The 144,179-nt window shown below is 46.6% G+C and overlaps 1 protein-coding gene across 1 annotated transcript; it reads left to right on the top strand.

Moving 5' to 3' along the window:
- Nucleotides 1-831: 831 nt before the first annotated feature.
- Nucleotides 832-62,085, top strand: LOC144806221 (uncharacterized). The gene is made up of 6 exons (XM_078672625.1): nt 832-968; nt 14,097-14,778; nt 14,851-15,435; nt 15,547-16,057; nt 59,151-59,545; nt 61,945-62,085. Exons 2-6 carry the CDS (start codon nt 14,128-14,130, stop codon nt 62,083-62,085), a joined length of 2,283 nt encoding a protein of 760 aa, XP_078528751.1. The 5' UTR covers nt 832-968; nt 14,097-14,127.
- The last annotated feature ends 82,094 nt before the right edge of the window (nt 62,086-144,179 follow it).

The following is a 144,179-nucleotide window of genomic DNA, read 5'->3' on the forward strand; positions in this document are numbered from 1 at the left end:
TATGTTGTAGTTTGTATCATCCATCTCTCCACCAGTGGAACCCTGTAAGGATGATGTAACATGGATTACATTTTTGCTATCTTGTAGATTGTATCATCCATCTCTCTACCAGCGGAAGTCTGTGAGGATGATGTAACATGGATTACAGTTTAGCTATGTTGTAGTCTGTATCGTCCATTTCTCCACCAGTGGAACCCTGTAAGGATGATTTCACATGGATTATATTTTAGCTATGTTGTAGGTTGTATCATCCATCTCTCCACCAACTGAACCCTGTAAGGATGATGTCACATGGATTATATTTTAGCTATGTTGTAGTTTGTATTGTCCATCTCTCCACCAGCGGAACCCTGTAAGGATGATGTCACATGGATTATATTTTAGCTATGTTGTAGTTTGTATCGTCCATCTCTCCACCAGCAGAACCCTGTAAGTATGATGTCACATGGATTATATTTTAGCTATGTTGTAGTTTGTATCGTCCATCTTTCCACCAGCTGAACCCTGTAAGGATGATGAACATGGATTATATCTTAGCTATGTTGTAGTTTGTATCGTCCATCTCTCCACCAGTGGAAGCCTGTGAGGATGATGTCACATGGATTATATTTTAGCTATGTTGTAGTTTGTATCGTCCATCTTTCCACCAGCTGAACCCTGTAAGGATGATGAACATGGATTATACCTTAGCTATGTTGTAGATTGTATCATCCATCTCTCCACCAGTGGAACCCTGTAAGGATGATGTAACATGGAATGTTGTTGTATGAAAACCGCAGTTGTTGAAGGGCTGAGCGCCTTGCTGGCTGCTCCTGGTGGGGCTGTATTACTGATGAACTCTTGTTCTACAATAAATACTCTTGAAACATCTCAACGAGCTTGGAGTGATTACTACACTCACAGGCCAGGGAGAAGCAGCGCGTGCTGACCCGGAAGTGAAACTGTTCAGTTTCTTACAGCAGAGGAAGGTGAGGAGAGGAGGGCCCAAGGAAGGGGGGAACAGAGGAGGGGGGCAGAGGGGGGAGGGGCAGAGGTGGAGGGAGGAGGGGGCAGAGGAGGGAGGAGGGGCAGAGGGAGGAGGAGGGGGCAGAGGGTGGAGGGGCAGAGGGGGAGGAGAGAGAGGAGGGGGCGAGGAGGGGGCGAGGAAGGGGAGTAGGGATAGAGGGGGAGGGGGAAATGAGATGGGGCAGAGGGGGATTGGCAGAGGTGCAGGGAGAAGGGGAGTAGAGGGGGGAGGAGGGGCGCCAATAGGGGAAGAAGGGGGCAGGGGGGGGAGGGGCAGAGGTGGAGGGAGGAGGAGGGTAGAGGGCGAAGGAGGGGAAGAGGGAGGAGGCGGGGCAGAGGGGGGAGGGGCAGAGGAGGAGAGAGAGGAGGGGGCAAGGAGGGGGGAGGAGGGAGGAGGGGGCCAGAGGGGGAGCGGGAACAGAGATGGGGGAGGAGGTGGCAGAGAGGGGGTAGAGGGGGGAGGGGCAGATGTGGAGGGAGGAGGGGGGAGAGGGAGGAGGAGGGGGCAGATGGGGGAGGGGCAGAGGAAGGTGAGGAGAGGAGGACCCGAGGTAGGGGGAACAGAGGAGGGGGGCAGATGAGGGGGGGAAAGGGGGAGAAGGGGGGTAGATGAGGGGAGGAAGAAGGAAGAGGAGGGGGAGGATTGGGAGGAGGGGCAAAGGAGGGGGAGGAAGGAGGAGGGGCCCAGGGCAGAGGTGGGAGGAGAGCCCAGAGCAGAGGAGGGAGGAGGTGCTGGAGCAGAGGAGGAAGGAGTGGGGGGGAGGTGAGGGACAGGGAGGCGGAGGAGACTGTGTTGATGTGGTTTCTTTCGGTGAGTTGGTCCAGGAGGATGTAGAGTTTCCGGGCATGGTCTGTAGGAGTGGGGGAGGGTCCTAGTTCAGCAAACCACCAAGAGTCGGTGTTCCCGAAGATCAGTTCTTCTGTTTTTTCTGTGTTGAGTTTGAGGCAGTCGTTTTGCATTCAGTTGGAGACGTTTGTTCAAACTAGCTTATGAAACTATAACTTACAGTTCATTGAGATATTAAGGGTTCGTAGAACCCCAGGCAACACATATTTGGGGCTCCCTATTTGGAATACATTTGAATTTATTACCACTTTTAGGCTCAATTGAAGTCCCTATGATGCCAAAAAAGATTGAATCATGTTAAACCTTCAGAACGCGGGGCCGGCAAAAGCATCTAAAAGCCCAAGCTGACTAGACTAGAGTCCACCAGCCAAGTACTATCAAAAGAAGCTTGCACAAATATTGATAAAGATATTTATTTTTGAGTTTGGGTCTAGATCTTTTACTTGCAAAAACATTTTAAGTGGATATCCAGCCAGCTTGTTATTCCCATTGCAGGGAAACCTGCTACGTTTAGTGGACTAGTGCATAATATTACAATAAAAAGACATATGCATATAGCACAGGAAATTGTAGCTTTAGTTGCAGAAAATGTGTTACCATGAATATAGCCTCTTTCACCATTGGCATTCCTGCTACAGCAACGAAAAATCAAAGCTCTGCTTTGAGGATTTTCACAGTCCCATCTAATAACTTTCCTTTTATTTATCTTCCCCTGCCTTGTCCATCATCACTTCTATATATGTGTAAACCTCTCCAGCTCGGCAGTTACCTGTGACCCTGCTGAGTAAGATAATGGGACCGGCCAGGATACAGGAGATGCACTGAGACTGCAAGAGAACAGTAGAGCGAGAGACATGAAGTAGAGGTGGAAGCGAGAGACGGAAATTATGTAGAAAGATATGGGAGGTGGCGAGAGGAAAAGAATATAGAAAAATGTGAGGTAGCCGGATGGAATGATGAAGAGTGGTAGAAAGAGGAAGATGTGAAAGAGAGGTAGAGAAATAGGTAGAGTTTAGGGAGAAGGTAATGTAGAGAGACAGAAGAGGACAGTTTTCCAAGGGGGGGGGGGTGAAGAGAGAGGCAATGTAGATAAAAGGTGAATTAGAGAGAGGTACAAGCAGCAAGAAGTGGACGATGCACGATAGAGTGTGCAAAATGAGAAGGGATAGAGCACAACTTTTCAGGTTACAAGAGTAAAGAGGGGTGAAGTGTAGAAAGAGGAATCCGCTGTAGAGTGAAACAAGGAATTTGAAAACTTATATGAACTGGAGAAAGATAGGTGATGTCAAAATGGAGATATCGAGTTGTGGGAAAATTAAAGAGGAAGAGACAGTTAGGTAGAGCGATCCGGACAGATAAAGTTTGAGAGAGATAGTTGAGATGGAGGGGGTGAGGTGAAATGGAGAAGGAGGTCCAGAGAATGATGTGTGTTTGAGTGAAAGAGCAAGTGATGGAGAGAGAAAGAGAGAACAGTTAATGGTTGAGGTAGAGCAATTGAGGTAGCCAGCAAGTAGTAAGATATTTCGAGATGTGAAGGAAATGGAACAGAGGTAGAGGGTGAGAAAGGGAGTTGGAGAGATTAGGTAGTAAATTAATAATTAGTTAAATCTAAAATATATTCAGTGAGTGAGGGGTTGGTGAGGCAGAGAGAGGTGAGGCAGAGAGATCTGAGCTAGAGAGCAGAGGAGAATGGTGAGGCATGGAAAGCGATGAGAGAGAAGGCGAGGGGGGTAATGTAGTAGAACATGGAGAGAGGATGGAAGTGAGGTAAAGCTGGAGATGAGTTTGAGTGAGAAGTGAAATGGAAGGAGGAGAGAAACAGGGATGTAATAGAGAAACAAAATAAGTGAGGTACAGAGATAGGGATGTGGTAGATGGAGTTGAGTAAGAGAGCGAGGATTAAGAGTGATATAGATGTAGGTACAGAGACTAAAGAGAGAGAGAGGCAAGGGCATGAGAAAGAGGTATACAAAGGGTGAAAAGAGTGACATATATTGGATGAGAGGTGAGGTAGATGAAGCTGAGCTAAAGATTTCAGAGATAAAAGCAAGGGTGGAGGTACACAGAGAAGTATAGATATGTTAAGCAGGACGGTGAGGTGAAGTACGGAGAGAGTGATAAGACACACTCATTTCACTGCAATTGTCACTAGCTGCTGGAGAATGTGAGGGTTAAGACTAGGCAGACCAAGCATGCACAAGAACATGTGAGGGTTAAATCTGGGCAGACCACGAATGCACAGGAGAATGTGAGGGTTGAGGCTGGGCATACCAAGCATGCACAAGAGAATGTGAGGGTTTGGGCTGGGCACACCAAGCATGCACTAGAGAATGTGAGGTTTGAGGTTGTGCAGACCAAGTATGCACTGGAGAATGTGAGGATTAAGGCTGGGCATACCAAACATGCACAAGAGAATGGGAGGGTTAAGTCTGGGCAGACCAAGCATGCACAAGAGAATGTGAGGGTTAGGGCTGGGCACACCAAGCATGCACTAGAGAATGTTAGGGTTGAGGCTGCATAGACCACGCATGCACAGGAGAATATGAGGGTTGAAGCTGGGCAGACCAAGCATGCACAAGAGAATGTGAGGGTTAGGGCTGGGCACACCAAGCATGCACTAGAGAATGTGAGGGTTGAGGCTGCTTAGACCACGCATGCACAGGAGAATATGAGGGTTGAAGCTGGGCAGACCAAGCATGCACAAGAGAATGTGAGGGTTAGGGCTGGGCACACCAAGCATGCACTAGAGAATGTGAGGGTTGAGGCTGCATAGACCACTCATGCAGAGGAGAATATGAGGGTTGAAGCTGGGCAGACCAAGCATGCACAAGAGAATGTGAGGGTTAGGGCTGGGCACACCAAGCATGCACTAGAGAATGTGAGGGTTGAGGCTGGACAGACCAAGCATGCACAAGAGAATGTGAGGGTTGAGGCTGGGCAGACCAAGCATGCACAAGAGAATGGGAGGGTTGAGGCTGGGCAGACCACACATGCACAGGAGAATGTGAGGGTTGAGGCTGGGCAGACCAAGCATGCACAAGAGAGTGTGAGGGTTGAGGCTGGGCAGACCAAGCATGCACAAGAGAATGTGAGGGTTGAGACTGGGAAGACCAAGCATGTACTAGAGAATATGAGGGTTAAGGCTGAGCAGACCAAGCATGCACACTACTGAGCAGATTTATTATTTTTTAGTGCAACACAGTGCACCAATTAGTTGGAGCAGGATGATGTGTGAGGGGGAGAAACAGCGCTGAGCCAGATTTATGAAATACTGCACGCTGCTGCTCACTGTCCCAGCACAAGTACACAGTCTACCTAGTGCCACGCCAAACCTTTACACCGTAGGACACAGGCGTATGTGCTGTCCAGCATAGGATTCATACTGGGAACACACCATTCCAGTACAAAATCCTATACATAAAGTAATCCTTACACAATCCGCAGGTTGTGTTTGTGCTGTGAAGTGCAGCGCACATGCAATGTGTGGAGTGTTTGAAGAAGTGACAAAGTTTCTTTGTGTTATCACCCGCTTCGGTGGCTTTTTTAACATAAAATTCACAGATCCTCAGTACTCTCACAATGCTATATTGAAGCACTGTACATTTTTCCATATTTACGCGCGTTGCTAATATATGAAGTATTGCATGTCCATGGTGGTGATAGAAAGGAGGAGTTTATTTCCTTACAGAATGCTCCATCCACAGATCTGCTTCCTCCTCAGATACTGACACCTTCCAACTCCCTCAACAGCAATCCACATTGCCTCAGAGACTCTGGGATGTCACAGCTCTGTTGAAAAGGCTGCAAGAACTTTGTGAGCCGTGATTATTTGGGCAGTTGCATGTCATTGTGCAGGACTGTGCCCGCCTTCTGCCCGCCCTGTGTGTAGATCTCTGGCAGTAGGTGATGGCTGTGAATGGCTTAAATGAGCCTAATGTTCCGTGACTAAATGTATGGAAGTGATTTGTGTGTGTGTATGTGTTTGTTTGTGTGACTGGCCGTCTTGGCTGGATAAATAATATATGAGTCTGAAAGCGACTGATCAGTCTGATAAAAACATTTGCGCCTGGGGTACAATCTGTGTATGAATCGTGTTTCATGAAATGTGTGTGCACGGCAGAGCTGCATGTCTGTGTAATTGTATGTCTTTGTGCAGCATTGCGTGGAACTGAAGATTTTTGATTTGTTTGAGAGATATCTGGTGTGTTACATTAATTCATTTATAAATGAGGTGTGAGGCTGTGCAAGAAGATTTGGAGTTTGTGTCACATCTGTGACTATACAGTTGAATGTAGTTTTTAAAGAGCAATTTTTTTTGTGTGCGTGTGTGTTGCAAACATTTTGTGTGTGTGTTGCAAGCATTTTGCCAAAGACAAGCCTGTCTGCTCCCAGGCATTCCTAGCCACATCCGCTTGGACCAGGAGTCGGGTAGTATACTCAAAATGTTGCATATTCAGCATGAGATCTATTCTCTTTCAGGTACAGAGATTTTAGTATCCCCTATGCTTGTCTCAACTTTAGAAGTAAATGGCATGTATGCCAGCCACATATATAGAGTAATCTGGTATCCAACAGCCCTCACTGCGGACAAACAAACAATAAGACTCTTCTACATCCTCAGATTGAGGACTCGTTAAAAGCGGCTTAACTAAACCCACCCACCCTAGGCAAAGATAAGGTGGAAATACTAAAATTATTAGAATCTCCTATGCCGGATATCCTGTTCTTAACTGAAACCTGGTTGTCAAGGAATCTACTCCAGATCTCCAGAAGCCATACCCGAAGATAACCCAAAGAGAACGAGCTCAGAGAAAGAGGTGAGATAGCAGTAATTATTCACCAGTGGATCCGCGTATCTCTGAAACAAATGACTCAAACTGAAGGAGTAGATCTGCTCCCTTTCTCAATTTTGGAATTGATGACTTCAACTCGGTCCCTAAAGATAATGAATTTGCTGAGTGAATAATGTTAAGTTTACACCAACACATTACATTCTCAGCTCACATAAAACAAAATCCCTTAGATCTGTTCTGGGCGTATAATTTGAATCAATCCAATATAATCATCTCTCCTTGCATATGGTCCAATCAGTATTTGGTCAGCGTATTCCGGTAGATTTTTCTAACTTGATCCACAAGTAGAAAATGTAAAATCATAAAAGCAGTCAATTAAAAACATCTCATCTCACTTCTAAAAATACAATGGTAAACATAAATATGTACAAGTTCATAAAACAGTTCATTTACTGTAGCTATTTCTAGTTAGTCAACATGAATAACACATCCCATATATTTTCTGTCAGACACCTAGCATTTAAAATGTTCCTTGCTGTCAGTATGCTTTTTAGGAAACCCACCATCGTTCCAATGTGATAATAGTTATTCAACATCTGTAAATACAAAAGAGCAGGACGGCATTGTCTCCATCCCCCCTGTTTTAATAGAGGTATAATCCATCTACGTCGTTCATTTAGGTAACATTTACAGAATAGGATTACATGGATAGTTGTATATGAAGAGATATTATCGCAGGGGCACAGGCATTATTCCCTTGACCAATTGTTCATGTCTGGGTGACTAATCAAACGATGGAAGGTCCCAAATCTAAAACATGTTAACACGTTCCTATGGTATCCCCCTATACAGCACAAAAAAAACGGTTGGATGTTATATGTTGTTGGACTTGGCCCTTCTGGCAGGTTCACCCCATAACTTTTTGCTTATTATATGTGACTTGGTGCTAGTGATTTTTGGCTTCTGCGCACTTTCACTGTGTCCCAGTGGAAAGTGCGTGCGCACTCTGAGTGCGTGTGGTGACATTGGCCTGCCCTCCCATAGGAATGCATGGAGAATGTATGTGTCCCTGGGGTAATTCCTGATGCGTGGGGTGTGCAGGCTCGAGTTTGGTATGTGCGGACTCGTTTGATTAAATGCTGCGCAATGATGTGTGCGGCATGATTGTGTCTAGTGTGGAAGTGCCACTTCTAGAAGTTGGCATGTTTGTGTAATTTGTGTCTGGCTTGTGATTGGCTGGAGCTGGTTGGTGAGCCTGGCTCCATGAGTCATGATGGGTCTGCCACGGTGGTGAGTGTTGAGATTAGCATGAGTGATGTGAGGGAGGAGTACACCTGGGACCTGAATAGGGCTGGGCTTTCCCCACACAATGCTGGCTCCGCCCCCTGTGGTGCGTCTAATGACCCTAGCCTGCCTAGTAAATGGAAAGGGTGGCTGAGGAAAACAAAGTGCTCCAAAACCAGCTGTGACTGGTTTTCCCCCCACCCTGCACACAAAGACAAAGGGAAAAGGTGTATAAAAGAGGGGCTGTGACCCCATGAAAATGTTCTCTTCTTGAATCCTTTCCAGAGAGGGACTGCTGCTGCTGGGTGCCAGGAGGACTGCCACTGGGGATTGCCTCCCTGCCTAGGAGGACCCTGTGAGCTGGCACTTGGGCCCAGCCTTGCCCCCCACCTCCTGAAGGACTTGTTGCTGGACTCTGGGGCATCCTAGCGCTGGGGAGCGCTGTGCCCCTACCTCCTTATTGTTGTAGCACCTGGGGGCGCTCTGCAGGCAGCTCTGCGTGATCCCCTGCCTGCCTAAAAACCTTACTGGACTTTGCCCTAGCGCCTGGAAGCACTGTACTTTTACTTCCTACCAACGCTTGGTTCTGCCTACCCAGGAACGCTGCTGTTAGCTCCTGTAGCCCGGAGCGGCAAAGCCCTACCTCGAGGGATTCCCCGGTGTGGGGATCCCACTTTGTGCCCCCAAGCGAGTGCCCACCTCGCATTTGTGCCGCTCGTGGCATAATTTAGCTAGCGGGTGGCCAGCCCACTTTATATTTAAATTAAGGAGGGAGCCTACCCCTCGTGTGGCCCAGTTTATTATTTAACTCGAGGGAGCCTACCCCTCGGTTGATCGGTGCCCCAGCCTGCAGTGCCTGGAAGGGCCGCTGCGTTACCCCCGGCGACCCCGAAGTACTGCCTCCAAAAACCGGAAGTCGACGGGAGCCCACCCCGCGCTCCGGTGTGGAGAGGAGGAAGTCAGCCGGCGAAGGAGAGAGGAGTCAGGGCTTCCGCATCGGCGGCTGAGCCCTGCGCGTGTCCACCCACCGAGAACAGCCGGCCGCAGGACGAGAAAAGCCCAGGAAAGACCGGTGAGTGGGGCCCAGTATTGGTAGTTGCAGAGGGGGGCGTCGGGACACATTGCCGTTGCCCGCCCCCCCCCAAGTGTGCTCTCTCTGTGGGAGGGCACTTGTGATTCAGAGCCTGTCGAGGCACTTCTGACGTTGGGGGCATTGTTCTAAAAGGCCCCGTGGGGGCCCAAGCATATTCCTGGAGCGGCCCCGGAAGACAGCGGGCCGCTCCCCCCCCTTAAACCCAGCAGCTTCGGGGGCATTCATTACTCAGAGCCCGGGAGAGGCTCTTGGGCATTTTTAGATTCAGAGTCCCCCGAGCGGGACTCCAACGTGTGGGACAGTTCTTCCAAGCCCTGAGAGGCTCCCGGGGGACATTATTGTTGAAAGCCCACGAGGCTTCCGGGCACATTCTTGATTTAGCCCACGAGGGCTTCAGGGGGCATTGAGGCATTTCTTAAGAGCCCACTAGAGGCTCAGGTCATTTTTGTTTATCTCGAGTCCCCCGAGAGGGACCCCCCTGAAGGCACCATTTTGTTTCTAGAGCCCCTGAAGCTCCTAAGGCCCCAGTGGTTGTTCAAACCCACAAGCCTGCCCTGACATTTGGGACACAGGGCGTCCTAGCCCCAGAGAGGTCAGTTGACCTGGGAACAGTCACAGGTTGTGGTATATGTAATTTCCGTGCAATTGTTCTTTGCTGCACCTCTGAATGTGTTTTTATGTGTCATGCGCTTTTCCCTACACCGCTGAATGTATGTTTATAAATCATGTGTTTTCTTCCCTACACCTCTGAATGTTGTGATGCATCATGTGTAATGTGTTCATGCCTAAACCCCTAAACGTATAGCGATACTTAGGTGGTTGTTCTTCCTAGTACAGGTGTTGCTAGTGAGGTCCTGGTTCCCTGCGTAATATTCTCCTAAGGTGGTTAGGGTTGCGTGGGTGGTACTTACCTGTTACCGGTAGTTACTGGTTGTGTGCCCTATTTTCTATTTTTGTACAACAGTGATTATTATTCTATGTGCCAAGTGATATTTCTACAAGTATTCTAAATCTACAAGTGCATATTCCTGACAGTGGTCCATGTGGCCCTGTCCTGTACATACATCCCCTGTAAATTCTGCCCGTGCCTGTTGGCACATTGTAAAGTGTGTGTTTTTATCTAATGTGTTTGCTACAATACAAAGGCTATTATTATACATAACCTTGTCTGGAGTTTCCTTTGTGATGGGCCTTGGGTGTTGTTGCTGGGTGCGCGCGCAAATGCTTAACTTACATAGCCTCCGAGTTTAGCCTTACTGCTCGTGTCACGTTACTAAGGGGGTGAGCAGGGATTATCTTGGCGTGTAACCCCCTTGCCCTGACTTAGAGTGGTGGTCTCTGACTTGTTTTGGCGCGAGCCCTAGTCAGCCAGAGATCCCATTTCTAACATACGTTATAGTAATTATTTGGTGCTGAACCACCATACGTTTATTCATTTCCAGAGCTAACCTGTTCTCTTCCAGGAAAGTCATACAAGCTTTTTTGAATTCCTTCCGATGTATGGAATTCATTGCTTCAGGTAGGCAAAAGTATTCTGGATGCTCAATATCCTGCATAAAGTTTTTAACGTATTTTAGCCAAGTAATCTTGCTGGCATGGTCTAATTTTAATGCGTCAGTTAGGATTTCCTTATTTAGGCCTGTGCTGGTAGAGGTCTAAATTCTATGCCAGAGCAGCACAGGTTGTACCTTGATTAAGTCTGAGATGTATGATACACCTAACTCGTGTGGCAGCTAAAAACTGGGGTGCTGGTGGGAACTGTCAATATAAATCTGAAAGCGTTTTCGACATGTTGGATTGGTGCACAATCGTGAAATCTCCATATTCCTGTCCCAAAGGTTGCTATGCTCACGCATTTATCCTGGTAGATTTTCAGGAGAATTTCGGACGGCCTTTTGCCCAGTTTTTCATAAAATTAATTCAGGCCGCAGTAGACTTCATAAACAAAAGGCTCCTATTCTTGATCACTTGAGCCCAAGACCCAGTACGGTTAAATAGGACACCCAGATATGTAAAATAGTTAATAGGTTCTACCCTGCTCCCTGAAGTTTGAAAGCTTCTACACTTTTGTTTCCCTCTCCCACAAGTCATTATAAAGCTTTTCTTTGCATTCATTTTCAAACCCAGGATGTCCATAACACTAGTATAAAAAGTAAGACCCCCATGTAAACCAATTTGTGTACGTGCCATAAGTAACGCATCATCCGTGTAGAGAAGGGAGACTATCGGATGCTTATTTACATATGGCGGCTCCCTAGCATTTGACACCAACTCCTGTTCCAATGCGTTGGTATAAAGAGTGAACAGGAGTGGTGCCAAAACGCATCCTTGCCTCACTCCCCTCTCCACTTTGAACAGTGCGGTACACTCTCCCTTAAGTCCATAACGAACTTTAGCTGTGGCACCAGAGTGTAAATGTCTTAGAAACTCGTTTAGTGTTGGGTCGACCTTGAGATCACTAAGAATGCTCCACAGTGTACTGTGTATAATGCCGTCAAATGCGGCTGTAAGGTCGACGAATGCCAAATAAAATGTCCCTGATTTAGCCTGAGTGTACTTTCCACTTAAAATACTAAGATTAAGAGCCTGCTCGTTGATTCTGAAACCAGATACAAAACCACAGTGTACATCACTTAAAATATTGTTTTCTCCTGCCCGTGTTTGCAACCGATCTAAAACAATCCTTCCTGCTACATTCATAAGTGACTCTAATAAGGATATCGGGTGGTAGCAGGCGCAATTTTCCCGATTCCCCTTCTTAAAAAGTGGGACAATGATCGATTCGCACCATGTGTCTATAAATGCTTTTGCACAGCATGCTCATAAAACCTGTGTTAATATTGGGGACCACAGCTGCGGAATTGACCTAAATACATTAATTGGTACCCCATCCAGGCCTGGGGCCTTGCCACTCTTGCTTGCATTTGTGGCCATGGTTACATTTTCAAGCATGATATAAAAGTCAATAGGCAGAAAACCCTGGTGGTCCCCAGCCCCCTGCCCTCCCCCCTACTCCCCCTGAGCACTAGCATGCAGTCTGTTTCCCTCTCTGTGGCATTCAGTAGGGAGTAAACATTTAAAAAGAAGAACACCCAAGTTTTTTCACCAATTGCCACCTCAATAGAAGGCGCATGGGGCTCGTTAGTAAAAAAAGGTGCGTTCACGCCCTGCCAAAATAGGGAGCTGTCTTTACTTGTTGAAGCTTCTTTAAGATTCTCCCAAGCCTTCTCTTTCATTTCATTTATCCTAGTTTTTCTAGCTTCATTGTACAGCTTCCTACATTTCCTATTTATCTCCTTATCTCTTACTTACTTATGTAAGGCTATATTTTCTGAAGTCAAGTCTGAAAGAACTCAACCACCTTATCCTTGTTTGAAGAAATAAACAAGCTTCATGTATTTGTGATCAAGGTCAAATCCGGGTCACCAATGACCTTGCCCTCCAGCAGTCATGGAATCTCTGACCTCCCAATCAATCAATCAATCAGCATTTATAAGGCACACCCCTAATGGTATCTGGACGCTGAGGCTGCTGTGTCTCCGTCGAAAAGCGAGGTCTTGAGCAATCCCCTGCAGAGCGTTTTCATCAATTCAGCAGCTCAAGCTGTCGTTCCAAGTGTTTTTCAAAATTCTGTAGAGCTCACGATACTAAAAAACCAGGGAGAAGTCCCGGATTTAACCAAGAATTATCAGGTAATACCTCTGCTCCCTTAACCTGCAAAAACTATTGGTCAGAGAACTGTCTTCAAGAGGTTCCAGGCTTTATAAATACACCAGCTCTCAGATAATTCTTATCAATGGAATGTCAGCCTCACCAGTCCAGTCTCAAAATATGATGCAATTTGATGATTACTTGATGAGGTTGAATCAGCTAAAACTGAATATTGACCAAACTGAGATTGTAATTCAAAAGAATAAGACCAACGTTTGGAAACAACTTTACTCACCAACAAAAATGAGATTGACACTGGAGCCTAAACCCACAGCTAAAAGCTACTGAGTGATAATCGAAAGTATTCTTAGCAAGAAACAGCTGCTGGAGCAGTAGGATCTACATGCAGATTTATGCTGAAACTGCTTAAGAAACTAACCCCACTCCTCCCACTTTAGACAAGAAAAGCAATTGCGGCGGCAGCAGTCCTATCTAGATCGCATTATGCCAACCGAGTATATGTAAGATTACCCAATAACACCATTCATAGACTACAAGTAATTCACAGCGACGCAGCTTGTTTACTACATCATCTACCGAGGTGGACACACGTCACACCTATATTGAAATAACAAATCCAGTCTAAGACCCTCTGCCTCAGCCCTAAAGGGTTGAGAGGTCTAGCCCCTCACTTCATTGCAAGATACACCCGCAAAAAACTTACGATCTCACTTGAATTTACTTGCTATTCCGAAATTACAGAAGATCAGATCAGGTGGACGCAGCTTTGTGGTACAAGCTCCTTCCATACGGAGCTCTTTCCCAGCTAAATCCATTTGAATCTAACTTCAAGTGTTTTCCCAGAAATCTAACAGCCCACAAGCCTGCTCATACCACATTCTTCCCTGGTCTGATTTGTTGTCTTCTCTTTTGCATATTTCTGATTCCGTTCCAAGAAACCCCAGGTTGAACATGCTCTCTTTATATGTAGAGACATAAAAAGCATCTTGTAAATCCTGTAGAGGTTTGGTATGTTGGTGCGTGCTTCCGTCACTGAACTGAATATTGCAAAAGAGAGGTGTACAGTGCAAGTGAGAATGAAAGAGCAGTCTTGTCTGCTAGGGTATTATAAACCTTTCATTGCTGCAAGGCTGTTACAGTATAAATTATTTTCATAAATGTGTGAAATTTGAGCAGACCAAGGAACACACATAGTGTTGGAAATACATTTCAAATCAGTGCGTTTCATAATATATGAACTATGTTATGGATATTGTTATATTTTAATGATTTAATTTTTTTCTGGTTTTAGAAATTCGCAATTTCCTCTGATCACACTGGGGTTGGTGAGACGGGCAGGAGTATTTTGGCCTAGTGGTCCTGTGATAACGTGTTATCTTTTCTCTTTTCCTCTCCTCTGTAGACACTTGAGACTTGAATATCAGAGTACCAGAATGGAGAGAAGACGGGCTCCAGGAAAGAAAGTGACAGCGCAGTGTTCATGTGAATCTCTCCTTGACATCTCAACTTCAGGATCCCGAAATGATGCTCAGAGGGACCAGGACCTGGAACCGCTTTCGGAGAACCTGCCCCACATTATCCTTCTATCCATGCTGGAGGAGTTGGAAGCCAAACTGGATAACTTGATGAATGCTGTGGAGGACGTACCTTCTAGAGTCGCTGGGCTGATTAAGAAAATCTGGATAGAAAAGGATCAATGTTACCTAGATAATGATATGGTGTCTTTGGAGATGGTCTCTTCAGCGAGCATTAGAGATTGTACTGTTAGCCGGTCTCCTGTGACACCTCAACTGGACAGGCCAGGGGATCCGAGCTTGTGTCTTCAGACAGTGTTTTCTGATAGGCATGCACCAAAGCAGGACTGTAAGCTCTCTTCTCCGACTGATGTTCAAGTGCGTCCATATGAGCCAAACCTTTGTCTACAGCCAGTGTTTCCCGATCGTTGTGACCCACGGGAGGACAAGTGCTTGCAACCTGGGTTTCCAGATGTACACGAGTCGAAGCGAGACCAGTGCATGCAGCCTGGGTTTCCAGATGTACATGAATCACAGCAGGACCAGTGCATGCAGCCTGGGTTTCCAGATGTACATGAATCACAGCAGGACCAGTGCATGCGGACTAGGTTTCCAGATGTACACCAGTTGGAGCAGGAACAGTCCATGCAATCTGGGTTTCCAGATGGAAATGGACTACAGCTGGATTGTACTCTATCCAGATGCTCTCAGATGGATCCTCCAGGCAGATCACTGGAGGCAAACCCGTGTCTTCACTCAGAATTTGTGCTTGGCCAGGCACCAGAGCAAGACCAGAGCATACAGTCAGCGTTCCCAGAAGAGAGAGAACCAGATGGGCACCTGAAGCAAGAACCATCCCCGTTGTCTGCTAATAGCTGGGACCAGCAACAGAACCTCTACTCACACCCAGTATTTCCTGAAGGACATGAACCACAGCAAAACCACCATATACAACTCACGCTGCCAGATGGGAAAGAACATGATGATCCCTTAGAGGAAGAATTTATGTGTTTTGTTTTCCAAGTTTCCCAGGAGAACCGCAGCCTACAACCCGTGTCACCTGATGGGATGTCATCAGACGAACACATAGAGTCTGGGCTATTGTCCTTGGATGAGTTGGGGTCACAACAAACCCAGCGCCTACAGCAACACCTATGCTTGAAGCAGGAACGTCCTTATGCGCAGGATCCAAATGTGAACTACGAGCTGGAATCTATGCATCCTGAAGCACTGGAACGAGAGCAGGAAGACAAGCTAGAACAGACCTGTGCAGATGCACCGGGTTCAGATCAGAACAACACGGTGGAACCACTGCACACTGCTGCACTGGATCGAGAGAGAGAATCGGTGCTTCCTGAAGCACAAAAAACAGATCAGAACAACACGGTGGAACAACTGCACACTGCTGCAGTGTTTCGAGAGAGAGAATCGGTTCTTCCTGACGCACAAAAAACAGATCAGAACAACACGGTGGAACCACTGCACACTGCTGCACTGGATCGAGAGAGAGAATCGGTGTTTCCTGAAGCACAAAAAACAGATCAAAACAACACGGTGGAACCACTGCACACTGAGGAGCAGGATTCAAATCAGAACTGCAAGCTAGAACCAGCTTGTACTGATGCACAGGGTTCAGATCCGAGCTACATACTCGAACCACTCCATCCTGAATCACAGCATCAACATCAGAACTGCAAGGCAGAACTGCTCTGTCCTGAAGAACAGGGTCAGCCTGTGCCTCCATCATACCTAGAACTGGACACAATTACTGCAGATGAAGACGCCCCCTCAGACTCAATGGAGACAGGACCAACACAGTCACATTTATTGCCATCCAAAGCCACCCCAGGTATGTGTTTCACTATAAATGGACACGCGGAAGGCATACTAACACATGTAACCTCTTTAGAATGCATATGGGCAGATTTTAGTAAGTCTCCGAGGGAATTAATATGGTTTGGGTGGGTGGAACCCCCTGAGAGATACTGACCCCCAGAGTACACAGGGTGCATATGTGTCCCTGCACACTTCTCTGGTTCCACCCAGGACTGCATCCTTCCTGTGCAGAAACAGGCCTGGTGATGGGACTCTGCATGAGACAAATAGGCCAGTAGCTCTCGTCCTTCCTTGTTCGTCCCCATTCCAGGCTGAGGAACTGGAAACGGCGCTATTCATGGGAGGAATTATTGGCTGGAATCAAACTTATTAGTCTGATGCAAGTGATGTGGTGTTCATTGAAAATAGCAGACATGCGCAGTCTAGAGAGGAAACTGTTTCCTGTTGCACAGTTACAGTGGGTAAAACTCACTCATCTCCAGTTCCTGATATAAAAATCCTAGCCTGTATTCAGCCTCAACAGTTCTCTAGGAGTGCACACCTTCTCCTGATAGACAGTTACACAAAGTGATTTGTTATGTGTCACTGGTGAGTTCACCCTCCCAACCTCTAGCTCAGTCTCAAGTGTGTTATGAATTGTTTTATGCGCAGACAAAAGTAGCGATCTCCCTACAGCAACATCCTGCCTTTAGCAAACTCTTTTTTTTTTTTTAACGAACTTTATTCGTGAATGTACAATCATCACAGATGAGTGTAATCATTATGGCAAATTTGCAGTACAACACGTTTTTTATTTTTCTCCCCAACTCCACACACATATCGTAGCATCCCCGTCTAGTACATAACTTCCCAGTTGTGCATACAGTAGGGAGTGACTCTGTTTACTGCAGGGTTTATGTATGCCCACCCACACGCTCCCCAACTATCCCTCCCCTTCCCTGCCAACTATGGTGCTCCATTTCTCCTAGCCGGTCTAGTTTTGACTCCCCTGCTTTATCCACTCCCCTCCAGAAATATTGAGCCGCGATTCTACCAACCCCCCTGGTGCAATCCAAGGGTCCGTTTTAATCCACCCACTTCCCTCATGGCCTCAATGCATTCAGGTGTCCCGGGACGGCGGCTGGTCCTTGTCCGCCATTTCCAATAGCATGACCTCCCAGTCCATCGCTAGCGGGGCTTTCCTCCTACCACCTTCTTCCTCCTTCCTGAGGGCTGCCCCTTCTATTCTGCCCCACTTCATAACATCCGCTCGCCATGTTTCTATCCTAGGCGCCCTCGTGGACTTCCTCTGCATAGTGATTTTCCTAATTGCTAAGAGGAGGCAGCAAACTCTTTAAGTATGTAAAATGTCATCGCATCATGAGTTAGGGTTTACACACCCGTAGTGCGAGTTATGGATTGTGGTTCTAACTAGAACTTGCATATTGCAGTGGTTTGATCCGTTTTAAGTTTTAACTATAAATGCTCTTTACCCTTGATTTTTAAGCGATTTTTTTTTTTTAAGATCCATTAAGGTGTAACAAAACCAACTATAATTTCACTTTAACCTTATTCAGTGAAAATATATTAGGGATAAAGTACCTCCGGCCACACATTATAAGGATATTGCATGTCAGCGAGGCGTTCCATAACTATATAGAGGAGCGAGGCCGAAGGCAGAGTTAATTTATAAGGTTATGTGACTCCGAGGTGACTTGCAGTAATCTTATAATGTGCGCCAGGTGGTACTTTAGCTCATATAATGCATGTTCACACCATCACCTTTACCACAAACCACTTAAAACCTTGTGCGCAGCTCTTTCATATGAAAGAGCAATTACGTTTGCAAACATGAAGAATAAAAATAAAGGCTCTAGTGCAAAATTAAACACATTAATGTAAATTGTAAAAAAAATGTAAATTGATACTTGTATAGCGCGCTACTCACCCACAAGGTTCTCAAGGCGCTTGTACGAATAGCGCTGTGGAACCCATCCTGGCTTTCCCTGTGAGGTGTCCACTCCTGGGCACCCCCAAGGTGGAGGCCAGGCATCCTTAGAGTTGTGGGGGCCGTTGTGGAGATTAAGCAAGCTATTGCCCAGAGTTGCAGAGTGGGACTCCATGATTGGAATAGGCCCGAGGCGAGAATTATCAGGTCCGTGGAATTTCTTAGCCCAAGACCCGCCGAGGCGGGGAATTGAGCCCTGGTCCCGGGCTAGACCTCTGCATCAGGGTCTGCCGCTCTTACCATTGAGCCACACTTCTCCACCCATTGAGCCACACTTCTCCACACATCAAAAACCTGTGGGATATTTTTTGCACACAGATATTAGAAACAGTTCAATACAAGTCATAAAAAAAGCTGCAGTACCTCGGAACATGTAGAAACATGCAGAAAGATTCCATGATTCCACCTTTCCTCTATCTAAGGAGTTGAATAAATAATCGTGTTCTCTCTGTTTGTCACAGTAAGCTAGCAAAATAGAGCAAAAGAAAGAAAATCAACGTTCCATTTGTTGCTTTAAACCGCTGCTTCAATTATGTTTTGTTAGACCTAGCATCATTGGTGTGGGTCTCCCTTCCTCTTTTCGCTTCCTATCTTTTATGTTGGCTGGATTTAGATGCTCTGGACACCGTGCTACTGCTAATCATTTGTGCCACAGCACAAATGCTCCCTGTGTAAAGATGACTGTATGAATTAGGATAACCATAATGCCCAGCTCTGTGTAGCATGTTCTAATAGCGAGTTACCCTCCATTTCACTGTTACCATCATGAAGCTATCCGTTCTCATAAGCCAGAATGAGCAGGTTGACGATAACCTTCTATAATCCTATCTAACCCCCAGAACCTGATAGGAACATCAAGTTTGATATGTTTATGCTCAGGACATTGAGATACACCTTGTAGTAAGAACCATTTATATATCCCATGTTCGAAAACGGCTCTTTTGGAAATGATGGTGTTTTCTTGCCTGAGCTTTCCTGTAGGCTTTGCTAGTATATATATTGGCCGTCTGGTTTTGGAGCAGCGGGACCAGCTGGGTCAGACCTGGCTGGAGAGAGAGATCAGTATTCAGAGCATGGGGAGGGGTGACTCTTTGATCTGAGCAAGGCCGTGCCTGGCAAGGTGAATGATGGCTCCACCCCCCCACACACTGGGCGTCTGATAGGAGACCCCGGCATTCTGAAAGGGCAAGATGCCGCCTCATAAACTAAGTTCTCCCCGACCCCACCGAACTGGTTCTGACTGGATTGAGTGATTTGTGGCTTTAGAGAACAAAGACTTTTTAGGTATAAAACACGGCCCTGGAACCTCGTCCAGGTGTGTTCCTTCTGGATGTCAAGACGAAACTCTGTCCGAGTGAACAGAGGAAAGGGCTTTTGAAACTTTCACCAAGCTTTCTGAAGAAACTACTCGAGGGCCTGAATCGAGAGCGCCTCCTGCCGAAGTCTCAGGGATATTAGACTTCACCCCGTCAGCCGTCGGAATTCCTGTGTGAGGAATTCTGCTTGCAATCCGGATTCTCTAGTTCTACTATGAGGAACGCGGACTGGGAACCTTTGCTAAATCTGTGTGGGACGCTGCAGCTAAGCGAGAGCTGTCACCGCTGAGAGCCTGCCTGAATATGCACCTTCAGAACCTTCGCTGAATCTGTGTGGGCCGCTGCAGTTAACAAAGAGCTGTAGCCACTGAGTGACCAGCATTGTGCCAGCCTTGTCGAGACCATCCTTCATCCTGTGGGCGGCCGTAGCTAAGAGAGAGCTGCTGCCGCTGAGTGCCCTCACCTTTGCCAACTTTGTATCACCGTGATTCGTCCTGTGGGCCACCGCAGCTAAGAGAGAGCTGCTGCCACTGAGTGCCCGCACCTTTGCCAACTTTGTATCACTTTGATTCGTCCTGTGGGCCGCCGCAGCTAAGAGAGAGCTGCTGTCGCTGAGTGTCTGCACCTTTGCCAACTTTGTATCATCGTGATTCCTCCTGTGGGCCTCCGCAGCTAAGAGAGAGCTGCTGCAGTGGAGTGCCCGCACCTTTGCCAATTTTATATCACCGTAATTAGTCATGTGTGCCGCCGTAGCTAAGAGAGAGCTGCTGCCGCTGAGTGCCCGCACCGTTGCCAACTTTGCATCATCGTGATTCGTCCTGTGGGCCGGCGCAGCTAAGACAGAGCTGCTGCCGCTGAGTGCCCTCACCTTTGCCAACTTTGCATCATCATGATTTGTCCTTAGGGCCGCTGCAGCTAAGAGAGAGCTGCTGCCACTGAGTGCCCGCACTTTTGCCAACTTTGCATCATTGCGATCTGTCCTGTGGGCCGCCGCATTTGAGAGAGAGCTGCTGCCACTGAGAGCCCGCACCTTTGCCAACGTTGCCTCATTGTGATTTGTCCTGTGGGCCGTTGCAGCTAAGGGAGAGCTGCTGCCGCTGTCTGCCCGCATCTTGCTCACCATTGTCGAGGATTCTCGCTATTGTCTTGTGGGCCGCTGCAGCTAAGAGAGAGCTGCTGCCGCTGTGAGCCCACCACGGAGCTGTAAGACGAGAGTAATCGCCACCACCAGCCCGGGCCTTCGCAGCCGCATGAGAGACCGCCTGTCCCAGAGTGCCCGTATCCTTGTGGGTGCACGCTGCGGACCCCTGCAGCCAAAACTTGTGGTCCCTGGGAGTCCGCCTGTCACCATCTCTGCTTCTTCGAGAAGCTGTGTGCTGTGTCCCCTTTCAACAGCAGGTATCTGGTGCCCCATGGGTCACGTAGACCCCGGCCTTGAACTCAGTCAGTGTCACGTCTGGTGAATACATTATTGCCTTTTTGAATCCCTACAGGTTTCCGTGCATTGTAGCTTGTAGCTGCATTTGTTGTGGATACTAGCATCCTGGAATCTTGTGATTAGGTGCGGTGGGAGATGTTGTCAAAGGTGGCCAAGAGGTCCAGTAGGATGAGGGTGGCGGTTTCGCCCCAGTTGAGGAGGGAGCGAATGTCGTCGATGGTCAGATGAGTGTAATCATTATGGCAAATTTGCAGTACAACACGTTTTTCATTTTTCTCCCCAACTCCACACACATATCGTAGCATCCCCGTCTAGTACATAACTTCCCAGTTGTGCATACAGTAGGGAGTGACTCTGTTTACTGCAGGGTTTATGTATGCCCACCCACACGCTCCCCAACTATCCCTCCCCTTCCCTGCCAACTATGGTGCTCCATTTCTCCTAGCCGGTCTAGTTTTGACTCCCCTGCTTTATCCACTCCCCTCCAGAAATATTGAGCCGCGATTCTACCAACCCCCCTGGTGCAATCCAAGGGTCCGTTTTAATCCACCCACTTCCCTCATGGCCTCAATGCATTCAGGTGTCCCGGGACGGCGGCTGGTCCTTGTCCGCCATTTCCAATAGCATGACCTCCCAGTCCATCGCTAGCGGGGCTTTCCTCCTACCACCTTCTTCCTCCTTCCTGAGGGCTGCCCCTTCTATTCTGCCCCACTTCATAACATCCGCTCGCCATGTTTCTATCCTAGGCGCCCTCGTGGACTTCCTCTGCATAGTGATTTTCCTAATTGCTAAGAGGAGGCAGCAAACTCTTTAAGTATGTAAAATGTCATCGCATCATGAGTTAGGGTTTACACACCCGTAGTGCGAGTTATGGATTGTGGTTCTAACTAGAACTTGCATATTGCAGTGGTTTGATCCGTTTTAAGTTTTAACTATAAATGCTCTTTACCCTTGATTTTTAAGCGATTTTTTTTTTTTAAGATCCATTAAGGTGTAACAAAACCAACTATAATTTCACTTTAACCTTATTCAGTGAAAATATATTAGGGATAAAGTACCTCCGGCCACACATTATAAGGATATTGCATGTCAGCGAGGCGTTCCATAACTATATAGAGGAGCGAGGCCGAAGGCAGAGTTAATTTATAAGGTTATGTGACTCCGAGGTGACTTGCAGTAATCTTATAATGTGCGCCAGGTGGTACTTTAGCTCATATAATGCATGTTCACACCATCACCTTTACCACAAACCACTTAAAACCTTGTGCGCAGCTCTTTCATATGAAAGAGCAATTACGTTTGCAAACATGAAGAATAAAAATAAAGGCTCTAGTGCAAAATTAAACACATTAATGTAAATTGTAAAAAAAATGTAAATTGATACTTGTATAGCGCGCTACTCACCCACAAGGTTCTCAAGGCGCTTGTACGAATAGCGCTGTGGAACCCATCCTGGCTTTCCCTGTGAGGTGTCCACTCCTGGGCACCCCCAAGGTGGAGGCCAGGCATCCTTAGAGTTGTGGGGGCCGTTGTGGAGATTAAGCAAGCTATTGCCCAGAGTTGCAGAGTGGGACTCCATGATTGGAATAGGCCCGAGGCGAGAATTATCAGGTCCGTGGAATTTCTTAGCCCAAGACCCGCCGAGGCGGGGAATTGAGCCCTGGTCCCGGGCTAGACCTCTGCATCAGGGTCTGCCGCTCTTACCATTGAGCCACACTTCTCCACCCATTGAGCCACACTTCTCCACACATCAAAAACCTGTGGGATATTTTTTGCACACAGATATTAGAAACAGTTCAATACAAGTCATAAAAAAAGCTGCAGTACCTCGGAACATGTAGAAACATGCAGAAAGATTCCATGATTCCACCTTTCCTCTATCTAAGGAGTTGAATAAATAATCGTGTTCTCTCTGTTTGTCACAGTAAGCTAGCAAAATAGAGCAAAAGAAAGAAAATCAACGTTCCATTTGTTGCTTTAAACCGCTGCTTCAATTATGTTTTGTTAGACCTAGCATCATTGGTGTGGGTCTCCCTTCCTCTTTTCGCTTCCTATCTTTTATGTTGGCTGGATTTAGATGCTCTGGACACCGTGCTACTGCTAATCATTTGTGCCACAGCACAAATGCTCCCTGTGTAAAGATGACTGTATGAATTAGGATAACCATAATGCCCAGCTCTGTGTAGCATGTTCTAATAGCGAGTTACCCTCCATTTCACTGTTACCATCATGAAGCTATCCGTTCTCATAAGCCAGAATGAGCAGGTTGACGATAACCTTCTATAATCCTATCTAACCCCCAGAACCTGATAGGAACATCAAGTTTGATATGTTTATGCTCAGGACATTGAGATACACCTTGTAGTAAGAACCATTTATATATCCCATGTTCGAAAACGGCTCTTTTGGAAATGATGGTGTTTTCTTGCCTGAGCTTTCCTGTAGGCTTTGCTAGTATATATATTGGCCGTCTGGTTTTGGAGCAGCGGGACCAGCTGGGTCAGACCTGGCTGGAGAGAGAGATCAGTATTCAGAGCATGGGGAGGGGTGACTCTTTGATCTGAGCAAGGCCGTGCCTGGCAAGGTGAATGATGGCTCCACCCCCCCACACACTGGGCGTCTGATAGGAGACCCCGGCATTCTGAAAGGGCAAGATGCCGCCTCATAAACTAAGTTCTCCCCGACCCCACCGAACTGGTTCTGACTGGATTGAGTGATTTGTGGCTTTAGAGAACAAAGACTTTTTAGGTATAAAACACGGCCCTGGAACCTCGTCCAGGTGTGTTCCTTCTGGATGTCAAGACGAAACTCTGTCCGAGTGAACAGAGGAAAGGGCTTTTGAAACTTTCACCAAGCTTTCTGAAGAAACTACTCGAGGGCCTGAATCGAGAGCGCCTCCTGCCGAAGTCTCAGGGATATTAGACTTCACCCCGTCAGCCGTCGGAATTCCTGTGTGAGGAATTCTGCTTGCAATCCGGATTCTCTAGTTCTACTATGAGGAACGCGGACTGGGAACCTTTGCTAAATCTGTGTGGGACGCTGCAGCTAAGCGAGAGCTGTCACCGCTGAGAGCCTGCCTGAATATGCACCTTCAGAACCTTCGCTGAATCTGTGTGGGCCGCTGCAGTTAACAAAGAGCTGTAGCCACTGAGTGACCAGCATTGTGCCAGCCTTGTCGAGACCATCCTTCATCCTGTGGGCGGCCGTAGCTAAGAGAGAGCTGCTGCCGCTGAGTGCCCTCACCTTTGCCAACTTTGTATCACCGTGATTCGTCCTGTGGGCCACCGCAGCTAAGAGAGAGCTGCTGCCACTGAGTGCCCGCACCTTTGCCAACTTTGTATCACTTTGATTCGTCCTGTGGGCCGCCGCAGCTAAGAGAGAGCTGCTGTCGCTGAGTGTCTGCACCTTTGCCAACTTTGTATCATCGTGATTCCTCCTGTGGGCCTCCGCAGCTAAGAGAGAGCTGCTGCAGTGGAGTGCCCGCACCTTTGCCAATTTTATATCACCGTAATTAGTCATGTGTGCCGCCGTAGCTAAGAGAGAGCTGCTGCCGCTGAGTGCCCGCACCGTTGCCAACTTTGCATCATCGTGATTCGTCCTGTGGGCCGGCGCAGCTAAGACAGAGCTGCTGCCGCTGAGTGCCCTCACCTTTGCCAACTTTGCATCATCATGATTTGTCCTTAGGGCCGCTGCAGCTAAGAGAGAGCTGCTGCCACTGAGTGCCCGCACTTTTGCCAACTTTGCATCATTGCGATCTGTCCTGTGGGCCGCCGCATTTGAGAGAGAGCTGCTGCCACTGAGAGCCCGCACCTTTGCCAACGTTGCCTCATTGTGATTTGTCCTGTGGGCCGTTGCAGCTAAGGGAGAGCTGCTGCCGCTGTCTGCCCGCATCTTGCTCACCATTGTCGAGGATTCTCGCTATTGTCTTGTGGGCCGCTGCAGCTAAGAGAGAGCTGCTGCCGCTGTGAGCCCACCACGGAGCTGTAAGACGAGAGTAATCGCCACCACCAGCCCGGGCCTTCGCAGCCGCATGAGAGACCGCCTGTCCCAGAGTGCCCGTATCCTTGTGGGTGCACGCTGCGGACCCCTGCAGCCAAAACTTGTGGTCCCTGGGAGTCCGCCTGTCACCATCTCTGCTTCTTCGAGAAGCTGTGTGCTGTGTCCCCTTTCAACAGCAGGTATCTGGTGCCCCATGGGTCACGTAGACCCCGGCCTTGAACTCAGTCAGTGTCACGTCTGGTGAATACATTATTGCCTTTTTGAATCCCTACAGGTTTCCGTGCATTGTAGCTTGTAGCTGCATTTGTTGTGGATACTAGCATCCTGGAATCTTGTGATTAGGTGCGGTGGGAGATGTTGTCAAAGGTGGCCAAGAGGTCCAGTAGGATGAGGGTGGCGGTTTCGCCCCAGTTGAGGAGGGAGCGAATGTCGTCGATGGCGGCGAGGAGTCTGAGCTCGGTGCTATAATTACTTTGGAAGCCAGATTGGGAGTTGTTCTGGACATGGTTCGCTTCGATGAACTTGGAGAGTTGGATGTTGAGGGCCTTTTCGATGACCTTGTCAAGGGAGAGGTACTTGAGGTCTGTCGGGTCTGCAAATGGCTTCTTCAGCAGGGGGGTTGATCTTGGCGTGTTTTGAGGCAGCAGGGAATGTGGCAGTTTTGATGGCGCAGTTGATGGTGCTGCGGCTGCTCAATGGAAGATGTGAAACAGGCAAGGATCCAGTGGGGCTCTGGAATGGATGCTTGAGTGTGTCATCTGTGGTGAGTGGAGTCCAGTTGAGTAAGATATGTTGGGGTAAGGCCTTGTTGTGTGGGGTGGTGGCAGGCATTGTAGCAGGGTCTTGGGTGTCAAAGCTGTCGTAGTTCTGCCTGATCTTGTGGTGAAGAATGTGCTGAGTTTGTTGCACAGGTCTTAGGGAGGGTGAAACGTCTGTGGTCTCGCTGTTGGGCCTGAAGAACTCCTGGACGATGGCAAAGACTTCTGTGCTGTTGTGTGCATAGGCGTTGATTCTGTCTTTGATGGCCGTTTTCTTTGTGTTTTTAAGGAGAAGGTGGTGTGCGTTGACAGCGGTTTGCTTGGGTTTCTGGGATTTTGTTGTGCCTCTATCTCTTCTCGAGTTGTCTGCTGGTACGTTTGGACTTGTGGAGGGCTGAAGTGAACTAGGTGGCTTTCTTGAAGTTTTGCCTGCCTGGTGTCTTTTTGAGGGGTGCTGGTGTGTCTGCTCAGTTGGAGATCCATTGATGACGGTTGTGTGCTGCTGTGTTGGCATCTTCTGGTAGTGCGGTCATGCTGAGAAAGATGACAAGAAGTCCTTCGGTGGCCTTGCTTCAGCTACAACAGATGTGGCGGAGGGGGGTGAGGGTGGTGGTGAACGGTGGGAACTGCTAAGTTCACACAGTGCAGGTTGGACCAGAGGAGTTCGGTGGTGTGGCTGTAGATGATGTTCCCGATGACAGAGAAGACGAGGTCTAACGTTTGTCTGGCTGCGTGGGTCTATGTAGTGATTAGCTGCTTAAGTCCAATGTTGGCGAGGTTCTCCAGTAGGGAGTCAGTGTTTTGGTCACTGGGGTTGTCCAAGTGGAAGTGGAGGTCTCCGAGTGGGATGTAATCGGTGGATGCTAGAGCCTGGGGTGCGATGAGGTCTACGGTGGCTTCATTGTAGGTCGGGTGGGGGCTGGGGGTCTTGTAGATTAGGGTGGTGTTGGGGTTGTTCTGGATCTGGAAGGGGAGGTGTTCCATGGTAGTCGTTGAGTCATTCAAGTAAGTGGTCAGTTGGTGGGTGTTCTTGCGGATGATGGCTTTGCCTTCTCCTGGTCGGTCGACGCTGTTTTTGCGGGTGATTTTGTAGCCGCAGGGGATCGCAGTGGCATCACTGATTTTTAAGTTCAACTTTTTGTGCCTTCAGTGGGCATTATCAATCTAGTATGATTGTGAGGTATACCCCCCTTACCCTAAGTAGTGCACTGAGAAATGTAGATACATTCTATATTTTTAATCTTGCAAGGAAATGATGCCTTTTTTTCTTTTTTTTAAAAAAATCTTTATTTTGGTATTTTCATAGATATACAACAACAGTACAAGGGTCTAATAGTACGTGTTCCATGCAAGGTAAGAAGAAAGCATATAAATTTAAGACAGATCATTGAGCAATAAGACAAGCATCATACAGTGGTAATGACATAGAAAAGCAAATGTATCAGGTGCCAACCATAGACTCATACCAGGACATCACCGATAACCTGTAGAAGGAGCATATCATAATAACAGTGGAAACATAGCAGTCGAATTAAGGCACTACGGCAATCCAAAGGTAAAGCGAAAGCAATTATATCTCAAAGCAGTACATTCGCAAGGTGTCAAACTTGAAAAATGATATATTGTGAATACGTTTACATAACCAGACCCCCAACATCAGTGCTGCCCACATCATTACATATAGAGTCACCATCATTTGCTCCTTGAGAGATAAGATATACAGTCAGCGGCCCCCAAATGTCCTTCTGTCTGCATGAGGGCGGCTGCGAATCAGCGTAGATTGCATTCTGTGCCTGACAATATATGACATCATCCAACCAATCTTTAAATTTTGGGGCTCTACCCCTCCCCCAGCGACATGCCACCTTTCTCTTTGCTAGCAAAGTGACAACGTCGAGACATTTCCAATAAGTTTTAGGGACAGACATTGTGCAACCCAACAAAAGCAGTAAGGGGTCAACATTCAAGGGAGCTCCTACCATAATCTCCAAGGCCTCATGTACATGCTGCCAGAATTCCCAGACACCAGGGCATTCCCACGCCAAATAAAAAACCAGCATGTTCCGCATGACACCGTTCACACTTATCATTGTCAGATAGATGGAATTTGAATTTTTTTAGTGGTGTATAGTACAATCGTTGCAAAAATCTATAAAGTATTATTTTGAGCCTACAACTAGCAGATATTCTGGCGGTAATATTACAACAATAAAGCCACTGCTCGTCCGTAATTTTAATATGCAGATCCTCCTCCCAATGGAGCCGGGCGGACCTATCTACTCCTGGTCGGTGCTCCCTGATCTGACTATAAAGGCCTGAAACTAGATGTGTACCATCCTTAGACCCCAATATGTAGTGCAGCGGTGCTAGGTTAGCAGGTTCCTGCAGGAAGTCCGGTAAAATCCCCTTCACCCCCTGTCGCAATCGTATGTAATAAAAGGTATCAAGAGGAGTAGGTCTGTATTCCTTGAAAAAGCTATCCATTGTGGTGGAGTGTCCCTCGGTAAATAGGCCACCCCACGTGCTCATGTGTAGGCGTTTGCACAACATTTGGAAACCCGTCTCCTGGAGGAGTGCCAGTCGCGGATGATAAGTAAGGGGCATTTTCGCTGAGTATAGCAGAGGGGAACAGAGGATTTTAGCAATACGCTTCCAAGCATCTATAGTGCACGTTACCGTCGTGTACGGTGTCTCAATGGCCACAACAGAGGCCTATAATAGGCCATTCAAGGGGATCGGGTTAGCTATCCAGTCTTCTGCCGCCAATTGTGGCATGAAAGGCACGGGTTTCATCCAGAAGTAGGCATAATGCGCCTGGGCACTAATATAATAGGCCTCAAAATCAGGCAGGTCGAAACCTCCTTTAGCATAGGATTGCGTCAATACCGACCACCGCAGTCGGGGCTGCTTGTCCCCCCAAAACAACCTGATCAACTCTGTGCGAAGAGTTCTGAAAAAAAGGCACCAGTGTAATAAGGAATATTTAAAAAAAGTATAAAAACCGAGGTAGCACCACCATTTTTATGAGGGAAGCTCTCCCCACCATAGACAGAGGAAGGGAAATCCATCTGTCGATCTCAGCTGTTAATTTTGTAATAGCCACTCCGTAATTAAGACGAAGTGTCTCTTCGTGATCTCTGGACATTTGTATGCCCAGGTACCTGAGGTCTGAGTGGCACCATTGTAATGGGTAGTCTAAGGGAAATTCCGCCACAGCGTCAGTTAATGGGAAAAACTGGGATTTATTCCAATTAATCTGAAATCCAGACATTCTGCCAAAAATAACAAATTCACGAAGCCAGGGGTTAAGATTAGTAAGAGGATCAGTGACAAACAGTGTTAGGTCGTCCGCGTATAACGACACAGCTATCTGGCGCTGTAAGCACCGAAAGGCTCCGCTGGGGTGAAGCTGTCGGATGCGACATGCAAGTGGCTCAATGGCAATGGCAAACAAAAGGGGGCAAAGGGGGCATCCCTGTCTGGTACCACGGGTAATAGCAATCGAAGGGGATAAGTGGCCATTAATTAATACCTTAGCAGTCGGTAAGTTGTAAAGTAACAGCACCCAAGAAATAAATATCGTGGGGAATCCCATTCGGCGCAACACCTCGAAGAGGTAATTCCACTCAACGGAATCGAACGCCTTAGAGGCGTCAAGGAAAATCGCCGCTACGGGAAAATCCGGGGCCACTGTCCGAATCATCGAAAACAAGGTTCGCAAATTGTGTGTAGTGGAGCGTCCGGGGACAAAGCCAGACTGGTCCGGCAATATAATTTTGGTCATCAACAGGGATAATCGAGTGGCTAGAACCTTAGCAAGGATTTTTGCATCGCAATTAATAAGGGAGAGCGGGCGATATGCATCACAGGAGGTGGGATCTTTACCGGGCTTTAGAAGGGAGGTAATCATCACCTCACGCATTGATCTCAGTAGTACCTCCACTTCCGGTGCGTCCTCGAAGACTTCTCGAAGGACGGGGGCCATTATGTCTATATACGTTTTATAGAACTCTGCTGGAAGGCCATCAGCACCGTCTCTCAATCCGTCCTACTTAACCGTCTCCGGGCTAAAGGCATCCAAGGCAAAGCCTTGAACTGGCTGTCCTCGTTCCTATCCAATTGGACACAGGCGGTGTTTACCCCCCCACCCCCACACTTCCGAAAGTCGGCCGATAAAATGGGGAGTCCCACAGGGCTCCTCACTGAGCCCCCTTTTGTTTAATGTTTATTTTTCCCCCCTGGCAGAGCTCATTGCTCAGTCAGGAATTAAGGCAACCTCTTACGCTGATGACATTCAGCTTTTATTTTCTTATGACACTATTACCCACACCACTTTTGACCCACTAAAAGATTGCCTCCGCAACATCGCCCGCTGGATGGACAACAATTTCCTTCGGTTAAAAGCGGGGAAAACCGAGGTCCTCTTTTTCCACCAATCCTCTCCATTGGACTCAAACCTCCGGTGGCCTCATGACTTGATCATGCCCCCCTCCCCCAAGAAATCAGTAAAAAACCTGGGGGTTAGATGGGATTCCAGCCTCTCCTTCCAAAACCAAGTCCAGACGGTGACTGCCGCATGTCTCTCCAAAAGCAGGATGATTAAAAAATGTATTGATTTTCTTCCTAGTAATACCAGGAAAAGCATTGTCCAGGCATTAATAACATCTCATTTGGACTATGCCAACAGTCTGTACTTTGCCCTTGCTTCGGGCCTCTGCTACCGGTTACAGATAGTCCAGAATGCTGCAGTCCGGTTGGTCTGTGGCATCTCCCTTCGGGTACATATCTCTCCTTATCGACGAAGCACTCACCTTGGCACATCGCACAATTTAAGGGAAAGGGCTCCGCATATCTTTCTTTCTGTCTCCGCCCCTACAGCAATGCAAGACACCTTCGATCCAGCTCAAAAAACTTGCTGTGTACCCCCAGATTTAAGAAAGAACGCTCTGGGGGGAAAACCTTCCAGGCTTGTGCCTCCTATCAATGGAACAAACTGCCTCACTCCATTAGGCAGATTCAGGAGGAGCTGCCTTTCCGTAAGGCCTTGAAAACATTCCTCTTCTGCTAATTTACCTATGAGTGAGACCCAGCATATACACAGAAAGCGCCGGGACACCCCGTTGGGGTAGCTGCGGGCTATATAAAACACACTAAATAAATTCTTAAGGGACATTATAGCGTCCCTGATTTCGTCTGACTCAAATTGGGCACCAAGGATGGACCTATGTCCGTCGCTAAGCCAGCATAAGGCAAGCTCAGCAAGGAAGGCATCATACTGTACGTCTTGAGCATTATTGGTGGTATACAACGTAGTGTAGTGGGAGTGAAATGCCTTCAGTATACTCTCAGTATCCCTAACCACCTGCCCTGCCGCTGTGGTGAGTTCTAACACTGTGTTGTTAAAGCGCGGGGTGCGTATCAGTGCTGCAAGAGTTTTCCCAGGTCGTTCCCCCTCACAATAATTCCTAGCCATCCAGTGTTTACCCCGAAACTTGGATTCCCTCTATGCTTCTTCCTCATATTGTGTTAGTTTAGCACTTAAGGCGGCATGTATCTGTGACCCTGTCCCCCCTGCCATCCGTCGCTCAAGGTCTTTCAGTTCACGATCAAGGGTACGTATCGTCCTTTGTATGTCCCGGAGGTCACCAAAGCTCTTGGAGATACAATATCCTCGTATCTTCACTTTGAAAGCCTCCCAAATGATCTCAACACTATCAACAGTGTCCTTGTTGCGAGGGAAGAAATCAGCAATTTCCTCCCCAAGTTCTGTCCTAAAGACTTCGTCCAGCAAGGCCATAGGGCGTAATCTCCACTGTGGCCTGGGGCTATCCCACCCTGGTACCTGCAAATGAATCAGGACTGGACTGTGGTCAGAATACGTCCTGGGTAAGTGAGCTGCTCTGTCCAACCCATTTACGAGGCCCCTCGACAGCAGGATGTAATCCATCCGTGCCCATGTGTTTGTGGCAGAGGTGAAATGAGTGCCTTCCTTCCCATGGGGGTACATATGTCTCCATCCGTCTATCAAGTCACCTTATTATTATTATTATTATTATTATTAAATGAAATATATAGATAGCGCAACTAAACCCGTAGGCATCAAGGCGCTTCCCCATCTAAGATCCCCATCAGAGCCTCCCTTGACTTAGGTTTGTTGAGTGCGAACCCATCAGCTCTATCCTGTGTAGGTCGTATCGCCACATTAATATCCTCTCCCCATATAATTTGTAGGGAACCGATTTCCAGTATCTTAGTAGTTAATGTAACTACAGCATCTTTAAAGCCATATACCCATGCAGTCCCACGTTTCGCGTATCTAGCAGCAATGCATAGGGTATGCACAGGAAAGGCTATCATCCCGCCGCGTTTTTCAGTAGTCCTAACAAGCAAAAGATAGCAGTAGGAATCAACAGTTGCACAACCCTAATATATATACGATAGTCAATGCAAAACCTTATTTGCCATAGTTGCCCACCTCTTAGGTCCACTGCTAGAGAACCCTAGTTATACAGACAACATAAAGAACAGAGAGGCAACAATATAGAAAACAGAGTATGAATCAAGTTATTTTCAAATGGCCTTCTGTCAGGACCCGAATCCTTGGTTACATTCTTTTCTGTCCAACTACGGTGCATTCTGGATTACAACCTATTAAGAACACTTGGTCTGATAGGGTACTGTCGTGGAGACTTAAGATGGCTGCCGTCGACGCCAGAGCAGAGGGCAGTAGACGTTCCAGTCTTTCTGACCGTTACTGCTGAAAATTTGATGTGGAGCGCGAGAGCCCAGGGAACTGCGCACTTCACTGAAGAACCTGGCCAGAAGTGGTTTGTTTTCCCGGTGCGACACAAATTAGCTGAAGTAATTTTAGAAATCATAAGCGGAGCATCCGCTTGTCTTGTAATCTTGCTGCGGAGGTATTTAACTCGGAATCTCGGCGCACGAAGTCAAGCACGAGTTCCCTGTTAAACTTTACCGTCATTCAAAAGACTTTATCGTCTGAGCTGGGAGTCGGCGTAGAGGAGCAATAGAACCCACAGTGAGGAGGTCGAAGAGTAGGAGTCTAAAAGGAGTGTCTGAGGAGAAACGCAAAGTGCTGGAACACAGACATTGAGAAGACAAAAGCTAAGGGAACATTCGCAGTTACTGAATAAAAGTTTCATGATTACTTACCTGTCCTGAAGGGAACATCTAGAGTGCTGTAGTCCTGTAACAGAGAACAGAGAGGCCAGAGGCCTTCTAGGAAGTACAGTAGAAAGGTTCTCAGTCATGTAAGGAAATAAATAAATACGAAGTACATGTGTAATACTCACCAAGAAAGCGACTAAGAGGGAATGGTTCATCTACCTGCAAAAGACAAGTAAAGGTCTGAATTAGTCCCTCTAAAGAACAGATTTGAAAGTACAGAAAATAACAGAAACCCATTTAGAAGCAGTCACCCTGATTGGTGAAGTAAGTGCACTTTCAAGCCTATAGATAAACCAGCCTTCAACTCACTAGAAAAGAAATTAATATTTCTGTTATCTCTTTTATATAGTAACAATTAATTAGAGGTGAAGAGAATCATAACCAAAAGCCAGAAGAGGAGCTCAGGTCCAGCAGCGCATGGGTGGGTGAGAGGAGACAAAAGAAAATAGTAGAATAGACCAAGATAGTTAACAGAAGGGCAGACTGTAATGTTGTGTTGTTGTTTTAGGTTTCCATAAACAAGTTCACCCAAGAGTAGCGGACTGAAGGAAGCAGCGCTGGACAAGTCTCTTCTCTGTTTATTTTTTGTTTTATCCGATTCCCCCGTCCCTTCAGGTAATGATGGGAGGTTCTGAATAAAGACCTACCAGCATTGCTGAGAGGGATTTGGGTTCAAGGATCTCTGTTCCTGTGCAAGAGTCAGCAAGCTTAATCAGGTATTTGTGTTCTGACATCTTCATATATATTCAAAAAGGAGTGCGGTCCTTCAAGTTTTTCTTCAAATATTTTTATTGCAGTCTTCAAACACAATCTTGACAGAGATGGCAGCCAACGCGTTTCGCCCAAATTGGGCTACCTCAGGGCAGAGAAAAGGGGATTTGAGCGTCTGCAGCACTTCAGTGCAATGCTACCCAGGTGGCAAACCTAATTCTCAGGTGCTGAATTAAATCTGTCTATAAGTAGTGAGGTCCACAACTTTCTGTTATATAGAGGAATGCCAGTATGCATTGAACAGGAACACGGTCCTGACGTAGGAGTTTACTTTCAAATTAATTCTCCTCCAGTACGTATAGTAATCAGGTCTCAATAAGTAATATATTAATTTCTGGATGGACACTATGATAGGTGTCCCTGAATGTAACGAGTTATGTTGCGGAGCGCCGTGAAAACATCCAGCATCCAGGTCTGTTTCCTCGTCAGGGTCGGTCCTGCTCAGAACCTGCGCGAAAAAGCATTACATCCAGGGACACCTATCATAGCGTCCATCCAGAAATTAATATATTACTTATTGAGTCCCGTACCCTGAAGCTGTCGGCAAGGAAATAGGACCGACTTGAAAGATAGCGCCGAGGAAGGCGTCCCTGTCCCGCGAGGTCCTCCGCTTATCGCCTGCCACCAGAATGGATCCGCTCCACCCAAGAGGTCTCCCCGTCTCGCATGCGGCCCACTCACCACGTGGAGTCCCCGGCTCTTGCGTAGCAGGCGGCGTCCCGCAGCGCTACAGGGCAGCTCAACTGTATGTACGCGGCGGCCACACGGCAACAGATTAGGGTAATCTCCGCAATGTAGGCGGCCAGATGTCAGTTCATTAGTGTCACAGGGATGTCAGCCATCGATGCCGAGCATGTTGGAGCATCAGCGGGATCAATCAGGTGAGGATAAATGCAGGATCAGGAACCGGACTGCGGGAGCCTCAGACAACCGCGGCCATTCCGCTTGTGCGCCACGTAGCGCCCCTACTCCCCAATGTATCTCCTGCCAAAATGATGGCTTTTTTTAACATGTGTTCCAGAGAGTGTCAGTAGTGGGAAAGTTTGCAGATTCGACATCAGTATTCATCATATGTGCCCATGTAATTCTGAATCTTTATTCAGGGCCTTGACTTCCTCGGTACCCAGCTCTTTATTATATCTTAAATTGATTCTTTTTAATTTCTTCTTTTGATTACCTCCTCTGATATAAGGCCAAAGAAACCGAGCGCGTCTACAATGCTATCATGGCATTTTACTAAATCTCCAGACACTGGTGAATTTAAGTCCGCGTGTTTGATGCCTCTCATGTGCTCCATCACTTGCCAATGGGGAACATCTAGTTGTTGTTGTTTTCTGTGTGTACATTCTTTCAGGTATATAGACACAGAAATCTGTGCTGCAGGTTATGAATTGATTGCTTTTCCTTCCTGTTATGCAGAATAACCTCCTTTATTTTGATACCAGATTTACAAGCCATACATTTCCCTCATTTTCAGAAACCTTTTAGATCAGATGGCCCCTTTCTCTCATTGGACTATCTACATAGCTATGAGCATGTTTGTCCTTTAAGGATAGGGCTTTACGATATGTGATGGAGGGATGTGAGGTAATATTGTGTCCAATCACCTGATCAGCTTTTAATATTTTCCAATGCTTAGAATTTGTCTTGCTGTGGTGTACCTCGTATTGTATGTAGTGATGAACCTTACGGTAATATCAGGTCCCTCCTTTGGTGTCTCTGATTTAAAAGTAGTTTATTCATGTTCTGGGTTCTCGCTTGGCTGCTGGCTGCTTACTTTTTTCTTCCTTCTCATACACTTCTTGGTTATCACAGTTTCTACGGGTCCGTAGCATTTCACCATAGGGAATACTTTCTATCAGTTTCTGTGGATGCACGCTATTCACAACTCCCTGCTTTTTCCTTTCTATGTAGGCTTTTGACCATATGTGCTTCTCTAGCTCAGTATGGATAGCCAGATCATTTATAGATTTATTTCTTATCTAATGAGGGAATTTTAGGTTGAGATCAGTTTTTGTCTGTCTCTGGAGTAATCTTTTAGACTTTTCCCTACTTCCGTGATGAAAAGCAGCGAGACTCTCAAGACTTTCGATGCCACTTGGTGCAAACCACCTCTAATTCACCTTAAGATTAGCGATCAAAATAACGAGGCAGGCGCTGGGGGTTGATAGGCGAAGAACAAGTTTATTGCTCTAGAGGAGAGTACATCGCATCCGACACCTGGGCTATCGTCAGGAGGTGCTCTAACTGCATCTCTGAGGCCTGGCCTTTTATATGTTTCTTTCGCCCGTTTATTACATGATCAAACAATCCTGACATCCGTTTATTACATAGTGAAACATCCTTGGAATCCCCGCCTTAAGATAGTTCCCACACAAGTCCAGCAGCAAATGTTCCCCCTCCCAGACCTTACAGATGATCGATATCTCGCAGCTGGACATTCCAACAGGACCTAAAACACGTGGGATAGGTCAGATCAAAGGGTCGGGTCATTGATTAAATTCCGGCCTCTTTGTTGGGGAAGCAAGTTCTGTTGTTACATGGGCAATAAACTAAGTCCACGGGGGTTGTTTAGCGCCTGGGACTGGATTGAGTGGCCAGGTGCAGTGGAGGAGGTTATCAGAGGGGCCTGATCGTGCGCAGAGGATGAAATGACAAGTGGGTTTGGTGCGGGAAGTGGCTCTACGGTATTGTCATGCTGACATGGTTTTACGACCCCGGTATGTGTGCTCGGGTTCAGTCAGAGCGCGGGGGGATGAGGGCGGCCGGGGTGTTGCGCAGGTGACCAGCAATGTGGGAAATGGCTGCAGAGACTAAAATGGTTGCCGCTTACATGCTCGTGGGGGCTTTCGTTATACAAGATGGAGCCGGCAATGTTCATCTTTATCGTCTTACATTTAACATCCGTCCCACAGCAGGGAAAGGCCATCTGTATCCCCGATCCAAATCAGCGTATGGTTTGTCATATTTTCATTTTGTGATATCCAGACCACCTGTTATGTGCCCGGTCTAGGCCCATGTAGCGAAGTAGCTCATTTCAAATATTGTCCTATTTTTTACAGTAACATTTCAGCTGTGACCTTTTGCACATATTTACATGCATGACAATGTTGGAGTAGTTTCTCTAAGACTACTTTGTTTACACATCTACCTTCTCCCAACATTACCACGATGCCTCTAACACCATGTACAAGGCCTCTTGACGCACTAAGTACAAATGTCATCTCTATCTTCATCCACAGGGTGAGAGGGCTATCTACATATCCATAGCATTGTCTAACCTATACGTACATCACAAAGATGCTTTCTATTATAAATAATGAGCATCCCAATAGATTAGTAGAGGAGGCGCTACAGCTGACACAGAGGGTCCGTGCGGGCTGAGACTTCACTATGCAGCGGGCTGGCATCTCCGTGAGGGGAAGTTCAGTTTGTAACCAATTTGTGGCCTGCATTCTCTCCTGTCATGTCTCTAAGTGGGAATTCTTGGCTTCACACCCACACACACTCTAGGTACACGCAGAGTAGGAGTCCGCCTGATTACTGCCTTGCTTATATGCCTGCATATAAACACTGTTTTAGCATCGTGATAAAACTATATCTACTATTTACGTGCTTTAATCGCTTTCAGCTGCTTCGGTCTCCTGATTATTTCAGCTTATATATTCTATACAAGAATAACGTTGGTTCAATAAATATATTGAAAACGTTCCACTGTGTATTCTCTGTATATTTCTCTGAGAGCAAGTAAGCTTGAGTCACTGAGCAAAAGGTTCTGTTCTGTTTCCAAGATCCCTGAGTGGTCAGAGTTGTCACGTTCAGAGGTTGCCAGAAACCATTCGCTTCCTGGTAAGGTTAGGAAGTCTTATGGTGGCACTGTGAGCTTAATTATTCTCTAGGCCAACTCATCCTGCGGAGGTGCCCGGAGCCAGTCTAGGCAACTCATCCAAAGTTTATATTGTCCAACAAACGTGCAGGTCCTACGGATTAGTGGGAACTACACAACACACTTGTTCCTTCCACCAGACCACAAAAACATTTGCTTAGCTTGAAAAGCAGGTGCCCATTGCTGTCCCTGAGATTTGTCAGTAATATCTATCGTTAAATATGGAAATATTGTTATTTAGGCAAAAGTCATGGTCCTAGGCATCCATGTATAGTCATATGGAGATATTGGTCTATTGCAAAAAGCATGTTCATAGGCTCTTAGACCTTGCATGTGTTTTATACATAATTATCAAGATCACATCCTAGGTAATTGTCAAATATGATTGTCTTCTGTGTATATCTTTTGTAGAAAATAATTCTCACTATCTATACAATATGATGGGAGGCTCCCAACAAGAATCAGCAATACATGGTTTTAGTTTATTGCTGTGCTTTCCAGTGAGCTATTGTTGGAGGGCACTATACGCCCCCCTTGTTCTTGCATACATTTGTTAGAAGGTAAAAACACAGTAGAGGGTAGTGTTTTACACAAATGGAAATTTTGCCACTCCCATTTCACAACAATCCGTATTTAATACTTATTGAAAAGCCTTTTGTTCATAATTGCAAACAATCATTTAAACCACATTCTTGACCCTTATCGGATGACATTGGTACTTATGTTGTCATTTCGGAATGTGTTAATGGCCTCCCTTTGTCTATTACTCAAGTTAGATCTGATTCTTCCCTTCTTGCCTGGACTGGTGAACAATTTATTTGAACAAGTCTTTGGCGACCAAGTCACTAAAGACATCCAGATTATCATGAGGCAAGGAGGAGTTATATTTAGCTTGCTTTTTGAAGCGAGTTAGGCTTCCCTGATCTGTCTGTGCCCCCTTTCCTAGTAACGCTTCCCGCTATTTCGTTGCACATATATTTCCATTATCCAGACCAGCCAATGCCATGAAGTATCAGTGTCTCTTGAACACAAGTCATGTTTTCTGTATTGGGCTCCCCTATTCTCATGTTCATTGGCTTGGGTCTGATTTTATGTTGATATCTTAGAAACGGAAATATGTCAATTCTACATGAACTGTAATTTAAGTCCCTAGTGGGGCAGAAATATAAGCCAAAGGTTCTGGATATTTAGTTCATCCATTGTCAGTTAATGTTGTGATGAGTTAATAATGGAGAATTAATTATTTTCTCTTCCTATGGGGTGAGTTATCTTTTTCATGTGCTCTTTCCTGTCTTTCTCTTCCTCTGTTTGTGTGGATATTCCATTGTTCGTCCTTGTCTCAGTAAACCCTACTCAGCGAAAAAAAGTGGGAAGTAGGTTTTTTTCCTAGGTAGTTGCTAGCAGAGTCGTCTGAGTCACCTTCTGAGCTTGATTCCTCTGTCAGAAGTTCATGTCGTCTTTGTGTCAGTCTCATTTTTACTGCTCTCCTTACTTATTCGTATCATCTTACAAAGTTTAAGACTCTTGTAGGACAGTAGTCTTGCTTTTCCCTTTAAAAATTCCTCTTTTGTAGCTATTACCTCTTTCTTATCACTTGTTCATCATTCTCATTGTCCTTAAGTTCAGCTCTTATTTTCAAGTGCAACAAATGTGAGGTTGGAGAACTCCATCAGACTGCAGACTTATAAGCATGGGCGGATTTTGCGAATTGGCAATCCGTGAAATGGCGTATTTACGGATTCGCAATCCGCAAAATCCACGAACTCTCGCGAATTTTGCGGATTCCTTTTTTTTGTGTGTTCGCAAGTGTTTCTTCCATTTCGCAAGAGTTTTTTACCAGTTCGCAAACGCGAACTTACTTGTCGGGTAGCAACAGTCGCGAACATGTTGTTTCTACGGCTGGTTCATCACAGCACCCTCTGTTTCACCACTGCCACCCTCTGTTTCACCACTGCCACCCTCTGGCTCACCCATGCCACCCTCTGGCTCACCCATGCCACCCTCTAGTTCACCACTGTAGATTATGAGGGGAAAAGCACACCTGCCCTGCCTCAACTGACATAAATGAATTAGGGGCTGATTAATGTGTCACGGAATTTGAACTTCCTGGCTGGCACCTGCTTCCTTATCTGTAATTGCTTTCTCTGAGCCTGCTGTGAGGGTCAGAGCAGGGTCATAGAATAGTTGCAAGTAGGCAACTGAACTCTGAAGGGGCCCCTCAGGAAGCACTACAGGGAATGGTTATTAATGATAAGATTGAACTTTTGCACCTGCTGAGTGCTTTCAGTTTTGCAAAAATCCAAATATCCAGCAGCATCCACAAAAAGTAATCCTTCCAGGCACTACAGGGAATGGTTACTAATGATAAGATTGAACTTTTGCACCTGCTGAGTGCTTTCAGTTTTGCAAAAATCCAAATTTCCAGCAGCATCCACAAAAAGTAATCCTTCCAGGCACTACAGGGAATGGTTACTAATGATAAGATTGAACTTTTGCACCTGCTGAGTGCTTTCAGTTTAGCAAAAATCCAAATATCCAGCAGCATCCACAAACAGTAATCCTTCCAGGTCAAGATCCAAAATCAAAGTGACCAGCACATGAAGAAAGCACTGAGAGGAGCCTGCTGGACAGGAACAGGAAGTTGGAGACTGTGGGGCACTTCCTTCCTCCCACCCCCCCACCCCCAAAATGGACTCCTTGCAACAAAAAAAAGTGCAGGCAAATGTCAACCTGAGGAGTTATTCTGATAAAAATCATAATTTTCAAGGTTTATGCTGCCTGCTGGTGGATTTCTTGTGCGAAATTGCAAATTTTGCAATCTCGCAATTGCGAGATTGTCGCTGCCCGCCGCATCTACATGTTCGCAAGTGTTTACTCCCCTGAAATTGTATAGTATTCTAGTTGGCAAGTGTGACCAAGCAAAAAATCCGCTTCGCACGGATTTACGAATTTTCGGCAAGTTTGCAAGAGTTCACGGATTGCGAATTTGCCGAAAATCCGCAAAATCCGCGAGTGGGACGGATTTTACGCCCATGCTTACAGACTTAGAACTGTAACAAAGAGGGGCGTGGTCTGGACGCCGGCTAAGATGGCGGCGTGACCCGGAGGCTCCGTCACCATCCTCCGCACCTCACCGTTCTCTGGCATATTCTCCGCACCTACAGCGGACATGATCCTGGGCTCTTACACCGGAACATGAGGAGAGCTTAACGCCCTCATTGTTTCCCGGTTTTGGCGCATTTCGGGGGCGTTTGCCACGGTGTCCCGTCTTCAGCGACCTGCGGCCGCCATTTTAAATGCCGGCCGCGATATCGAGCGGCGGCCGCCTGGAGGCTCCTGAAAGCTCCTGTTCTACTCCTTCGCCCTCTGGTGGGCTCTACACACCCAACAACATGCTGGTGAGCACCCAGGAGTGACTTTTCTCTTTTTCCCTGCCTACTACCCCTTCTGCGGTTCGTCATTGAAGTTATGGCGCCATTTTGAGGCTCTTGTGATTCTCCTCACGTCCTGCTGTTCCCCGGACTTTCTTTCAGTATGATCTGTGGGTGTTTCCACGGCGGCCCCCCCCTCAAGTACTCTTTCTTCATGCGCTTTTGAGATTACCTGACTTTCCCAGGATAGCTCTATCTCCCAGCAGCGCTTCAGCAGTGTATGACGCACCCCCTTTTGCGTACCTATTTGCTCCTCCACCTCTGTGTTCCTGCATGGGAGTGGGAATTTCCTCCTCATGACCTCCCAGTGTTTTTCTACTCTTGAATCCTTCTGGAACATCACTTCTTCCCGCATGCTTGTCGCAAGTTCTATTTTCCTTTGCAACTCAATTGTCGTCGCTCTGTTGGCTTGAGGTGGTGTTTCCTCTTCTCTCTACATTTACTGCGCATCTTACTACACCATAAGAGGTCCTCTTCCTCTATTGAATTTTTGACTCTTCTTGCTTGCTCCCCTATCATACATGGGGAAATTGCGCAATTTAAAGATCGCCACGATTTCAAAGCTGCCTCTTAGTTCTGATTCTGACACTCCTGCACAAGATATGGAAGAACGTAGGCCGTCTAAATCTGATTCTCATCAAGGGGCCATCCCTAAGAATCATTCTGGAGGAAAACTGCCTACTCCCTCCATTTCAGCTTCATCCAAACGCCTGAAGAAAGACCCACCATCCCCTGGGAGTGCCTCCTCTGCTTCTGCTATGGAGCTCATCTTGGAGGAGTTACGTGCTTTCAAACCCTTCATGGAAGCCACCAAAAGCAACATGCAGGCCATGCAGGAGAAATGGTCATCTCTGGACTCCCGAGTTTCCTCTTTGGAGTCATCTTCAGACTCTTTGCAATCCGCCTGTTCGCGCATCCCTTCAATGGAATCAGAGATCCTACAACTTAAACGTCTAACGGAGGATTTGGAAAATAGGAACCGCAGAAACAACCTGCGCTTATACGGACTTCCGGAACTCACAGAGGGATCCAACCCCACTCTCTTCTTCCAGTCCTTCCTGGCCAAGATCCTGGATGCTCCGGCCTTGTCTTCCATTAACATCCAACGCGCTCATCGCCTCGGTCCTAGGACCAATTCTAAGCCAAGGGGCGTCATCATGTTGTTCCTGCAGTTCACTGACCTCTTGCATGTCCTTTCAGCCGCCAAACTCAAAAAACAAAATATGTGGGAAGGCCATCGTCTCTACCTTTCTCAGGATGTCTCCAGGGCCACTGCTGATCGGAGAAAGAGATTTTTGGACATGAGACCTCAACTCCGAGCTCTTGGCGCCAGATATGGTCTTTTGCATCCATGTCTTTTCAAGGTTACCTACAAGGACAAGACGACCACATATGAGGATCCTGCAGCTCTACGCGCCTTTCTTCAACGCCACATGCCAGATGTTATGGACACTTCCAAACCTGGTTGATTGGATTTTTGCTCGCTTTGATCCTTTCATGATGAAACTTTGATGTTCTCTTAATTGGCGTTGTTGCTGTATTGCGTTTCCCCTTCCTCATGGTTCCTGTTCTCATAGTTGTCGCTCCCTTTGATAGTCGTGTTGCATTCTTTCCGGATGTATGTTTCCCTGATTGCTTTCCCTACCTGATGTTTCTTTTAATGGATGTTATTTCTCCTTTGGTCTTGTTATAATTCCCGTTCCATATTTAATTTCTTAATCCTTTTCAAATTCCCACACCTCTTCTAATATTTTTTCTCTCATTTTTCAGGTGTGTCTTCTTCCTCTTCATCCTGCTGTATCCTATAGTCCATGTCTATTGCCCCGTTTTTTGACTTGTATCTTGGAGGTTTGGTGTCGTCCCTGGCTGTCATTGTCGCCGTCTCCCGCTTCCGCCACCCCCATTCCTGTTCTGGTGTTTTCGTTTTCGTAAGTATGTTTTTCAGTCGTCCGTTTTGGACGTGTACTGTCTTCCTGATCGTTCTTATCTCTGTTCTCTCTCCTCACTCTTTCTTTCTGCATTTTTCACCCTCTCTGCTTTTTTATCTTCATCTCCTTCTTTCCCCCTCTCTTCTACACTCTTCTATCCTCTCTATTACACTTCTCTATTATCTCATTTCCTTTTCTCAAATTTTTCTATTCAATTCTCATATGATTATTCTTTGATCTTGACTAATCTCTTTTTTCTCTCCTTTCTATTTTTTACAATTTTTTCTTGTTCATTGCATTTGTTAAGCATGTTTTTATTATTAATCTTTTTCTACTGTTTCATTCCGAGTTACAACTTGGAATGTTAAGGGATTAAACAATCCCATTAAAAGGCAAAGGGTTCTTTCGCATTTTGCTAGATTACATACAGATGTTGCCTTCCTCCAGGAATCTCATCTGTCCGAGGAGGAGGCTCTCAAGCTGAAACGTTGTTGGGTGGGCCATGTTTTCTGCTCCCCTACTGTTGATAAAAAGAATGGCGTTGTGATTTTACTTCACAAAAAGTTAAATGTTACCTCTATTTCGCAAGAGTGTGATGTTAATGGTCGTTGGGTCATTGTTAACCTTTTAATTGATAACATTCCGCTCACTTTTTTCAATGTATATGCTCCTACAGGAATTGATAAATCTTTTTGGCCCTCTATCTCGGACAAGCTTGTTTCCCTTTCTGGGGACTATATTCTCTTTGGTGGTGACTGCAACCAAATTATGGACCCCTTCCTAGATCGGTACTCTAAGTCCAGATTTACTCCCTCCAAAATGCACTCTCAGTTTGTCAAAACTTCCCAACACAACGCCCTAGTGGATATATGGAGATTGTGCAACCCAGACCTCAGGGAATACAGTTTCTTCTCCCCCCCGCACCATTCCCAATCCCGCATTGATCACATTTTCCTTAGCAAGTCCCTATCTCAACACGCCATCCGTTCTGAAATAGGCTCAATTCTCCTTTCTGACCATGCCCCTGTCTTTGTGGATTTGGATCTCCTCCCTTTTTCTCCGCCCTCCGGCAGATGGAGATTTAACAATACCCTGCTTCAAGACCCCAATTTCTGCTCCGAATTCTCTACCTTCGCTAACGAGTTCTTCCTTCTTAATCATATTCCCGATTCATCTTTCGTCATGGTTTGGGACTCCTTTAAAGCAGCCTCTAGGGGTTTTATTATCAACTTCGTCGCGAAGCGGAAGAAACTTCGAGAAGCCAAATCGGCTCAAATCCTGACAGATATTAAGCGATTAGAGCTTGAATATTACTCCTCTTCTTCTGATTCCTCCCTTCAACGTCTTATCGAGGCAAAGATCTCCTTCAACAAGTTTACGACCGAAGCAGCCTCTAACATGTTATTAAAATGTAATTCCAGGTACTACGGTGGTAAAAATAAGATGGGGAAGCTTCTTGCCAACTATTTGAAAATCCGGAAGGAACGTACGAAAATTGAATCCATCCGTACTTCTTCAGGTGCATCTTGTTTTAAAGATAAGGAAATTCTCTCTGAATTTGTCAACTTTTATGATGCCTTATACACTCCTGAATCTGTTCCCTCACCCTCAGATCTTGATTCCTACTTCCAAGCATTACCCTCCCCTTCTACTTCCCACGTTAATCTTGCCTCATTAGACCTTGATATCTCCCTTTCAGAGATTTCTCTTGCGGTTTCTAAACTACGCCATGGTAAAGCCCCTGGGCCCGACGGCTTTACTGTTGAGTTTTATTCCCACTTTGCTTCTCTCCTTCTTCCTAAACTCCTCCTTCTCTTCCAATCCTTCATTGCAAATTGTGCTTCGAGCGGTTCTTTTCAGCAGGCTTTGATTTGCCTGATTCCCAAGGAGGACAAAGATCTCTCTCTTTGCCAAAACTACCGCCCGATTTCTCTCGTTAACACGGATTACAAAATACTAGCTAAGATTCTCGCTCTCCGAATGGATCCCCTTCTTCCTGCCCTACTTGGCCCTGAGCAATCTGGGTTTGTGAAAGGTCGCCTCTCTTCGGACAATGCGCGTGTCTTCCTTAACATTATCAGCAAATCTTCCCGGTTGAATCTTCCCTTTGCGGCTATATCCTTAGACGCGGAAAAAGCCTTTGATAGGATTGGTTGGGATTTCATGTTTCGAGCTCTCCATTGGTTCGGCATCTCTCCAAAATTTATTTCCCTCATTTCTTTGCTCTATTCTAACCCTCAAGCTTCCATTTTTGTTAACGGTATGACTTCAGATTATTTCTCTCTCCATAGGGGCGTACGTCAAGGCTGTCCTCTCTCTCCTCTTCTTTTCGTTATGGCTTTAGAACCTTTTCTCACCAAAATCCGACAGGACGATACCATTTCCGGATTTCATTTTGGCTCCCAACAAGTTAAACTATCAGTATATGCGGATGATATCCTCTTTTATTGCTCTGACCCTCCCTCCTCTCTACCTTCCTTTCTACAACAGGTCTCCTCGTTTTCTGCGGTATCTGGATACCGATTGAATGTCGACAAGTGCGAGGTCCTTCCTCTGAATTCTCTCTGCCTCCAACATCATTTCGCTCAATCCGGTTTCTCATGGCAATCCTCCAAAATTAAGTATTTAGGTGTCCTATTCGCTCCTACTCTCTCGGACACTCTTAAGCTTAACTTTACTTATCTTACTAAAAAGTTAGACACTACTATCACCCGTTGGCATCCACTCTTTTTGTCTTGGTGGGGGAGACTTAACTCTATCAAGATGATGCTCTCTCCCCTCCTTCTCTACACCCTTTCCATGCTCCCGATACATATTCCCATTTCATATTTTAAAAAAATTGATTCTCTACTTTTGAAATTCCTATGGGGTGGCAAACGCTCCAGAATCGCCCTTGCGACCCTTCGGCAAGATAAAGCTCACTCCGGTGTCCGTTTTCCGGACTTTAGGCAATACCATCGAGCTTTTTCTATGAAGCACGCTGCTCGGTGGCTCTCGGTTGATCCCCCCTTTTATCCTCCCGTGTGGCTGTCCATGGAATCTTCTTTCATCTCTCCCTTCACTTTCCGTGAAGTTCTGTCCTTCACATCTTGCCCAGCTCGCCTCCGCACCCCGGTTATCTCGCATTGCCGCACTCTTTTCCTTCCCTTCCTGTCTTCATCTTTCCCTTCCCTTCAATCTTTTCAAGATCAACCTATTTGGTTCAATTCTCGTCTTCAAATTCGTAATCGCACGATTTACTGGAAGGTCTGGCATTCCCGTGGTTTATGTTGGATATCTCAATTACTTTCTCATGGTGTTCCTTTATCTTTCTCAGTCTTACAATCCTCTTTTCATCTACCCACCAGTGCCCGCTCTTAATATGATTCACTTTTACCTGTTCTCATCTCCTTTCTTCAGTCCCTACCTTCCTCGTGTGGTTTGCCTGCTGATCGTCAGACCACCTCCTCCTTGCTGGAGTCTTCCCCCTCCGCCTCTTCTCTTTACAACTCTTTTCGGTGCTCAGCAGATAGGGCAAAATCTAAAATTGAGGCTAAGTGGGAATCCGATTTTTCTCAGGAATGGCCCACCCTTCTTTGGGATAAGATCTGGTGTAAACTTCATAAAACCTCTAGAGCTGCTAATACTACCCAAACTTTGTATTTTCTTTATAACAGATCCTTATTTACTCCTCTCTCCCTCTCACGTTTCTCACCTGATACTCCTTCCATCTGCTGGTCATGCCCTTTTCCCTCAGCTGATCTCAAACACATGCTTTTCGAATGTCCACACATTTCCAAGTTCTGGATTTCCGTATGGGCTCAAATTCAGAAAATGTTTCACTTTCGAATCCCCTTCTCCCCTGTCTCGATTTTTCTGGGCTCCTTATCTCCTGAACTTCCTCAGTCCCCTGGTCACTACCAACTCCTGGATCTCTTAATTGCTATTGCTTTTCATACTATTACTGTCTCTCCCATCTCACTAGCTATCAAGCGGGACCTTTTATGGATCCCTTTGGTATCATATCTCTCTTCCACTGCTCCTGCTTGCCCTTCCTTAGCTCCTGACTCTGTTGAGGTTCGCAAACCACCTTGAATTTACTTTGCCTTTTCGTTTCATTGTTATTTCATCATTTGTATGCAGATCATTTATTTACTTTCTTTGTACCTTATATGCTCATATTTTACATGCTCATTGTAATACTTGTTTATTATTCTTTGTAATTTTCCTAAAGATGTCATTATTATTATACCCTTTTGCTGTTTCTTCTCCCCCCCCCCATTTCCCCTTTTTCTCTTATTTCAATAAAATCAAACTTAAAAAAAGAACTGTAACAAAAAAAACAAGTTAGCAGGCCTTTTCCATCTATGAATCCATGATATGGAACAGCATCCCGGTATCCATCAGGACCTCCCGACATTGCTCCCGTTTAGGAAAGAGTTGAGGACTCCCTTCTTTAAAAATAATTTATGCTCATCTTTGGCCCTAGCTTTAGGCTAGGTTTGCAGTATAGAAATAACATATAGATCCATACATAAAGAAGCTGGCCTAGCCTACACTAATGTTTGAAAACTTTGGAAATAACGCTTGTGAAAATGTTTATGGGAGAGTTGGGAATGGTTATCCCACCAGAGCACCCCTGGCATCCAATTAAGATTTTATCAAGAGTAACAAGTCCACCTTTTAAGCCACTACATCACTGCAAGCCTTAATGGAGATAGTTGTCTACCTAGTAGCAGTCACTTCGTCAAACAGTTAGCGAACTACATGACCCATAAGTAGATGAACAGTTCCTGCAAGTTTACAAAGACCAAGTTAAATATGCATCAAGTGTTAAACATGCAATCATGCTCTACATTATCAGAATTGAAAATGTTTGAAAAATAAGACCGTTTTTTGCACCGGCACAATTTGGCATATGCTTTTCTACTCATGCGGAGCTTAGAGGTGGGCGGAATTTTCGTAGTCGTATTACGCAAAGCTCCGCGAAAAAAATCTCCGTGAGTATGCAGAATTCTGCGAACACGCTGAATTGCTTCTTCCGCCTGTTCACAATGCTTTTTTCCTGTTCGCGAACGCTGTTTGCGTGCTCGGGGGGATATATCTTGCATACACACATTTTGAAAGCATGAACAAGCAAAAAATTCTGCGAAGCCGCGGATTTCGGAAGTTTTGGCAATTCCACTTTCTCAGCAGAACGCGAAATTGCCCAAATTCCACAAATGCCGCAAGTGGAACTGAATTTCCTGCCCAGGCCTAGCGGAGACACCACATAAAAATACCACAGGCTGAGTCCACATGTGATAAATATGCAACAATGGCTTTTCTGCCCAACATATCTCTAGTAGATATTTGTAAAGCAGAAACATGTGGTTCTGTGCATCCTTTCATAAAATATTTCTCCATGACATCAATGCAAGGAAGAAGCCCAGAAGTGTTTAATTGTTCTAAGCATATTAGTAACTCAATTAGCCATTCTTTCCTTTCAATCAATCAATCACCTGCGAGGGTCTTAAGGGGGGAGGAGCAGCTCCTGGTCAATCGAAAAGCCAGGTTTTGAGGTCCTTCCTGAATGTGTGGAGGGTTGGGGGAGCACCTGATGTTGACCGCGAGCTCGTGCTAGGATTTGGCTGCGATGTAGGAGAAGGCTCTCCCGCCAGTTCTGTTTCTGCTGATGCGGGGGACCTCTGCCAGGGTGAGGTCAGTGGAGCAGAGGTTCTTCTTTGGTAGGTGGAAAAAAATGTGGTAATTGAATTGAGGTATATGGGTCCGATGTTGAGGGATTTGTAGGCATGGGTGAGGAGTTTGAAGGCGATCCTCTTCTCGACGGGGAGCAAGTGGAGGCTTCGAAGGTGTTGGGTCGTATGATTGTGGCGTGGTGTCCCTAGAATGAGCCTGGCTGTGGCGTTCTGGACCTTACCGATTCTTTAAGTTATGGCACAACCTGTGATGTAAAAATAGTGGATTGAAGAAGTGCACTCCTTTGCTTATAGAAAGAAATCTTTATCTTGTAAACCAATGATCTGGCGTGCTGTTGAGGCTCGTACTCTGTCCTGGAGTACTCAAAATCAAAATAGTGAGAATATCAAGTGTTTCCACTTGGCCTGAACGCTCAGTTGCCTAGCCAACCCTGGCTTTGGTACCTTTAGTTAGTTACAGATTATATATACAGTAATCCAAAATAATGCAGAACAAACAATCTATTACACATGTTTTAAATCAGAATCACATATAATTGTGGATTATACAAACAAGAAGTAAATGAAATTTCAAAAACATTCACGAAATCTATACTCAATAAACTGATGCATTTTTAAAGACTGCCTGATGCATTTCGGGTCATGGACCCTTCTTCCGGGGCTTGATCTAAAAAAAGAATTAGTACATTCATTTTAGTTACATTTGAACCTTGAGTGTTGCAAGCAAAACAACCTTAAAATAACTGTAACACGTTCGGAGAAAGCTTCTATCAACATGTAATATCCTACTTTATAATGGAGAGCAAGAAAAATGTGAAAGAAGTAAAGAAAGTGCTCTGTGCATAACTTGGAAAAGAGAAAGAGCCGCACTTTCCCATCACTGTTATATGAAAAAACAAAAAAACGAGACCCGTGACTCTCAACGATGCTGTCGTGAAAAAAACCAACTAATACATCAAACCTCGTACCTGTTCTCATGTTGTGAGTTACAAAAAACATTCAGCTGCTGCAACCAAAATGTACATGTAAACATTAGCCAGAAATGCCACACTGAAAAAAAACAGGTAACTCCTCAAGCTTTCGAAGAGCAAAAAAAGTACACTAACCTGACGGAATCGGTAAAGGTTCCGACACTAATGCCCCTTGAATACAGTCCCCAATAATGAGCACTCGTACACTGCAATCTGCTGAGACACAAAGAAAACAAGCTCTAAACTACTGTTCCTCCGCAAAACAAACTACACGATATTAAAATATATCAAAGTGACTGACCTTCAAAAGCTCAGCACTGCTCGTACCTGTGTGATTCTTACTGGCTCTGAGTCGTATCCAAACCAAACTCTCAAAAACGCCTCCTCCATTACCATTAATAAACCCTCCTTCGTTCAACACGAAAACGAACTACACGACGCGACGATAGCAAACAACATTAACAAAGGACTTCCCGCTTGTATACCTGCGCCATGTTGGAATGGGTGAGCGCAAACAAACTTCCCAAACTGAAACAATGAAACAAAAAACTGTTTACAAAAAAGACCCGAAAACGACGCAATACTCAATAATTGTTGATATCTTTATTCGGCAATTTTATCACCATAAAAGAGCACATATACATATACAATTCACATTTACCAATAATAAAAAAAATTTGTAAAATACATAAGAACAAGGAGATCTCATTTTGATAGATTTACAACACAACCAGATTAGTATCGGCCAGTAGGGCCCCCCGGGGTTTTAATAAACGGGAGCGTATCCGCCATGCATTTCCCAAAAATTTAGCCACCCCACAGATCATGAAGGCAGACGAAAAGTCTGTAGAGAGGACACGGAGTGCCTGTTTATGGCACCTCAACCCTAATTCCCTGCAGACCGGTTTCAGCCAAAGCTTCCTCGCCCCTTTGTAGGCTGGGCATGCAAAAAACAGGTGGGCCACCGATTCCTTGGGGGCCACACAGCCGGGGCATGTGAGTGAGAGGGCATCAGAGGTCGACCAACTTGCCGTGAAATCAAGTACTGGAAGCGTCCCATAGCGCAGTTTCAGGTACAGCGATCGATCCAACGGTTTAGTTATTAGGTCTAAAAAGGGTTCCAATTTCCTTACACTCTTAATTGATAAAAATTTGTCCGTAAGTGAACCCACATTCGTAGCCCTCGTTGCCTCACTCTGGACCCAATCCCAATAAAGTTTTTTAATAACGGCTTTGGGTGGCGGGGATTGAGACTCCCATGCCTCTCTTAAACCCAGATTGATGGCCAAATCTTTCAATTTTTTTAGCCATCCTATTTTATTACCTGTGTCCAGCAAGAGTAGATCATCCATCCCTTCTGCATACTTAGCCAGCTCCTCAGTTCTTCTTAATCGAGACCAGAAGAGCAACGGGCGAAGCCTCACCAGGTCTTTTAAAGATCTTCTGCCCAAATCTAGTCTTAGGGGGATCATTGGTGTTGAAGCAGGGAGAGCAGCCACTTTCCTAAAGAAATTATTTTCTGCCACCATCAAATCTGCAACCCCTTCAAACCCCCAAAGTTCGGAGCCATATAGTGCTGAAGGAAGAATCTGTCCCTCATAGATGGCCATAACTGGAGAAACCGGTTTACTGCTAGATTCCCGGAGTTCCTTCAACGTCACCCCGGAAACTCTATGATGACTAAGAAGCATTTTGGAAAGATGATCTTTCCAGGTCATACGGCTGTTTATCCGGACTCCAAGATAGTCAAAAGATGTGACCAGCTCAAGGGGGGCACTATTGAGCACGAGGTGATTTTTAAATCTTTTAGAGGGGGCAAAAGCCATCAATTTGGTTTTTGAGGTGTTAATGGTTAAGCCTCGGGTAGTACAAAAGGAGCTAAACAGGTTCAAGAGTTTTTGTAAACCCACCGGGGATTTAGAGATTAATAGGGTATCGTCCGCGAAGAGAAGTGTGGGGATTTTCTCCCCCGCCAGGGATGGGGCATCCGTCTCTTCCCCCTTCAGATGGTCCACAACACCGTTTACAAATAGGGAGAAGAGAGTCGGAGCCATAACACAACCCTGGCGTACTCCTCTCCGCACAGGGATCTTATCTGTTAATTGTCCCTGCGATCCCCATCTAACCCGCGCATAATTCCCCTCATGCAGCTTCGTTATTAAATGCAGAAGACTACTGGGGAACCCCATTTCGCCAAGTATTTGCCAGAGTTTTGCACGAGGGACCAGGTCGAAAGCAGTCTTGAGATCTATGAAGGCCATATACAAACTGCCTTTCTTGATGGTAACCGCCTTCCAATAGATTGCAAAAAAGCGAAAGACCTGGTCCATCGTGCCAACCTTCTTTCTAAACCCCGCCTGCAAGTGGGAGAGAACACTAGCCTCTTCTATCCAGTCGTCAACTCTCGAGATGATGACCCTGCCGACCACTTTCTGGATGATGTCAATCCGACTAATGGGTCTGTAGTTCGCAGGGTCATCTCTTGCCCCCTTCTTGTGCACAGTAACTACCTCGGCTCCCTTCCACGAGTCTGGTACTTTATGACCCCTCGTGATCAGATTCATAATACTGGCAATTAGTTTGGCCCAAACTTCTGGCTCAGCCTTAAGCAAATCTCCGGGGATCCCATCCTGCCCGGCAGCTTTCTTAGGGATAAGGCGTCTGATTGCCAATAATACTTCTGAGGGTGAAAATAACAAATCTGTATCGTCCAGTTTTGCCCCGTCACCCAACCCATTCCCCCCCAAGCTCGATAATTCCTCTACGCCGCCATATAGGGATGAAAAGTGAGTAAACCATTGCTGGCTAGTTATATGAACAGCCAGTGGTTGCGATTTACCCTGCCTTGTTTTGTTAATCAAATCCCAGAAGAGGTTCGGATTCTTACTGCTCACAGCCAAGGAGAGTTCCTGCCAATGCCGTTCCTCCCACTCCCGTTTGGCCAGAACTAGTGCTTTCAGATAATCCTTTCTGGCCGCTCTAACCAGCAAAGGGTCACCCGAAAGCAGAGCTCTTGTCAGATTTTTCCTAGAGCTCTTACAATGTTCAGTATACCAAGGTTTGCAAAGAGTAGACGGCATAGCCGGAACCCTATTACCTTTCCCCTTGGAAGTAAAGAATTGGCCCACTTGATCTATTGTTGATTTATAGACAGAATCAAGTAAGGGGTGATGGGGATCAGTAGGCCGGTTGTCTCCCTCCCAGATCTCTAGTTTAGAGGACAAACCCTCAATCAGGGTCCTAATACTATCCATCTCGTCCTCCCCTAGGTTGGCCTTGTCCCATTTTAATCTGCGGTTGTTATTACATGGGACCACCTCTTTAGATATTTTTAAAGAGTCACTCACCCCCCTGACATTAAGACCCCCCCAATTGAACTTACAGCACAAGGGGTTGTGGTCACTATCCTGACTAGGAGAGACCTTCATATCAATGAGGTCCGCCCAGAATCCAACATTCATTAAGATGTAATCTATACGGGACGGGCCTGATAATCTGTTAAAGGTCACTGCCCCTGACTGGTCAGATAAAGTCCTGCCATTAAGGGCTCTTAGTTTAAAATCCCTAGTCAGTGCGTTCAATTGAATAACCTTAGGTGACCATTTCTTAATAGTGGGGAGGGAGAGCGTTGGGATGGACCATTTCGAATCCTCCTCTTCAATTCCCAAAGGGTCATCCCCAAGGAGGGGTTCGAAAGTACAGTTGAAATCACCCCCCACAAGGATTTTAGCCGAACAAGAGCAGTTGGCCAAGGCCATTTCAAGGGCTGATAGAGTCGAAGAGGTAGAGTCACCCGGTGTCCCTCTAACGTAAACATTGAGTAGGTCAAGCCTGGCTGCATCCTCCCGACCTCTCGCCGAAAGGTGGAGTATATCATTACAGTCCACATTGTGGCGTGTGACCCCCCAATTCAGGTCTATTTTTAACCAAACAATGAGCCCACCCGCTGGTCTGCCCTTACCTCTGCTTACAGCAGGCACAAAGTAGGTGGAAAACCCCGATTTGTGCAGCGGGACTAAGCTCCATGTTTCCTGAAAGAGGCAAACTTCAAACTGCTCAATGAATGTGTGCCACTCCGGGATGTCGAGCTTCCTCTTTAGCCCGGCAATGTTCCAAGATAGGAGGTTTATTACCCGTTGTCCTCTGGGAAAAGAAATACTACCCACCATAGTCGGACTCTCATCAACCACCCTGCTCGTGTGATTCCCCTCCTCACTAGCCAGTGAGGTGGTGGATATAGGGCAACCACCCATAACAGGTGGAGGCCCTGCTATCCCAGAATCTTCATTAATTGCGTTGGGAATTGCCGCATGGGCGGAAGGTAAACAATCTACTCCTGCTTCTGTGGGCCCTCCTTTTAATCCAGTATCCTCTGCTCCAGAGAGTTCATACTCACCCCCCCCAAGCCCCAGACTTCAATCGCAGTCTTCCAGCCCTGACAGCTGGGAAAACCGATTGTAAGTATCCAACGGGGTAAAAGGTATTAGGTGGTTCATCCTAGAGCCCATGTTCAGCGAATATCTATTAGGAACCGTAGACCAAGCGGTATGAAGGTCGGGCATCCTGATGGACTGGTGCCCATACTGGGGATGATTATTAATATAGGGATTTATAAGGGGCGGCCTAAAAGACCGAGATCTCTTGTCGTATTTAGTGCTAGTTGCTTCAAGCCTGGGATAAAAGAATGTTAAAGCCCGTGGGGTGATGCCAGTTTCTCCATTCCCAGGTGGCCAGTTTAAGATATAATCAACTGCCCGCGGGTCTCTAAAGTTAACCACTACTAAGTCCCCCTCTATATTTTTCGTGGTACTCCCCAGCCAATTAATCCTTCTGACATGGACTATGTCCCCATCTATATTCGGAGCTATCGGCTTATGCATCCTCAACCAGTGGATGATTTTATTCTTAAGGTCAACATAACCCTCCTTCTTATTACCTATTAGCGGTGGCACCCCCGATAAAACCACAACGTAGGGCACAGCTTCTGGGGGGATCTCTACTTGTGGAACCCTTTTATGAGCAGATCTACTATTTACACCGTCCTTGACTGTATTTTGGATGTTGCTAATCGAAGCCTTTAAGAATGGTTTAGAGGGGGCGGCACCCGATGCAGTAACTGTTGCCTTTAAATGTTTAGACGGCGGTGAGTTTTGTGGAGGGGGGTCAACTCTGCCCTGGGGCTGGCTAGTTTGCTTAATCGGGGCGGGGGCAGAAGAGATTCCAGGTTTCATTGAGGGTTTAATAGGAGGGGGCCCTGTCGAGGATATAGATTGCACCACCCCACTCCCTTTGTTAACAGTGGCAGCGGACAAACTAGTTATAGCAGCTTCCAGGATGGTTAATCTAATTTCAACCCTCTTAATAGACTCATTAATAGGGCAGAGAAGAGATCTCAACAAAAATTCCAAATTCCCTTTCACTGGAGAGGGAAGTTGGGGTGAAATAGCAGATGGCGTCGCACCATTGTTGTCAATTGGAGCCGCGTCATGTGTATCCACTACAGCAGGGCAAAGAGTCGGTATAGCCACACCCTGTGGTGTTTGATCCTGCTCTATAACTGCTGGGGCCTCACGTGTAAAAAGAGTATTAGACCCTTTACCAAAATCGGTGTGCGATGTTTTGGCTGTGCCTGATACCACCCTATGTTTCTTCCTTCTTTTACTGGGGGGAGGGCGGTGAATCTGGACTACAGGTAAAGACTTTATTTTATGCTGTTTGTGTTTAGAAATCTCTATAACACGGCTACTGCTAGGGGTGGGTGAGACGCTTACAATGTCCTCTGAGGGCAAAGAGGGGGTAGCTACAAAGTCTCGAAATAACAAGGGTACTCCGTCTTGGCTAGTGTTAACCTCGCTCAAATCAATCAAATCAGTCGAATCACCCTCCCGGTTCAGTACATGAAGACTATCGGAGAGGGGTCTGGATTTCATATTCTCAACTGAGCGGCGCCGCTCTGCCCTGCGCTCAGCTAAGGTAACGTCCTTTTCCCCCTCACTCTTCTTAGAAAAGTAATTCTCCAGTGAGCCATTACGTAATTTAGGGTTTTTACCCGGAGTAGCCTCTTCTGTTGCCATGACCCTCTTATATCAAGACACTATCCTCCAAACGGCAAAATGTAAGGGGTCAGGCCCAGCCCGGCCTCCTGCGGCCCCGGACGGCCACAGACGGTCCCGCCCTTGTCCCGGGCTTCTCCCGGCGCCCTCCCGCGCGCTCCCGCGCAGCGGGAACGGCTACTTCCTTTAAGGTGAACTAGGGGGCGTGGCCGGCAGGGAGAGGAGCCCAGCTGACAGGGGCGCGCGGGGACTCCTGGAACACAGAGTCCACCCGCTCTACCCTCGCAGCCCTGCCGGTGTCACAACTAGCCCCAACTGGCCCCAAGCAAAGTACAACACGCTGCTAGACCGCGAAGCGGGACCCGCGCAGCGGGTCCGGCGAGCAGCAGCGGCTAGCAGGCAGGGTGCAGCAGAAGTCCGTGGTCCTTAGTCCGTGGTGCCGGGAAAACAAAAAAGAGACTCCCGCTGGCGTGAGCGTTGAAGGTAATTATATACCGCTGTGGTTGGGGGCGCGGCCGGCAGGGAGAGGAGCCCAGCTGACAGGGGCGCGCGGGGACTCCTGGAACACAGAGTCCACCCGCTCTACCCTCGCAGCCCTGCCGGTGTCACAACTAGCCCCAACTGGCCCCAAGCAAAGTACAACACGCTGCTAGACCGCGAAGCGGGACCCGCGCAGCGGGTCCGGCGAGCAGCAGCGGCTAGCAGGCAGGGTGCAGCAGAAGTCCGTGGTCCTTAGTCCGTGGTGCCGGGAAAACAAAAAAGATACTCAATAAACAAACGTAATGTGATCAACTCGTGAATGTGACCAAAATAGTGAAAAATGGATAGCAAATTGAAAATAATAAGCGCTCCCTGATGCATAAACATATTATATATACATGTAACCAAACGTTGTCACAATGCATAATTCATAGCAACTATTACATTTTTCATTTAGCATGTGAAAATGGTAAACAGCGGCCTCTTTGCGCCTTATGTAGTGACAATATCATAAGAAACATCCTAAATCAATTTTGTCATTGATCCCTTTGGGCTCTTGAGTGTTTAATGTCCAAAAGACCTCCCTTCTTAACGGGGTTTTAAAAAGATCTTTTCCAGGAGTGCGTTTCACTATCTCAACAATTTGGAATTTTAACTGTGCAATTGTATGGCGATGCTTATGCCAATGTACTGCCAAGCTACTATGAATGTTATTATTCCTAATCGTACTTATGCTCTGAGATACGAATTTTTATTTTGCGTTCAGTCTTGCCTATGTATAATAGGCCACAGGGACATTTAATGGCATATATCAAATTTGAAGAATTACAATCCGCGTTGACTCTTGTTTTTATGGACTCCCCTGTTTGAGGATGCTGTATTTCACTACTGCAAATACCATTATTGCAATGAATGCAATTTAAACATTTGTGTGTGCCTTTGTAACTCTCTGAAGGTTCCAATATCTTAGATTTTAGAAATTCTTTCAAATTGTGGGAAAGTTTATACGCAAACAAGGGTCTGTCTTTAAATAAATTTCCAAAATCACTTTCATTCGCCAATAGCTCCCATCGTTGATTAATGATTTTTTTAACCTCTCTGGAACTTGTTGACTAGGTAGACACGAACACTTGTCTGGTACCTGGTTGTTTGGTTTTAATTTCCAGTAAACTTTTTCTGGTTTTGTCATTGACTTTTTCAATGGTTTGATCTAAAACAATTTCCGGATATCCTTTCACTAAATATCTTTGTTTGATCAACTTGAGTTTTTTTGAGTGGGAGGAGAATTTTTTCCTCCAACTAAAAGGCACATCAATGGGCTTTGCCTGTGCTCCGGCATACGCAAATACGTATATGGAAAAATGTGAGGACCAGTTTGTGTTTAAGGATGTTGAATGGACCAAAAATACGTTATTATATTGTCGATATATTGACGATATTTTTCTGATGGGGGATAACTCTGTTGAATTACTGGAAATGAAGGTAGATCAGTTGAATCAAAGCGGTGAGAATCTTCAATTTACTAGTATCATTGAAAAACAAGGAATATCCTTTTTGGACGTCCAGGTCAGTCTGGATAATGGTCTCATCAAAACAGAAGTTTTTCACAAAACCACTGATAAGAATACCGCGTTATTGTATTCTAGTTTTCACTCTCATAAGCTGATCAATAACTTACCTTATTCTCCAAATGCTCCGTGCCACAAGGATTTGTTCAGATGAGACATCATTACAAATTAATCTCAAGTTGATCAAACAAAGATATTTAGTGAAAGGATATCCGGAAATTGTTTTGGAGCCAGTAAGAATCACACGAGTATGAGCAGTGTTGAGCTTTTGAAGGTCAGTCACTTTGATATATTTTAATATCGTGTAGTTTGTTTTGTGGAGGAACAGTAGTTTAGAGCTTGTTTTCTTTGTGTCTCAGCAGATTGCAGTGTACGGTTGTTCATTATTGGGGACTGTATTGAAGGGGCATCAGTGTCGGAACCTTTACCGATTCCATCAGGTTAGTGTACGTTTTTTGCTCTTCGAAAGCTTGAAGAGTTACCTGTTTTTTTCAGTGTGGCATTTCTGGCTATTGTTTACATGTACATTTTGGTTGCAGCAGCTGAACGTTTTTTGTAACTCACAACATGAGAACAGGTACGAGGTTTTGATGTATTTGCTAGTTTTTTTCACGACAGCATGGTTGAGAGTCACGGGTCTCGTTTTATAGTTTTTTCATATGACACTGATGGGAAAGTGCGGATCTTTCTCTTTTCCAAGTCATGCACAGAGCACTATCTTTACTTCTTTCACATTTTTCTTGGTCTCCAGTATAACGTAGGATATTACATGTTGATAGAAGCTTTCTCCCAACGTATTACAGTTATTTTAAGGTTGTTTTGCTTGCAACACTCAAGGTTCAAATGTAAATAAAATGGATGTGCTAATTATTTTTTTAGATCAAGCCCCGGAAGAAGGGTCCATGACCCGAAATGCATCGGGCAGTCTTTAAAAATGCATCAGTTTATTGAATATAGATTTCGTGAATGTTTTTGAAATTTCATTTACTTCTTGTTTGTATAATCCGCAATTATATGTGATTCTGATTTAAAACAAACATGTGTAATAGATTGTTTGTTCTGCATTGTTTTGGATTACTGTATATATAATCTGTAACTAACTAAAGGTACCAAAGCCAGGGTTGGCTAGGCAACTGAGCGTTCAGGCCATGTGGAAACACTTGATATTCTCACAACCTGTGATGTGCCACAGCTTGCTGCAAATGGAAAATGTTACTCACTTGCAAATACTATCAGTTTGTCATGTTGCAGGCTCACATGCATCACCCACTTGCTGTATGGTTGGAAAGTATATAGGGTACTCAGATTAGGCAGTTTATTTTTTTTATTTTACACATATAAGCAGTTGTACTCCGATGGATTTTAATTGGAGTCTGCGCACTGATTCATTATGCCTTTCTGGTATGGGATTACGAGTTGTTCACCAGATCAAAATTTCAAACTTAAATTAATTATTTTTAGTAGTCAGAACCCAACCCATGAGTGGTCACCATATGTGAACTGTAGAACTACAAGCAGCAAATGATTGTTTACAGGTAGTAAAATTTTCCTTCCTTCCTAGATATTACTGTCTACCTTTCTCATATTATAACCGTGCATTTCTTTCAAGAAATATTTCCCATGTATAATTCTCAGTGTTCATTTCATTCTGCAGCACAGCAGTCGCAGACAAAAAGTATAAATGGGAAAGAAAAACATAAAGCTTCTGGAGGAAGGAAGAATTTTGCTTATAAAATGAATGAAAGAAAACACCAAGGAATACAGAGGAGGGAGAATTTTAACAATAAAACACTACTTGCAAGGCAGAAAAGAATATGCACCGGCCTAAGAGCTTATGCCTGTGCTGAGTGTAAGAAGACATTTACTGGAAAGACGCATCTTTTACTGCATGAGCAAACACACACAGATCGGTATCCCTACACTGAGCATGAAATGAGGTTTGCTGATAAGGCAACACATGAAAAAACTCACAGTGCAGAGCGGCCCTTTCACTGCAATATCTGTGAGAAAAGTTTTACTCACAAGGGAAATCTTCTACAGCATCAAAGCGTACACACAGGAGAGAAGCCTTATCACTGCACTGTGTGTTCCAAACCCTTTTCTCAGAAAGCACACCTTAAACAGCATCAAAGCGTACACACCGGGGAGAGGCCTTATCACTGCACTGTGTGTTCCAAGAGGTTTTCTCAAAAGGCGACCCTTGTACGCCATCAAAGCGTACACACAGGAGAGAGGCCTTATCACTGCACTGTGTGTAGCAAGAGCTTTGATCAGAAGGCAAGCCTTGTACGCCATCAAAGAACACACAGGCGACGGCCATGAGGCCAGATGGGATATGGAAACAAAAGGTGGTGCTCAGCAACCTCAAGTAACACATGCAAGATGGAAGCCTTCTTGAAGCACTGCCAAAAAACCTTCATTTAAAAAAAGAAATCTGATCTTTTACATCATCTAAGAATCTACAGCTAAAGTTAGACATCTAACAATCCTTCCGGGCTGAGATCCTCCCTTTCCTCTGAATGTCAGAAGAGCTTTGAGTTAAAGGACAAACTGTTACGTTCGCAGCATCTCCAAACAGAATGTAGGTTCTTCAACGTCACTAACGTCACTTCACCAAGCAACGAACTTCACAGAGGCTGCTTCACTGATTTTGAAAGACCTGAGCGCATGGGAAAAAGAAACTGAGAGAAGAAATAGGAATCAAAAACCACTTGAGGACAAAAAATATAAACTCCTTTCATCACTAAAGCAGGAACATCTACTCCAGTATCTTCAGACCGGCTTTGGAAATATTCTGTACAACCCATCCAGGCTGAGAGATCAAAAGAGGATTCATGGCTGTCCAGATTCTAACAACTTACAAAGGTGTTACCACCCATATAATTCTGCAGTTTCAACTGCCAAGACCGTGACACAATTCACAATGTTTTGAGATGGTTTATTCTGGTGAGAATTTTCTTTTTTTTTGATAATCAATGTTATTATCATTTTGAAAGAAAAAAAAAAGACAGCATACATCTTACACAGTAAAGCCAATTCCATCTCCAACAGACAGTAAAAAAAACACGGTGTGGGTAGGAGTATTTATGCAAGCCACCCAAGCTGAAAAGCAGCTCCCTGTTACATGGGAGAGCCAAAGCTGGCAATTTAAAACAGTAGGTTCAGCCATTTGCCCCAAACCCTATGGCACCTCGTGGGACAACCATGTTCCTCCTGGGCCACGCACCAACCCACTCCCTGGTGCGACTTTCGCAGGGTAGTGGGGATGGGGTGGGCGTAGGCTGCTGCAATATTTCAATTAGCCACAGAGACCGCCGTTCCCTGAAAATGTTTGTCCGCTCTAGAGCCGTCCAAACCTTCAAATACACCCAGGAGAAGATGTAAGGGATCGTGTGGAACCTGCCAACCCAAGGTCTGTGTGAGCTCAGATTTCACCTCGGACCAGAAGTGGTCAAGGCCTGGGCAAAACAAACCATATGGTAGAAGTCGGCCGGTGTGTGGCCTCTATTTTGGTCAGAATTAAATACCCAAAAACTAACGTTCCCATACATTACAAAACAAAGCAGATTGTCTGATAAAGACACTGTAAGAAGTATTTCATCTCATTTTGTGATGTGTTTTGTGAGGTCAGTTGTGTCCTGTTCTAGTGTGAGGGGTGAGATTGACAACTAGACAAAGGACACTGCCGCAGTGAGCTGTTTGCCAAGAATGTCTTATTTTACGCAATAAATCTTTGCTGATAAACCTATTTGCCTGCCTGTTCCGTGTGGTGATGAGACTGTAGATACTTCAAACTCATCAGTACGTTCAGAGTGTCTGTTTTCTATCTTGGTGATTAGTATGTCACGGAAGAGGGTGAGGAGGAGCTTATGCTCCCCTGCAGCCCTTCCACCACCAGCCCCACAGATGTGAGGCATTCCAGTGTGTGTTTTGCTCCATCACTGTGTTTATTAGGGTAGTGCAAGCGTTACAAGTACAATTTGCACTGTTGATGTTTCAGAAGACAACTTTTGAAGTTTAAAAGTGTAATTGCTTTGAGAACACCTTTGTCCCTTGGACCTTTTCCTTCACTGAGCGTATTGGTTGGCTTAAAATAGTCCGATTACTCTGGACCCTGTGCCATCTGTGAGCGCAGAAGGTGTGACTCCAAACTATTATATCTAAGCAACAGCTCTAGTGTATGAAGTCTTGAATCATCCTGGTGAATGTTGTGTCCCCCCCACAAGATCCAACCATAGTCATCAGTGACCATGAAGCAAAGGACAGACAGATGGCTGGTGTGAGGCTGCTCTGGGGTCACTCAGATGCCAGTGCCCATGTTGCCACCCCTATCCCCGACAGTGTATAACATCTACGTCTCTGCTTGGGCCACACTTATCAGGAGGCATGGATTTGCCCGGGTATCATATGCTGATGATTCTCAGCTTGTTATCTTTATCTTCAATCAGCCTGAGGCCACAGCCGCCAGGTTTCATGCTTGTCTCACTGAGATCATGTCCTGGATGAACCATAGCTTCCTGAAAATGAACACTGACAAAACGGAGGTGATAGAGTTTGGCCCTGGCCGGTGCATGTGGAATGACTCCTAGTGGCCGGTTGAGGCCGGGGAATGCCCGTGTCCTGTCCCCTCGGAGTCATCTTCGATGACCAGTTTAATTTTTCTGCCCAGGTAAACAGTCTCACTTCCTCCTGCTTCTTTTTACTAAAACCCTTGAGAAAAATCTTCCCTTTTCTCTCACAAGAATTGCAAAAGACGCTGGAGGTGGCGCTCTTCCTGTCTAAACTGGACTATTGCAATGCCCTTTTTTTGGGCATTGATAAGACCCAGTTGAGAAAACTGCAGTCTCTACAGAACACTGCAGCAAGATTACTTCTAAACTATCCTAAAGGACAATCAACCTCAGCAGGAATTAAGTCACTGCACTGGCTTCCCATCCAGCAGCGGGTGGAATTTAAGGCCTTATGCCTGGTGCACAAAGCACTTTATGGTGACGATGCTGAGGATCTCCCAAAAATGTTCCTACCTTATACCCCCCAAGTGCCCTTAGATCTGCTAATTTGGGCCTTATCCAGATTGCTAAGATCAGACGGGCAAGATGGGATGGCAGGACTTTATCAAGTTGTGCATCAAAGTTAGGGAACAAAATGCCTATGGCCATGAAATTTCAATCTAATCAGCAGGTCTTTAGGAAGGACTTGAAAACATGGCTGTTCACTTCCACATAGTGCCCGGTAACACAGGCCATACTTCCTTTCTACAAACACTAGCGCCAAGACGCCACGGCAATCGAGCGCTCAATAAACATATATCCTATCCTATCCTATTTGGGCAAGTGCTAGAGCTTGCTGTGGCTGGTAGAAAGCCCTGGATCTGCAGTGACGTGTGGATCTCTAGGAATGAACTAAGTAGCAATGGTGGCATGTATGTGTGTGCAATGATGAGACGCCCTGGGGGCTAAGTGAATGATGAGACTAGGAATTGGGGGCCTCAGCTGAAGCTGTGATACTGGATTATTGTCAAGAGCAAGCCAGCGGGTCACAAGATTGTTACTGCTGCGTTGGCACATTTACGGCATATCAGCCAGAAATAACATTTTATTCGGCTTACATAGGCTCTAAAAGTACAAGTTACTAGCATATTAGACTCAAAGCTCATTTACTAAAACACAGTGATTTTGTGGCGCCAGATGTTTGTCCCGTGCAGTGAAATCAGTGCGAACAGCACCAGGCACAGTGCAAGAGGGCGCTGCATCTTTCCGCCGCGTGAGTAGAAGTTCTACTAGAGCAGCAGCTTCCACAACGTGAATGGAAGGTTTCTCGACATGAGTGCGAGTGCCCATCCCCGGGCAGCCGCAATGAGAAATCTGTCTGGGAGATGGTCTAGTGTTGGATTTTCCTTGCTCACGCTCTTCAATTTAATGTTGGTGAGCACGAGCAAGGAAATGTTTTTCTGAACTCCGAGTGCTCTGCGGAGTGCTAAAAACTCCACAAAGTCTATGAACAGAGCGGAGTTCACCACCCAGACCTAATGTTTATGTAGCTGTATATAAGTGTTGAGAGAAATTTTATTTGAGCTATCACGTCAAGAATTAAAAATTTTATTAAGCACATATTGATGGGAATAATGCTTCTTTTTCTATTACTGAATTTGCACAGCAACCAATCAACAGTACACTTAAAAACTACATTTCCCATGACGTCAGTAACCACAGTCCACAAATCACTGCCCATTATGCTCAGGTATGGCCAGCACCATCTTACTGCCTCGTATTTGAATATGCTCAGTTTAAAACAGTTCAACCACAATATCCCCGTCCTAGATGTGATTACCTTCTTTGTCTAACCTGGAACACTGCAATAGTTGTATAAACGTCACTCAGCTGAAGAGCTGTAAAGCTCCAGCTTGAAGCCTGTAACCTTGTCTAGTATCCAGGTGTCTTGAGAAAATTGTCCCAGTTGTTAAAGAAATATCTCACTTTTCCCCCCACCCAAATGTTATTTGACATGGAATGATCTATACCCTGAAAAATAAGCATGGAGGGATGTCTCACTCTGGGCGGTCCCCCCCTTAATTGAATTATTGTAGTCCTTCTCAGTGGTAAGGGCATCAGGGGCCGAGTACCCTACTACTTGACAGCTACTCCCTGTAGACAAATAGTTTTGATCTTGCTGGTGCAAACTCTGGCCTCATTTACATGAGGCCTGCCCAGCTGGAGCGTCACTTTCTTTTTTAAAGCTCGTGTGGTGCCGGCCTCTGAATCATATCTACAAGGCGACGCAAAACGCTTGATGGATATGGCATAAGACTAGGCAGCGCAAAGCGCTGCGTTGGCTTACTCTGCATCAAGGAGGTGTTCCATGGGTGTTACTGTGGATTTCCCACGAAACACCCATTTATTTTGACACCGCCCCAGATTTAGACACTCACGTAAACCTGGGGCAATGCCAAAACCTTACACTTCCCCAAAGCAGGCATAACGAGGAGAAATGTTTTCATTTCTCCTCTTTTATTCCTCTTTCCATGTGTGCCACGTTCTTCAGCAGACATAGACCCCAGTGCACCATGGTGCAAGGGTGTCTGTGTTGGCGCTCGGCTGCAAAATGTGCGCCTGAAAGACCTGTAATGCACAGTGTCCTGTGCGGTGCATTCCTGCCCTTTCGTTTGGCGCAGAGCAGTACACCAAAAAAGACTTGCAATTCTGCTGTACGCCAATTCTTGGTAAATGTGGCCCTCAGTGTTCCCCGATCAGTGTATGAGGTGGTATTGAACGTGTCTTGGTGGTCTAATTATCACAGCTCGGCCATGGGCTTATCGCTCGTGCAAAGCGGAGTGGGCACACTAGGGCGCGTGCATCAAAGCAGGCAATAAAAGACTGCGCTCCTCTGATCAGAGATGGTACAGATGAAAACGCTGTGGCAATTGCCCACCGATTGCATCACTCGGCAGACAAGTGTAGCAGCTTCTCTTTCAAATACATTAACAATCAAATAAAAGAATCAATCAAGAAGCAAATACATCGTACATAAGCTTATATAAGAAGATATCACCACAACCAGATATATGAATGATAACTGTAGGAAACTGGCTCTTTATATAGTATACCAAAAAGAGGTATACTTTGCATGGAGTCATGAGCGGACGGGGTTTGCTTTAGCAATCTCAAGGTGCTCTTCTAGGGAGTAGTGTGGTCGAGCAGCTTTAGGCTTATCAGAGAGGAGTGTCAGACATCTGTGATACACACATAGTCAATAAATTGTACACAAGACTCAATAAGGAGAGCCACACCAATTTATAAAAATAACACATATCTTGATATATATTTAGGCACCAGAATAAATACGATCAGGTAACAGTGCAATTTTCATAAGCGTCAACGCTATCCTATGGAGGAAAAACAAATGCTGCATACAAGTTCTTTACAGTGACTCACCTGATCACACTCTTGGACTTAAGGTGAGTATGGGGCAAGGTCCAAGGCAGCACCAACAGGTCACCCTCAGGGGCACTAGGGCGGCCGGGTACAGTGGTGCAATTCAGCATCTGGTGCCCAATGTTAATCTACGGGGATCGGTCTGGTTGAAAAAAGGCTTCGGATTTGGACTGGGAGGCCAGTCAAGCTGAATCAGCAGGTGGACTCGGCTCTTATGATACTCAGGGCCACTTTGGTCCTCTTCACCAACGGTGCATGCCGTGTTGGGTTTTTGGTGTCCGGAGTCCTCTCAGTTCTGTTTGGGTGCCTGCAGGATGCAGGAAAGCAGCTCTACTGCTCCATGGGCGATCCTTGTTCATGGGTGAAGTGATGGCACTTCTCTCAGGCTTCTGGAGACACAGCAGCTGCAGGACAAGTGGTCTTTGTCGCAGTTGTCAAGGACAGCAATCGTTGTCAGTTAGTGTCTTCTGTTCCTTCTTGTGAATCTTCAAAACCGTCTTCTTCTTTCAGGTCATCAGGATCTGATTTCATGGTGCAAGGGGCTCACCTAAATACTGGATTTAGGGGAGTGAAGGGTAGTAGCCAAAGAGTCCTGAGGGAAGTTGGCATAACTCTGTCCCAGAGTTGCTAATTCTTTCATCACAAAGATGACTCTGAGATTTCACGTTCACTCAGGTAGCCCATCTTAGGGACGGAACTATCCTGACGGTGAACACACCTGTCTGACTACTAATGTTCCCACCTTATACAGGAGCCAAACAGACCCTGGCCAAGGGGAATCAGCATCCTCTCCTGTGAGCGAAGCCAGGTTCCCATAGGCGGTGGGCTCTTTGAAGCTCCCTGCCTTGGAATACTAATTCAGAGGTCATCCTGTGGGAGGGGTTGTAACCACCCTCTGCCTGAGCGGGCTTCTTTTCTGACCTCCTGAGAGAAAGGCCGTCACCCTTGGGTGCCAGAACCATGTCTGTGGTGGCAGGATGGCTAGGACCAGTCAGCGTAGCACATTGGTAGTTGGTAGGTTTCTATGGTGCCCTCTGGGTGCATGTATTAATAAATCACCACTGGAATCAGTGTGGGCGTATCAATACGAGATGTTTGATATCATCATGTAGTTGGGGAACTCGTTTTCACCAGTGTTCTGCACATGCACTTAAAACGGCTTCCCTGTTCACTTTTACTGACAGTAATGGAACTGACCAACACAGCGCCATATCTGCTCATGCAGATATGTCCACACATGTAGCATAGTGCTCCCTGCCTTAGGGCTGTAAGTCCCGCTGTAGGGTTGACTTACCTACACTGCATGCAGTGTATGCTGGCATGGCAGACAGGGAGGTGAGCGATGTGGTGTTTTCACTTTTGTCTGCACCAAGACATGAGCCTGCAGTGGCAGTGTGTATGTTTTTGCTGAGGGGTCCCTTAGGGTGGCACAATATATGCTGCAGCCCTTAGGTACCCTCTTTATCCTCCTTGCCCTAAGTACCTGGGGTACCATTTGCTAAGGAATTACAGAGGGTGCTAAAGGTATTGCCATTTGTGGAAACAATAAAACAATTTTGTGAAAGAGATCTGGCAATGGAAACCTGGTTAGCAGGAACCCAATGCACTTCCAGTCAAAATCGCATCAAATACTAGATAAAGTAGGGGTGACCATGTCAAAAAGGGGCACATTTCTACAATTACTTCTGCAATCAAATACTTCCGCATTCATTTTGGCTGCTAAGCAGCAAAAAAGAGGCAGTCAAGATGGTGCTGGCCATATTTGAGGAGAATAAAGGGCGGTGAATGGTAGGCTGTGGTTACTAATATATAGTATATAAATCTGGCTTTTGAGATTACTGCATTATGATTAGGGAGCCCGGTTTTATGGTAATTATTGTTTTGCCATATCTGTCTGTATTTATCCATATTTTTTTGGGGGGGATTTTTTCTGTATTTATCCACATTTATTTTTGCCACGAGCACAAGATGATGCTACAGCTAGTATTTTTCCACATTTATTTAAATTGACAATGCGCACACGCGCTCGGTTGTTATTGGTCAACACTATACATTCATCTGAAGACTTTGCCATTTGCAGAATGTCACAAATATGCTTAAAAGTGCTATGACAAGCCATTTGTCTCAGAGCCTTACAGTGTCTGTCATCCGCAGGGTGCCACATCCTCTTCCCCACTGAACACCATACTGCCCCACTGAGAGAAACTTACACTGCCTTCAGCTAGAGTCCAATTGTGCCCCGCTATAAACACCTGGAAGCATTTCAATTCAAATTATGCACTAGACTACAGTTATATACTGACTGAAAAAAAAGTTACAACAGACTGGAAGAAAGCAAACACTCATAGGGAATACAACTTAACGCTTTTACACAAATTATTCAGAAATCAATGAGTGTTTTTGCTTGAAAAACAAACAACATGAAAAGAAAAGTAGCACTTCACTGGCAAACTCTGTAAGGTGGCGCTAATGTGTTGAGTGTAAATAAAACCAATCTGCCACTTTGCGACCACTCTGTCTTGCTTTATTTAGTTATGTATTTATTGGTTGTATTTTCAGGGTGGGGGGGCTAATAAAAATTTCGAGAGGGGCTAATTCTTCAGTAAACTGGCATGTTTCTCCCCTGTCAGCTCGGGGCACTTTTCTCTTAGTTCGGCTCAGCATACCAGACTCGATATTGCACACAGGAGAGTTTTGGGAGGGCGTGTATCTTAAAGTTCTTGAAAGTTTGCAGTCCTTATGGAAATTCGATCTCTCACTGGAACTGAATTGTTAATCCTGTTTCCGATCTATTTGCTCGACTTCTTGCCACCAGTGTCTGGCGGAGATGGTTCACGTGTTCCTTCTTTGCAATGATGCTCTGCTAAGACATACATAACCACTGTCTCAGTCTCTGTTTTGCATTAGGTTGTGTACCTGCCCTGGATGAATAACTAATACCAGAAAAGTGTGGTACCAATTAGCTACATCACCGAAGCAATCCAAACATTTGAGGATGTCAATATATTCTGGTGTGCCGCTAATTAGAAAGCTAACTACGAGTTCCAAAATGCAAAAACAAAAAGAACTACTTGAGCCTGCCACGGCACAGCTCGACTTGTTAAACTGTCTTTTAATAGATTGGAAAAGAAAGGCATTTATTGGATAGCAGAAAAACGCAGTTCATCCGGTGAGCTCCATCAAAAAACTTCAGGTAACTCAGAATTCTGCAGCACGCTTATTGCTGGGACTGCCTCGGAGTCACTCAGAGTCAGCTGCCTTGAAAAAACTCCATTGGCTGCCTATACAGGCCAGGATCCAATTCAAGGCGATGTGCATAGCCCATAAAGCTATGTGGCACGCAGGCCCTGCATTGATCTGCTCCTTAGTCACCACCTACCACCCCCCAAGAAATCTATGCTCCAGTACCACCTTCCTGGCAGTAACTCGGAAAATTAATCGCGCTTGATGGGGTGGACGCTCTTTCTCATGGAACGTGAGGTACTGGGTTTTTAAGAACCGGCACAAAACCGGTAACCCAGCGGTGCCAGGGAATCAACACCCAGAGACCTCGGGTTCTCCTGATCCAGACCTACAGAAACTTCCGAGTCTTCTAGGTGAAGTCAAAGATTAGTTTATTGGCTGCAACCAAGGTAACAGGTGTCCTAGAAGTACAATACGGGTATGTTCTTAGGAGACTGCACACTTTCATGAAGTCAGGCTTCTCTTCTTATACACAGTTTTAGGCCCTAGGCAAAACATTCTTGGTTGTAAAGTAAATAGTTAACATATTCTGGTTCAAAGAAAAAGCAGAGTCATGATGACATGTCCATATTTCACTTCGTGCTGCCTATAACAAATCATTTGGCAAAGCCCAACATTTCATCAGATATCACTGGACCCCTAATAAAAACGGGCACCTCCCCACCATAAAGTAAGTGAAGCAAAGGAGTGGAAAAAGATGTGAGCGAGATATGGCAGGTGTGCGCGCTGAAATGGTTTTATGGCTGGGTGAGCCTAGATGCTATCTTGCTCGGCCACTGGGAGGGAACTGACCTAACGAGTTCGGCCTGGGGCAATGGTTCTAACTTGTACTGAGGTCAGGGAGAAGTCGATTAAGGAGTATGTGTCTTTGTGGAATCAAATTCAACTGGATTAAGGCCTATGTAAAGGGCAACATATAAATGGGAGCCAAGGGTTCAGAATGTAAGTGAAGATTTCGAGGTGAAATCGTCACTCGAACACGCCGAAAATACATGTACATGATGTACTCGTCATTCTCGGTCTTTTGATACCAAATTCGTCATATTTCGACGAAGTTTTATTTCTCGAGTCCCGAACTATTATATGAATCCAGATTTTCAGAACCACAAACCCTCCTTTTGCCCTTATATAGGCAATTAATCTATCCTCATGTTAGTCTGAGTCCAGATCTATATTCCTAAAGTCATTGAGATGTTGCTGTAACATCATTCTAGTGCTTAGTTCATTTCATGACACAGGCTTCCTTACACATGATGTGACGCAGAGGCCACATATTGCAGGAGCACACTGTATGCACAGACAGAACAGGAAAAGAATGGCTAAGACCATCCCAATGACCATCAGAATTTTCCATCCCCAGGCAGATATCAGTTCCCAGAACCATCCCATTAATGACCAATCTCCTTTATCCACATGAATAGATTCGGAAATCTTATGCAGTTTGGAGATGGCCCTGTACACTGTTGGAGCATTATCTGGGATGAAAATGCAACAACTAGACTGGATCAATTTGCATACTCCACCTCGGTCCGCAAGTATTACATCCAAAGCGACCCGGTTCTGAAGGGTCATAAGTCGATCCGACTGGAGCTCAGCAGTCAGGTTACTAAGGGCACCAGCAGTTTCAATCACGGTGGATTCAACTACCCTTGTTAATTGCCTTATGTTTCTACTGTTAGCCATGGATCCCCAGAACGGCAGAAAACCCTTTGCAAAGTCCCCAAATTCTTGACCTGCAGTGTCTTCTTTACTCAAAACACCTCTAACTACCCTTGTCCGGTGGTAATCCGCCGCTGCTGTGTAGGTGGGAGGTAACAGGAATGAAACAAAACATGAGCCCGAGAAGTCAGGGGGCAACCATGTATAGGCTCTATCATGGCAGATGAAATAAGTACCCTTAGCGGCTAAAAACGCTGGGGAAGTCTGAGATCCGAAAACATATGTTTCTGTACAGACACTCTTCCCTAGCTGAGCTCTGGGATTCTTGCCAATACCTTGCAGACACAGGTGAACTTGATGGGGTACGATCCAGATAGGGGACGATCTTTTGGCTTGCTGTTTCTCACTTAACGTAGTGGCATATCCGGTCACGTTCCAACCTACATATGCAAGTATTTCATCATCCGGAGTATCTTCATAGGAAGTTACTTCCTTGATCATGTCAACTATACCTTTGACTAGGGCGCTAGTCTTGAGGTTGTCTTTTACAGAACGTAGGGGTTGGATTTCTCGTGCATATATGAACATTGTCCTATATGCCCATACTGAACCATTGTGACTAAATGGCAGGACCAAATCGGGGATACCTTTATCCGTTGTGTGAGGCATGAGACCACACACCCAACAGTTAGTTGTGTTCATTACAAGTTGGTGTTGGTGTAATAACTGAACGAAGGAGTTATTAATGAACTCTAATCTCCTATTTGATTCGTGGTCAGGCAGAGGGTGGAAAGAATGAGAGGAAATAGTAGGAGGAGGTATGGGTGATGTAGTAGGCGCAAATGTTACATGGAAAGAAAATAAAACATAACTTATCAAAAAGATCATTACGCTTGATAGCATAAAAATACACAATACGATAAAACTTTTCTTTGTCATCGTGTTACATAGTCTCTGCTTAAAGTTAATTTGTTTGGCAGGTCTCTCCACATCAGGAAACTCCATCCTCTCTAAGGTGCTGCCCGCGACGAGGAGGTTGTTTCTGCTAAGGAGTGCTTCTGTCAGTCTAGGGCAACTCCCTTGGACCGACCAGAACCACTGACCTAACGTCGTTGGCTGCACTTCCGAAGACTTTAACCAATCGCGGCCCTAGCAGCGGAACCCGGATGGCGGTTCGAAACACAAAAATAAGCAAGTTTCCTAAATGGGAGATCTGCACAAAAAGGTATTTGGGAGAAAAAAAGAATTTAGCAGTCCATAGGTCTTGGTCTCAAAATCATAAAAGGAATCACTTTATTAGTCTGTTTTTCTCGGTCTTAGATTGTAGCGTCTTTTTCCTGGTACTGTCTGGTCCTGAAACAGCAGTTCAGGTTCCAAAAAGTTTGATTGTTCTGGTGGTGGCACAGTTCCTTGAGAAATGTGAGCTCTGAGTCAGTGACACCCTTCTGGATCCATTGGTCATAGGGTAGAGGGAAGGGTACTTTTTTACAATGGATCCCGTGGACCCAGTTGGCCTTCCCCTCCACCCGGACGGCTGACCTCGTGGACAGAAGGACGAGGTGAGGCCCGGTCCATCTGGGCTGGTCGTTTCTTGTTCTTTGAAAGTTGCGGACGAGAACCCAGGAACCGGGGTCAATGGAGTGACCCGGAGTCTCAGAGACCGGAGGCAAGGTGTTGTGGACCTGTTGATGTAAAACACGCAATTTAGCCGTCAATTCATACAAGTAATCAAGCAAAATAGGGTGTTGCAGCTCGCTGAATTTCGTGGGCCTAGGCACTCCCCATATGTTGGCTGGCCGGCCAAAGACTATCTCGTAGGGGCTGAGTTTCACTCGCGAATGCACAGTCATTCTGGTGGATAGGAGTGCTAAGGGTAGAGCGTCAGGCCATTTAAGACCTGTGCTCGCTTGGATTTTGGCCAATTTAAGTTTAAGCGTGCCATTGTAACATTCTACTAATCCAGCTGATTGGGGGTGATTTGCAGCGTGGAACTTCTGCCTAATGCCTAGCCCTTCACACACTCTTTTCATCACACGACCCACAAATTCACTTCCGTTGTCAGACCAGACCATTCTAGGCATTCCGAACCTGGGGAAGTACTCTTTTACAAGGGCTTTTGCTGTGGACAAGGCAGTATTGTCTTTTAGGGGATATGCTTCTACCCATCTTGAGAAGGCACAAACAACCACGAGCACGTATTTTAAGTTGTTGCACCTCTCCATGTGTATGAAATCTAGCTGCAAAACCTCGAACGGATACGTAGGAGGTGCAAAATGACCAGCTGGAGTTGGGGTTCCCCTACCAGGATTGTGCTTCAGACATATCATGCAATTCTTGACAACATTCTCTGCACACTTGGGAATCCCTGAATTCTTCCATCCCGGGGCCAACAACTCGCACATCCCTTTCGCGCTGATATGAGCCATTCCATGAGCCATTGTAACCACTACAAGCACATATGCATCGGGTAACAACCATCTCTGATGCTCTGTCAATTCAACCCAACAACCATTTGCATCCATTCTTCCTGTACTCTCTTTCCACGTGCTTAACTCTTTCTCTGTGGCCTCAGCTTGGATGGACTTCACACTTTCTATCGTGTCCTCACATATTCCAACCTCGCCAGTCCATCTTTCAGGGCCTGCAACATACATTCGGCTCATCACATTCTTTGCCGTTTCCTTAGCGGTCTCATCAGCAAATGCATTTCCACGACCAACATCATCAGTCACCTTCTTGTGAGCACTACATTTCACAATCGCCATTTGCAGGGGCAAGGTCAGTGATTCAAGAAGCTCATTCACCAACTGACCATGCTGAATCTTAGCTCCATGCGAAGTCAGGAATCCACGTTCTCTCCACAATCGTCCAAAACTGTGAGCCACTCCAAATGCATACTGACTGTCAGTGTAGACAGTCACTCTCATTCCTTTAGACAACACACATGCTCTCGTAAGTGCTACTAGTTCTGCGGCTTGAGCTGAACCATGTGGTATTCGTGCAGTTTCAACGACTGTGTGCAAAGTTGTGACAGCATATGCTGCAGTCACATTCCCATTTGGGAGCTTAAAGCATGAACCATCTACCCATAATGTACCATCACATTCAGCAAGAGGAGTGTCAAATAAATCCACTCTCCCTTTTGTCTCTTCCTCTGTTGTGAGGAAACAATCGTGCTGTTCTAAAGCATCTGATTCTTCTGCAATTGGTAACAACGTGGCTAGATTCAGGGTACTGCACCTTTTTATGTGCACATGGCTCGCTAGCAGCGTCAATTCGTAACTGGACAGTCGAGCACTAGTTAAGTGCTGTGTCTTGGTCCTATTTAACAATGTGTCTACTGCATGCGGGACCATCACGATTAGTGTATTATTCATTACTAGACCAGCAGACTGTCGAATAGAAACAGCTGCTGCTGCTGTGGCCCTTAAACAACTCGGCAATGCTCGTGCTACCGGATCCAAAGTGGATGAAAAATAGGCGCATGGCCGCTGTCTATCTCCGAATAACTGAGTCAGCACAGACAGTGCACAGCCCTCCTTCTCGTGGACATACAATGTGAAAGGCTTACTGTAGTTGGGGGTACCTAACACAGGAGCCGAACATAATGCTGTGCGTAATTCGAGAAAACTTTTCTGACACTCTTCAGACCAGGGAATGGGATTGGGTGTATTTTTACACGTTAATGCCACCAAGGGTTTGGCCAATAACGAAAAATTTGGAATCCACTGTCTACAGTACGATGTAATGCCCAAGAAAGCACGCACTTCTCTCTGTGTTCTTGGCACATTCAATTTCGCTATTGCCTGAATTCTTTCTGGGGTCAGTTTCCTCCCCTCCTTCGATAAGAGGTGACCTAAGTAGGTCACTTCTTGTCGGCAATATTGAAGCTTGGAAAGTGACACCTTGTGATGCAGATCACACAGATGACGCAACAATGTCAATGTGGCCTTTTTACAAATTTTCTCATTATCTGCAGCAATGAGCAAATCGTCCACATACTGTACAAGAGTGGCACCTTTTGGCAAAACAATTGTGTCAAGCTGTGTTTTCAGAGCTTGACTGTATATTGAGGGGCTTTCACAGTAGCCTTGAGGAGCGCGTTTAAAGCGGAAGCTTCGACCTCCTAAACTGAAGGAAAAGATATCCCTGCTTTCCTCAGCAATCAGGATGCTGAAGAAGGCATTCTTCAGGTCAATCACCGAAAACCATGAAGCAGAAGCTGGAATCATAGTCAATAATGTGGTAATGTCGGGCACAACTGGGAATTGTGGCACGACTATTTTATTTACTTCTCGAAGATCAATCACGAATCTGTACACAGGTGGCTGAGAAGGGTCAGTTCGTTTTAAAACAGGCAGAACAGGACTATTGCAAACATTGCCTCGTGTTTCCTCAATCACATCCTTTTCAATCAATTCGTAAACAATCGCTAGCAAAGCTTTTTCACCCTCATTAGATATTCTGTATTGTGGAATTCGTGGCATTTTAACATTCGACTTCAATGTTACAACATATGGTGGAATTTCTAAAAGACCTACATCATTAGGACCAGTAGCCCAAAGAATACCTGGGAGAAGTGCTAATTCTGCTGGAAGTGCATCCCTCGACAAATACATGGGAGAAACCACTTTCTTACCCAAAGTGAGTTGTACTCCTGAAGGAGAACAATACAAAGTCGCATACAATCTTTTTAGCAAATCTAATCCTAGCAAATTTTCACCACAACCTGTTGTCAGAATAAGGGGTGCTTCGAATTCACAAGGACCAACAGAAAGAGATAAAGGGTCAGAAATCGGATTTCTAACTGGGGCGCCAGAAAAACCTACAGAAACGTTCATTTCGCCAGACAAAGGTGCGCCAGGGAGTTTGGAGTGCATAATAGAACTCTTTGTAGCACCAGTATCCAACAGAAAAGGTTCTGACACACCTGATGTAATCACCTCAACGTAAGGTCCACTCTGATCTACTGGAACTGAAACAACTCCCTCTCTTTGTCTATGGCTGTCCTAGCAGTCATCATTCTCCCACTGCTCATTTTCTGTGTAATAATCTTCAACATGGTATTGAGCTGTCCTGTCAGATATGTTATTTTGCTGATCAAACCTGTTCATAGAGTTTTGTGGTGGAAGGGGACGTGTGTCCTGTGGGGCGTTTCCACGCCCTCTACCTCTAGGCGCTTGCTGACTGCCACGACCTCTAACACCAGAAACACCATTTGCACGTTGTGACAGGGCAGGACAATTGTACTTGTAATGACCCTCCTGTTTGCAATATAAACACTGGTTGGGACCTACACGGGGTTGAGTGTAATCGAATCTTTGCGAGTTTCTCTGATACTGTTGAGGCTGCTGAAAAGTATTTTGGTAGTGATTCTGGCCATTATTATGTTGATTACCACCACCACGTGGCGGATAGTCTTGCTGTAGCAAAACCTTCGTTTTGAGTTCTCTAGTTTTCTTTTCTACTTTATCTTTCTCATCTTTGTCTCTATTTTCGTAATATTGCGCAGTAGCTAATATCTGCGCTGAAGATGAGACTGCCCAAGAACTTTCTGAATCTTTTAGTTTTCTACACAATTCTGGAAGCAGATTGTGCACTAATTTATCGACAAACAATCTCTGACCACCTTCTGTGGTCATATCTTGACCGCTGTGGTCAATGAATGTTTCTTCAAATCTGGTGAAGAAATCTGAAACGGTTTCTTCTTTCTTTTGCTTGCATGCAGACAACTTATCCCAATTTACGCGTATTGCAGGCATTATCGTTTTCATGTAATCTACTATTCTACCAGGGAGTTCTGCTATCAAAGGCTCAGGCTTGGCACCACCAACTTGGCGGGCATCTGCAGCAGTAATATTAGCCCACGTGTCACCTAATTCCTGGTCATGATCTACATGACGAATTTTACCCCATAAAGGCTGTGGAACAACATTCCCAAATAGCATATCGATATCGGCTAAATTCATTATACATGACCCAGCAGTTTGTGACAATTCTTTATAGTACCCTGCAGGATTTTTACGTGGATCTGGTAATGTTTGTTTGAGTGCTAAAACTTCAGCTCGCTTCCATGGGACATGTACCCATACACGGTAAAAGTGTGGCAGAACAGGTGGGACAGCAGTCGCGTCACCCTCTCTCCACTGTGGGGGAACTTCTCTCATAGGGTATTGTCGTGCCTTTTTCCTACTGGATGTATTACATTCAGATGGTGACCCAGAACTGTTTCCCTTACTCCGATATGATAATAACATTTCAACTGCTTTTTCCACATCTGGACCTACAATCATACCCTCTCCAAACCTAAACCGTACACGACACATCTCTTGTGGGATGCAGTCTTGATCATTATCTGCAAAATCCTCGCCAAGAAAAACACACATCTGTTCGAAAACATATCTCTGTGTCGCTGCTTCCCATTGATGGAAGACTTCCATGACAGACTGTACATCATATTTTACCGTGTCCATAACCCATTTCCGAGCTAAACTATTCAGGGAATCTCTCTCTTGATAATCAGGCAGTTGACTTCGCAACTGTCTTCTTCCTATGTTAGGGGTCGTAGCAGGCGACCCGAAAAGAGGTAAAAGATTAGTAACAGTGCTGGCCATTTTCTGCCGAATGGAAGGTGAAACTAAAGGACAAACAGATGGAAAAACGGGGTGAGATAAGGCGGGGGTAGAGATAGCAGAAGAGGTATCAGGGAAAATAGAGGGGGCACTAGGCAAAATCGTAGAAGAAGCATTAGGAGATGTAAAAAGTACAGTAGGCAAAATCGTAGAAAACACAGGTGAAACAAAAGTGGTCGGTGGGCCTGGAGAAGGCTGCACCGAAGAAGTAGGAGCCAGCTGAGGAACAGCTGGTGGGTGCTGTTGAGGAGCAGGAGGCGCAGCTTGCGCAACTAAAGGTTGCGGGGGTGCTGTGGCATTCTGCGCATAGGGGGGTGGTGAATTTAGCAAATGTGATATTAATGGGTATTTTTCACGCTCTTTTGCTGCCTCTTGCTGAAGAGACGGCAAAACTGGATAACACTTATCTATTGCCATTTTACGTTGCCTGTGCAACTTCTCATTCATCTGCTCTTCCTCATTATCTTTAAACTGCACAGCAGCTTGCATTACTGAAAGTCCCCCTTCTCTCTTATTTTTCTTAGCTAATTTAATTTCTTTTTGTTTGGCTTCTTTACGCCATAAGCGGAAGGAGTCAAACATTGCCGGCTGGGCTTTCTTTTTGAAGAGTTTAACTTCAAGGTTGTCTAAGATTTCAGAATCAAAACTACCATATTGGGGCCATTTTAAAACACCATCTTTCCTAGTGTCTTTAATCCATACTTCGTTGTAGGTGATGGGGCCTACCCCATGTTTTACGTATAGCTCGTAAGTCGGAGTTCCAACTGGAGGAACCGGACATGAGTCCTCCAATCGGGAGTCCCTATTATTACCACCAAGACAAAATAAATTCCCAAGTCTAAGACTAGGCATCCTCGCTCTCTAGTCTAGTTCCAAACTTCAAAAGATTATCGATTACGATATTTCTCGTGAATACACGAGTCCTTCGGTTATGGTGCTTGCAAGTACCAATACAAAACCTTTTGTATCCCAAAGATACCACAAAGTAAGTCCAACTAAGGACTGGGAGACGCTCCACTTATACTTAACTGAAAATATCTCGATGACGTCACCAGAAGACTCGTCTCAGTGTTTCGCTCTACCAAAAACTTCAAGGGTCCAAATCAGGGCGATAGCCAGGGCAGCAGTCCTTGTAGCCGTCGGGAAGCGGGGAACCTCGCAGCAAAGACCTTCGGACCACGTCGACATGCAGGGGTCGATGAGGTGGTTGGCCGTCCTCCAGAATTTCCACACGAAGCTCCTCACGATCTTCTGGCTGACTGGTACCACTGGAATCACCCCAAACGTTGGGCGCCAACTGAGGTACTGGGTTTTTAAGAACCGGCACAGAACCGGTAACCCAGCGGTGCCAGGGAATCAACACCCAGAGACCTCGGGTTCTTCCTGATCCAGACCTACAGAAACTTCAGAGTCTTCTAGGTGAAGTCAAAGATTAGTTTATTGGCTGCAACCAAGGTAACAGGTGTCCTAGAAGTACAATACGGGTATGTTCTCAGGAGACTGCACACTTTTACAAAGTCAGGCTTCTCTTCTTATACACAATTTTGGGCCTCGGGCAAAACATTCTTGGTTGTAAAGTAAATAGTTAACATATTCTGGTTCAAAGAAAAAGCAGAGTCATGATGACATGTCCATATTTCACTTCGTGCTGCCTACAACAAATCATTTGGCAAGGCCCAACATTTCATCAGATATCACTGGACTCCTAATAAAAACGGGCACCTCCCCACCATAAAGTAAGTGAAGCAAAGGAGTGGAGAAAGATGTGAGCGAGATATGGCAGGTGTGCGCGCTGAAATGGTTTTATGGCTGGTTGAGCCTAGATGCTATCTTGCTCGGCCACTGGGAGGGAACTGACCTAACGAGTTCGGCCTGGGGCAATGGTTCTAACTTGTACTGAGGTCAGGGAAAAGTCGATTAAGGAGTATGTGTCCTTGTGGAATCAAATTTAACTGGATTAAGGCCTATGTAAAGGGCAACATGTCAATGGGAGCTAAGGGTTCAGAATGTAAATGACGATTTCGAGGTGAAATCGTCACTCGAACACGCCGAAAATACATGTACATGATGTACTCGTCATTCTCGGTCTTTTGATACCAAATTCGTCATATTTCGACGAAGTTTTATTTCTCGAGTCCCGAACTATTATATGAATCCAGATTTTCAGAACCACAAACCCTCCTTTTGCCCTTACATAGGCAATTAATCTATCCTCATATTAGTCTGAGTCCAGATCTATATTCCTAAAGTCATTGAGATGTTGCTGTAACATCATTCTAGTACTTAGTTCATCTCTTGACACAGGCTTCCTTACACATGATGTAACACAGAGGCCACATATTGCAGGAGCACACTGTATGCATAGACAGAACAGAAAAAGAATGGCTAAGACCATCCCAATGACTATCAGAATTTTCCATCCCCAGGCAGATATCAGTTCCCAGAACCATCCCATTAACGACCAATCTCCTTTATCCACATGAATAGATTCGGAAATCTTATGCAGCTTGGAGATGGCCCTGTACACTGTTGGAGCATTATCTGGGATGAAAATGCAACAACTAGACTGGATCAATTTGCATACTCCACCTCGGTCCGCAAGTATTACATCCAAAGCGACCCGGTTCTGAAGGGTCATAAGTCGATCCGACTGGAGCTCAGCAGTCAGGTTACTAAGGGCACCAGCAGTTTCAGTCACGGTGGATTCAACTACCCTTGTTAATTGTCTTATGTTTCTGCTGTTAGCCATGGATCCCCAGAACGGCAGAAAACCCTTTGCAAAGTCCCCAAATTCTTGACCTGCAGTGTCTTCTTTACTCAAAACACCTCTAACTACCCTTGTCCGATGGTAATCCGCCGCTGCTCTGTAGGTGGGAGGTAACAGGAATGAAACAAAACATGAGCCCGAGAAGTCAGGGGGCAACCATGTATAGGCTCTATCATGGCAGATGAAATAAGTACCCTTAGCAGCTAAAAACGCAGGGGAAGTCTGAGATCCAAAAACATACGTTTCTGTACAGATACTCTTCCCTAGCTGAGCTCTGGGATTCTTGCCAATACCTTGCAGACACAGGTGACCTTGATGGGGTACGATCCAGATAGGGGACGATCTTTTGGCTTGCTGTTTCTCACTTAATGTAGTGCCATATCCGGTCACGTTCCAACCTACATATGCAAGTGATGGAGCAGATTTCATCTGCAGTCATGCATTGTTTATTTTTTTGTGCTTCAGACAGGCTGCATTTAAATTGCAACGCACATTTTGGTGTAAGTTAAAAACATGGCACATGAAAAACATGAAAGTGAGGCCTATTTAGTCTGTAATGCTTGTGCTGAATTAACATGTGTTTTACAGTGTAGAGAAAAGTGGCCTTTTTAGCTTTGAAGATTAATAGAATGTGTTTTTCTCCTCCCAGCCCATCCCATATAATCTACATTCACTATTTCTGTCTTAATAGACTTTGACTTGTTGCATATTTTGATAAACATTTTCAGTTAATAACACCTCTTTTTATAATGTGTGTGTGAATTAATAATGCACTTGGGAAACATAATGGACTGATTTACATGAAATTAATATTATCTTTGTGTTTGTTTTATTTTTGGGGCCTACACAAAACATGGCTGCCTGTGAATCCATCAAGGCTATGGCTTGCAATTTAATGAGAAGGGAGCATGCGCAGACTGTGGCAGCTTTCCTCATGACAAAAAGTCAAGGACAACCTGAACTGTACATTCTTGTAACTGTGCCAATGTACCAGTTAGTTAAAAGTATCCGTTCTGACTACGCTGTGGAAGGAAGGATGAATTAGAATGAAACATTTTTCCTAGTAAATGTTGCAAATGTTTATAAATGTAGTTATGCATGTATGCTTCTTTTGTTAAAAACTGGTGAAGTCAGGATTTTAGAATGAGTCAGAGTATTGTGAACTCATGCCTTTATGACTGACCAATCACGTAAGGTTCTCCTGAAAAATGCTACATCTTTGTGTACTCTGCCAATAATTAGGGTATAAATACTGTCCTCTCTGGATGGGGGATGTCTTCTTTTTTTCTCAGCTCAGCTAGCTTCTAGGCTCATTAGGGTTGTGTGAGCCCTTGAGAGAAGGAACAGATTAGGCCAGACATCCTATGGGTTAGGTACGAGAAACGTCCTGGGAGATTGCTGAAGGGGCAGAGGTGCGTCCGAGGAGATTCAGGGGGAGGTTTCATGCTTCCACGTCATATCTTGGCACTTCAGGCCACATTCCTTTGAGGCCTGTGAAGGAGGGGCTGCTTTCCTCTTTTAGACACAGACAGACAGAGAGTGCAGTGCATCAGGATAGAATTAGATGCTAAACTTTAGGTTTATGCTTTGACTAATTAATTAGGTCTAAAAAGATTTATTTGATTTATGCATTTATTTCTCTTTATGGGAGATTTTTGCCAACTATTTAATTATTGATTAGCTTTGCAAGACTATTTTTCTTAGAAACTCTTTAAGAATTGTGACTGAAATGTTGCGCCACATTTTTCATAACTACATGTAATGCTTATATGCAGACTGTAATGTGTTCTGTATTATTGATATTTTTCATGTTTTCCAAATTCTGTAACCTGATTGATATTTTACTAATGAATAAAGGGTCAGAGAAAAATTAACTTTTTGACTAGAAAATAAAACCCTTTAAAATACTCAACAACTCTCTTTTTTGGCTTACAATAATAATTGTATTTTGACTGTTCATCTTTATTTAAAGTCTCCTGAAGGTAATACATGGTGTGAAGGGCCCAACACCTTTTGAGCGGTAAATTAGAGGTAGCATGAGGGTTTTGCATTGAGAAACTACCAGAAGAAATTACCGTCTCCATCACCACCAGAAGTAATCCTGCTGAAATAAACAAAACAAGCATTGGCATAGCCAATAGGGCTTGCCTTTGGGAACTAATAAGTGTTAAGGCAGAGATATTGAGTTTGTGTTTGTTTTTAAACTGTGTTGTGCAGAAGTCTGCAGTATGCTGAAATGTTATAATAAAGAAGTGTGAGAAGCATTTTTGTTACTTATGATGTTGTAGTCGTGTGGGTGTAGCGGGCCGGAAAATCAGGCAAGGAGGCCGTAGGTAGTGGGCTATTTTGAGGTTTTATTACAGTACAAGAGTCGAATAAAGGACTAGTACAGCGTGTTCCAGATGGGTCGGCTAATTCTTCTGGGTCGGCTAGACTCCACTCGGATTGGTCCACGGCTGGGCTCTGTCTTCTTTGCTGGGGAGATACCTCGGAGGGCAATAAGAGAAACAAGGGACCGTTAGTCCGAACAGGGACTCAGTACGTATGCTTCCACCGACACCGGGAAGTGATGGGGCAGAGGAGAACGAGTCGTGAGGGAGGGAGGTACGGGGAAGAGGGACAAGAAAGAAGGATAAAGAACGAGAACCTACCAAGGGTGTCAGGGTGAGCGTGACGGGAAGACGGACTTCTTACGGTGAAAGTGCTTTACGATATTCACAGTGCTTCTACTACGTGATAGGTGCCTAAAAAGGAGAGATCTATACAAAATATGTACACTGAGCACCTAGCGTGCTCACTGGGAGGTTTAGGCTACTCACGCGTTCCGCCGTAGCTCTCCAGTGAGCCACGACCGCTCTTCAGCCTCCTCCTTAAGGACTCCACCAGTCCTCCGACCACTCGTCTGCTTCGGGTTGTTCCTCTTCTCCGTCTCCTAGGCCAGTCTGAGTATCCTGCCACAATGCTCCGACGACGTCTTCGATGTTGCTTCCGCTTTTCACTTGTTCTGTCGCTTCCTCAGGGGTGGAACTTCCGGGGTCGAGGTGAAGTGCTTCCGGTTGTTGCTGGTCTTTGATTGGTTCCTGGAATAGAGAGAGGGGCGGGGGACTTTGGATCATGGTTACCGCTCCGGCAATGTTACGGACCCGAGGGGTTTGGAGGCAAGTGTTTGTGCCTGACACCCCTGATAGCGGTAATGGTTCAGGGGGGGGATAATCCTGGCGGGGTTGACAACGGGACCCGATCACAGATGTATAATGTACAACAAAATGACGATGATAAAAAACTATTAATTAGAAGTAATGATTTGTGGTTTTTTATGTTTGAATGCTGGCAACTTGTATCTGCCTGTTCTAATCGTTGCTTTTTATGGTGTTTATTTTTAAAGGGGTGGGTATAAATAACAGGAGAGTGAAGGTTACTTAGTTAGTGAGAGTGATAGATTTAGTGAGTTCATTAGTGAAAGATAGTTAGTGAGAGATTGAGAGAGTTAGTAAGAGTGATAAAATTAGTGAGAGTTACTGAGAGTGAGAGAGTTACCGAGTGAGTTAGTTAGTGAGAGAGAGTTATTGAGTTAGTGAGAGAGTGTGAGATTTAGTTAGTGAGAATGAGAGAGTTAGTGAGTGAGTAATTGGGAGTGAGTTAGTTATGATCACCAATTATAAGTGAAATGGAAATGTCAGAATTTCATTGCTCCGGGTTTACTCCGCCCAGGAGTAAAGAAAAAAAAACAACTCCACTAACCCATGGCATACACTAATTACAGGCAGCCAGTAAAGCTGTACCGGGGCCACACCGGCGTGACGGTGCAGCACCCTCTACAGGGACAGGCTGCAGACGGTAAATTCTCTACTCTGTCCACCCAACGGCAAGGACAGGATACAGCATCCATGGCAGAGTCTACTCAGGACAGAGGTGAGGGACCCGAAGGCATGCACTAAATACAGCAATTTGTTAACATGCTTTGTAAGGTCCACCCCGGAGCAGCTCCCCTAGCAGGGGTGGATAGCAGAGCCTGCTCTGGGAGGAGTAAAGTTTAATAGATGACTGACTGAGACGAGGGGTGCAGAGAAGGATCTTGTTTATTCCAAGCCCCATCCAGTGAAGATGTAGTGGCAAGAAGAGGAATTTGCCCATCTGCCCTGCAACTGACACCAGAGCTCGATGCCCTGGCAGTGGCGGGCAGGTAGGGGCAGTGCAAGGATTTCAGTGGTGCGGGCGCGTAGTGCAAACAGTATGCATGGGAAGGGGTGGGCCAGGTGGATAGAAGGGACACCAGCAGGTAGCTACAAGGCCTTCGGCACCCACTCCACTCAAAAGCAGCCGGTGTGGAAGGAAAAAGCAGGATGCACCGCACAGCACACACGGCCTACAACTCCCACTCCTCTCAAAAGCAGCCGGTGTGAATGGAAAAAGCAGGATGCACTGCACAGCACACACGGCCTACAACTCCCACTCCACTCAAAAGCAGCCGGTGTGGAAGTAAAAATCAGGATGCACCGCACAGCACACACGGACTACAACTCCCACTCCACTCAAAAACAGCCGGTGTGGAAGGAAAAAGCAGCATGCACTGCACAGCACACACAAACTACAACTCCCACTCCACTCAAAAGCAGCCGGTGTGGAAGGAAAAAGAAGGATGCACCGCACAGCACACACGGCCTACAACTCCCACTCCACTCAAAAGCAGCCGGTGTGGATGGAAAAAGCAGGATGCACCGCACAGGACATACGGCCTACAACTCCCACTCCACTCCAAAACAGCCGGTGTGGAAGGAAAAAACAGGATGCACCGCACAGCACACATGGCCTACAACTCCCACTCCACTCAAAAGCAGCCGGTGTGGAAGGAAAAAGCAGGATGCACCGCACAGCACACACGGCCTACAACTCCCACTCCACTCAAAAGCAGCCGGTGTGGAAGGAAAAAGCAGGATGCACCGCACAGCACACACGGCCTACAACTCCCACTCCACTCAAAAGCAGCCGGTGTGGAAGGAAAAAGCAGGATGCACCGCACAGCACACACGGCCTACAACTCCCACTCCACTCAAAAACAGCCGGTGTGGAAGGAAAAAGCAGGATGCACCGCACAGCACACACGGCCTACAACTCCCACTCCACTCAAAAGCAGCCGGTGTGGAAGGAAAAAGCAGGATGCACCGGCAGCACACACGGACGACAACTCCCACTCCACTCAAAAGCAGCCGGTGTGGAAGGACAAAGCAGGATGCACCGCACAGCACACACGGCCTACAACCCCACTGTACATGTCAAAGTGGCCGGTCACCTGTGGACTGCGGCAGCGCAAACAAGCAGCATCTCGCCAACCTCTTAAGACACAGCAGAAGCCTTTCATGATCGTGGCCTCCACCTAGCACGCACCTCACCCGATGAACAGCGCCTAGACGCTGGCGCAGCGCTTCATAAAGGTTATTATTGTAGCAGATGAGACAGCTCTCGTGGTCTCACTTCACCAGATGGTGAATAGTGAGACTAGTACAATACAAGGCGAGGGAGACACTTCTAGGCATGGTTGGTCCCAAACAGATACTCTTGATGTTGAGGCTCAGTCTGCTGCCGGTGCTCGCCAGGTAGAGAGGCAGAGGTGCAGAACGAGACATTAGTGTCACAGGTTCATGCAATCGTGGTCAGGTGGAGAAGCCAAGGTTTGGATCACACCCTTCAGACATCAGCTCATCAACATCGCCTTTTACTGATCACCTTGAATGATGTACATTTAGGGGTCACCTGGGGTGGGGATTACCATCCACAGTGCCCTCTGAGAGCCCCCCATGCAGGCCGAAGCAACAAACTCTGAGTTCCAGAAACAAAGTGGGGACTATAGCAAAAGCACCCCCTCGAGTCTGCATAAACATGCCACAGGCTGGCCAGCTGTTGGACCCGGCCTCGTGGCGTGGTTCTCCTGTCCCTCCACATCCTGTGAGCGCAGGCCTGTACCCTGAGTCCCCTGCGCAGCATCCCCATTAGTGTAGCCTGCACCCCGAGCCTGGTCGTCTCACGCCCGATAAACCCACGACCAGGCCCGCATGTCCCGTCCCGCTCCCGGCTCCGAGCGCCTAACCTTGCATGCCCCACAAGGCCCGGCAGCCATTTTCCCTTCCCGAGATCCCTGTCTCCCTGGGCCTAGCGTGACCCCGGCCCCAGCGAAACCCAGACTCCAAAGGCGCGCCAGTCCCGGCTGGGGGGGTAAAGGGCTCCCCGAGTGAGATAAGCCAGGGAGTTTCGATGGCACCTCTGGTCTCCCCTGAGAGACTGGTATCTGTCATACCTTTGGCCCTCCCCTGTGGGCCAGTTTCGATCGCACCTCTGGCCCCCCCGAGTGCTGGCTCCAGACCCGCTGGGCGTCTGGGAATTCCCGGACCCATCTTTCCAAGGATCAAAGAGCCAACCGCCGGACCTCGCCAACGACCAGCCCCCAGGGCTTGAGACCTCCGCCTGCGAGGGTCTGGACATCAAAGGGCCAATGGACTATATCTGGGCCCGCCTGACAACTAGCGGGCAGTTGTATCTTGGACCTGAAGCCTGCTGATCTGATCGTGGCCGACCCTAAGAAGAACTCATCTGTAACCATCGGAGCCCTGCTGACGCTGTCGCGGCTCAAGCTGAACTGTAACCATCGGAGCCCTGCTGACGCTGTCGCGGCTCCAGCTGAACTGTAACCATCGGAGCCCTGCTGACGCTGTCGCGGCTCAAGCTGAACTGTAACCATCGGAGCCCTGCTGACGCTGTCGCGGCTCAAGCTGAACTGTAACCATCGGAGCCCTGCTGACGCTGTCGCGGCTCAAGCTGAATTGTAACCATCGGAGCCCTGCTGACGCTGTCGCGGCTCAAGCTGAACTATAACCACCGGAGCCCTGCTGACGCGGCTCCCCCCGAACTTCTCCAGATCGAGCCCTGCTGACCTCGTCGCGGCTCGAGGAGTACTCTGGTCCGGCCGGACCATCGAGACCCCCATCAAGACCGAGCCGACTCGACGTGAGTGAAGCAGCCAGTATGACCACCATCTTCCGTATCCCCCGGCTCAAGGATTGAGAGCTGTGCGCTGGATACGCCTCGTACCGATCCAGAGACTAAAAGACTGTCCCGCTCCCCCCTTTCCGAACACTCCAAGACCTTGTGGTCCTTCGATCACTGTGTACCTAAGAGTGCTTCCTCCTTTTATCACTTATATAAAGAACTTATTACTAAAATCCAACAGCGTGGTGTCTGTTCGCAGGTGTGGTGTGAGCTCCGTGTGTACGATCCTAGGCTCGAAGTCCTCCCCGGTGAGGACCTCACAATAAGACTCGGCAAGATCTGTAGGAGAGGGGGGTCTTGGGGTGACCGGGTGAGCATAACCTGTTCCTCAGAGATTGCCCCTTCCAACATTGGTGGCAGCGTCGCGATAAGAACCTACGTCTAGGGATCGTACAGCACTGACACACTACCCGAACAAAGAAAAACAACCATGAGCATCACGGAAGACGAGACTACCTTCCGGGTGGAGCTCCTGAAGGACTATACGCACCGGCAAATGAAGCAATTCTGCAAAGATCTCCACATCCCGACAACGGGGTTAAACACCAAAGAAGACTTTCATCAAGCCCTGACCGCCTGGGTGGAGGCCGGAGCACGGCCTCCAGCACCGACAGAAGCCGATAGAGAGGGAGCACCCCTGACCGAAACCCACGCCCCAGAGCAAGAAAGAGCAGAGTCCCCGACGCGGACTCACAGCATGGAGAGAGGTCTGTCTCGAGAGGAGATGACCGACCGAGAACGCAACCGAAACCACGAGCTGGAACTAGCCCGTCTGAAAATGGAAGGAGAACTCAAACTGGCCGAGAAAAAGCTAGCCATCGAGCAGCTGCGGCTGCAAGGAGAACTGGAGGAGAAGAAGCTCCAAAGAGAACTGGAGGAGAAGAAACTCCAGAGAGAACACGAAGGGAAAAGACTCCAGCTGGAGCACGAGCGCAGCATGAAGGAGATTGAACTAAAGGCCCGGACCGAAGATAACAGAACATCGGCAACCCGAGAGTCCGTTCCCCCGGTGGAACCCAAGGTCCATATTCCCAAGGATGTGGTCAAAGAATAAAATAAGAACGATGATATCCAGCAATGGTTCAAGGCCTACGAGGTCGCCATGACCTCTCACCGAGTTCCTCAGAAAGATTGGGGAGCCGGGCTGTGGGGTCGATTCTTGAGTGAAGGGAGAGACACCCTACTCGACCTACCGTCTGCCGAACAGACCTCCTACAGCCACATGAAAGAAGCCCTCCTCACAAGGTACGGTCTCACCCCTGAAATGTACCGCCAACGCTTCAGAGAATGCAAGAAGATCCCCGGCACCACCTGGGTAGAATATGTCAACTTCTACAGTCGGGCCCTGGAAGGGTGGATCAAGGGCAGCAAGGTGTCCACCTTCGAGGGGCTCATTGACCTTATTGCCTACGAACATTTGTCTTTGAACTGCTTTGTGGAACTCCGACAGCACCTCCTGGACAGCAAGTTGGTTGACCCCCGGAAGCTGGCCGTCGAGGCCGATCGCTGGGTGAGCACCAGAGTACCCCGGGGGAGACTCTGGCCGAAACGAACAAGGACCATCCTGCCCGAGGGGAGGGGGGTCAGAATAGACAGAGGGGATCCCAGATAGGGTCCCCACGCAGTCCCCCCAGAAACCAGCCCGGCACCTCACCTCCCACAGCGCACGCAGGGTTCCCCCCAGCCAAGCCAGGGCCCTGAGTGAGCCAAGCCTGCTTCCATTGCCAGCAACCAGGGCACTATGCCAATGACACCCACTGCCCTTTATCTAAGAAGCCTGCCGCTGCAGGGCCCCCAGTGCGCCACATCACCTCAGTAGCCCTAGAAGATGAGGGAGAAGAGGAGTTCGAGGGAGCTGACCCCGCAACTATGATGTTAGTCTCCCTGGGTGATAGGGAGATGGTCCCAGGAGCCCCCCTACCCGACAACACCGAGAAATACCGACAGCAGGTGACTGTCAATGGCCACCACATAGGGGCGCTCCGGGACACCGGGGCTAGTATCACCGCAGTCTAACGCCACCTAGTCACCGAAGCCCAGATTGTTCCCTACATCTCCTGCAGGGTGATCGCAGCTGATAACTCTGTCCGCACCTGCCGGATAGCTCAAGTCCCGTTCGAATGGGGGGGCGTCTCCGGAGAGTTACGAGTGGCGGTCCGCTCAGACATGCCCATGGACTGCCTGCTCGGCAACGACCTAGAGAGCTCCCCATGGCAGCGGGTTGAGAAAAGGACCCACCTGGAGATGGTGGGCCTGCCCGAATGGGCCTGTGTGAACACCCGGTCGATGACCGCCCGAGGGGCAACTCCTGAGACAGCACCGGCTACCCCCGAGGACCCCGAGGTCCCTGAATCCTCTGAGACCCCTGAGCTGTTCCCTGGGGAGGGCTTCCCCCCTGACGCAGGTCCCCTCGGTCCTTGCGTCGAACCGACCCCGAGCTTGGACGACCTTCCTGAGCTGGCCCAGTGGCGCCAGGAAGGAGGACCGTCCCGAGAAGAATTCTGCCTAGAACAGACCTCCTGTCCGTCCTTGGTCGGGCCGCGGCAGCAGGCCGCCGCCCAGGCCGCCGGTGACCAGTCCGGCTCCCACTTTGTCTATTGGGAAAACGGCCTCTTGTACAGCGAACAAAAGTCTGCCGAGCTAGGGTCAGCCCGAGTGCTGGTGGTACCCCTACGCTTCCGCGGCTTCCTCCTGAACCTGGCCCATGATGTGCCCCTGACGGGACAATTGGGTCAAGACAAAACGTATCACCGCCTAGTCACACACTTCTACTGGCCGGGCATGCGCGCCGATGTGGAGGCCCACTGCAAGTCCTGCCCCACGTGTCAGTCTAGTGGAAAGAGCGGCGGGAGGCGCAAGGCCCCCCTCCAACCCTTCCCCGTGTTCAGTACCCCCTTTGAAAGAGTGGGAATCGACATCATGGGCCCCCTCGACCCCCGGACCTCCTTGGGCCACCGCTTTATCCTTGTCCTAGTGGACCATGCCACCCGCTACCCCGAAGCCATTCCCCTCCGAACGGTGACGGCCCCCGTAGTGGGGCGGGCCCTCATGGGGATCTTCTCTCGGGTGGGATTCCCCCGAGAAGTCGTCAGCGACCGATGGACCAACTTCATCTCGAAATACATGAAGTCCCTCTGGCAACAATGTGGGGTGACGTACAAATTCACCACCCCCTATAACCCCCAGGGTAACGGTGTGGTGGAGAGATTCAACCGGACCCTCAAGGGAATTATCATGGGTCTCAAAGAGCCCCTGAGGCGTAAGTGGGACGTCCTCCTTCCCTGTCTCCTCTTCGCATACCGCGAAGTCCCCCAGAAGTCCCTGGGGTTCAGCCCCTTCGAGCTCCTCTACGGGCACCCCGTCAGGGGACCCCTTAGCCTGGTCACGGAAGGTTGGGAGATGGCGGCCCCAGAGCCCCCTCCGGATGTGTTTCGATACATCCTGGCCCTCTGGAACCAGACTAGTAAGTTCCGAGAACTGGCCGAGGCCAACCTCGAGGCCAGTCAGGAAGAGATGAAACGGTGGTATGATCAGAATGCCACTCTGGTCGAGTTTCAACTCGGACAGCAGGTCTGGGTGATGGCCCCCGTGGAGCCCTGTGCCCTACAAGACAAGTGGACAGGGCCCTTTAAGGTGGTAGAACGTAAGAGCCAGGTGACTTATCTCATCGATGTGCAGTCCCCCAGGAACCCCTTGAGGGTCCTCCACGTGAACTGCCTCAAGCCCCACTTCGCCCGGTCCGAGTTGAGCTTGCTCCTCGCCACGGACGATGGAGAAGAAGAAGACACGGAGCCTCTCCCCGACCTCCTGTGCGTGAAAGAAAAAGATGGCTCCGTAGAGGGGGTGAGTCTCTCCTCCTCCCTCTCTCCCGAGCAGCGCGAGGACTGTCGCCAGTTGTTGGGACAGTTCTCAGACCTCTTCTCCCTCATCCCCGGCATCACCAACTGGTGCTTCCATGACGTGGACACCGGGGACAGCCCACCGGTACGGCACAGAGCCTACCGCGTCCCTGAACGAGTCCGGGCCTGTATCAAGGCCGAGGTATCAAAGATGTTAGCTCTCGGGGTGGTCGAGTCCTCTGACAGCCCATGGGCTAGGCCCGTGGTCCTGGTTCCGAAGGCAGCCGCCCCCCACGCTGTTCCTGAGCTGAGGTTCTGCGTTGACGACTGCGGGCTCAACGCAGTCACCAGAACAGATGCGCATCCCATCCCCGAGCAGACGAACTTATTGATCGCCTCGGGGCGGCTCGCTTCCTTAGCACGTTCGACCTGACCAGTGGGTACTGGCAGATCACCCTCACCGAGGGAGCTAAGGAAAGATCCGCTTTCTCCACCCCAGATGGTCACGACCATTTCCGGGTGATGCCCTTCGGGATGAAAAATGCCCCCGCCACCTTCCAGAGGCTGGTGAACCAGGTACTGGCTGGGTTGGAAGAGTTCAGCGCTGCATATTTGGACGATATCGCAGTTTACAGTTCCCACTGGTCGGAGCACCTCCAGCACCTCTGGGCGGTGCTGACCGCCCTGAGACGGGCTGGTCTCACCATTAAGGCTAGCAAGTGCCAGATCGGACAAGGGTCCGTAATATACCTCGGACACCAGGTTGGAAGCGGCCTCGTAGCCCCCCTCCAGCACAAGATCGATGCAATCGTGGCCTGGGAGGCCCCCTCGACCCAGACGGAAGTGCGGGCATTCCTAGGACTCACGGGGTACTACCGGAGATTTATCAAAGGGTACGGCAGCATCGTGACCCCCCTCACGGAGTTAACCTCCAAAAACCAGCCGAAGAAAGTCAGCTGGACCCCCACCTGCCAAGAGGCGTTCGAAACGTTGAAAGACGCCATGTGCACTGCCCCCGTCCTACAGGCCCCCGACTACTCACAAGAGTTTGTAGTTCAGACGGACGCGTCCGAGCATGGCGTCGGAGCAGTCCTGTCCCAAGTGAACGAGAACGGCCTGGACCAGCCAGTAGCGTACATTAGCCGGAGGCTACTCCCTCGAGAACAAAGGTGGAGCACCATCGAGCGGGAGGCCTTCGCGGTGGTTTGGGCCCTGAAGAAGCTGAGGCCCTACCTGTTCGGTACTCACTTCCGGGTCCAGACCGACCACCGACCTCTCCGGTGGCTAATGCAGATGAGAGGGGAGAATCCCAAATTGCTGCGCTGGTCCATTTCCCTCCAGGGGATGGACTTCACTGTTGAGCACCGGCCTGGTGCTGATCACGCCAACGCAGACGGCCTGTCCCGATTCTTCCGCCTCAGCGAAGAGAACCCCCAAGAGGATGGTTAGTTCTCCCCGCCTTCAGCTGGGGGGGACGCGTGTTGGATCCAGCCTCGTGGCGTGGTTCGCCTGTCCCTCCACATCCTGTGAGCGCAGGTCTGTACCCTGAGTCCCCTGCGCAGCATCCCCGTTAGTGTAGCCTGCACCCCGAGCCTGGTCGTCTCACACCCGATAAACCCACGACCAGGCCCGCATGTCCCGTCCCGCTCCCGGCTCTGAGCGCCTAACCTTGCATGCCCCACAAGGCCCGGCAGCCATTTTCCCTTCCCGAGATCCCTGCCTCCCTGGGCCTAGCGTGACCCCGGCCCCAGCGAAACCCAGACTCCAAAGGCGCCCCAGTCCCGGCTGGGGGGGTAAAGGGCTCCCCGAGTGAGATAAGCCAGGGAGTTTCGATGGCACCTCTGGCCTCCCCTGAGAGACTGGTATCTGTCACACCTTTGGCCCTCCCCTGTGGGCCAGTTTCGATCGCACCTCTGGCCTCCGCGAGTGCTGGCTCCAGACCCGCTGGGCGTCTGGGAATTCCCGGACCCATCTTTCCAAGGATCAAAGAGCCAACCGCCGGACCTCGCCAACGACCAGCCCCAAGGGCTTGAGACCTCCGCCTGCGAGGGTCCGGACATCAAAGGGCCAATGGACTATATCTGGGCCCGCCTGACAACTAGCGGGCAGTTGTATCTTGGACCTGAAGCCTGCTGATCTGATCGCGGCCGACCCTAAGAAGAACTCATCTGTAACCATCGGAGCCCTGCTGACGCTGTCGGGGCTCAAGCTGACCTGTAACCATCGTAACCCTGCTGACGCTGTCGCGGCTCCAGCTGAACTATAACCACCGAAGCCCTGCTGACGCTGTCGCGGCTCCCCCCGAACTTCTCCAGATCGAGCCCTGCTGACCTCGTCGCGGCTCGAGGAGTACTCTGGTCCGGCCGGACCATCGAGACCCCCATCACGACCGAGCCGACTCGACGTGAGTGAAGCAGCCAGTACGACCACCATCTTCCGTATCCCCCGGCTCGAGGATTGAGAGCTGTGCGCTGGATACGCCTCGTACCGATCCAGAGACTAAAAGACTGTCCCGCTCCCCCCTTTCCGAACCCTCCAAGACCTTGTGGTCCTTCGATCACTGTGTACCTAAGAGTGCTTCCTCCTTTTATCACTTATATAAAGAACTTATTACTAAAATCCAACGGCGTGGTGTCTGTTCGCAGGTGTGGTGTGAGCTCCGTGTGTACGATCCTAGGCTCGAAGTCCTCCCCGGTGAGGACCTCACAATAAGACTCGGCAAGATCTGTAGGAGAGGTGGGTCTTGGGGTGACCGGGTGAGCATAACCTGGCCCTCAGAGATTGCCCCTTCCAACACCAGCACAGACTTCATTGCCCGTCTACAAATAACAAATCCCTCGATACATGCAGCCCTTCGAGGCTCTAACTTGCTGCATGAGTTCATACTAACAAGATCAAGCAAGCATTTGCAAAACCAATGGTGCTAGCCTTGGCAAGGTGGAACTCTTAGTTTTATTGGAAGCATGTGTCATAAACTGAAAGCAAATGATAAACACTGCCCCCATATCATATGCTTGCAATAAAAATGTGCAATGTAAAAACAGCAACTGGTGGTTGTTTTACTAGTGATGTTTTACAAATGCCAATGCTGTCAGTGCTCACAGGCATTTTTATCATTTGTTAAGGAGACCACACTTAACCCAGCACTTAAACTACAGGCAGCTGAAATGGCAATTCACAGAAGCTAGTTGAAACAAGAGACAGAAAAAAAATGTAATCAAAAACAGAATTCTATGTTTGATGTTATGAAGGACCGTGCTTGTTTCTGCCTTTATGGTGCAATCACCCATATGAAGGTTTACACGGGAGTGGTGCAGCCGTATGAGAGTACTAGGCAGTTACCTACGACACAAGCTAACTGGGTCGCCAATATATATCTAAAGAACCCAGTTTCAGAAATTAAAAGAGACACAAAAACTGGGGCACATACTGCATGGTCTGCCTATGGAGATAGGGTTTATTACCATGCACCCATGTGTGGGCTACACAGAAAGCAGTAAGTGGAGCGGCCACACTGAAGACTGCCGAAGGGCATCTGTGAGAAGTTGGCCTGATAGGTGATGTTTCCAATTCTGGAACCACCTGTTATCAGACCAAACAGTCCCTTATGGTGTCTGGTTGTAAGTCAACCTTATTAGACAAGCTATCCTAGGGGTAGCATGGACTAAGCAACCTAAAGGCTTAACTTAAGAGGTCGTGTTAAGCGAGCTGTTTTACCACATACAATCCTGTAATATCAAATGAAAGGACACCACACAAGTATATATTATAAAAATATATGTATTTATTACTAAAAACAATCCCCAGTATTCTTTATGAATAAAGGGGCACAAGCGTTAAATCAAAAGCACAGTTTAAACATACAAAGTTGCACAATTATGGATGAGGGCGGGGGGCCACTCAAACCATATACTAAACAAGTGGTATAAGAGATACCAATCGAACAGTGGTTAGGCCTAGGGCCTAGGGAATCGCTGGGAGCAGTCGGGACAAGCAATGCTGAAGTCGGGAGAGGCCCACGGGATTCGGGTGCAGTGCGGAAAGCGCACGCATGCACCAATGTTAACCAATGGTGCGTAAAAGTTGTAAAGTTAAAGTTTAAGGACACTTCCGCTGAACCTAGAGGAACAAAACTTAAGACACAGACCCTAGAGATGTGTACCAGTGTGGGAACACCGGCGGAGCAAAGTTACCTCACCCACAGGAAGCGGGTGCACAGGGTCGAAGTTGAGTCGGGTTTCGTCACGCAGGCTCTTGGTGCTTGAAGCTGAAAGGGCTGCAGGCGGGGTGAAAGAGAAGTGTCCGGTGGAGTCCAAGGGTGGACTCAAGTCGAAAAGTACCTGAAAGCAGAGGGGACAGAGTCTGGGTCACTCAGCAGTGACCAGGGTGGAACCAGGACGGAACCAGGCAATGTCGGGCGCAATCAGGTGGTCGTCGAGGAGCTTCTCTCCGCTGTCACGTGGGCTCTGGGGCATCTACGACGTCCAGGAGCAGGTCACGATCTGTCCCACGCAGGCTCTCGCCGTCTGCGCTGTCGGCTTCAAGATTGGAGCAAACAACACTTGGCAAAAGCAATCCACGCGGAACCGGGAGATTGCTTCTCACTCGAACCAGGAGGGTCAGAGTGGGGGCTCCTTTTCAGGGGAGCTGGTGCAAATCTGGAGCAACCAGAATCGCAGGTCGAATTTCAAGTTTCGTCGACACAGGGGCCACAAGCCGGCTGGCAAGTGACCGGGCCAACGCATTGAGCCAAAAGAAGCAGAAGGGCCCCAAGCAGCACTCGTCGAGTGTGGAGGGCTGAACTTCGGTGCAAGTGTGGCTAAGGGTTGGGGCTTCTCAAACCCCGGTGTACAGCTTCGAGGGTCACTCTTGGGCTGCACGGGTCTCAGCTCTGCAGGGACTGTGGATCGGGCTGTTGGAAGGCAGGCAAGCTGGATCTCGTCGATCTCTGGCGCTCGAGTTCCGGCGGGAACTGCGACAAAGCAGACGTCGATGGCTGGATGGTGCCTGTTTGCACAGGGTGGTCACTCCTTGACCACAAGGGAGATTCTTCGGGCTTCTACGTCGAGTAGGATGTCGAAGGGTCCAGAGTTTCGTTTCTTATGTTTCATCAGGATAATCTGAAGTGCATTGGCACTGCTCCCACTCTTATTCGAATCTGGGGGGCTGGATTACCTGCTAGGTCCCCTCCTATGGGTGGGACCCAGGAAGGGGGTGGATACACCCCTTTCCTTTGATCCAGGCCGCCCTGGCAGGAGGGCTGGAGTGCCCCAGAACCGGTTTGGCCGGATTACGCAAGGGGCAGCCTTGTGCTCCCCAGGCAGTGTCTGGTTTCTTTCAAACCTTCCCGCTACAATCCACTATCTCCTGTCTGAGGGGGTGTAGCACCTCCCTGCGACAGGAAACCCTTTGTCCAGGCCCCATTTGGCTGAGTTTCGGTCAGCTTCAGGGGGTCAGACTCGTGTCTGTGGCAGAGGCATCCATTTTGTGGATCCAAGGTCCTTTTAGAAATTAACCGCATTTAAGTAAAGTAACATGTCTTACCCCTCTAGAGGGGTGGAATGCTATCCCCGTCACCAGAACTGGCGAGGGGATAGTATTCCAAATCGTATGACACCTTACACGACATGTTTTGATAAAGCCAAACCAAAGTTGCTATATAACCGCGAGGATTATAAGGCGCTTAAGAGTATATGGTATGGCATTATCCTGAAACAGCTTAGGGAGTTGTTCCCGACAGCTGCAGACAGGCTCAGCTCATGCTAGAGCTCCATATCACATTAAACCAGGCACTCTGCCTCCAGGATTGATGAGGCCTTCCATAGGAGTGGCTCACAGGTTAATATGTGTCCAGATATAGGTGTAGATATAGGTATACTATATCTAAGTAAGGGGTGATTACACCACCTTACCCCAGCTGAGTGATCAGCCAGTTGTGTCAATTTAAGAACCAGCCAGGGGTGGCAAAAGATATGCTGCAGCCCCTGGTAGGCCTTGGTGGCCCCTATGCCCTGGGCACCTATGGTGCATTATACAGGGGCTGACAAGGAGTCCATTTCCAATTGTGGTATGTGCCTATAGCACATGTATCAGTAATTTAGTGAGAGAACAGCAGGCTGGGGGTCTGATCAGCAGGCCCACAGCCTCAGTAGTCGAAAACCAGTGAAGCAAAAAGCAAAAATTTGGGGTGACCATAGGATAGCAGACCCTACTCTCCTACACAACCCCCCCCCGCCCCCCCAAACGCAGGGACATTAAACTAACCTTGACCAGATAGTTCTAAGTGGAAGTGGAAGTGGAAGTGGAAGTGGAAGTACCTGGAGAGACCATCTGCATTACCATGGTCAGTCCCTGGGCGGTGCTCCACTGTAAAGTCCATCCCCAGTAGGGAAATGGACCACCTGAACAGTTTGGGATTTTCACCCTTCATCTGATTGAGCCACAAGAGGGGCTTATGGTCTGTCTGAACTAGGAAGTGAGTTCCAAACAAGTAGGACCTCAACTTCTTCAGGGCCCAAACCACAGCAAAGGCCTCCCTCTCAATAGCTGACCAACGTTTCTCTCTGGGGGTCAGCCTTCTGCTAATAAAAGCAAGGGCTGGTCTTGACCATCTTGATTAAGTTGTGAGAGCACAGCTCCCACCCCAACTCAGAAGCATCTGTCTGTACAATGAACTGTTTGGAGTAGTCAGGACTCTTCAGGATAGGTGCAGAGCACATGGCCTTCTTCAGGTCCTCAAATGCCTTTTGACAGCTAACTGTCCACTGAACCTTCTTTGGCATCTTCTTGGATGTCAAGTCATTTAATGGTGTCACTATAGACCCATAGTTCTTCACAAACTTTCTGTAATACCCAGTCAGGCCCAAGAAGGCTCTGACTTGTGTCTGGGTAACTGGAGGAGCCCAGTCCTGTATGGTCTGGATTTTGCTCTCCAGTGGCTGAACCTGACCCCGACCTACTAGGTGGCCCAGGTACACAACCTTACTCTGCCCTATCTGGCACTTAGTAGCCTTGATAGTTAGGCCTGCCTTTTGCAGAGCCTCCAAAACCTTCTTCAGGTGGATCAGGTGATCCTCCCAGGTGGAGCTAAAGACAGCAATATCATCTAGATATGCTGCACAAAAGTCATCCAACCCAGCAAGGACTTGGTTCACCAACCTTTGGAAAGTGGCAGGTGCATTCTTCAAACCAAAGGGCATTACCACAAACTGATAATGTCCACTAGGGGTAGAGAATGCTGTTTTGGCGTTTGACTCCTCAGCTAGTCTGATTTGCCAGTAGCCAGCTGTCAAATCAAATGTGCTCAGAAACTTGCCAGAAGCCAATCTGTCAATGAGCTCATCTGCTCTTGGAATGGGGTGAGCATCTGTCCTAGTGACAGCATTGAGACCCCTGTAGTCCACGCAAAACCTCATTTCTCTCTTTCCATCTTGGGTATGAGGTTTTGGCACAAGGACTACTGGGCTGGCCCATGGGCTCTCTGATGGCTCAATCACTCCAAGCTCCAACATCTTTTGCACCTCAGCCTTGATGCAATCCCTGACATGGTCAGGTTGCCTGTAGATCTTATTCTTCACAGGCAGACTGTCACCAGTGTCCACCACATGGGTGCACCAGTCAGTCTAGCTGGGTGTGAGTGAAAACAAATGCCTGTGGGCCTGCAAAACTTGTCTGCAGTCCCTCTGTTGCTGGTCAGTGAGGCTGCCTGCCAAGGCTACTCCATCAACTGAACCATCATCAGGGTTCTGAGAAAGCAGGTCTGGGAGAGGGTCACTCTCTTCCTCCTGATCCCCATCTGTGGCCATGAGCAAGCTCATGTCCTCCCTGTCCACAAATGCTTTCAAACGATTCACATGGATTACCCTGTGAGGGCTCCTAGGGGTTCCCAAGTCAACCAGATAGGTGACTTCTCCCTTTTTCTCAATGATAGGATAGGGTCCACTCCACTTGTCCTGGAGTGCTGCTGGGGCCACTGGCTCCAGTACCCACACCTTCTGTCCTGGTTGGAACTCTACCAGTACAGCCTTTTGGTCATGCCAAGCTTTTTGTAATTCTTGGCTGGCCTCCAGGTTTTTGGATGCTCTCTCCATGTATTCAGCCATCCTGGAGCGGAGACCAAGTACATAGTCCACAATGTCTAGTTTGGGCTTTTTGAGAGGTAACTCCCATCCTTCCTTCACCAAACACAATGGACCCCTCACAGGGTGGCCAAACAAAAGTTCAAAAGGGCTGTAGCCAACCCCCTTCTGTGGGACCTCTCTGTAAGCAAAGAGCAAGCAGGGTAAAAGAATGTCCCATTTCCGCCTAAGCTTCTCTGGTAATCCTTTTATCATTCCCTTCAGGGTCTTGTTGAATCTCTCCACAAGCCCATTGCACTGTGGGTGATAGGGTGTGGTAAACTTGTAGTTTACTCCACACTCCTTCCACATTGCCTTCAGATAGTTAGACATAAAATTTGTGCCCCTATCTGATAGTACCTCCTTTGGAAAGCCCGCTCTTGAGAAAACTGCAATGAGGGCTTTTGCCACCACAGGTGCTGTGGTGGTCCTCAGGGGAATAGCCTCTGGATACCTGGGGGCATGATCCACTACCACCAGTATAAATCTGTTTCCAGATGCTGTTTGAGGATCCATGGGACCCACAATATCTATTCCAACTCTTTCAAAGGGTACCCCCACCACAGGTAGTGGTATGCGGGGGGCCTTTGTTGTGCCACCTGACTTACCACTGGCTTGGCAAGTGACACAGGAGCGACAAAACTCCTTGACATTTTCTGACATATGAGGCCAGTGAAAGTGTGAAACAAGCCTGTCCCACGTCTTGTTCTGGCCTAAGTGTCCTGCAAGGGGAATATCATGGGCCAAGGTAAGGAGGAAGCCCCTAAACTGCAGAGGTATAACCAACCTCCTGGCTGTACCAGGCTTGGGGTCTCTAGCCTCTGAGTAAAGGAGTCCATCATCCCAATACACAGTAAGGGTACCTTGGGCATCCCCAGCAGCCTCAGCAGCAGCCTGCTGTCTGAGGGGTTCAAGGGAAGGGCAATCTAATTGAGCCTGCCTCAGGTCTGCCCTTGAGGGTCCCCCTGTCCCCAGAAACTCAACCTGGTCAGGTTCAAGTTCCTCAGAGACAGTCTCCTCTTGGACTGCAGAATCAGTTTCCTCTGAAACTTGATCTTCAACCTGGGGCAAGGTGGAAGGCTCAGCCTTTCCTCTCTTGCTCCTTCTCTTGGGTTGTGGTTGGTCTATTGTTCCAAGATCCACCACTGGTTCAGGAAGGCACTTCTTAGCCTGAGACCTTGTCACTGCAAGGACATGAGCTGAAATCCCTAGCATTTCTGCATGAGTCCTGTACTCCACTTCTGACCAAACTGAGCTTTCAAGATCATTGCCTAACAGACAGTCTACTGGGAGGTCTGCACTCACAACAACTTTCTTTAGGCCATCTACCCCTCTGCAGGAGAAGATCACAACTGCCACACTATGGGAAGTAGTGGAGTTGCTTGCATTGGTCACTAGGTAACTTTCACCTAGTACAATTTGTACAGGGTCCACAAAGTCAGGTGTCACCATTGTGAGACTGGCACATGTGTCCCTGTAGGCCTGAGCCAGTTTCTTATTAATTAAAGGCGTCTGCCTATATTTGCCCAGGTTACTGGGACTCACTGTAGTGGACAAAGCTAGGTCCACATCATATAGGAGAACTGCCTGAGTAGGGATTCTGACTAGGCCAGATCCTACTTCAGTACCCAGAGTCAACCCTACTACACCCTTTGGCTGTGTTCCACCACTGCTGACTGTACTAGGGGGTGCAGTTGCTTTAGGAGCTGCAGTGGTGGGGACTGGATTTGTCTTGGTGCATTCACTGCCCCAGTGTGAAACTGATTTGCAGGTATTACACCAAGGTTTCTTTGGGCCATTATTCTTCTTTTTCTTGTTTCCATTTTGGGAACCACCCTCCTTACTATTAGTTTGGGGGCCTGAAGACTTCTGGTCTTTTTCTTTATCTTTCTGATTTCCACCCTTCTGGTCTGTTTTCTTCTGGTCGCCACCTTGGTTCTGGGCTTTCTGCTTAATCCTTGTTCTGACCCATTTGTCTGCCTTCTTTCCCAATTCTTGGGGAGAGGTCAGATCAGAGTCAATAAGGTATTGATGCAACAGCTGGTTTGTACAGTTATTAAGGATCTGTTCTCTCATGATAAGATTGTACAATCCTGTATAGTCTGAAACTTTACTTCCCTGCAACCAACCCTCCAGAGCCTTAGTGGCACAATCTACGAAATCAGTCCAGTCTTGAGTCTGTGCTTTTTGGGTGTCTCTGAACAACAACCTGTATTGCTCAGTGGTTAGGCCAAACCCTTCAATAAGAGCACTCTTCAAGACAGAGTAGTTTTTGGCATCCTCAGGTCTAACTGTGAGGAGCCTGTCCCTCCCTTTCTCAGAAAAGGAGTACCATAAAATTGCAGCCCAGTGATCCTGAGGAACCTGCTGTACCATGCAGGCTCTCTCAAGAGCAGTCATCCATTTGTGGATGTCATCCCCTTCTTTGAAGGGGGGCACAATTTTTGTCAGGTTTCTATTATCATAGCCCCTGTCTTTTTCTTTAGGAATATTGCTGCCACCAGTGGCATCTAAGCCACTCAATGTCTGCTCTCTTGCCAAGGTAAGTCTAGCTTGAGCCAAGGTAAGTTTAGCTTGAGTCAGGGCTACCTCCTCCCTCTCTATTTGGAGTTTGACAGCCCTCATTCTGGCCCTATGCTCTATCTTCTGAGAGGCAGTCATACCTCTCTGAGATTCTCTTGAGGCACTAGAAAGATGAGAGTCCCCTGAGGGAGACCTCACTCTTCTGTTGCCTGGGAGAATGACATGGTGGGATCTGGGGAGGTGCTGGCCCTCTCCATTCCCCAGTAGGTCTAAGTTGGCCTGGTTAAGCCTGGCAACTAGGACCTGGCTACCCCTCTGAGCCTGTTTTTCTGGGTCTTCTACATCTGAGTCCTCCTCCTCCTCCTCTTCCTCCTCTTCTTCTTCCTCTGGAGGGGTATCAGTTACAGGGGGGTTCACTCCATCTCCTGACTCTAAGGGAACTGCATTCGCCTTCTCTAAGTCATCCTGTTCTAGAATGGCTATCAGGATAGGACTGGTGGGACTTCTGCCCCTTTTTAACCCTCTTGAGATGCACAAGGCAATCAAGTCCTTTCGGGTTAATTTGTCATAGCTGGAAGTTGCCTCGGTAAGGTCAACTGTCACAGGAGCAGACCCTGAGGCTTTTCCTGTGTCAGACATGACTCTAGTGTGGTGTAAGTGATGCACCTACCTACACTAAGTGTTTCCCTACTGTACCTTGCTAGTGAGTTGTAGTCAGGGTGTGCTAATCCCTTTAATCTACAACTACTAAGTTAAGTAGAACTTAATATGCTAAGCTTTTGATTTATATGTACCTAGAGGTACTTGATGTGATCTTTCAATTTGATAAAAGATTGCAATGGTAAAACAACAACAAGCTCAAATCCGCACCGCTGCTCACCAATGTGAGAAGTTGGCCTGATAGGTGATGTTTCCAATTCTGGAACCACCTGTTATCAGACCAAACAGTCCCTTATGGTGTCTGGTTGTAAGTCAACCTTATTAGACAAGCTATCCTAGGGGTAGCATGGACTAAGCAGCCTAAAGGCTTAACTTAAGAGGTCGTGTTAAGCGAGCTGTTTTACCACATACAATCCTGTAATATCAAATGAAAGGACACCACACAAGTATATATTATAAAAATATATGTATGTTTTACTAAAAACAATCCCCAGTATTCTTTATGAATAAAGGGGCACAAGCGTTAAATCAAAAGCACAGTTTAAACATACAAAGTTGCACAATTATGGATGAGGGCGGGGGGCCACTCAAACCATATACTAAACAAGTGGTATAAGAGATACCAATCGAACAGTGGTTAGGCCTAGGGCCTAGGGAATCGCTGGGAGCAGTCGGTACAAGCAATGCTGAAGTCGGGAGAGGCCCACGGGATTCGGGTGCAGTGCGGAAAGCGCACGCATGCACCAATGTTAACCAATGGTGCGTAAAAGTTGTAAAGTTAAAGTTTAAGGACACTTCCGCTGAACCTAGAGGAACAAAACTTAAGACACAGACCCTAGAGATGTGTACCAGTGTGGGAACACCGGCGGAGCAAAGTTACCTCACCCACAGGAAGCGGGTGCACAGGGTCGAAGTTGAGTCGGGTTTCGTCACGCAGGCTCTTGGTGCTTGAAGCTGAAAGGGCTGCAGGCGGGGTGAAAGAGAAGTGTCCGGTGGAGTCCAAGGGTGGACTCAAGTCGAAAAGTACCTGAAAGCAGAGGGGACAGAGTCTGGGTCACTCAGCGGTGACCAGGGTGGAACCAGGACGGAACCAGGCAATGTCGGGCGCAATCAGGTGGTCGTCGAGGAGCTTCTCTCCGCTGTCACGTGGGCTCTGGGGCATCTACGACGTCCAGGAGCAGGTCACGATCTGTCCCACGCAGGCTCTCGCCGTCGGCGCTGTTGGCTTCAAGATTGGAGCAAACAACACTTGGCAAAAGCAATCCACGCGGAACCGGGAGATTGCTTCTCACTCGAACCAGGAGGGTCAGAGTGGGGGCTCCTTTTCAGGGGAGCTGGTGCAAATCTGGAGCAACCAGAATCGCAGGTCAAATTTCAAGTTTCGTCGACACAGGGGCCACAAGCCGGCTGGCAAGTGACCGGGCCAACGTGTTGAGCCAAAAGAAGCAAAAGGGCCCCACGCAGCACTCGTCGAGTGTGGAGGGCTGAACTTCGGTGCAAGTGTGGCTCAGGGTTGGGGCTTCTCAAACCCCGGTGTACAGCTTCGAGGGTCACTCGTGGGCTGCACGGTCAGTGTCTCGTGGTCTTTCCAAGATGGCGTGCTCCACGTTTCCGGTCGCCTCCACGGGTCTCAGCTCTGCAGGGACTGTGGATCGGGCTGTTGGAAGGCAGGCAAGCTGGATCTCATTGATATCTGGCGCTCGAGTTCTGGCGGGAACGGCGACAAAGCAGATGTCGATGGCTGGATGGTGCCTGTTTGCACAGGGTGGTCACTCCTTGACCACAAGGGAGATTATTCGGGCTTCTACGTCGAGTAGGATGTCGAAGGGTCCAGAGTTTCGTTTCTTATGTTTCATCAGGATAATCTGAAGTGCATTGGCACTGCTCCCACTCTTATTCGAATCTGGGGGGCTGGATTACCTGCTAGATCCCCTCCTATGGGTGGGACCCAGGAAGCGGGTGGATACACCCCTTTCCTTTGATCCAGGCCACCCTGGCACGAGGGCTGGAGTGCCCCAGAACCGGTTTGGCCGGATTATGCAAGGGGCAGCCTTGTGCTCCCCAGGCAGTGTCTGGTTTCTTTCAAACCTCCCCGCTACAATCCACTATCTCCTGTATGAGGGGGTGTAGCACCTCCCTGGGACAGGAAACCCTTTGTCCAGGCCCCATTTGGCTGAGTTTCGGTCAGCTTCAGGGGGTCAGACTCGTGTCTGTGGCAGAGGCATCCATTTTGTGGATCCAAGGTCCTTTTAGAAATTAACCGCATTTAAGTAAAGTAACATGTCTTACCCCTCTAGAGGGGTGGAATGCTATCCCCGTCGCCAGAACTGGCGAGGGGATAGTATTCCAAATCGTATGACACCTTACACGACATGTTTTGATAAAGCCAAACCAAAGTTGCTATATAACCCCGAGGATTATAAGGCGCTTAAGAGTATATGGTATGGCATTATCCTGAAACAGCTTAGGGAGTTGTTCCCGACAGCTGCAGACAGGCTCAGCTCATGCTAGAGCTCCATCTCACATTAAACCACGCACTCTGCCTCCAGGATTGATGAGGCCTTCCATAGGAGTGGCTCACAGGTTAATATGTGTCCAGATATAGGTGTAGATATAGGTATACTATATCTAAGTAAGGGGTGATTACACCACCTTACCCCAGCTGAGTGATCAGCCAGTTGTGTCAATTTAAGAACCAGCCAGGGGTGGCAAAAGATATGCTGCAGCCCCTGGTAGGCCTTGGTGGCCCCTATGGCCTGGGCACCTATGGTGCATTATACAGGGGCTGACAAGGAGTCCATTTCCAATTGTGGTATGTGCCTATAGCACATGTATCAGTAATTTAGTGAGAGAACAGCAGGCTGGGGGTCTGATCAGCAGGCCCACAGCCTCAGTAGTCGAAAACCAGTGAAGCAAAAAGCAAAAATTTGGGGTGACCATAGGAGAGCAGACCCTACTCTCCTACAGCATCTAGACTCCAATCCACTCATCTCCACATGACCAAAATGTGGGCTTCGGAGCAAAGAGCTTATCTCCCAGCCCCCACTTCTCCCAGATGAAAAAAAACAAAAAACACACTGGAGCACCTAGACAATGTTTACCACCTGCCAAGCCACTCTCTACATGTTCCATTTGCAAGGGCAAAAGTTGGCTCTTTCTTTTGAACTTTACGACTGCCAAGTTGTGCTACACTGAAGAACACGAGTGCAAAGTCAGGGCATCCCAAATGTGCCATTTACACGTCAGAAAATAAAGCAAACTGTGCGTAATCAGAACAGAGACTGAATAAAAGAGGTTTCGTGTTATCAGGGGATTTTGTTTTCTGCTCACAGAGCGCCCAGCTCCCGGGACAGAACTGTATTCTTTGCTGCAGTCTCCCACAGATAGGACACGCATATCCCAACACCCATAACAAGAGCTCCAGCACACACAAGACTCACACTGGACAAAAGTAACTCCCTGGTCAGGACAGGTCATCTTTGAGAGAGTCAATGGACAGCAAAGCACGGCGGCCTTCCAGCATCTGTGGACACTTGGTGGTTCAACATGTACCGACTGGTACATATCGGTCAGTGTTGCCGAAGTGTGAAGATTAGCCAGCCCTGAATACTGACCCGGTGATCCCCATTGTGTAAGCAAGAGTGAGAAGGGACACGCCCGCCCTCCCTAACTTGAGAAATGCATGCACTTACACACGTAGACAAGAAAGGCACAGCAAAGTGGGAATAATTCACATATTTGATTTAAAACAAGCCTAGCCGCGAATACAACTGCAGCGTCCCGCGAGTGGTGCACGTACGCTTGCGAGACACTGCTCACAACAGCAAGCCATAGGCCGGTAGTCCCGCGAGTGGTGCACGAGCACTTGCGAGCTGATGCACATAACAGCAAGCAATAGGCCGGAAGTCCAGAGCGATTCCAAGAGGTAATTTTTCCTAGAGCAGCGCGTGCGCGCTGCCTAGGCAAGACCTAAAAAGGGAGTGACAGATGGTCACACGGATGGCAGGGGTTCAAAGGTCAGTTATGGCTCCAAAGTGAGCAGAATAGGCGCTCTGGTACCTCTCAACTGTCAACAGTGTCTCTATGGTTACACATTATTCAGCGCCTTGAGACCCTCATGGGTATGTAGTGCGTTATTATGAACACAACTTTGTTAACATTGATGATAGAGTACCTCATAGTTCCACAATGATGCCCCTTTCACAGGAGTGGTAACATGGAAACTGATCAACTTGATTGTTTCTGTAACAACTTGTTTGCGTCATGTTGTTTGCATAACTTTTAATTCTGGAAAAACATTGTTTTAAACAAGCATTGGCAATGTCAATCAGTCTCTCTATATTTTTGTGTTAAGTGGTGTCATTTTTACTAAAGAATATTCTTTCAATGTTATTGGTATGTGCTGTATACAATATTCATCATTTTATTTATTATATAATGGTTGCCTACTTGTATTATCAAAAAACAAAAATAATGACGCTTTAAATTTTGTAATTTTTTTTATTAAGTAATGTTATTTTGTTGTACTGTTAAGACATTTGCAATGGCTTAAAAGAATATATACAGGATTTTTTGTGATTTTTTCAAAACAATATTTTTTTAATACAAACTATTGTAAAATTTGATACTTATTATAAAGCTACATTTATCCAATATATTTCAAAACATTATCCGTATAACATTTGTACAACTGTGTATTTGTCTCCTCTTAAAATTGTGACTTTTGTTTTTGCAGTGTAGCTCTTAAACATTGAAAGTGCATGATTTATTGGAAGTTTTGTTTAACTTTTGTAGACAGAATAAAATAAGTTATGGAGGAAAGGGTTTTCAGTAACAAGTAAACATTTTATTTTAAAATCTGCTTGCTAACCTTACTTCTTAGATTATTTTGTTCATTATATTGTATTGACCTTTGGGTACTGTTAGTTCACTGACTTATGACTATGGTGTATTGTCTTCAATTGGTCAACCTTTTACTATTATATTTATACTTACTACTGGTGTGATTCTGTATTCTTTATATTGCATTCCCTTATATTATTCTGAATGAATTCTTTTAATGAAATATGTAACTTATGTTTTACTAGCTTGACATTCTATCATTTTCCGCTTTTTACTGATTTGTTGTCAAATTAATGGTTTAATACTTTACTATTTTATATTCACTATTTAATATTTAATGATGTTTGTATTTCCTGCTAATAAAAAATGATAACACAAAAAAAGAAGGTGCATGATGTATATACAGCTAAATTAGTGCTATTATTAAAAAAAATTGTTTTCTAAGGTAGTTTTGAATGTAAGTAGAAAACATTTTTTTCCTTTTTTTCTACTATTATTTACATTTTGTAAAAACATATACAGTGACATTTTTCCTAATGTTTACAAAGACATAATGCCTAAACATTGTATAATATGAAATTCTTTATAAATCAATGTTCAAATAGTTCTAGTTAAAATCTTATGCTGTATAATATTTGTAAAACAATGTATTTATTCTCTTTTTTTGTGCTATGTAGTTTGTAAACATTGAAAGTGTATAATATATATTTTCCTTTTTTACCTGTGTGGTATTGTTCTATATTAATACTTCCTGTTTGTACATTTGATGTCCACATTGTTGTGCACCTTTGCGACCTGTTTCTTTAGGCGCTTTGGCTTTTATCTTGTACATATTGTATTCATTTGCTCCAAACGCGTCATGTGACCAAGCTCCGTTCGCGGAGCGAAACGCGTCAGGGAGAACACTTGCTCAATGATTTGCAATAAACCTTCTGCACTGCTACACTCCATGGTGTTTGGCGCCTCTTACTTGACTTGGAAGTAAGAGAAGTTGTTGTAAAGGAGAAGGAGAAGGAGGTCCGTGCCCGACTTTTGACCGCAGTCATCGGCTGTCGGGTTTTCTTTGATTCCATTGCCGGGCTTTGGTTTGCACCCGGTTTTCACGGACCCGCCCAGCTTGAGAGGCACAGCGTTTCTTGCAGCCAGTAACGCCTTGGACTTCTGCTTCGGCTTTAGCTTTGGCGCTCTATACTCGAACTCGGATGAGTTTTCTTCAGCTGTGCCCCCCCCGCACCTTGCATTATCACTCGTTTGAATCGGCACTGGTGTTTGTTTTAACCCGACGAGTCACTTCGGAATCGTTGAGGTCGGCTGACCTCCGTCCATCTCTGAAGCATAAGTCGGGTAAGACAGACTTTTTGTGTTTGTTCGAGTGTGCAAAATAGAACTGTTCACAGCGGGGTTTGGGATTTCTCAAATTTTGAACTGTATTACAACGAGCTGCTTAGCGAGCAGACAGCATCTTAAAGCTGTACATTACTTTTTTTGACAATGATCTCCAGCGACGCGCTCAGGAGTAGGGAATCAGCGGCGGAAGCCCTCTATGAGAACCTACCTGAAAACACTGCCAAATCAGCCCAGGACAATAGCACCACGCCAATCAACAGCAATGCGAGGGATTTGCTAAGAACATTAGAAAAATTACTTCGCAGTGAACTTTCCAAATGGTGGGAAAAGAAATCTTTAGAAAAATATCTTGAAGCAAACCGTGTCCCACGAGGGTTGAGGGTTTTGATTGTTCCCACCTACGAAAACCCCGACCCCAAAATGCTACTGGAATGGGCAGAGAATAACTTACAATCATACAAGAACATGCTCCATATTCTAGTTAAATATGCTCAATCAGACAGGGATGCACTATTGGTTGAAATTGACCGTGTCAATGGACTCTTGGAAGCAACCGGAGAGACTGAATTAATCAATAAGGGTCGAAAGGACATAGACCAGAGACTGGCAAAATTGGAAAAAACCATCCAAGAACGGAAAATACAAAAATTCGCACGCGATAAAAATGACTACGCTACTGGCCGCATCTTTACATTCGCCAGAAAATACGACACATACAAACGAAAAGCAATGTCAGTACAAAATAAAACTGGCGTAACAACTGACAAAGCAACAACCAGTAGCTCCGCTCTTTTGAATGTGGATAATCTATCTGTATCATCATACAGCAGCTCTGAAGGCAGTCTAATTTCAACCGCAATGGGCTCTACTGATCTTACAAGCTTCACATTGGTGGATGAACTAAATTTTGTCAACGAGGACCGGAGATATGCCCTGCGCTCACGGAATATTCCTCAACCAGCAGGCAAACCAGCAGCCAAAAACGCCGATTCAGAAGGCGCAATACCAAAGCGAGGTGGAGGGAGAGGCAACACACGAAGGAACTGGAAAAAATAACTATGACACAGGAAAATACAGTAATAAATTTGACTGATTTAGTCCTTTCGAAGGCAGAGGAGCAACTTCTTTCTCTAGGGCTGTCTTACTGTCCTCCTAACAATTTTTGCTACACTCAGGCACGGATTGATGTCTTTAAGTTTATCAGGAAGATTAAACTTATGAAATATTTTCTGATTCATCCTGAAATCAAAGACAAAATTACCATTTCCACTGATGAAACTTCGATTAGTAAGCCCTTAAGTGTTAGCAACCTTGCAGGTCTACAAACCTTAATCTCTTTGGCCTGTGAAGACAGTTCTCAGGACACCCCCACAGTCAGTCAGACTATTCCTGTAAACAAGTCACCATCTACCCCATTCCGTGGTAAATCCACTTTCTTACCCCTTATGCCTAAAGACGCCTTGGACATATTCAGTGATAGGGTAATCACTGAATTAAAAACATTGAACCGAACTATTCTTGAAACAGGAAAAAGACAAACAGACTTCAATAATTCGAAGTATAACGCATTGATCAAGAAAATTCAAGAAAATACGAATGTGATAGTGAAGAGTGCAGACAAGGGTGGGAACACCGTATTATGGGCTAAACCTGACTATCTTCAGGAGGCAACACGCCAATTGGATGACTCTCTTTGCTATACTAAATCAACCAAGTTTGTGATGCTGAAAACTTATGACAGCACTAGAAAAAGGATCAATCAATGGCAAAGACGTGGGCTTCTGACAAAGGAGGAGGCCAAATTTCTTCAAGTACCACATCCCATCACTCCTCTTTTCTATCTTTTGCCCAAAATTCACAAATGTATTTCCCCGGTTCCGGGTCGTCCTATTATTTCTGCACAAGGGAGTATGAATGAGAACATTTCCAAATATGTTGACTTTTTCCTCCAAACACATATGATTTCACTCCCTTCCTATTTGAAAGACACCACTGATTTTTTAGTTAAAGTTGGTGAGGTCATTTGGTGTACTGATTTTTGTTTTCTGGTTATGGACATAGAGTCACTGTACACAAGTATTAATCATGCTCAAGGTTTGGAAGCGACAGAACATTTTTTGAACACCAGGGAGGCAATTTTCAGGGAACACAATTCAATGTTGTTGGAAATGATTCGCATTTGTTTGTTTAACAATTATTTTCAATTTGGTAAGGAAATTTTTCATCAAGAACAAGGTGTGGCTATGGGTTCGTGCTTCTCCCCCAGCTATTCATGTTTACATGTTGGCTGGTGGGAGAAGCACGTTCTAAAGGAAACACATAGCAAATGGCTTGAGCATGTTATCCACTACTGGAGATTTATAGACGATATTTTTATCGTCTGGAAGGGAACACCGGAACAAGCTGCTCTTTTTGTTGATGACATCAATGTCAACAACAGAAATTTAAAGTTCACTGCCACTATAACTTCTACTTGTGCTGAGTTTTTGGATGTTAAGGTCTACGTAGAACAGGGACAAATCCACACTAAACTTTTTAGAAAGAGCACTGCGGGCAATGCCATTCTTCATGCCCAAAGCTCACACCCGCCCCACACCATCCAAAGTATTCCATTGGGCGAATTTATTCGCATCAAAAGAATCTGCAGTGACCCTGTGATGAGTAATCAATGCTTAGCTGAGTCTAAGCAAAGATTTTTGGAACGCGGGTACAATCGAGATATACTGGACCGTGCACTTTCAAAAGTTGGAGAACGTCCAAGGGAGCAGCTATTGGCCCCAAACATCAGATCTCCCCCAGACTCCACCGGCTCAGTAAGATTTATAACCACTTACTGTTCCCAAGCACAGAAACTACGGCAAATCATTAAAACAGAGTGGCCGATTGTACTAACAGACGTTATCTTGAGCCCTCTGCTACCATCAACACCAGCTATTACATTTAGGAGGGCTCCCTCCATGAAGGATGCCCTGGTAAAAAGTCAACCTGAACTTTCCATCAAAACCCCTTTGTGTATCAAAACAGGTTTCTTTAGGTGCGCATCATGCCGGGCCTGCAATTTTGCTGAGAACAATACTCACTATAAATCAGCTTTTAGTGAGTCACCCATACAAATAACTGAGCATCTTACCTGTCGCAGTGACTTTGTTGTTTATAAGCTTACCTGCACTTGTTCACTCTCCTATATAGGGAGTACAAAATTACCTGCCAATCAGCGTATTCTGCAACATATAAGAGCTATAGTAAATTCAGACATGAACTACCCTGTGGCACGCCACTTTAAAGCAGTTCATGATAAAAAACGAAAAGGTCTGAAATGCACGCTGCTTTGCTCTGTACCAAACAATGGAAGAGGTGGGGACCGTGAAAGGTCACTCAGACAAAAAGAGGCCTATTTCATTATGTTACTGGATACTAGATCCCCTAATGGGCTGAATGCTTTTGATGAATTGCATCATTTCCTGTAAAATTTATTTTCTGATGATTATCAATGTATCTGTATGCTTCCGCTTTAGTTTTATTTCAATTTACTTCTTTTTGAATCTATTCGTATAAATCAAACTGTTAAAGTGTTTTCCATCAATGATGAAACTATATGTAAGATGAAATGTTCAGGATGAACTAAACTTTTGGTTTAGGTTTTCTCTGTTTTTGGGCTTCCTAGCCGCTGATTGTTGTTTTTATTTTTTAAATCTCACTTAACCAGTACTTATATTGACGACAACCTTTGATTATTACATTGAATCAATCATGGGAAGTATGGAACTATGGAATTCACAATCTAATGGCAATCAAGTAAATTCTTTTTTGCACTTGCATTTTGTCATAGCACAACTCTGAATGCTATAGAGTTTTTTGAACTCAGCGACATGATTGTTATGTTGGTGGAGCACTATGCTCTCCATTTGTGCTAAAGTTTCTTCAAACTTAAAAGATTTTCTTTTTTTATTTGATTGAAATGATCAATTTGCCATTATGATGTGATTGTGTTAAACTTAGATTTGAAGTTTATCACTTACTTAGAGCACTATGCTGCAATTCCTCTTTTTCCTTTTTTACCTGTGTGGTATTGTTCTATATTAATACTTCCTGTTTGTACATTTGATTTCCACATTGTTGTGCACCTTTGCGACCTGTTTCTTTAGGCGCTTTGGCTTTTATCTTGTACATATTGTATTCATTTGCTCCGATCGCGTCATGTGACCAAGCTCCGTTCGCGGAGCGAAACGCGTCAGGGAGAACACTTGCTCAATGATTTGCAATAAACCTTCTGCACTGCTACACTCCATGGTGTTTGGCGCCTCTTACTTGACTTGGAAGTAAGAGAAGTTGTTGTAAAGGAGAAGGAGAAGGAGGTCCGTGCCCGACTTTTGACCGCAGTCATCGGCGGTCGGGTTTTCTTTGATATATATATATATGTAAGTTATATTATACAGGGAAATGAATGGTAACTTTTTTTTCTAGGGCAGTTTTGTATTAAAGTAAATAAACATGTTACTTTTTCTTAGATGTTACAAGTATTTCTTTATTATATATTTTTTTACAATTGGCATTCCTTGAAGAGTTTGTTTAATACATCCATTAGTATATATGACTTCACAGGTTGCAGGTAAATGTTCCATCAATTCATCAGTTAAGTCTTCTGTAGGCATGAGCTGTAATTCCATTCCATGAAGCAGAACCAGTTATAAAACTGCATCCACAACTGCTTTGATAAACCAACTTTACATGCTTAAAAGCATATAACCAATTCACAAAAATGAACTAATAAACATCAGACAATGAGAGAGATGATGATTTGGGGGGGCTCTAAGCTAGGGGGAGGACCAAGCAGATGTCTTGAGCATAAAGAGCATATCATTCTGAACAACCCCAAGCACAGTTATGGGCAAAAATACAATGAAAAGCCTCTGCAAAGCATTATGGGATAAGATTAGCATCATTATTAGCATTCATGAAAGGGTTTCAATGTTTTTGAATGTTACCCATCAGGGACATCTTGGGACGACGAGGTGAACTGCAGCTTGATGTATAATATTTTAAATGCTATTGCATTTGCCTCATCAGGGACATCTAGGGACGACGAGGTGAACTGCAGCTTGATGTATAATATTTTAAATGCTATTGCATTTGCCTCATCAGGGACATCTAGGGACAACGAGGTGAACTGCAGCTTGATGTATAATATTTTAAATGCTATTGCATTTGCCTCATCAGGGACATCTAGGGACGACGAGGTGAACTGCAGCTTGATGTATAATATTATAAATGCTATTGCATTTGCCTCATCAGGGACATCTAGGGACGACGAGGTGAACTGCAGCTTGATGTATAATATTATAAATGCTATTGCATTTGCCTCATCAGGGACATCTAGGGACGACCAGGTGAACTGCAGCCTGATGTATAATATTTTAGATGCTATTGCATTTGCCTCATCAGGGACATCTTGGGACGACAAGGTGAACTGCAGCTTGATGTATAATATTTTAAATGCTATTGCATTTGCCTCATCAGGGACATCTGGGGATGAGAGGTGAACTGCAGCTCTTTGTAGGATAACTTGGATACTATAATATTCACTTCCCACTGCTAATCTCGTCCCATAATGCTTTGCAGGGGCTTTTAATTGGGACTGTATTTGTGCCCATAACTGTGCTTGTGGTAGTCCAAAGAGGATGGGACCACCACCGATTCGAATCGTTCAGCAAGATGTGCTCTTTGTTTTGAAGGCATCTTCTTGGTTCTTCCCTAGACTAGGGAGGATCTCAAAATCATCACCTCTCTCACGGCTTGCTATAATCTTAATTTCACTTTTGTGAAATGACTATATGCATTTTAGCATGTAAAGAAGAAAAAAAATACTTGTTATTTTATCTTGAATATATGAGGTTTCTGTTTTAATAATTGTAAATCTGACTGCAGCAATCAATGAGAACTAGCTCTGATTTAAAGTGTTTGTATGTCTGTGGGTGAAGGAAAACCATTAGGTTTTATGAAGGCCCTCATCCACCACCCTAGTTGGTGGCATGTTTCATCATCGGGCCCCACCGAGTGTACCTAAGGTGTGCTTCGACGCCAGGTTACTGCGGAGCGGGTTTTTTTGGTTCGTGAGGGTGCTGTGAGTGTGCTCTGAGTGAGGTTTAAAATACTGTCCTAGGGGTCCCAAAGACTGTTTTAATGGTGGGCCCCAGGCAGTCAATAAAAACAAAGGCTTTTGGACGTACACGGTGAGCTTATGGCTTCCGACATCCTGTGCGGTCAACTAATTTCAGCCAGGCCTTTTCTTCTACTGGCTTTCTTCAGGACCTTATATGTGTAGGGTGTTACAGGGGTTTGTATGAGTTTGTCAGTGCCCTGTGTGTAAAGCACACGTTACGGTGCTTATATGTGCAAGAGGTGTTTCCTCTCGAGTTGTACCTGTGGGGGTAAAGAAAACAGACATAACATTTAAGTAAAGGCTCCTTGTAGGGGGCTAAAAGCATTTAGTGCTGCCGCGCTGGGTGCCTAGAGGTGACCACGGACAAGGCGATTGTGTTGGCGTCAGTGGCGGGTAGTGAAAGTGTGGCCGATCTCACAATATGCGTTAATGTATGTGAAATTAGGCCTAAGTACCGTAACCGAAGTAAACAGTGGTGAAGGAATAAAACATTAAAAAGGGAGTTGCTTACACCCGATTTTAGCGAACAACTCAGCATGGAGCTCAGCCAGGGGCCAGGACCATGTGCACTCTAAATTGGGGGAAGAAAAGGAAAAAGGCTGTTGGGGGAGGGGGTAGTCTGGACCCAACAAGGTAACAGTAAAAGGATGCACACACAAACACGGCCGGGGGCAGCATGAATGGTGGCTATACCAATTCCAAAAATTCTTTATTTCGGCCACATAGGCCATAAAAGAAGCAGTAAAAATACATACAGATAAAACACAATATATACAATAAAACCAATTGGGCTGCAATGTTTAGAAAGTACAAGGTAAAATAAGTTAACCTGACATTTTCTTCCTTATTAGCCATGCTGCCATTAGGAATTTAGAAACCGCAAACACAATGTGGCCCAGGGTGTTAGTTTTCAGGACCCTGTAAGCCTGTAAATAGTTCCTGAAGCCCAGGTTCCGGCATAGTGGAGCTAACCAGCGCCTCCTCGGGCTCCGATAAGCATAACAACAGAACATTATGTGCAGGTCGTCTTCATCCCTAGCTTTGCAGCATGGACAAAGCTTGTCGCCCCCTGACGCCCATTTGTAGGTAAAAACTTTAGTAGGGAGCGTGCCAAACCTCCATTGCAGGAACAATTTCCTCGCGAGAAGCGGGTAAATAAAATCCATAAAAGGTTCAAAGGCATACGAATTTTTGGATGCTAAAAAACGCCCCGTCAGAGTTCCGCTGTCATGTGCATTGGCCATATCAACAAGGCTTTCATTCTTATAGAGTTGAGCGAGGGACTTGCGTGAAATCCTTCTGCAGCCCTGAGTGGCTATACCATTAACAAAGTCGAGCTCAGGTACTTACTGCGCGATGTCGCTGGGCCCGCAATGAACCTGTTGTCCAGGCAGAGGCTCTGTGAGAAATGAGCTTCAGTGTGGAGAGCGCTTAAATACCAGGAGAAAGCACCAGGTGTTGCTTGTTAACAGTGTCAGGTGTTCTGGCCTGGGCACTTGTAGCGGGGCGTGTTCAGCTTCCTGTTGTCTTGAAGAGGTGCCTGTTGTAGAGGAAATAGAAGAAAGACCCGCAATAGAGGAAATAGAAGAAAAATAGAAGAAAGGCGTGCATGCTTGTGTATGTAGCGCTTTTTCTAATTTTTCCCATTGGCGCTGCTAGGCAGGATTACAAAAGCCTAGATCGTTTATATGCGCGTGCAAGTGTGCGGTCATGTAGGAGAGTGCTAATCCATATTGGGGCAGTCGCGCTCCATCTGTGCACTGTAATGGAGGGACGCCCTCTCTATTTATGCATATTGCAGCAGCTAGGCGGGACAAAGATGGTAACGGGCGCTAGTATGCAGTGATGTTGATGCATATTGGTTCTCCCATGAAGGGAGGTGATGAACCCACTGTGTGGGAGCTCATGGGGATGTGCAGGGGGATTACACCTGTGGTGTTTCACGCGCTCTCCTTGGAAGGGACATCACGGGGTCGTGATGGTCCCGTGTGGGTGTACACCCTGGCACGGTGTAGTAAGTCGGGCCATGGAGGCTCAGTGCCCTGTCGGTGGAGTAAAGTTCTGGGGGCATCAATGGACGAGATCTAGTGTTGTCTCACAGAGTGTTGGGTTAGCGCATTCTAAGAAGGAACTGTGAGTGAGTTGGTCACAACCTAGGTGTTAGATCCAGTACGTCTCACTGTGGACGTTTGGCATTGGAACATGTGGCAGGGCAGGGGCATTCCAGGCCCAGCAAGGGCGCTGTTGGTGAGATGGCACTGGGAGAGTGTGATGTGTCAGGTATTGACAGGGAGGACGCCTTATCTACTGAGGCTGTTCCACGGAATATTATCATTCAAACCCTCCGTGTGGGTTGACAATCTGTAGATCCAGCGTTGTTCTTTGGACAGTAGGTGCTTCTCGTTGTCTGTAGAGTGGACAGGGGTCTGCTCGATGACTGTCCATCTAAGGTCATTGGTGGTATGTCCATGCCTTAAGAAGTGCTCTGTGAGTTTGCTGATAGTCTTCTTGCACCAAACCGTACTTCTGTTTTCAGTGATTCCGGTGCGTACTTTTCTCGTGGTCATCCCCACGTATCGGAGCTGGCGTGGGCACTCAATCAAGTACACTAGGTTGGTAGAATTGCAGTTCGTGTGCTTGCGTTGGTGCCATGTTTTACCCGTTTCCAGACTGAGGGTTTTGGTATGTTATGTTATGTTAAAATAGCTTATGTAGTGCTCAGCTGCCCCAGCAAAGGGGCGTCCCGGCGCTTTGTAGCAGATAGATAACTGACTCCGATGAGATTCAGCAGGGCATAATTCCAGAAAAGCTTAGTTTAGGGGGAAGAGATGGGTTTTGATTGCCTTTCTGAAGTCCAACAGGCCTTCCCGTTCTCGTATGTGGGCTGGTAATGAGTTCCACAATTTTGCTGCTAAGTAGCGGAAGGAGCGTCCTCCTGCTCGGCAGCGCTTAATCCGGGATACCCTGACCAGATGTTGACCTGCAGAGCGTAATACGCAAGTTGGAACATACGGGGTCAAAAGGTTGCAGAGCATTTTAGGAGTAGCAAGTTTTAAGATTTTGAAAGACAGGCATAGAGTCGTAAACTGAATTCGCTGAGCCATAGGGAGCCAATGAAGCCTCCGGATGGTATCAGAGATGGAGCAGAATCGGGGAAGGCCTACTAAGGCTCTAGCAGCCGCATTTTGGGTGCGCTGTATCCGAGAGATCTCTGCTCAATTGGCTCCCAGCAGCAGGGAACAGGCGTAGTCCAATCGGGAAAGAACCGTGAACTTGACTATCAGCTGCCTTGTAGATGAGTCAAAGAACTTTAAAATAGGTCTTAGACCTCGTAGAATGCCAAAGCATGTGGCAGCGACTCTTTTTTGGTCTGCAAGCAAAAATTAAGGGAGGAATCCAGCGAGACCCCCAAGTTTTTGACTTCTGTTTTGGGTTCTGGGGCTTTACCCAGATCATTGGGCCACCAGTGATCACCCCATAGGTCTACGTTTTTTCCAACCAGTAGAATCCTCTGTCTTATTTGCATTTAGTTGCAGACAGTTAGATGTCATCCAGTCTGCCACGGCAGTCAGGCCGCTTTTAAACCCGGAGACATTTGGGGCCGATCCTTCCATTAGGGCAACCACTAGCTGTGTGTCGTCAGCATATAAGACGATGGCGAGGTCCCATTATTTGGCGACAGCAGCTAGCAGCTGAACATAAAGATTAAATAATGTGGGGCTCAATGCCGAGCCTTGGGGGACACCCTACTCAATAGGATGTGCCTGAGATAGGAAAGGAGGGGTGGAAACACGAAATGACCTCTCGGTCAGAAAAGATCTGAACCCGGCAAGGGCCATATCAGTGATCCCTGCCTCCTCAAGCCGGTGGAGCAGAATCTTGGAAACAGTGTCAAAGGCGGCACTGAGATCTAACAGGATCAGTGCCGCCATTTGACCATGGTCAAGGATAGATCACAGGTGTTCCGTCATGGCCAAGAGAGCGGTCTCGGTACTATGACCTGCGCGGAAACCATGTTGTGTTTCATCCAGAATGTTATTGGAGCTCAGAACGTTGGTAAGTATAGTATTAAGATGTGATTCTGCCACCTTCGCTATCCAGGGAAGAAGAGAGATAGGCCTGAAAATTTCTGGCTTCATTGGGTCTAAATTAGGTTTTTTAAGGATGGGAGAGACCCACGCCTGTTTCCATTTCACCGGAACAATGGCGGATGAGAAAGAGGCATTAATCAGCTGGTGTAGCAGGGCCATACAGGACAGAGAGGATTCTCTGAACTGGGCAGCTTTCAGTGGATCAGCCGGAGAGCAGGACTTAATTTTCAGTCAATTGGCTAAATTCTTCCCATGAAATCTCAGGAATAGCCGTCAGATCAGAGGCTAAGGCTGGTCTAATGAAAGGAGATGGACCGGGCATAGTCATGGAAGAAAAAGATTGATAAATAGCCCGAATTTTCTCCACGAAGAAGGAGGCCAATTCTTCACATTGGGATTCTGACGTGGGAATAAGTGCTGGAGATTTTTTGGCACTGAGATCTGTGAGAATTTTGAAGATGACTTTAGCGGGGGTTGGAGCTCAATTTAATCTCAGAAGCCTAGTACTCCGCTCGAGCCCTGCATACAGCTCTATGATATGTTTTAAGTTCGGCTAGATAGTAAGCTTTTTTTCGGGAGTATAGACTTTCCTCCACTTGCGCTCATACCTTTTGCACGTCCTCTTCAGGGAAGTCAAGGTGTCATTATACCAGGGTTTAGAATCCTGTGTGCGACCCTTAATCCAGGTTGCCGGTATAAGAGTGTCAAGTGCCCGGGTGATCCAGGCACAGAATGAATCATATCCTGTATCGACAATTAGTAAAAGGCCTAAAGGGTCCGCTCCTAAGAGTGCGTGGAAATCTTCAAGTCGAAACGTGCGCCACGGTCTTTTAAATACCGAACGTTGAGTATTGTTGTGTGAAGATGCAGGTGTGGGAATGGTCATTTCAACTAGGAGATGGTCGGACCAGGCCATAGGAGTAGGGGTAATCACAGTGGCCATCTCAATGTTTGTAAATATGGGGTCTAGCAGATGACCTCCTTTCTGTGTAGGGCTTTTAACTATTTGATGGAGCTGAAATGCGGCTAAATCGGCAAGCATAGTGCGAATAGTCGGATCCTGGTCCAGATCAAGGTGGAGGTTAAGATCGCCAAAAATGCTAAAATTAGCCGATTCCACAGCAAATGCTACAACTGTCTCTAAGAGAGCATTGTTAAAACCGGAGGCAGGTCCGGGAGGCCTATACATTAATAGACCGGAAAGGGTAAAATGAGTGCTCACATAGATACTAAAGTGAGCACATTCACCTCCCTCCATATTAACTTTATAAAAAAGACAGGAGTAGCTAGACCTGGTAATCACAGCAATACTGCCTCCCCTATTTGCTCTGTTCACCAAAGAAATCAAGTATTCAGGGGGTAGCGCCAGATTCGGTGCGGCCGTCATATCATCACTAAGCCAAGTCTTGATCAGAAAGAAAATATCAGGAGTTTCATCAATGATAAGGCCGTATATTTCCGCATGGTGTTTAGCTAATGACCTTACATTTAACTGCAGTATTTTTGGCCGATGTAAAGGGGGTATGACACGAGATACGGATAAAGGCATAGGTTTAGAAAGTACAAACGTGCCGCACGGACAACATGACTGGCCACTCAGGGGATGAAGTGGGGGAATGCTACAATGGTGAGATGGAGGTCGCAGATTTAATAAAACCTCTCTGGAGTAAAGATAGCTACCTGGCAGATTTTGGCCAGCGTTTCTGGCGAGAGGCGACCTACTGGCGCGGACGGGCACAGACGGGCTTATATTGGATATAAATAGTTGACAGGGGGCGTGTAGGCACTAGAGCGTCGACCAAAATGGCGCGCTCCCGGAAGTGAGTGGTTCCGGTCTTTGCTCTTGTCTATGCCCTCCACATCAATCAGCCACAGGGCTGCGGTGCACCGGGGCCCAAGAGTGTATAATAAGTCAGGTAGGTGTTCAGGGTTATTCACGCTATTTTTAAAACAATGACGAAATAAAATTGATCTTCCCTCCACCCACTGAACCTGAAGCCAAAATGTAGGAAATAGCCTTAACGATGTTTCCCCGTGTCAGCAGGATCGAAGAACTGTGTCGTGAGATGGCAAATGCTGCAATCGCCACAGGGGTAGTGACCTGTGACTTTGGGGAGGTTCCATACTAAATGTAGTGTAGGGTTGGTGGTGGTTTCCGTGGTTCTAGGCCGTGTAGAGATGAGTCGATCCCGTAGGCTGTTCGATTTTTTGTAGGCAAAGAGGGGCAGGTCCCAGTCTCGTTTGCCCGTGTTGATGCTTCTCCAATTTTTCTTGATGATTTTAGCCACTGAATTGGAGATAGGGTTGTACGTAGTGACACAGGTCAATGGTGTTATTGTTTCTTGATGGGTCGGTGTTTCCAGGAGGGCATCTCTATTTTGTTTTTTTGCCTGTTTCTTGGTCCTGTCGATGATCCTTCTTGGATAGCCTCGTTGTTGTAGTCGTGGGAAGGGTCTGTGGCCTGTGTGTTGTAGTCCTCCTTATTGCTGCAATTGCGCCTTATGCGTAGAAATTGGCCATAGGGCAGGTCCTCCCTTAGTGGTCGTGGGTGGAAACTTTCAAAGGCCAGTAGTGAATTTCTTGCCGTGGGTTTGTAATACGTGGTGGTTGATAGTTTGCCTAGCTGTTCTCTCTCTAAATTGGTTACACGTTTTAGGTACACTCCAGATTGGTTACTTGGTTACCCTTATGAGTCCCTAGTATAGATACCTTAGGTACCAAGGGTATAGGTACCCCAGAGGCCTACCAGGGGCTGAAGCATGTGTTATGCCACCCCTGGGAAGCCTTTAATAATGGCACCACAGGTCTGCACTTGCAGCCTGGGTAAGGGGGTGTAAGCACCCCTTACTTAGATATAGTATACCTATATCAATATTATATCCGCAGACTTTTTACTTGCATTCATCTTGTAAATATTATGGAATGATTTTTCAAATTACACATTTGTTGATTATGAAAGTCAATTCGGATATAATTTACTAGGCATGTTATATATATATATTTTTTGGAATGATGTGTTCGTTTATTGGGATTATCCCAATAAGTGCCATGACAAGTATGTCTTCTATGTTGTTTTCTTTTTCACGCTGCTGTCCAATCAAATGTCTTAAAATGTTTGCACTTGCACTTTAAATTTTGCCCCGCTCTCCATGGCGTCATGTGACCAAGGCCTCTGTGCAGGCCGAAACGTTATCCTGGCGAAGGTGGTATTAAATTAACAAACTCACCTGATTTCTGGGTCTTCGTGTTCTTTGCTGTGTTGGTGTTCCGGTGATTGCGGACCTGGCTGATAGTTTGGAACTTTTAACTTATATATGTATATATATGAAAATCACACAAACAGAAGACTGCACTCACGGGGGTCAAATCCAAAGGATTTATTGCACACATATACACCTATAAGCCACTCCTATGGTGGGCCTCGAAAATCCTGAAGGCAGAGTGCTTGGTTTTGTGTGAGAGGGTGCCCTAGCATGAGCTGAGCCCCTCTGCAGCTTTCGGAAACCCTTCCTTATAGCTGTTCTATGATACAGCCATACTATATACTCTTAAGTGCATTATAACCTCGCAGTAAATGCTAACTTTGGTTTGGCTGCATCAAAACATGTTGTGTTTGGTGTCAAACACTTTGGAATCCTACTCCAACCCCCACCAGTTCTGGCGTCAGGGGTAGAATTCCACCCTTCTAGAGGGAAAAGACATGTACACACTGGTATACCCGGTAAATGTTCAAAAGAGCCTCAGCGTCACAAAATGGATCCTGCTGCCACAGACACGAGTCTGACCTCCTGCTGCTGGATGAAACTCCGGCAGGGGAGGCTTGAACAATAGGTTTCCTGTCTAGGGAGGTGCCTGCACCTCCCCAGACAGGCTTTAGTGTATTGAGGTTGGGTGGGTTGCATTCAGTGAATGCTTTTCAGACACTGCCTGGGGCACACAAGGTGGCCCATGCATTTCCCAGTTCAAACCGGTTGCTGGGGCACTCAGCCCCAGCTCTGGCGTGAAACTGGACAAAGGGGAAGGGGTATAACCACCCCCTCCCAGGGTCATCCCATGGGTGGGACCCCAGAGTTAGTCCAACCCCTAAACTTAGTATAAGTATAGGAACCCAGTCACTGAGACTTTAGATTACCCTGGACGAAACTCTGAAACATAAATCTTTGACCTTCGACATTCCATATCGACTGGAAGATGGAAGAAATCTCCCTTGGGGTCAAGGAGTGACTCCCCTGTTGAAACAGTCACCAAAGAAGCATCTTGCCAGTCTGCATTTTCAAGACTCCTCACGGATCCCGAAGAATCTGCGACACAGGACACAGACTTCCAGACATTGCCGAGGCTGACACGAGTCCCCAGCAAAGCTGAGACCTGTAGCTATCACAAGAGACATGGGACCGGAACTCCTGGACATCCTGCACATTTGCTAATACATCTACTTCCCGAGCTTTCCTTAAGTTGTGCATTGGGCTACTTGTAGTCCAAGCCCTGAGCACCTTTTATCTCGAAGATTGTGGGCCTACACTCTACGAATGTTCCGTGGGCCCGCTTTCAGCATTTCCGCTTAAGGTGCCTTTATGATCCCTAGTCCGTTGGCTAGTGGGTCCCCCTGAAGGAATCTACTTTGTGCCTACGGCTTCCCTGGTTGCCCCAGATGTGCCCTGACTCCCCTCCGAAGGGTGAGTTCCTCAGATCTTGCTGGTCTGAACCGAAGCCAATCACGTCATGTCGTCATCTTGCGTGGGTGCTGTTGCCAAGGCTTGTTAGGTCCAATCCAGATTTGTTGTTTGTTTCTTTACTCCTGGGTGGAGTAAACCGGAGCAATGAAATTCTGACATTTCAACTTCACTTATAATTGGTGATCATAACTAACTCACTCTCAATAGCTCACTCGCTAACTCTCTCACTCTCACTAACTAAATCTCACTCTCTCTCACTAACTCAATAACTCTCTCTCACTAAGTCACTCGCTAACTCTCTCACTCTCACTAACTAACTCTCTCACTAATTAACTCACTAAATCTATCACTCTCACTAGCTAACTAACTAACCTTCACTCTCCTGTTATTTATACCCACCCCTTTAACAATAAACACCATAAAAAGCAACGATTAGAACAGGCAGATACAAGTTGACAGCATTCAAACATGAAAAAACCCACAAATCATTACTTCTAATTAATAGTTTTTATCATCGTCATTTTGTATCATAACTAAACTAACAAAAATGCTTCTCACACTTCTTTATTATAAAATTTCAGCCTACTGCAGACTTCTGCACAACACAGCTTAAAAACAAACACAAACTCAGGGGCATATTACCAACAACTAGCGATAATTATCGCTATGTTGGCTTAGCGGCAATAATTTTTTTGCCATGTAGCGACGACTTTTATCGCTTAGGAGCCTTGATATTATCAAGGTTTATCTCCTAAGCGATAAAAATCGGCGGAAATGCATGAATATTGCTGAAAAGTCAGCGATATTCATGCATTACCAAGCAATTCTCTTAGCCATGTTATCCACCTCCCATTGGATAACATGGCTAAGAACTGCTCAGGGCAGGTGTTAGCTTTTGGAGATATTCACGCTTAGCGCAAATATCTCCAAAACTTGCTAATAGGAGATAGCGATGTTAGCGACTGTTTCCAGTCGCTAACATCTTGGCACGCACACTTTGCATGTCATTAGTGATAAATTTCTCTGACATGCAAAGCGGGGCCCAAGATGGTCGCTATCTCCTACTAGCTGTCGCTAACTGGTGTTAGCGACAGCTAGGTAATAGGGAGAACATTTTATCTCCGCTTTCTTGGCTTTTAAAGCCAAAAAAACAGAGATAAATCCCTTGATAATATGCCCCTCAATATCTCTGCCGTAACACTTATTAGTTCCCAAAGGCAAGACCTATTGGCTATGCCAATGCTTGTTTTGTGTATTTCAGCAGGATTACTTCTGGTGGGACTTCTAGTGTCACTTTTTGTCACTATTAAATTAGCTTCACACATTCCCTTTATTGCTGGATTTTGAGACTCTTCACAGCCTGGATCCAGAGCACAAGTCTCCATGGGGCTGCTGCAGGAGCCTTGCTGGCAATGGAGGGGGTGTGGCCAGCCACAGTCATTTGCATACCCAGCAGCCTCTGTGGCAAACACCCGATTAATCAGTACAGGCGACACAGGCCTCTGTTTAATAGGAGAAGGAGCGCCTGTAGGTGTGCACTCACAGGTATTCATGAGAGTGACTGACACGTCACCGCTGTAAAGTCACCCTACTAGTAGGAAGTGATATTTTGTATCGGGGTTACGCGAAGAAATCTAATGTTTACTCCAAATTGTTGCGTTAAAACACTCCGCGGGTCACGCGCACTCCGAGGGGCCGTGAGAAGCGGAAATTGCACCAATTTTTAGAGGGTTTCTGTACAAGAAACTCCGTGATTGGTTGAAATGTGAGCTTCATGTGAGGAGAGGAGGCTCCGGCTGCTTCCATCGGAAGACATCACAGGATCATGTGACGCAGAACGAGGCGCCTTGCGTAAACGTGCACCTGCAGGAGGTGCAACGCCCCTTCTTGTCACTAGAGGTCAGGATGCTCGAGAGAAAGGGTCATCGCGTCACCAGCAATCTACATACCCACAATCCTGTGCGCGCCTCATAATGCTGCTTTAGTTTCATCCTAAATGCAGGGCTCTTTGTGGCATTGAAAACGATAAAGAGCAGACATTTAAGAACGAGGGGCAGAGTATCAGTCCGTTAGTAGGAAGGCACGAATCGTAGTTATGCACACTACTTTTCTAAGGGAAATTTCGCCTAATTAGCGTTTCGTGCTCAAACTAATGATGTTACAAGAAAAACAAGCATTTGCAATGCAATTGGTATGACTTTTGGGACCTTCTGAGTACCTCCTCAGGCAGGCACAGTCTCCATTACTTTTCATTTTGGCAATGGATTCCCTTGTTAGACATTTCCAGGAACGCTACCTTTACAGGGGGCTCCAGTTTACACTGGACCGCTATTGGTGTCACTATACACAGATGACGTTATAGTGTATGTAAGGGACCTGTGGTATATAAATAAATAATACCGGATCTAGGTTTGACTGGACATATCAATAACAGATAGCTCAATAAATAAGAGTCAAGATTCGAGGTAGTAGGAGTTTGCAGGTTTAATACAGCATAAAGGACAGGAACAGGACAACCTGCACAGGAATAGGATGGCAGAGCCCGGCAGCTGCCGGGGCTGGATCTGGGATGAGCGCGCGCTAACTTTAATAACAGTACACAAGCATATATACTAAAACAGTTGCACTACAATACATACAATAGGCGGAGCAGTGGGTGTGGTCAATAGCAGTCGCGAAAGATAAGGGTGAAAGTGGGTGTAACAGGAGGCGTATACATAGACATGTGATGTGAACGTAACAGAATATGTCATAAATGGGGCGGAAACATGGAGGGGGCTACCTAAGGAGCCGGGACCTCTAACCTAATGGTGCGCGCAAACTGACAATGACGTGTTACTAGGAGAAGCTGGGGGCTATGACTTCTGCGCTAGAAGCAGAGATTGAAGTCTGGAGAGTCAGGGCGACATGTACCTAAACACTATCTAGTATCTGATGTCTAGAGAACATGTTGATAGAATCCAAAAGTTATCGGGGTAAAGGCTAACAGACACTAAGACTGGTGCATGCATTATTCTACATGTAGTGCGTGTTGAAGAATATTAAATGACCATAAATACAGTATTTCTCTTACATGGAGACGTAAGGGCTAGACGATGACGGAAACTATTGATGCGATTCAGTAGTTTAGGAATGCAGAGAAGGAGGGCTGAACTGATAACTAGAATCATAACATACTCTTGGCAGACTAGCAGGCAGAGCCAGGCTGAACCGGGCACTGTGAGGCAGGAAGTAAGTGAAGGGTCAGGAATACAGGTGGGGGCTGTATCACTCCTCAGCGAGGGCTCAGGAGACAGGAGTTGAATCTGGTGTCCGGGCCCTTTTAAGGCCTAGAAACGGGGACTTTTCAATGAAATAACGTGCACACTGAGAAACGTGGCAACGTAACTTTACATAGGCCTGATACTCGTAGCTTTCACGAGAACTGGAAACTGGCATACTAGAGATGGACGCAACTGTAATTGCGTCTTTAATCAAACATGGGGAATACATATGCATATTAATCATGCACACATAACATAAGATGGGGAACACGTAGGGACACAGAACATGGCAGAATTTACTTTTCCACATTCACTCCTTGTCACTACGTTTCCATCAGGAGACATCAATATTCATGATACCATCTATCATTTCATACAGTATCATTTGCTCGTCTCGAATTGTCTTGGAACTGGATTTAGAACGGGACTCGGGACTAGGAATACAAGAGGTAGCACAAATGCCGCAAATCGCAGGGCCACATTGTATACAGAGGCAGCAACTGAATATGATCGCTACTGCAATACCTAGAAAGGACAACACTTTCCATCCCCAGGCGGAAATTATATTCCAGAACCAACCGGACCATGTCCAGGTGCCTGGATTTTGGTGTAACAGATGGGCAATTTTATGGAGTCTGGTTATAGCTGAATAAACAGACGGCGCGTTATTAGGAATGAAAATGCAGCAACTAGATCCGATGACTCTACATGCCCCGCCCCTATCGGCCAGTATGACGTCAAGGACGAGACGATTCTGGAGCACGACAATTCTCATAAAAGATTGCTCTTCGGTTAAGTTACCTAGAGCGGAGGTAGTCTCAATCACTACTGCTTCAAGTGTTCTGGTTAATCTACGTATCAGTTTACTGTTCACGACAGTACCTAAGTAGGGGAAGACACCTTTATTGATATCTATGTATTGTTCTAGAGCAGTTTCAGTATAATCGACAATCGGGAGGTCTCTCTTGTGTCTAGTATGTACTAGGTGGGAATTCCTATGATAGTCAGGTGGGGCTAGAAAAACTGGTGGCAGAAGGAAGGCAATGTAACAGGTTCCCTCCCAATCGAGGGGCAGACGAACATATGCGGTCTGACCACAAACAAAATAAGAATGACGTGAAGCTTTGAAAATCGATTTCCCACTGTCACTATACTTGACAATAGTAGTACAATCACTATGTCCTACATGTACGGAACCATTCTTTTGGACACATAATTCGCCTTTGACTGGTAATACTGACATAGCAGGGAAGTCTGGAGTAGTATCAGACTGAACATTCAGGACCATGAAATTCGAAGAATAATTACCTAAATTATAAACTTCATTTTCTAGATCTAACCCTGTTCTGTGGGGAAGACCTTGCTTGTCTGGAAAACATGTACTGTTAAGAAAAGACATATCTGTTGAGGATGACGTTAACGTGGACCATGCTCCACACGAACCATTATGTGAAAATGGATAAGGAAACAGTGGCAGAACTCCCTTCGGTGTCTGGAAAGGGGGGAGTCGACCACACACCCAACAATTAGTGGCATTGCTGGTCTGGTGTGAATAATGTAACATGCGGATAAAGGAATTATTACGCATAGCAAGACGATAAGATAGTTCATGAGGAGGCAGATCACTAAACGTGTGCTCTACTGTAACAATAGAAGACTTATTTACATGAGAAACTGGAAAACACAAATAAAATGCATAACCTGTGCAGGTAATCATGAGGCTGAAAAACAATATGAAACTTAGAAAAACGATACATCGGATTGAGTTTTGACTAACTCTCTCACTATGGGGGTCTATTTTATACATGTCAGAAACCGGTCTAACCGTTTCACCTAGGGGAGGACTTAGACAATCAAACTGGCTAACTTATTTTACTAGACCTTAATTTTAGCTTATACTCCTGTCGCAGAGTTTTCTCTAACAGGGAGGGATTTGTATCATTGTCTTTTGCGGGACAGTCCTTAAGAATAGTACTTTGGCAATCCTTAAAATCCTCGGAAATGTTCTTGGAAACAGTCTTTAGTCCATAAAACTTTTTCACGTGAGACAGGTGGACCCAGCCCTTCCTGCCTTCCAGCTTGACGGCAGTACGGGTGGCCAGGAGGACCTGTTTTGGCTCCTTCCAGCGAGGCTCCAGCGGACTTGAACGATCAAAGTTCCTTACAAGAACCAGATTTCCGGGAACGATTTCATGCGGTGCCACCTCGGTATTGTCTGGAAATGCGGCGGCAACCTGTGAACGACAAGAGTGTAGGGCAGACATCAAGGAAGCTAGGTGATCTGTCAGCATATTACTTGAAACATCGGTAATACTTCGGGGTCTAGGTGTACCCCACATATTAGGGGGGCGGCCGAATACGACCTCGTACGGGGACAGACCTGATCTGGAATGTGCGACCATGCGCATATAAAACAGAGCGACTGGCAGAGCTACTAGCCAGTCCACACCTTTCTCTTTACAAACTTTGGCGATACGGATTTTTAGGGTCTGGTTATGTCTCTCTACTAGACCGGCTGCTTCTGGATGGCGTACACAATGGAACTTCCACTGGTATCCTAACAACAGGGAAACGTGTTTCATCAATTCAGATGAAAATGGCTGGCCGTTATCAGAATATACGACCCTAGGGAGTCCGTAACGGGGGAAGAATTCACGAACCAACTGCTTGGCAGTGGTCGCGGCTGTGTAATCTGGAACTGGATATGCCTCTGTCCACCTGGACAAAGCGCATACAACTACAAGGACATACTTGAAACCTCGACATCGCTCCATCTGAATATAATCCATCTGGAGGACTTCAAAAGGGTGGTCAGGGGGCTGGAATCCACCTTGTTCCACCGGGACACTTTTACCTGGATTAAAGTGGCAACATATCATACAGGTACGGACTTTCTGCTTGGCTGCAGCTCGTAAATGCTTGTTGAACCAAATGTTCTGGATACTGTCTAACATAGCTTTTTCTCCTAAATGGGCTGGACTATGTGCGGTATTGATAATGACTTGAACCATAGAGTCGGGGAGAAACCATGTGGCTTTACCCTTCGTTACCCATCCCTGATCTGTCTGGACCCCTCCTTGTTCGGACCATTTCTTGATTTCATCGGGAGTAGCATGTAACTGGATATCTATGACATCTTGAGTAGGGTCCTTAACTATCATACAGGTAGTCGGAGCTGGAGTATGTGTCTGTGTCGGATTAACTGAAATGTCTGGAGTCTGTGCTGTAAGCTTGGCTGTGCGATCTGCTAGATCATTACCTTGAGAAATAATGTCAGTAACTTTCGTATGTGCTTTGCACTTCATGATAGCAATAGATGTCGGTAAATGTATGGCATCTAACAGAGCTTGAATAAGGAGACCATGCTGAATCTTGGTTCCATGAGAAGTAATGAAACCTCTCTCCTGCCAGAGCACTCCAAAGTCGTGTACAACTCCGAATGCGTAGCGTGAATCTGTGTAAACATTAACTTTCAGGTTCTTGGCGTGTATGCAGGCTTGTGTCAGAGCAACTAGCTCTGCTGCTTGAGCAGACAGGGTGTCAATACGGTGTGTTTCTATAACTTCAGTGTCAGTAGTCACTGCATACGCGGCTACTAGTTCTCCTGTACTTGTTCTCATACATGAACCATCCACATAAAGTGTCAGGTCGGGATCTGGTAATGGAATATCTGTCAGATCTTGTCTTGGCTTTGTCATGGTGTTAACTACTTCCACACAGTCATGTGTGGCAGGATTCGAATTAACTGACGGTAATAGTGTAGCAGGATTTAGAACGTTGCAGCGTCTGATTTCTATGTGTGGCTGGAACAGTGTCAGTTCATAACCTGTTAAACGTGCAATTGTCAAGTGCTGAGTCTGTGTTCGATTTAAAAGAACTTCCACAGAGTGTGGAACTTGTACTGTCAAGGAATGTCCTAATACTATGGAATCACTTTGTCTGATAGCTAGTGCTGTGGCTGCAACTGACTTGAGGCACGCAGGCAGAGCCTGGGCTACAGGATCTAATGTGCTCGAAAAATAAGCACAGGGCTTGTACTGTCCTGCTTGATCTTGTGTAAGAACAGATAATGCTGTACCATCACGTTCTGTGACGAAAAGTGTAAAAGGCTTACTGTAGTTCGGTGTAGCTAGAACTGGAGCTTGGCATAAGGCTTTCTTCAACTCATTGAAACTAAGTGTATGTTCAGATGTCCAAGGGAGGACAGTCGATACGGCTGCCTCCTGTGTCGTTAACTGTATTAGTGGCTTAGCTAGAAATGCATACTGAGGAATCCATTGTCTGCAATAAGAAGTAAGGCCGATAAAAGCACGTACCTCCTTCTGGGTCTTGGGCTGAGGAAGACTCGCTATTAACTGGATACGGTCGGGTGTCAACTGTCTACCCCACTTGGACAGTAAGTGGCCTAAGTAGATCACTTGCTGGACACAGAATTGAAGCTTTGAAGGGGACACCTTGTGCCCCATCTCGGCAAGGAAATACAAGACTGTAAGTGATGCTCGCTCGCAAGCACGTTCAGAACGGGCTGTAATCAGTAGATCATCGACATACTGGAGCAGGGCAGTGTCTGTTGGCATGTGAATGTTGTCTAGTTGTCTCTTAAGTGCTTGACTGTAAATGCTAGGACTTTCTGTGAAACCTTGAGGAGCTCGTGTGAACATATAGCTCCTTCCATTTAAACAAAATCCGAAAAGGTACTGGCTGTCTGGATGAATGGGAACACTGAAAAATGCGTTTTTGAGGTCTATGACTGTGAAAAATGTAGCTTCGGAATCAATGGCTGTCAATAGGGAAGAAATATCTGGAACAACTGGGTACTGGGGAATAATACATTTATTGAGTTCTCGAAGGTCAATCACTAATCGATATACTGGGGGTGCATTTGGATCAGTACGTTTCATGACTGGAATGATCGGAGAATTACATACATTGGAGTCAGTTTCTACAACTACTCCTTGAGCCATGAGCTCGTCAATAATTTTGGATAAGGCTGCTACAGCCTCAGGTGGCAATCTATACTGTCTGATTCGTGGCAGGACTATACCTGGTTTGAGAGTCACACGATGGGGTGTGATTTGCATATAACCTACATCAGTTGGACCTTGCGCCCATAGATGCTGCGGAACATTAGACAATCTTGGATCAAAATCTCGTAATACATAGTGACCCTTGAAGTCACGTAAAAACAAACGTATTCCCTCTGGGGAGCAGCAAATAACTGCACCTAATTCTTTCAGTGTCCTAATACCTAACAGATTTTCTGGACATGACTTCGTAAGTAACAGATCAGTAGTGCGGGACAATGGACCTACTTCTAGAGTAACTGGCTTAGATATCTCGTTTACAATAGGCTTTCCTGAAAATCCAAGGGAAACATTTCTAGAGCCTGAGAGCGGAGCCCCTGGAACTTCGGCGTGACTGATGGTCGTCCTACTTGCCCCTGTATCAATCAGAAACTTTCTGTCTTTCCCTAGTACTTGACTATGAACATAGGGACCTTCTTGATCTACAGGAATCTCGATGAGAGGCAAGCCTACCTCCCTCTCTAGGCTGTTTCATGAGTACTGCTGATACTCTGGATACTCAGACTGTGCATACTGGTACATCTGCTGTGTAACATGCTGTGTTGCAGCAATAGGCTGCGGTGCTGGAACTGTCTGTTGTGCATTCTGTGGCTGAGAAGTCTGTGAAACTTGTTCTTGTCTAGGCGGACGTGGTCTTTCTTTAGTTTTACCAGTAGCTATATTGTGTTTCAGAACTGCACACTCGTTTATGAAATGACCTGGCTGTTTACAATAATTGCAGGTCCCTTTAACGGGAGCTGCAGGATGACTGGCTTGATTCGGACCCCTCTTCTGACTGTCTTGAGGAACAGATTGTGCAACTAGTACTTTCATTTTCGTGTCTTTCATACGTTTTCTCTCGTGTTCTTGCTCTTCTCTGATTCTATTCTGATGATACTGGAGCATCTGTAACATCTGGGACGGGGTACTAGCTTGCCATGTACTTTCGACTTTCAAAACTCGATTCTTAACTTGTGGACTTGAATTCTCGACTAATTTAGTAACAAAAAGATGAGGGTACGACTCGCTACTCGTCTTCAAGCCACTGTTTATAATAAAGCATTTCTCAAATCTAGAATAAAAATCACTAGTGTCTTCGTCTTGTTTCTGTTTACAGGCTGAGATTGCATCCCAGTCTTCTTTTTTAGTGGCTAATAACCTGGGCAAAACTTGTATTAACAATTCAGGTAATTCTTTACATTTCTCTCCAAGACCGGTACCTGGTACTCGTATCTTATCTTCAGCTTCTAGAACTGCCCAATCGATCTTTTTCTCTCCCACCTCCCATTCTTTTTCCTTGAGTTTCTCGTATACCCCTGCGGGCAACAGGACCTTTAGCATTTTAATAATATCTGGATACGTGTATTCTCCCATACGGAGCATGTCTTTTAATTCTCGGTGGAACCCTGCTGGATCTTTGTCATGACAGGGAATTAATTTCTTCATCTCTAAGAGTTCCATCTTTGTAATCGGAGTGTAAACAAATACTCGTTGCATTTCACCATCTGCTGTCCTGACTGGGTGTACTTCTCGTAACGGATTCTGTCTATCTATGTAAAACGGTTTACTTTCTGGAGGTGAGACATGAACAAAATGCGGTTTCAGGAACGTTCTATATTTGTGGCGCTGTTCTAGAATGACACTAATTAAATCGGTACCTAAACCTTTCCATCTATACTGGAGTAACTCGTTCAGGACATCATGTAACGGACCTGGATCAGAATGTTGACCCTCATACAGAGTAATGAGGTGCTGGATCATATACATACCCACCAGTCGCTGCTCGGCTGGGGGCAGTTTCAGAAACATTTGTGCCACTATTTCGTCTGGAAAAGTGGTAGAATCAGTAATCCATCGGACTGCTGATCGGGCTAGTTCTTGTTCATGCATAGTACTTAACTCACTATAACCGATTCGTGATTTCAGAATGTGATCGGTAGCTTGAAATACTTGTTCTAGAGAACCTTGTTCTGGTGCTGGGTGATGAAAAACTGACTTGTGTTCTAGGCGTAAATGGCGGTCTGGAAATCTAGATTTTCCTACATACGCTATTCTGGCGGGATTCTCGTCGTCTACCTCTTCAGTAGAAGAGTCATTCTCTTTCTCGCTTACTTGTGCTGCTTTACGTTGTTCGTGTAACTTTATTATTTCCTTACGAATTCTCTTGTACATACTCTCTATACTACTGATAGTTCTGTGCTTACCCTCGGCTATATTATCACTCCACCTTGTCAGGATTCTCATTTCGGCCGGATCTTTGGACGGATAATCTTGTTCCCTTATTAAACAATTAATCAGAAACTTTAATATCATGAGCTGGATCTCAGCTTTCCTTTGAGACATGGCTTCGCCAATACTTTCTGGATCATCCCCTGTACGGATGAAACGATATATTCTGTCTAGATCTTCTTTCATATTCGGTAGGGTGTCCAAATACCCGGTCACCCGTCTTACACGATGGAATATATAACTGTACTATCATCACCTGCAACTGGATCATAGCGGCATTCAGTAAGAGCTCGTCGGATATCTGCAACGGACTTATATTTGGGCGTACGCTGTAACGCACGTTCATGTAACTCGACTAACGTTACACGTTGGTGTGGTGGCGGGGTACCAGGAGGACCTCCTCCTGCAGCCCCTAGACTAGAATCGTCGACTGATATTCTTCGTGCTGGCAGAGTGGCTGATGTGGCGGGAAGTTGTACTATGGGCTGGACCGGGGGTACCGTGGCAGGTACTCCGGTGTCTGGAGGAGCAGGAATTGCATGATTTACAGGGACTGACGGAACAGGATTTGCATATTCTGGGACTGTGTCGTCCAAGTAGGACGAGATGAAAATATCAGCTGCGGTCGGTTTGTGATGTAGCTTGGTCGGAACTAATGGTGGCGGAAAATTACTGGATGCCTCCGGGGTCGCTTTTGGCAAGCCCTCGGCAAGAAGAGGATACATACCCTTAATGAGGGCATTCCTCTGTCTGTCTGACTGTTCGGTTTTAACTCGTTCACCTATCTCGATTAATTCCCTTTCTTGGGCTCGTTCTAAGGATTCTCTACTTAATTCTGACTTTCTGATTTCTTTTTCGGTTCTTTTATGAGATTCTTTGCGCCATAACTCGATGGCATCTTTCTGTGACTGTCTGGCTTTCTTTTTCCATAATGCTTCTTCTACTCGCATGATGCACTCGGCATCCCATGTACCCGATACGGGCCATCTGTACTTTTCTTCTAACTGTTTGGTGTACTCCACCCATAAATCTAGATATAATATGGCACTTATGCCATGCTTCTGATACATAAAATGACCTGGACTGTCCCTAGGCGGGACAGGAACTGCTTCTTCTAACAGACCTTTTCTAGTTTTTAACTGCTGTAGTTTGGAAAACAAAGGCATGACTGGACTGTAATCTAGACACAATACAATACACAATGAACACGATAATTACACCACTTTCATACCACGACATTAAAAATACATGAAGAACATATAAAATAACAGGTCGAACAGAATACTACCTGGAATACTGAAAACAGAATACATGAATCTTCTCGAGAACAGAACTGACTAGAACAGAAACTAGATGCACTGCTAAAACAGTACGAAACTTACCGGTCTCATAAAGAGACACGTCAGGACCCGCATCCACCGGAGTGGACACTTCGTTTTGGGTCTGTGTACCACCAAACCCACGGACCAGAGTCAATTAGATTGACCCTGTCTAGATACTACCCCAGCAACGGTACTCACCGGGCAGCAAGAACGGAAGGCCTCGGACTGGACTGGACTGCTTCGACGCCGGACGGACGAACTTCGGACTTCTGTTACGGGTGGGCCTCCGGATACCTCGGACCTTGGACTCTCGGCTTGGGCTCTGGTCGGGACTCGCCGCGTTCCTCCACCGCCTCGTCTGGATGCTGGACCGCAACCTCCGTCTCCTCCGTGGGCCTGAGGGATACTTGAAGCAGAAATATCTGCCGGTGCACGGTATGGTTCCGTCACGGCTGCAGAGGATCAGGGGGCTTGCGTGGCTTCACCGGCGCGTGGGGAAAGGGCAAGTCCCTGTTCGGGCGCCATTACGTGGTATATAAATAAATAATACCGGATCTAGGTTTGACTGGACATAGCAATAACAGATAGCTCAATAAATAAGAGTCAAGATTCGAGGTAGTAGGAGTTTGCAGGTTTAATACAGCATAAAGGACAGGAACAGGACAACCTGCACAGGAATAGGATGGCAGAGCCCGGCAGCTGCCGGGGCTGGATCTGGGATGAGCGCGCGCTAACTTTAATAACAGTACACAAGCATATATACTAAAACAGTTGCACTACAATACATACAATAGGCGGAGCAGTGGGTGTGGTCAATAGCAGTCGCGAAAGATAAGGGTGAAAGTGGGTGTAACAGGAGGCGTATACATAGACATGTGATGTGAACGTAACAGAATATGTCATAAATGGGGCGGAAACATGGAGGGGGCTACCTAAGGAGCCGGGACCTCTAACCTAATGGTGCGCGCAAACTGACAATGACGTGTTACTAGGAGAAGCTGGGGGCTATGACTTCTGCGCTAGAAGCAGAGACTGAAGTCTGGAGAGTCAGGGCGACATGTACCTAAACACTATCTAGTATCTGATGTCTAGAGAACATGTTGATAGAATCCAAAAGTTATCGGGGTAAAGGCTAACAGACACTAAGACTGGTGCATGCATTATTCTACATGTAGTGCGTGTTGAAGAATATTAAATGACCATAAATACAGTATTTCTCTTACATGGAGACGTAAGGGCTAGACGATGACGGAAACTATTGATGCGATTCAGTAGTTTAGGAATGCAGAGGCTGAACTGATAACTAGAATCATAACATACTCTTGGCAGACTAGCAGGCAGAGCCAGGCTGAACCGGGCACTGTGAGGCAGGAAGTAAGTGAAGGGTCAGGAATACAGGTGGGGGCTGTATCACTCCTCAGCGAGGGCTCAGGAGACAGGAGTTGAATCTGGTGTCCGGGCCCTTTTGAGGCCTAGAAACGGGGACTTTTCAATGAAATAACGTGCACACTGAGAAACGTGGCAACGTAACTTTACATAGGCCTGATACTCGTAGCTTTCACGAGAACTGGAAACTGGCATACTAGAGATGGACGCAACTGTAATTGCGTCTTTAATCAAACATGGGGAATACATATGCATATTAATCATGCACACATAACATAAGATGGGGAACACGTAGGGACACAGAACATGGCAGAATTTACTTTTCCACAGACCCTCAAAATAACTTGGCTCCTTTGATCAGAGAGATCATTCGATTTGGTGGCTACTTTGGCCGGTGTATCAATTGGCATAAATAGGTCATATTTCCTCTCATCTCGGCCACGGTCAGTTGGGAGTGCAAATATCCATTGCCTAGTGCTCTGAGTCGGTCAAATATCTGGGGATCAACATACAATTACTTACTGACAAACTTCTATTGTTGAACTATAAAACGGTGATTAGCAACTCAGAGCAGCAGGTGGAGAGATGGCTTCGCCTTCCACTTTCCTTAGCGGGGAGAATAGCATTGAATAAAAATGGTGGTCTTGCCCAAATTCTTATACCTATTTAACAATCTTCCTATCACGCTGCCGAACCGTTTCTTCAAATCGATTAACATGTACCTTATACGGCTAGCCTGGAAGGCAGGTGTCCAAGAGTCTGCTGGGAGGTCACGACCATGCCATACCCTAGGGGAGGCTTTGAAGTCCCTAACTTTCAGTTACACTACTTAATTGCTCAATGCAATTATACCTATTCCTGGTATCACCCAGATGCCAGAATCCCCGACTTAAGGCCTGAAGCTGATTTGGTACTGCACTGACAGACACATTGAGCACGATATTGCCACTGGGTTATCCCCGCGACCCTTTAGACATTCAAACGGTCTCTACCACCAGCTGGGTATGGCTAAAGCTGCTTAGGTTGCTGGTTGGCTGTGCATTCCCCAAGCATACCTCTTCCGAATCCACGCTGGATACTGATAACTGGAGATCTTCACAGTATCTGACGGGGAACATTTTTTAGATGCCTCATTTATGGACAAATTCGCACTCACCCACATGCGGGCGGCCATAAAAGCTAAGATTCTTGGCTTTCCAGTTGAACCGGATGCATTCTCACCTCTGTCCCTTGCCATTGAAAGCAACACGGGGGAACAGTTAGTTTCTAAACTGTATAGGGCCCGTGTGGAAACAATCCCAGTTCATGACAACAAGATACGGGCAGTGTGGGAGGCTGATCTGGGTCACCCCTGGGTCACCCTATAACAGATGAGCAGTGGGCTGCATGCTGTATGCAAACTAAGGAGGTGTCATTGAACAGCTGACACAAGCTTATCCATTTCAATTTACGCTGCATTTACATCACACCTGAGATGTCCCACAAAATAGCCCCAGACAGGCCCCACTGTTGTCTTAAATGCAAGACCATGCTGACTTTGCACACCTGGCTTGGACTGGTCCCACAATCAGTAGATTCTGGACCAACGTCTTTCATACCCTGGGTGACGCAGTTGGTTTTGAAATAGATCCTACACCGGCCATAGCTTTATTGGGATATGTAAATAACATACCAAAATTGGTCTAGAAGTTCACTGCATTTGGGGTTGCTGCTAGCGTAAAGGGAGATTGCACTCAAATGGGGGCAAAAAGCAGTTCCGAGGTTTAAGGATTGGCTACACAGTCTAATACACTGCAACATATACTACGATCTCTATGCTTCCACGTTGCACAGTTCATTTCGTCCTCAGGATATTTGGGGCCCATTTAAACGATACACGGTGGCGCTCCAATCACACCCTGAGATGCGGCCAAATAGCGGAATAGTGCCTGCTGGCATTGGCTGATTTTGAAACACTGATCTCTGAATTCGTAACTTGGACATTTTAATAGGGTGATCGCAGATTTCATGTGATGGGGGCTGGCTGTGGTTCATAAATGTGCTGGTAAGAGGGTGAATTGTAGAGTTAATGTATGGTGACACAGTAATAATGCTGGACCCAAAGGTGAGCATAAAGTTGGAACCATTGCGCATTTGAAATGTATACGTATACTGTGTAAGGCCGTATTTATATCTACTGTGAGCTGGTAATGACGATGTGATAAATGTAAAACTGGTAAATAAAGTTTTTTATTACAAAAAGTCCATTTGTAACTGAATAAAGTTGGTGCCTGTTTGTTCATTTTCACCATCAAGAGATCCATGGCGTGAAGACCCTAATTTGTTGTGGTTGTCAGGAACTGTTTGTGGTCCATTATCCAATATATGGTGTCCCAAGTGTGCCTGTCTGCTCATCATTTGATAGGTACCCCACCTAGATGGACAGCTAACGTTCAAGGCAAAAAAAATCCTAGGCTATATCTGCAAGAATGTTTGAGCTGGCTACTCCCAGGCAACTGATGTACTAGGCAGCAATAAATTGGCCATCCTTAGAAGATTACCACACTGGACCCTTTTTGTGGCCATGCACCGGTAAATAAACGAGCCTGCTAACAGCTCTCAGCCATTCATCATTTTCAATTACAGCTGATAGACTGGTGAGACATTGGGTGGTAAGGGCGTTTACATCAGAGTAGGGGTCTAAGATTGGAAGTGAGTTCAAAGCTGTGCTGCACAAAATTTCAACATCGATGTTTTTGATGTTTCTGAACAAGGTAGTAGTTCCTTTAGGTTGGCCAAGAGTAACAGAATGAGAAAGGTGCAGGGAGAAGGGGATGAGGAAGTGGTCAGACCAAAATACTGGTATAGGATCAACAGCTGTTAGCATATCTATTTTGGAGAAAACAAGGTCAAGAATGGTGCCCTTAAAGTGGGTCTGTTTTGTTGAACAAGATCATTTCCTAAGAGAAAAGTGGCAAGCCTGTTAGACCTGGCACCATTGGCATGGGTCTCCCTTCCATTTTGCTGTTGCCACATGTGTTTTTGCTGGTGTTAGATGCTGTGGGCACAGTGCCACAGTGCAAGTGTTCCCTATTGTAAATTACTGTTTTAATCAATGGTTCCATGTTTGGCTATTTGGTTTACTTGTCAGACCCTAGTCTAGTGCACTGAGTGTGCCCAGGGCGTGTAAATCCAAATGCTGCTGGTGGTCTAAAACAATTCAAAAAGAGGGGTGGTGATGGACAGAGTATCTGAATTAAGCAGAACACTCATACCCAGTCAAAAGATCAGGGCTTGATCCATCACCGTTTTTTAGCTCACTGCACCATCCCAGTTCAGAACCTGGATACATGCAAATTAGTCTGGCCCTGGCCCAGTGCATCATGGGAACAGGGCAGACCAAACTACCAAGCCAATTCTTTACTGGAAAGGAAACAAGCTTCCGGGAACCGGTTTCTGGCATTGCAGCCGTCTTCGGCCCGGCTTGCTTGAATCCTGATGGTGCAGTGAGCAAGGGACTCACATCTGAGTATACCCTTCCACACTTCTGGTGGCTAAAACGATTCAAAAAGAGGGGTGGTGATGGACAGAGTATCTGAATTAAGTAGAACACTCCTACCCAGTCAAAAGATCAGGGCTTGATCCATCACCAGGTTCTGAGCTGGGATGGGGCAGTGAGCTAAATAACGGTGATGGATCAAGCCCTGATCTTTGGACTGGGTAAGAGTGGTCTGCTTAATTCAGACACTCTGTTCATGACCACCCCCTTTTCTGAATCGTTTTTGGCCACTATAGGTGTGGCAGGGTATACTCAGACATGAGTCCCTTGCTCACTGCTCCATCAGGATTCAAGCAAGCCGGGCCGAAGACGGCTGTAATGCCAGAAACCAGCCCCCGGAAGCTTGTCTCCTTTCTGGTGAAGAATTGGCTTGGTAGTTTGGTCTGCCCTGTTCCCATGATGCACTGGGCCAGGGACAGACTAATTTGCATATAGCCAGGTTCTGAGCTGGGATGGGGCAGTGAGCTAAATAACGGTGATGGATCAAGCCCTGATCTTTGGACTGGGTAAGAGTGGTCTGCTTAATTCAGACACTCTGTTCATCACCACCCCCTTTTCTGAATCGTTTTTGGCCACTATAGGTGTGGCCGGGTATACTCAGACATGAGTCCCTTGCTCACTGCTCCATCAGGATTCAAGCAAGCCGGGCCGAAGATGGCTGTAATGCCAGAAACCGGTCCCCGGAAGCTTGTCTCCTTTCTGGTGAAGAATTGGCTTGGTAATTTGGTCTGCCCTGTTCCCATGATGGACTGGGCCAGGGACAGACTAATTTGCATATAGCCAGGTTCTGAGCTGGAATGGGGCAGTGAGCTAAATAACGGTGATGGATCAAGCCCTGATCTTTGGACTGGGTAAGAGTGGTCTGCTTAATTCAGACACTCTGTTCATCACCACCCCCTTTTCTGGTGGTCTTGCAGCACTGGTTGTGCCACCCACAGAAGCGGCCTTGTAAAATGTGTCTAAGGTCTGCCATTGGAGAACCTGCGTGCAGTCCGGTACTGTCATGCTGGCTGGGCAAGTACACCTACTTGCCAGTCCCTAAACCTTCCCTTAACTTCATATTAGTCACCCCTATGGTAAGCCCAAGGGCAGGGTGCATTGTAAGCATATGGTAGGACATGCCCTGGTGTGTGTAGCATGTACTAATAGTGAATTACAGCCAATTGTGTTTTTCACTATTGCAAGGCTACCTGTTCTCCATAGGCCAGAATGGGCTGTTAGAGTTATTACATTTTATAATGGGAGGGAGGAGTTGCACCATAACCTTGATTAGGGCTGTGCCTGCCTTCCACAATGCTGGCTCCACCACATGGGGAGCGGCTGATGTCTCTGCCCTTCACAGTGAAAGAAGAGAAGGAGTCCTGTAAACAAAGTGCTCCAGGACGGTACTTGCCTTCCACAATGCTGGTACCACCTCCTGTGGGGCGTCTGATGTGACTGCCCTGCACTGTGAAAGGAAAGGAGAAGTCTGGTAAACAGAGTGCTTCAGAACTGGTTTGGACTGGGAAAAGGCCCCTCTCCCCTCAGAGAACAAAGGATTTTGGGGTATAAATATTGGAACCCTGATCCCATGAAATTAGATCACTTTTGGACTAAAAGAAGAACTTTACTGAGGGTAGGAACCTGAAGAAACTGAGGAGAGACTATTCCCAAGCTGAAGTGCTGCTTGATGGATTGGTCTGCAGTGTTTGCCTTACTGCCAAAGGAAGGAGAAAGGAACTTTGTGTACTTTGCTTTCAACTTGTGAAGGATCTCCAAGGGCTTGGAAAAGAGATTGCCTCCTGCTGAAGTCTCAGGGACAGCAGACTTCAACCCCCTGCTCCCTAGAGTTCTTTGGAAGTGCCTGCTGCTGCATTGGGCCTTCTGAGGGACTGCTTGTCGCAAGGAGCTGGAAGCGCGACTCAATGAGAAGAAGCGTGTCGCCGTCGCTGTGCCTGACGTCGCAACTCCGAAGGAAGGTGACGCCGCTGGAACTGTCGCACTGCACCGCATCGGAGAGAAGCGTGCCGCAACGAAGAGGAAGCGGGTCGCTGCTGCTGCCGTCCCAACTCCGAAGGAGTGTGTCACCGCTGTAGTTGTCGCACTGCACCACATCAGGAGAAGAATCTCGCAACGAGGTCGGAGCATGTCCCCGTCGCTGTTCCTGCCGTCGCTTCTCCGAAAGAGGGTGTCATCGCTGGAACTATCGCACTGCACCGCATCGAAGAAGAGCACCTCGCATCCCCGAGAAGCCCCGCCGCCGTAGGAGCTGCTGACATCACATCTTGGATGTCGCCACTGTAGTTGTCGCATCGAGCGGAAGCTTCACGCATCGTGGGAGAAGAGTGTCACCACTGGAGCTGCTGCAGTCGCATCGTCACGGTTTCGCTGCTGCAGTCCACGCATCGAACCGAGAACTTCTCGAGTCCCCGAGAAGCGTGCCGCATCTGGAAGATCTTCACTTCTTTATTTCTTTGCACCGCTGCATTTCCCATCACTGCGACATTGCTTGTCGTGGAAGCGCAACGCAACGTAAGGTAGATTGACACAGACTGTCGCATTTAAGAACTGACCTGAACTAAGCTTAAATCTACCATCTTAAAGTAATAGTATTGTGTATTTTTGTCGTTCATGGTCTGGTGGTAACTCTATATAAAGTCTACTTATTTTTTATTTAAAACCTGTGTGGTGTCCATTTGTAGGGTTGTCACTGGGTTACTGTATGTGGTCACAAATGCTTAACTTACAACGCCTCTGAGATAAAGCCTTGCTGCTCGTGCCAAACTACCAAGGGGGTGAGCAGGGGTTATTTTAGGAGTGTATTCCCCCTTATCCTGACTAGAGGCGAGGGTCCCTATTTGTTACAAGTACCTACATGTGCCAACTAGAGACCCCAAATCTAACAGCCGCTGAATATTCCAGATTACCCCAGTGAAGATTAAAGTCTTCGATAAAAATCTGTTTGTTGCTGTTAGAAATAGGGGTACAGTCGATTTGTGAGTATTAGAAGCTTGCAAAGTCAGTGAATTCCTCTGTGAAGGTGGAGCTGTCACCAGGCGGGTGATAGATGGTGTGAAACCTGACAGGGAAGCTGTGCTGTACTTGAAGCTCCAAAGATAGCCATTCGAAGGTGCGGAAACAGCTTCTGGGAAAAGCTTTGAGATGAAGGGAGTTTCTGAAGATAACTGCTACGCCTCCCCCGACTTTATCTTCTCTATCATTCCTGAGAACGGAATAGTCAGTGGGGAACAAAAGATCCATAAAGTATGAGAAGTGTCTTTGAGCCAAGTCTCAGTGAAGAAAAGTATATCCAGGCTGTAAGGATTAATGATGTCTGAAATGTCCAGCTTGTGTTTGTTTACGGATCTAAAGTTGTGAAGCAGAAAACGAACCTCTGAGATGACTCTTGTCTATGCCCTCCACATCAATCAGCCACAGGGCTGCGGTGGACCGGGGCGCAAGAGTGTATAATAGGTCAAGTTGGTGTTCAGGGTTATTCACACTATTTTTAAACCAATGACGAAATAAAATAGATCTTCCCTCCACCTACTGAACCTGAAGCCAAAATGCAGGAAATAGCCTTAACGATGTGTCCCCGTGTCAGCAGGATCGAAGAACTGTGTCGTGAGATGGCAAATGCTGCAATCTCCACAGGGGTAGTGACCTGTGACTTTGGGGAGGTTCCATACTAAATGTATTGTAGGGTTGGTGGTGGTTTCCGTGGTTCTAGGCCGTGTAGAGATGAGTTGATCCCGTAGGCTGTTAGATTTTTTGTAGGCAAAGAGCGGCAGGTCCCAGTCTCGTTTGCCCGTGTTGATGATTCTCCAATTTTTCTTGATGATTTTAGCCACTGAATTGGAGATAGGGTTGTACGTAGTGACACAGGTCAATGGTGTTATTGTTTCTTGACGGGTCGGTGTTTCCAGGAGGGCATCTCTATTTTGTTTTTTTGCCTGTTTCTTGGTCCTGTCGATGATCCTTCTTGGATAGCCCCGTTGTTGTAGTCTGTGGGAAGGGTCTGCTGCCTGTGTGTTGTAGTCCTCCTTATTGCTGCAATTGCGCCTTATGCGTAGAAATTGGCCATAGGGCAGGTTCTCCCTTGGTGGTCGTGGGTGGAAACTTTCAAAGGCCAGTAGTGAATTTCTTGCCGTGGGTTTGTAGTACGTGGTGGTTGATAGTTTGCCATTGGTGGCCTTGATCAGTAGGTCCAGGAAAGGTAACTGGTCTTTGCTGCTGGTGTACGTGAAGCGTAGGTAGGAATCACGTGAGTTGAGCCAGGTCAGGAAGTTCTTCAAGGACTCCTCCGAGCCTTCCCAAATCATGAGGACGTCATCAATGTATCGGCGCCAGAAAAGTATTGATTCCGTGAAAGGGT

This window comes from Lissotriton helveticus (assembly GCF_964261635.1).
Source record: "Lissotriton helveticus chromosome 1_1 unlocalized genomic scaffold, aLisHel1.1 SUPER_1_unloc_54, whole genome shotgun sequence".
NCBI lineage: Eukaryota > Metazoa > Chordata > Amphibia > Caudata > Salamandridae > Lissotriton > Lissotriton helveticus.

What these genes read in the sequence shown, in the direction of transcription:
- LOC144806221 (XM_078672625.1), top strand. Translation starts at nt 14,128, where the DNA reads ATGGAGAGAAGACGGGCTCCAGGAAAGAAAGTGACAGCGCAGTGTTCA. An exon ending in TGGAATCTATGCATCCTGAA is followed by an intron (nt 15,436 to 15,546) that starts GCACTGGAACGA and finishes CTGGATCGAGAG; the next exon opens with AGAGAATCGGTGCTTCCTGA. An exon ending in ATCTTCTACAGCATCAAAGC is followed by an intron (nt 59,546 to 61,944) that starts GTACACACAGGA and finishes ATCTTCAATCAG; the next exon opens with CCTGAGGCCACAGCCGCCAG.